Here is a 143,759-nt window from a genome sequence, read left to right as displayed (position 1 = left end):
CATATAAAACTGGAGAAGAGTTCCGTTTTCTGCCGGGACTGTTTCCATTTCTTGTTTCATTCTGGAGCAGCTTGAATCAGTTCCTGTGATTGAAAAAGATTACTGTTTGAAAATAGAGTGATCATTAAAGATACTTGCAATTTTTTCATATTGAGACTCAAGCAAACCTGTTATATTATTTGAATATTCGTTATTATTTTTATTCAGTAGGTATCCTAATCAAACTGATACTGGGTCAGTCAAACCAATTTTTTAAAAATATTAAGTTTACAGTAATAGTTGGAAGCAAGAAAAAAAATGTTGTACTTTGTTTTCTTTTTAATGATGGTCATAACTACATATTACATCATCTGATTTAAAAAAAAGACCTTTACGAACAACAGAAACTTAGATGAGAAACTAATTGCACAGCTTTGAAGCAATATAGGCAGTCCTCGACTTTTGACCACGATTGGGACAGGAACTTCTGCTCTTAAGTGAGGCAGCTGCTAAGCGGATCACACGGTTGTTAAGCAAATCACGATTCCCCCATTGCTTTTTGGAAGCCACTTGGGAAGGCTGCAAATGGGGATTTTTGTCCCTGCCAGTTCTATTATAAAAAAAGTAATACTCAGTGAAAGACGGGATGTAAATTTGCTAAATGATAACAAATTGCATAGCGGCCGGTTGTTTAATGACTGATTGAAGCTACACAGAGCCCCCCAAAATATCTGCAAGCCATCCTTAAAGCTATGATTGCGCCAACTCCCCCACAGTCACATGATTGCATTTTGGGCACTTGGCAACTGGCTCACATTTATAATTGATTGCAGCATCCCAAAGTCACATGATTGCAATTTGCAGTGGTTTTTTTTTTTTTTTTTTTTTTTTGCCAGTTTCCATCAAAAATGCCCATTCAGGAGAATGGATTTATTCAACCTTAGGCTTTGCTTAACAATTGCGATAACTCAGTAAAATCAGGTCATATTGACCTTCTTAATGACCACAATGACTTACAGTGACTTCATTTTTTATTTCTTTATTATACTGTCCTTATTTTCAAAATTTAATGTATTTTTTTAAAAAAAATCAAACAAAAATGATAAATCCACAGGTTTTGATGGTGGCATTTATGTTGTCATCAGGTTTGGGGGAGGGGTTCTCTCATTTCCTAGTGAACAGAGAGGCATCTGTTTTGTACATTGGAGAAACTGAACAAAATACAGAAATTGTGCTATAAAGTTCTGGGATACTTGGGTTACAAATATGGGTTGGGGCCATATATAATCCACAAATGCTCTTTCTTGGCTTAAGGTTTCTTCACAACAGTAAGTTATTTATCACCTTATTCATGATAAAAGCATAAGTATTCTGTTTTTTTAAAATTTTGGATAAATCAGGGACCCATTCAGAATAAATATAGTATATTTATTCTGAATTCATAGGAATATGAGGCATAGATTGTGAAGCAGCTAATTAAGAATCTCATTGCATTCACCAGATGTACTGAATAAACTATTTTTAGGTCAACCTTTTAATATGCACATCTCCATACAGGGATAATATTTATTTCAGATATTTTTGCTCAGCCTTACAAGGCCTTTATTTATAATCCTATATTAAAAGCAGAATAGAAGCACGGATGCAAAATAATTAAAAATAAATATCCATTATGATGGTTTTCTAAGTTCCACAAGCAGACAATCAATCAGCAACTCTTAATATTTCCCAGCTTTAAGTGAGTTGAGCATCGATAGTTGAGGGAATAGGAAGGAAGAGCATTTGACAGCACACAGTGCCGTAACTCTTAGCTAATAAAGATCAAATAATAAAATAAAATAATAAAATGAATGAACTCATCTTCCACTTTGAAAGAACCATGGAACCGCATCCTTAATAGCAAGATTATTGAAATCTAAGGCTAAATCAGTCTATAATCAAGATTGCTTATAACAGTGGTTCTCAACCTTTTCTTCACCACAGACCCCTTTAAATATCTTTTGTGGCCACCTATCGCCAAGATTAACTCAATATTTAAATCATAACATTTGTTCAAGCCTTGGTGGACCTCCAGTGACGACATCGCGTTGCCCCCCAGGGATCCGCAGACTACAGGTTGAAAACCACTGACTTATACCATAAAACTACATATTTATAATAATTAACAGAAATGCTATGCAAGTCTCACGACTTTGTATGATCTCTTATAACAAATAGTGAGTGTGTTTAGAACTCCTTGCTGAACGAAAATGGAGAAAAGTCTTTATTGAATAGAAATCTGTGTTTAAGATTTTTTTAAAAAAAATATGTTGCATATAGTAAATTCTCAAAAGTAATTGTTCTGGGGAAATATTTCGCTTATTTTTAAGAATCCTCTTGAAATTTATTAAAAGAGAACTGAGCTACACGTCCTGCAGAACACCCAATATAAATAGCCATAGGAATATAAAATCTAGTACTGCATTAAAAAAAACCTATTTCTTCTGATTAAAAAAAACCCACCCCTATTCCTTGTTCGAATGAATCTGCTGCTGCGTTAACATGTGGTTCCTTTATCTGTGAATTGTAGGGTGGGACAAAAAACTCTATTCTTACTTTTCTTGTTCTGTAGTGTAGGTATGATAATGAAGAATCCACTTGAATTTCACTGTTTTCCTGGTCAACTGCATCGAAGCAAGTCAGCACTAAAGGCTGTAGGAGATATCTTTTAATACATGTAGGCGGTAACATGAACAAGCAATAGTCAGAGCTAGGTAAAGATTGAAGAGCATGAACAAAGGATTACAAAGTACAATCTGAAGCTTCTTCATGTTTGTTCTTGTCTTTTTTTTCCCCCAATTTCCTTCCAAATTGTTCACGTTTAATGGTAAATATTAAACAAGCAATATTCCCTTAAAGCATAGACTATGTAATGATTGATCCAGTCCTCTCCACCCCAATAGTTTTCTAACTGGAAAGAAGCTATGAATTAAAGAGCAATCCCAGTAACTTGGTTCTCTTCCCTGATGAACCTTTTGGAAAACCACTTTTGCTTATTTTCATACGATGCCCATAGGGCTTAATCTATTGGAAAATCAACAAGAAATTCTGAAGTATTTACATGGCATGGATTAAATTTGTTTTAACAATGGCTATAATTGAAACAAGGTTGCCTTCTAAGATATAGCTTCAGTTACTTTCAACAGAAAATTCAAAAATCCATATTAGTAATATATGAAACTTACTGTATGTTGTATTTTTATAGTTTTGTAGTATTCTTATTTATATGGTTTTCTGTTTTAATACTGTAGTCCGCCCAAAGTTACCCTCCAGTAAGATGGGCAGCCAATAAAGTTGATAAATAATAAAAATATTAGTCCAATCCAGAGCTCGCAAGATAACATGTATGCCTTTTTGTGTCACAGAATTCTACATGGTAAATAAAACTGGTATTTGCCTTCTGATAGAATATGTAAGAAAAAATGCAGAAATTTAAACTATGTATCCTAGGCAATAATTTCAGGTGTCAATTAGAACTAATGAGGTGAAGGAATATGTAAGTATATTGATGCAAGGACAGAAACCCATTTCAGATATTTTGTTTTTCTTGGTGTTGAACCAGTCAAATGTTTAGCTTATCATCCTTCTATTTGTTATTTTGATTACTCTCACAGTAACAGAGAAATATTACGTGTTTATGAGCAATTAGTTATACTCACAGTCTGAAAATATTATTCATCTAGATTCTCATACCTTATATTCCTGTTAAATTGGCTAAATATATATCTGGAAAATTTCTGCTTCTTTTAATATTACCTTTACCAAATCATCACTTTTTGTGGATGCCATTTTAGTGCATAAATAACCACTAGAACATGAGCGGATTAATATCTACTTATCCTTGGCAAGGCTGAGTTGTCATATTTTCTATCAAGTTACCAGCAAGTGTGGGAGTTTATGTGAGTAGTAACTGTATTCATCTGAAGGGCACCAGTTTTGGGGAAGCACGTATTAGTTGTCAGACTTGGCATACAACAGATTTAGTTGAAGTAAGAATTCCTACTGGTAAAGTAAGATTTTTTTGAAAAAAATTAGTACTGTACCCCTTTATAGTGATGTTTTAATTTAAAGAGCTCTGCTTTGTAAAATGTTGTCTACCAAATGGCAATATACCAAGATGCCATACCAATGCGAATATATTTAGGCAAAAACAAAATAACTTACCTGGAAAATAACTAAACTTAACCTTTTGATCAGTTGGAATAATTGAAGGAAAACAAAGTTACATCTCAATAAGTACAATAATAAATATTTATTTATATATCTTTTGTTACATTTTTGTGCCTTGTCATTGCAGATAGGTGAAAACCCAACTAAACAAAGGTCACCTCTGCTATTTAAATAAATATTCAGTCTATTGTTTAAACAGCTAGAATTCTAGATAGATGTAGCCGAAAGTTTTGCATTTCTTGTGTAATGGTTTTCTTGGGAAAGCACACAAAGCATGAATTCTGGAATGGTTTCTAGTCGCTTTATTGCTAGTGACCATAGAAAGTGTGTGTATTTTCTTCCGTGTAACATATTGTCTCTTTGCAGATGTGGTTGCTGCTCTTCTTTCATATTGCATCTATGACTGTTTACATCTTCATGCTCTGGGCCATATGACCAGGAGGAAGGGCAGAAGGCTTAGAACAGTCAAGAACCTTCTGAATATATTTCTCTCTAGCTCCTGGTCTTGTGCATTCCATTTTCAAATTATTTGGCTGGTTCACAGAAAATATGGGTGTATAAACTTCGGAATGAGAAATAGTGTATATTTCTTCCAAAGGGGTATTAGGATTGTAGCTTCCACTGACTTTCACTGTCATGGTGAATGGGAGAATGCAGGTTCTAGTCTAAAGGATGAGGGCGGCATCATGTTGGAGAGAATATCTTGTCAAAAAAAGTTCTAGGCCAGGGGTAGGCAACCTTGCCTCTTTTATGACTTGTGGACTTCAACCCCCAGAATTCCTGAGCCAGTCGAAGTCCACGAGTCATAAAAGAGCCAAGATTGCCTACCCCTGGCCTAGGCTCAAATTTAGTCTGGGTTTTCCATAGAAAGTTGCAAGTTGCTTGAGGCAGAGATGGGATTTATTTGACAGCCTAATGTGAAGTTCAGCAATCAAAGGTTGTGGCAGAATTATAGTTGTCAAGTGATTACTTTTATATTTCCTAGCCTGCCCACTAAGAATTACAAGTTGTCCTCAACTTTTACACAATTCATTCGAAGATACAATGGCACTGACAAAGTGACTTATGTCTGTTTTTCACACTTAAACAACCGTTGCAGCACCCTCGTGGTCATGTGATCAAAATTGAGACGCTTGGCAACTGACTCATATATATGACGGTTGCCGTGTCCCTGGGTCATGTGATCACCTTTTGTGCCCTTCTGACAAGCGAAGTCCGATGGGGAAGCCAGATACGCTTAACAACGGTGTTACTAACTTACCAACTGCAGTGATTCGCTTAACAACGGTGGCAAAAAAGGTGGTAAAATGGGGCAAAACTCACATAACAAAGATCACCCTTAGCATCAGAAATTTTGGGCTCAATTGTGTTTGTAAATCGAGGACTACCCGTATTGGGAATTGTAATTAGCTGCATGGTCAAAAGGGGTTGCTTGGTAGTTAGGCTCCCTGTTGAGCTTGTGGTGTTTCTTCACTTAAGCTTAAGTAACATTGCAGTTGGAGGTTGCAGTCACACAGAGGAAGGGATTTTTTGTTTATCCTGAAAGGAACGTTTATCTGAATGGGCTACCACCTTTCGCCAGTCTCTGCCTCTGTCCAGTGTGTTGTCTTTTGTTTTAGCTAATTTCTCACCTTTTGCCCCGGAAATAACTGTGAGGAGGTGAGGGAAGGGAAGATTGAATGGAAGGAAGGCTTCACTTCCATCCCAGATGCAAACAGTACATTCCTTTGCTCTGATCTCAAAATAACAGAGTTGGAAGTAACCCTGGAGGTCTTCTAGTCCCACCTCCTGCTGAAGCAAGAAACCCTATATCATTTCAGACAACTGGTTGTCCAATCTCTTCTTAAAAATCTTCAGTGATGGAACACCCACAACCTCTGGAGGCAAGCCATTCCACTGAGTAATTTTCTGTCAGGAAAATTCCCCTTAGTTCTAGGTTGGTTCTGTCCTTATTAGTTTCCATCTATTGCTTCTGGTTCTGCCTTCAGGTGTTTTGGAGAATAAGTTGAGCCCTTCTTCTCTATGAAAACCCCTTAGATATTGAAACACTGCTGTCATGTCAGCCCTAGTCTTTCTTCTCAAGCAAAAGCATTATTGCTTCAACTTTCAAGAGCCACCTACAGTTCTCACGGTTCAACTCTCATACATAATAACTTGCTCGCTGGTAAGGAGTTTGGTATCCAACAGCATATCCACATTCCCACTTCTCTTGCTACTTCCTACATACTGTGTTTCCTCCCGGAGAACTTGATCAATTATCCCAATTAATCAGCTGTAAGCCCCAGTTATCCTCTGTAAGTTAGTGTATAGAGGATCCATCACTGCTTCTTTAGGGCACAGAAACTCATGGTGCCTCTCCACTCCTTTGTTAAGGGAAGAGCACTTAAGAGTTTTCTGCCAGGTAATCTAAAACACTGGAACCCTCAAAGTTACCCTCTATGTGTTCCAGTGCTGCCGAACCATAAAAAAAGAACAATTCTGTTAGGAATAAAACAACCCCATGAAGCACTTTTGGCAAGATGCAATCTATGGGTTGCCATGTCTTGGCTATGAGTTATGTAAACTATGTCAAATAGTGTATTCTGCCATGGTTAATGTAAATTGTAGCTATATAAAACCCAGATGCTTCCATTTTTCCACTGCTACTGCAGAATTTCACCAAATAAAGGAGGTACGGGATGGGCTTACTTTGCTTTACAAATAGTGCTATATGAGACAAGAAATGTAAACTTGGATCAATAAAAATAATTTTATACATTGAAAAAGGGCAACATACTTTGCATCCTAGATAATTAAAATTCCTCTTTCACATTCGCAAACTCATCAACTCCTCTTAATGTCATATCAAGCAATTTCTCATGACATGTTTTGCAAAATGTAGTCAGAAATTATAGTTTGGGTGAAATGGCAATGGAATTATTTATAACAAGAAAGCCATTTTTGAGGGGGGGAGAGAAATCCAGAAATCTACTTTGTCTTTTCCATTTCCATGATGGAAAATGCATTTATTCATAGAAATGCTTTCTTTCACCATCCTAAAAACCTTTTGTCGTGAAATATCCAGAACTTCCTCTGGCTGTAGTTTTTGAGTCAGTTTGTTGATTAATGAATTTATATTGCTTTATCCCTTAAAAAGTTACTCTTATGTACTGTATGACCTCTTTTTGCTGGAATTTAGAACTTTGGTACCATTCCCAATGTTGTCTTCTATTGCATCCAAATAACATTTAACCTGACAATGGTTAGTTTTTAAATTGTGAAACCGTTATTTCATCAATTGCCTTTGATTTTTAACCAAGAATAGGATTGAGTCGCTGATTCAGACTTTAACAATGTAATAATAGAATACCTTCCTAACTGAGAACAAAATAATGTTGTTTTTCCACTGTAGACTAACCATTAAAGGTTAATTCCTGCTTTTTTTTTCTCCCTACCTAGGGACTTTCTTTTCTTAGACCAAAGAGTATATTGCAAAGGAAAATTTTAACACTTTCATTCCTGGTGGAATTTGGCTGTCTAATACCTGTTGTATTATAAATGAATAGCATAAGCATTCAGTCCAGAGATTTGAGCATTCATTCTCATACTAGGAAGAAGTATTTTAAAAAGCAGAGCTATCAAATGCTTATTTATATCTCATATTTAAAGCAGAATTTACTAGGTTTGTTGAGTGCCGTATTCAAACTGACTCACAATGGTTTACAGTCCAGTAAGAAACAGATATGCAACAAAACTGTAATTAAAGCATTTGTAAAAACAGCAAAAATAATAATCAAAAGATAACTCTGGTGCCACATTTCAGAGCCTGAGGTTGAATTCAGAAATGTATCAACAAAATGACAGCGTGGATATATTCATTTCAAGCCTGTTTGCTGATTAAAAATGTTTTGAAACAGTTCTACTTTACTTCAGCTCTTTTTTTTTCCTCCATAGAATGCTAGAATGAATAATATACTGAGTTACAGTAAAAATATTGAAGGTTAATTTTGAAACATACCTCCATCAGGCAAGGAGCTGTAAGGTTCTTGATTGTCATGTCTCTTCTCTTCCCTCCCTCTTGCTCTATCCCTGTTGCCGAGGGAAGCATGGAGAATTAGCTAACTGAGCTAGGCTGGATAAGAAGCAGGAAATAGCAGGCCGCATCCTTTTGATCGGGCTGAAAGCTCTTTTTGTCCACTCTCAGTCTTGTGTCTTTATGTGTGCCTTGCTTATTCATAGGCATTTTGCAGTGGCCATTTGCAGAATTATTGGCTTTCAGTGCTGAGAAACCCGTTGGAGGGATTTTGTTGGTGGAAGGAAAAAGAACAGCAAAGATACACGGAGCTTCCTTCTACTGCTCAAATCAAATGTGGATGTCAGACTCGCTATTCCTAAGCACTGCTAAATAGTTGGAAGTTATTTCCTTAGGGGCTAGCTTTTGAAGTTTCTCCTTCTGATTCTATCTAAGGCACCTTCTGATTTTCCAAAAGATTAAGCAGGAATAATAGAAAGCATAGAGCAAAATCTGAGGAGTGAGTTGAAGAACCGAAGTCCAGCCTACCAGAATCTGGGATTTATGTTTTTCAGTACATGAGATTTTTCTAATTAGACTGGAAACATTAAAGTCTTGCTGTTGCTTACTGTAATAATGTTTGAGGGGCTCAGACATTCAGCCAGCAGCTAGCTTTAGGTTGGGTGGAATGTTTATCTTTCTTTATGGAGCTGTCCTTGGTCCTGGAGAGCTTGGCCCAACCAATTAACAAGATAAGTCTCCTTAGAAGCTCAAGGCCTGACTATGTTTCTCCTCCTCCTCCTCCCCATCCTTGTCCACCTCCCATGTATACCACTATCATATAACTTGGAGGTTTCTTTAATATATAAAGGAATTGTCATCTGTCTAGAACAGTGTGAGTTCTATTATAAGTGTATGTGTTCGCTGTTCATGTGTGAACAGTTCCATGTGTATATTTCAAATATACTGTATGATAATTAAATCTGATCCAAACTTATTCAACTAGTCAGGATTAACTCACATTACTGATTTCAATGGTTTAGTTCAGTCACGACAAAGTGAGGGTCCAGCTCATCACTGCTCACATATCTAGAGCATAATATATCTTTAGCCACCATCCATATGCAGATTTTAAATATTTGGTTAGTTATTTTGGGGGATAAAGACGGTAATGATAATTTTTTCACAGTATATTACCTGCATTACTATGTAATATACATACGAATGTATGTTTAACATTTCTGCAATATAGTACATTTACTCTGTGGTCTGCATGTCACTTGAGTGATGAATTCAATTGATGCCAATTCCAATATTTGTTTATATGTGAAATGTTTAATGCTGTATAACATAGCACGTGGCTGGTATTCATTTAACCAATCTAAACTTTCTAAAGATGTGTTTTACAATAGAATAGGAACTAAACATATTTGCTTCATTGAATAACCAAAAGTGATTCCCGCATACAGTCATCGGAGTTTGAATACTTTCATGAAATCTTGGCCTCTATATAATTCCAACAACTTTTGTTTTTCTTAAATAAGAAAAAATACCTTATCATAAAAGGCAATCTCAGCAATGAGATATTTTTATAGAAACAATATCAGAGTTAAATTTCCCAAATAATATATGTACATGTATGTACATAGGTATGTTACAGGCATGTAACTTCTCATTTTGTTTGCAGTCAGCATGTAGAAAGCTTTCTCTCTCAGCCTTCTGCATGCTGCTTCAAATTCTAGAGTTATAATTGAATGTCTTTGGATGCACCAAATTAGAAAAGGCTAATGTATGGGGTATTTTTTTTGTTCTCCAGTTCATCTTATTCTGCTGAAGTCAATTCAGCTGGCTGATGTATCTATATGGGAAGTTCTTCTGGTATATAGAATTGCATAGACACTATCCTATTATTAACTGAAATTTATTATTGTAAACTAATAATAAATCAAACTAATTGTAAATTAGTTTGCTGCTCTTTTATCTTATTGAAGAAAAGTTTGTGAAATTATACTTGGGGAAAAATAGCTTTCAGTTCAAGCAGCTATCAAAGGTCTGCAATTTCTTTTTCAGGGTGATAAATGGGACACTTCACTACAATTTCACAAACCTGGATAACTTCATGCAGCTTCTTTGGGAAAATAAGCTACGTCCTGGTAAATATAAAACCAGTCAATTCATAGCTCTGTTTTACAATGTTTAGGTGAAGGTATTTGGAGTTATGTGCAGTCATTTGCTTATCTTGACGACTACAAGACTTTTAACAGGCAAATGTTGCAATTCAAGAAGTTAAACTTCCACCATATCTGATAGATATTTTTACATTGCCTTAAGGACAAAGGCCAATTGGAAGTCACACAGCCTTTGCAAATAATGTTAGCATTAAAGTGCTTATACTCCACAGCGCTGAACAATTATTGTTTTATATCTAATCCCGGAAAAATCCATCACTAGCACTGGATAGACACATACTCTAATGGGCACCTTATCAAATGCCAGTGGATGTGTGTGCATTTCATATTTAGCCAATGTTGTCAGAAACAGAGAGTCTGCAACTATATGTTGTTGTTAGGAAAAAATATGCAATTCTTTTTTTAATATACCACTCCGTTTTTTGGGAGATCAGTAGGGAACCCATCCAATCTTTCAATGGATGTAGAATTGTATGATCAGATTACTGAATGAATAAAAGCTGTAGTCTCATTTTAGCTGAATATAATACAGGTAGTCCTCGACTTACAACAGTTCATTTAGTGACCTTTTGAAGTTACCACGGCACTGAAAAAAAGTGACTTATGACCATTTTTCACATTTAACAACCATTGCAGCATACCTATGGTCACATGATCAGAATTCAGACATGTAGCAATTGACTCATATTTATGACAGTTGCAGTGTCCTGGGGTCACATAATCACCTTCTGAGACCTTCTGACAAGCAAAGTCAATGGGGGAGCCAGATTCACTTAACAACCGTGTTACTAACTTAACAACTGCAGTGACTCACTTAACAACTATAGCAAGAAAGGTCGTAAAATGGGACAAAACTTACTTAACAAATATCTCAGTTAGCAAGAGAAATTTTGAGCTCAAGCACTCGAGTCAAGGACTTATCTGTATATATTCTGTCTTCATCTCTTGTGTCTTTTAACACTAGAGCAGTTGTGGCGAACCTATGGCACACGTGCCATAGGCGGCACTCAGAGCCCTCTCTGTGGGCACACCTGCCATGCCCCGGAGATGGCAATTGTCCCTCTTCAACCAGCCACCTGCTAACTCGCTGAGGTCCCACATGGTCAGATGCATCCCAGCACCCATCCGCTTGCTGGCCTCTGTGTGCAGGGGCCGATGGTGTCAGGCAGCAGCCACCCCGGTCTGTCTCACCTTGCCCTGTGACAATGGCACCCCCGCCTTGCCTCGCCTCACCCTGCAGGACGAGCCTCCTATCCACTGCCCCACCTGCCAGAGACCCCCTGGATCTCCCCCAACCCTGCCCGGCCCCCACAGGCGTCCTTCCCCACAAGCAACATCAAGATGATCACGCGTACCTTGGCCTCACCGACCCAATCTGCCATGAGCACCACAGCCATGCCCACCCAATGGGCCATGCCCACCTGGCACCCGGCGATAAATAAGTAGGTTTTCGGTTGCATTTTGGGCACTCGGTCTCTAAAAGGTTCACCATCACTGCACTAGAGGATCCTGCTCTGTGCTTCTAGAGTGGTGCTAAATATTACTCCTGTTCATGTGAAACTGTTTTACTTCGTATCAGTCCATTAGCCTATCTATAGATTAGTCTATTTGTTGCCTTACAGCTTCCTTGATACCTGACAGTCGCCCTGGTAAGGGTGATTTTTTTTTTTACACACACATGCACACACATATGTGTTTGTGAATAAAATGGTAAGCTTATAGTACAATAAAGCAATTTCAATTTCTAAAGCATCAACATCAGCATCAGCTTTCTTGGCTGATGATGCTGTCTTATTAGGTCATCTAATCAGAGAGACTTAAGGTAGTTTATAATGAAATACTCAATAAGACAATAAATAGAGGAAGAAATGATACTTTGGAGAAATACTTAAAAATCCATTTCAGCTTTTCCTCATCATTTGTCGCTTAGCTTACGGCTAAGCTTCATTTGGAAAGGGAGGAAGGGAAGGGAAGGGAAGGGAAGGGAAGGGAAGGGAAGGGAAGGAAGGAAGGAAGGAAGGAAGGAAGGAAGGAAGGGGGGATAGATCAGGAACATTGAGTATATATTGTGGAGGGAGAGACTATTTAGTAGTCTGATTTTGTTATCACTTTGTGAATGGACAACACGCACACAGACCCTTGTAAGAATGCCCTTCTGTTCTCATAATTCCACACGTCCATAAGCCAAAAAAGGTGCAGAGCTCTTATTTAAAGAGTAATCTTGTCAATTCCAACTGTCTGCTATTCTAGTAAGTTTGTCTTAGCACCTCTACTAAAGCCCCTTTGCTTGAAGTGAAGAGGGTAAAGAGATGACTTCTTTAGCTAGCTACTAAAAAAAAAAATCTCAGTGAGCTGAGTTCACACAGCAGGCTAAACCAAAATGAAACAAACTGATTGTTGATTAACAAGTTATTGGAACTTGCCAGCAAAGAACGTGTTTTGTTGCAAAGCTGTGACTTTTTTGTGCTATTCTTAAAAAAGGAACAATATGAAAAAGTAGTGAGGAAATGGTTGCAATTAGTGCCTTCCCTAAAGCAATTTTGAGGTCCATTTTTCAATGGGAAAATAAAATCAGTAACTTCAGTGTGACATTTATTTGAAATGAAGTAGGAATTGATACGATCATAAGAGCCTCCACTGCAATCTGAGTAGTATAGGTATAGGCAGTCCTCAGTTTAATGACCAAATTGGCGTAGAATTTCCTTTGTTAAGTGAGTCGTACCTAATGTTATGACCTTTTTGCCATGGTTGTTAAGCAAATCACTGTGAATCCAGCTTCTCTCATTGACTTAGTTTGTTGGAAGCCAGCTGGCAAATGGCAATCATATGAATTCAGGATGCTGCAACCATTGTACATGCTTGCCGGTTACCAAGCACCCAAATTTTGATCACATAACTGTGGGGATGCTGCAATGGTTGTAAATGTGAGGTCCAGTCATAAGTCACTTTTTTCAATGCCATTGTGACTTTGAACAGTTACTAAACAAATGGTTATAAGCCAAGGACTACCTTTATAGACCAGACTCAATGATGGAGAATTGTATCTGAACCAAATGAATGCTTGAGCAGACATGCCCACTTAACCGCCCAAGTAGAACTTTGCAAAAAGATTTCTCAAATTGTTTTGTACCTCAGTTTCTCAGTGGCATTTTAAGAATGCACATCAGGAGGAAATTAGAGTGTACTGATTAAAATAGTCTGGCAAGTTCTTGATGAATTCTCAGTTCAGCCATGAACACTAAATACACTTTAACCTATTTTTTATTCCAAGTCTCTAATAAGGGGATAACAGAATGTACATAATAGAATGCATTCATCCCATAGAACTTTTATAAGGATCTGGAGAATGTGTGGAAAGCTATGAAAAAAGTGCTGTATAAAATAAATATTATATCAGAGTGGGTGAATATTTAAAAGTATTTCTCAATGACCTGCCTTGTTCACCTGAACATCAATAATTAAACTGATAGTGTTTAAATTATTGGTAAGAGGGCACATGGTTATAATTATGGTTTGAAATCTGAAGTGCCTCCTTCAGATATATCCATTAGAGGATTTGCATTTTTAAGAATTCAATACGCTTATTTGCCTGTTGTTATCCTAAATTATTAGCTGTAGAGGTCCTTCCCTGCTTTACGCACTGTAAATGAAATTGGTCCCCTGATTCCTTGGATATTAGTTATAATTCACAAATGAAGACTAAAGCGGGCTTATATAGAAAAATTCAAAACTGCTATCGATTCTCGATTGAATTATTTTGCCTTGGTTTTTATATTAAATGAAGGTTTTGAATTGATGGGAAGTCCTTCAGGATACTTCACTGACTTTGATGATAAAAAGCAAGTGGTAGAGTGGAAGAGCCTGATTGTACAGATGGCCCAAAGATATATAGGTGAGTTAACCAAACTCAGTGTTGGTGCAAACATTTATAAAAAGCCACGCTAGTGAAAATCTACATATTTTTTTTTGTTCAACCCCTTTTGGTTTGAAAATGCTGTGACTTTCAATTTATGCAACCGGCTCTGGTTGGCTAAATGGCTGAACATTTGTAGGGAATTCCACAGGCAACAGACAACTTTTGATAAGGGATTTAGAGCAGTGGTTCTCAACCTGTGGTCGGGACCCCATTTGGGGTCGAACGACCATTTCACAGGGGTCGCCAAACAACGCAGTCCGCCATTTTTCCCTCCCTTTTCCTTAACTGTGCTATTCCCTTTTATTCTATTGGCTTTTGAAAGCCAATAGAATAGACTCTCTTGAATAGAGTCTAATTCTATTGGCTTTCAAAAGCCAATAGGAATTGTCCAGGCTGTCTCTGCCCTGCTGAGCCTGCCAAAAGTCCTATTCTGCAAACGGTGCTGCACCAGTTGAGTAGTCCTCGACTTATGACCGGCTGGGTAGTCCTCGACTTACGACCAGTTGGGGGTTGCGGCATTAAAAAGGTTGAGAACCACTGATTTAGAGGCTACATTAATGCTGAGATAAAGCAAATTCTGGATATATCAGCTTTTGAGCTGAGCATCACACTAGGCCTTGGGGCGATATACTGGGGATCATACTATACATATTAGAACTCTATATTAATTCAACCCCATTAATATGGTTATTTCCTTTTCTTTTACATTACACATTACAATTCAGCAACAGATCTATGGAGGATCACGGAAATTATTTGCACTTCTTTGGGAAAATCGCACCCAGTTCAGAGGTTCCTGGTTGTGTTCTCCTATGTAGACAAATCTGGGATCCTGTGTGGAATAAATGGGTGGCACGGTGGCTCAGCAGTTAAGATGCTGGGCTTGTCAACTGGAAAGCAAACAGCCCAGGTTTGAGATCCAAGCTCCATGTGACAGGATGAGCTCCTATCCTCGCCCCAGCTCTTGCCAACCTAGCAGTTTGACAGCATGCACATGCAAGTAGATAAATAGGTACCATTTCGTTGGGAAGGTAACATCGTTCCGTGATGATCGTTCCGTCATGCGGTCACATGACTGTGGGAATGTCTTCGCAAAGTATTCAATGGCCTTAAAACGGAGATGAGCACCACTCCCTAAAGTCAGCAACAAATAGCAGAGTAAAATTCACAGGGACTCTCCCCCTCTCCTTTGTGGAATAAACTGTGTGTAAATCTGTTGTATCCCAGATTGATCATCCATGTCCATCTCTTAAAGGCAAAATCTGCTAGCATGGAATTATTTGGCCCAAGAGTCATTCACTTGAGACTTTGCTCAGAGCCTAATGAATGAGTTCAATACATTAACTCTAAGTTTGGCTTCCAGAGAGGTATGGATTGAAACATGTTTCAAAGTGGAATTTTGAGACCTGGAATGAACCGGATCACCATGACTTTGACAATGTATCAATGACCGTAGACGGTAAGCTGTTTTAAATCCCTTTTTTAAAAAATTGTTAATAATATGGAAAGAATTCCAAGGAGACGTTAGATGCAAGCGAGGAAAATGTTGCTCATTTTAGATCTTGTAAAGCTCAGACTTAATATCAAATAGATATTAATTTTGCCATCCAAACTCTTCCAAAACTAAGTTATTGTGCCTAGTTTAGCAAATAGGAATGTTATTTAGTCTTTTATAACAGTGGAAACTTTGGGCTCAATTATGGTCATACATCAAGGACTACCTGTGACATCTAGAGGAACCATTGTGCAAGCATTCTCATGGACTTGCCAAAGGAAGGGACATAGCAGTATGAGTGGCTGTTGGGAGTTCCCTCTTATTATATTATTCTCTCCCCTATCAGAATTTGGGTGCTCCCATGGCTGTTTCGGGATCTTAAGTCGAGGGAAGTAATGTAGCCACGAGGGAAGATCATTGGAGTGACAGTGAGAACTGTAGAGTTTCTTTCATTGCAAAAGGGTATCTGAGGTTTTTATGCACGTAGGTATAATGGTCTCATTGTCACAAGGGGCTTGATTGTATCTGGTAATTTCGATGAGGAATCTCTTTGTCTTCTGCAAAACACTTTGCATTGCAATTGTTTCTAAATTACATAGGTACAAATTGGATGCATTCCGGTGTTTATGGGCTCATAACTCACAGGAGTTCTGTCACTGCTGCTGAATAATTGTCCTGCACTCAGGCCCATTCTTCCAAATATTTGAGAGGTGTGTGTGTGTGTGTATATAATTCCAGCAGACATATACTGTAACTCGTGGGGTGAAGCAGACTTCTTGCGCTTAAGCCTGAACCACAATACAGGTAGTCCTTGACTTACTACATTTCATTTAGTAATCATTTGAAGTTAACAACGGCACTGGAAAAAAGTGACTTATGACCATTTTTCACCCTTGTGACCGTTGCAGCATCCCCAGGGTCACGTGATTTACATTCGGATGCTTGAGAATTGATTCACATTTATGACGGTTACAGTGTCCCAGGATCATATATCATCTTTTGCAGTCTTCTGACAGGCAAAGTCAATGGGGAAGCCAGATTCACTTAACAACCGTGCTACTAACTTAACTGCAGTGATTCACTTAACAACTTGTGGCGAGAAAAGTCGTAAAATGGGGCAAAGAACAAATTTCTCACTTAGCAACATAAATTCTGGCCTCAATTGTGGTTGTAAGTCAAGGACTACCTGTAAAGCTGTCCTTCCCTCGGCTGCTGCTCCTTTATAGCTTTATAAAAAGGAAATTATCCTTGAATTTATATATATCGAGGACCATGCCTATACAAGAACCAGCGGGGTGCTTTAAAACATGATAAGCTTGTGTATTTTATTGGCACTCACAATAGAATCCATAGTCGTAAGTTCCATAGTCACATACAAGACACACAAGTTCAGGCAAGTGTTACATTTCTGAATCAACTGTTGTTAATACAGAAATGCTCTGAAATATGCCCTGCTTTCTTAGATTTCAGCCTAGCGCAATCTGAAGAGCGAGATACTTTCTTGTTGCATTGATAAGATAGCGCAGTGATGGCGAACCTTTTAGAGACCGAGTGCCCAAAAACTGCTCTCCCACCCCCGATCCTCCGCCTGCGGACCCACCCAGGCGGCCCAGCAGCACCATGGCAGCCACGCCCTCCGTCCGCACCCCGCAGCATCAACTGCGTGTGGCGGGTGTGAGGGCGAAGTCTTGTCCCCGCTGCTCGGCTGCCATGTCCTTGCTCCACACGGGCTGCACTCAGGGAGATTCTCCTCTGGGGGGGCTGCTGGTGAGGAAGGGGCCACAGGGTCTGAGGTGATGGCGCACATGCCCACAGAGAGGGCCCTGAGTGCCGCCTCTGGCACGCATAGCTTCACCACTGAGATAGCGTATTGATGTCACATGTTTAGTCTTTACCAACTCTTCCACCTTACACCCAGGATTTCTCAACTACTACGACGCTTGTTCTGAAGGATTAAGAGAAGCCAGTGGTCAGCTAAAATTAGGAGGCCCCGGAGATTCCTTTCATCCATTTCCCAAGTCTCCAATTTGCTGGAACCTCCTCAGCCATTGCTACAACGGCACAAATTTTTTCACTGGAGAGACAGGAGTCCGGCTAGACTACATCGCCATGCATAAAAAGGTCAGCTTGTTGTTGTTGTTGTTTTTTAATGGCTGAGAACTTTAAAAGTTCCCGATCCAAGTTAAATGTTCTCATTTATTTATTTTTATCCGATTAAAAAAAAATACAGACAAGGTGGAAAATACTGGATTGAATAAAAAGTGCCCATTACCTCTTGCAGAGAATTATATGGCCTGTTCAAAGTGCCACTATGTATATTACCTTGTTGGCTTATTTATCTCTAAAGCTTTAGTTTCTTCTACTAAACCTGGAAGCTACAGGTAGTCCAGAACGCAGCAGTGATGGCCACGTTGGGCATGCCTCATTAAGCCTGTGTGGCCTCTCCCCAATTGCTTCATGAGCTGCTCAGGTTAACAATGAACTTCCCAGTGCAATTTAAGGTGCTTGGTTATCACCTTTATTTGAGGGATCACCTGTCTCCAATTGTTTCTGCCAATCTGGTGTGATGGGGCAGAATGGATTCTCTCTCGGTCCCATTGATTAAGCCATGTCACCTAGTGGGACTTGGGGGAAATGATAACCTTCCAGAGATCTGGATACCTTCCATCCTTCAGGAAGCTATTAAAGACCTGGCTTTTCTCTCAAACTTCAGGCAAAGTTGAGGCTGTGTCCCTGTTGGGTAAATTTTTCTTGCTTATATGTTGCTTTTGAGGCTATTTCTTTGGAGGAAGGGGGAATATGTTTTTGTATTTTACATTTGGATTTTAAGCTGCCCAGAGTTATTGAGAGTTGGATGAACTATACCAGGGGTCTGCAACCTTGACAACTCTAAGACTTGTGGACTTCAGCTCCCAGAATTCCTGACTGAGGAATTCTGGGAGCTTGTCCACAAGTCTTAAAGTTGTCAAGGTGGCAGACCCCTGAACTATACAATGCGAGGGTGAAGGTTCGTTCTCCGAGCTTGTGGGTTGGTTTCTGAACATTTCGTTACCAGCCTAGGTAACATCTTCAGCAGAGTTCAGGGGATGTCAGGGTCAGTGTTTTGTTTATAAGGGCTTCAGGTGAGGGTGTGTCAAGTAAGAATCTGTGGTAGGTCTTACGATGGGTCAGGTGTGAATCATCAGTGAGTCAATCTAATCTACCAAATCAACTGTAACCATTGCAACCAATTCTACCTGGGACAAACATCACATCAATTAAAAACCGGGATCCACAAATGCCAGCTAGCAGTCAAACGCCACAGTCCAAATCCTTAATCTCTACCCACACTGGCACCAAACAGCACTAGTTTGATTGGAGCGACACAAAAATCATCGGCCATGCTGCCACCTGCCACGCTCGTGAAGCCTGGCACTCCACAAGCAATTCCATCAACAGACATAATGACCTACAACTAGCCTACAAACCCCTCAGAATCCAAATCAACCACACAGCCAATCAGAGACAGCATCGACCTTCAACCAACCCATGCAAGCCCCCCCTCCCACCAGTAGTTCAGCTCTCAATGACCCTGATCTGATGTAACCTCCCCATCACAATACCCATTACAAGCCTCTCACTCATGACCCACATCTAACCCATCACAAGACCCTCACTTGACACACCCACACCTGAAGCCCTTATAAACAGAAGAACACAAACACTGACATCCCCTAAACTCTGCTGAAGATGTTGAGATTCTAGAAAGAGTACAGAGAAGAGCAACAAAGATGATCAGGGGACTGGAAGCTAAAACATAAGGAACAATTGCTGGAATTGAGTATGTCTAGTTTAATGAAGAGAAGGACGTGGGGGGTGATAGCAGTCTTGCAATATCTCAGGGGCTGCCATAAAGATGAGGGAGTCAAGCTATTTTCCAAAGCGCCTGAAGGCAGGACAAGAAGCAACGAATGGAAACTAATAAAGGAGAGAAGCAACCTAGAACTGAGGAGAAACTTCCTGACAGTTAGAATAATTAACCAGTGGAACAGAAGTGGTGAATGCTCCAATACTGGAAGTTTTTAAGAAGAGACTGGACAGCCATTTGTCTGAAATGGTATAGGGTTTCCTGCCTGAGCAGGAGGTTGGACTAGATGACTTCCAAGGTCCAACTTTTTATTATTATTATTATTATTATTACGGATTATCGCACAGTCAGCCAGATGTTCAGACTGGATTTGGCATTTTGTCTACCTATCGAGTCCTTACCCAGGACCTGGGATAGGCAGATGTGGATGTTTGATGGTATTACAGGTATCGTCGCAGGATGGAAGCAGTTCCTAATAAGGCCGCCTTTTGCAATTGACTAATAGCGAATTTGTCAATGCCAATGGTGTTCAAGTGGTGCTCCAGTTGTTTTGGGATTGCACCCAAGGAGCCTATGACTATTGGTACTACCCTTGCTTGCTTTTGCCACAGTCTTTCTATTTCTATTTGTAGGTCTTTGTATTTTGTTATCTTCTCCAGTTCTTTCTCTTCTATTCTGCTGTCTCCAGGCACTGCCACGTCCACTATCCAGACTTTTTTGTCTTTCTTATCGACAATTGTTAAGTCTGGGGTGTTATGTTGCAGGTGCTTGTCTGTTTGAATTCTGAAGTCCCAGAGCAGTTTAATTTTATCATTTTCTATTACTTTCTCTATTTTATGATCCCACCAGTTTTTGCTTACTATTATTATTATTATTATTATTATTATTATTATTATTATTATTATTATTATTATTATTATTATGGATCATCGCACAGTCAGCCAGATGTTCAGACTGGATTTGGCATTTTGTCTACCTATCGAGTCCTTACCCAGGATCTGGGATAGGCAGATGTGGATGTTTGATGGTATTACAGGTATCGTCGCAGGATGGAAGCAGTTCCTAGTAAGGCCGCGTTTTGAAATTGACTAATAGCAAATTTGTCAATGCCAATGGTGTTCAAGTGGTTTTCCAGTTGTTTTGGGATTGCACCCAAGGAGCCTATTACTATTGGTACTACCTTTGCTTGCCTTTGCCACAGTCTTTCTATTTCTATTTGTAGGTCTTTGTATTTTGTTATCTTCTCCAGTTCTTTCTCGTCTATTCTGCTGTCTCCAGGCACTGCCACATCCACTATCCAGACTTTTTTGTCTTTCTTATCGACAATTGTTTTTATTATTATTATTATGGATCATCGCACAGTCAGCCTGATGTTCAGACTGGATTTGGCATTTTGTCTGTCTATCGAGTCCTTACCCAGGACCTGGGATAGGCAGATGTGGATGTTTGATGGTATTACAGATATCGTCGCAGGATGGAAGCAGTTCCTAGTAAGGCCGCCTTTTGCAATTGACTAATAGCAAATTTATCATTATTATTATTATTATTATTATTATTATTATTATTATTATTATTATTACCACCTAGCCTGGTAACGAAACCTTCACCCTCATCCTACACCTGAGCTACAAATATTTGCCACTATTGCATATGCTGTATAAATAAATAAAATAAAACTTCAAGTAGAAATACTCCCAGTAGAGCTTATTGATCAGGATGGACAGCTTAGTACGAACAAGGGCTTAGCGAGCCACAGAATCACAGGTAGGGTAAGAATAAAATAGAAGCCATTTATTTATTTATATCCCAGCTTTATACATTTTTTTACAAATAACTCAAGGCAGCAAATATGCCTGATACACTTTTCTCCTCCTATTTTTTCCACAACAACAACAACCCAGGTTGGGCTGAGAAAGAGTGACTGGCCTAAAGTCACCCAGCTAACTTTCATGGCTACGGTAAGACATAAACTTACAGTTTCTGGCTTCCTAGTCTGGTACCTTAACCATTAGACCAAACTAGCTGTCAGAGACCAAACTGGCTCTTGGAGCCTAATAGTAATTAATATTATAAGCTTAATATTATTTATATCTATAGAAACGTAGTTACTCTCCTATCATTATTTAATAGTATTCCTCTTCCAATGGCATATTTTAAAAAAAATCTTAATTTGGTGATAGATTTTGGACCCCATACAAAAAGAGATATTCCCTGGCCTTGTTTTGACAAAATAGTATAAGAGTAGGAAAGCAGGTGTATGCTTACTAGATAATAACAGTCATCACAATGCTTCTAATCACCAGGGAGCTGGGAGTGCTCTTCATATCTTGGAACAGGAAACTGAGGCCATGGGACAGATCCAGAAGATGTTCCCCAATTTTGCCTCGGTCCCCGTATACAATGATGAGGCTGATCCTCTAGTAGGATGGTCGATCCCACAGCAGTGGAGAGCTGATGTGACCTATGCAGCTATGGTAGTAAAGGTAAGGTTGATGCTGGCGAAAGTGGAAGTTTTTGTTTGGGATTTTTATTGGATAATGGGGAATCACAAAGTAAACAGAAGCTCGTCTAGACTGTCTTGCTCAATGCGCTCTGCGTGCTGTGGCAAACATTCAGGCTGTCAGGGCTAGGCCAGGGTGGTAAGCATTTAGACTTCAATCTAGACCAGAAAGGGACCTTCCCTAGTTTGAAGTCCTTGGAGCATTTGGAAGTTGTTAAATACCCTTATGATCTCAAATCATAAACCAAGTCCTTCTTAGACTTGACCAGTATTGCTTCCCAATCGACTAATACTGCTTGCCCACATAACGTATTTGTTATGCTGCAGGAGCCAACATAATGCATTCCTGTTACTCCTGGGTTTCAAGACCACACTGTGACTAAGCACTTCAGCTCAGAAGAACTGGAAGTAAATACATGTGGTCCTCGACTTACGACCACAATTGAGCCCAACATTTTTGTTGTTGAGTGAGACCTTTGTTAAGTGAGTTTTGCCCCCGTTTTACGATCTTGCTTGCCACAGTTAAATGAATCACTGCAGTTGTTACGTTAGTAGCACGGTTGTTAAGTAAATCGGGCTTCCCCATTGACTTTGCTTGTCAGAAGGTCGCAAAAGGTGATCACGTGACCCTGGGAACAGACCAACCGTCATAAATCTGAGTCAGCTGTCAAGCGTCTGAATTTTGATGGGGATGCCGCAACAGTCGTAAGTGTGAAAAACAGTCACGAGTCACTTCTTTCAGGGCCGTTGTAACTTCAAACGGTCACTAAACGAACTGTTGCAAGTTTGAGGACTCCCTGTAATTGTTTTTCCCCTGTTTTCAGTTTAGAGAGCTTTATTTAAAGAATTCCTGTTTAGGCCCGAATGGAAGCCCTTTTCCTGCAAATGTCCATGAATGTTATGATCCGCTATGTTCCTTTGCATCCATGAATTATTCAGAAATACTAAGAAATACACAGACATTACCAAAACTGATTTCCTCTGCTTCTGCCTAAAGAACTGGACTGAAGCTGGGCAGCTGCTAAACTGGGACTGGTCTGATGAACCTTTTAGCTTTGTCTGTTGTTTTATAGCAGGGGTTCTCAACCTTGGCAACTTTAAGACTTGTGGACTTCAACTCCCAGAATTCCTCAGCCAGCTTGAAGTCCACAAGTCTTAAAGTTGCCAAGGTTGAGAACCCCTGTTTTATAGACTTTGCAATATTTCACAGTCAGGACTTGTGCATCACCTACTGGAGGAAAACTGCATCTGCACCTTGCAATTTTTGTAATCATAAACACACTGTAAAAGTAGCGTCTGCTTACCATTTTACAATTTAAAATACCCTTTTGGGTAAAGCGGGCGTTACGTCCAGCATATCATCTTGGCTTAGCCCTAGTGCTACATTCCCTTTTGCCATTTAATCCTACAATTTTCAATCAGTGAATACGGCTTGATTTTAGATTACTAAAGACGAATCCATCCATCATAGCTTATAGCTTGGTCAACAGTTGGAGAATTATCACTGTAGATTTTGAGGCAAGACGAGATGAAACCTGGATGATCTCCTGGATGGAATTAGAGAATTTATTTCATTTGCTTCCGTCATTTGCATGCACTTTCCATCCAAGACTCAAAGCAACTTGCAATTCAGTCATATCATAAAAACCGTAAGAACAATCGAACAGTATCCCAAAATACATAATATCATAAATTTACACTATCTTAAATAAGGTATTTCAACAATTAAGTAGGCATTCGTGTGCAAATATGGGATGGGAATCAACCTATCAGCATGTTGACCATGGTTTTCTGTTTAATATAGTCGATGACCTCAAAGCAACCAGGTGATGTCTCAGATGAATTTGTGAAGATAAATAAAGTGACTTATATACTATGTAGCTCACTATTACATGAATATTAAGCAGCATATTGAGAAAAAAGGAAAGATAGAAGAGGGTCTTCCCCTTCACACACATTGGTTGTATACCTCAAATCTTTTTTATTTTGTGTACAGTAGTTCTCGAGTTCCGACTATAACTGAGCCCAAAATTTGTGTTGCTAAGTTGTTATGTGTGTTTTGCCTCATTTTACAACCTTTCTGGTCCCAGTTGTTAAATGAATCACTGCAGTTGTTAATTTAGTAATGCAGTTGTTAAGTGAATCTGGCTTCCCCCATTGGCTTTGCTTGTCAGAAGGTTGCAAAAGGTGATCACATGACACACACACACCTTGCACACTGCAACTGTTATAAATACTTGCCAGTTGCCAAGCATCCCAATTTTGATCATGTGATTATGGGGAAACTGCAGTGGTCATTAAGTGTAAAAACGGTCATAAGTCATATTTTTGGTGCCATTGTAATTTTGAATAATCACTAAACCAATGGTTGTAAGTCAAGGACTACCTGTGTTTGGGTAAGAAGTAGAAGCTGGAGGACAGTGTCCAGCAAGAAGGTCATCCTAGGACTAAAAAACAAAGGTCATCCTTTTAAAGGGGGAGAGGGAAATCCTAATCCCCCCCTCCTTTTTTTTTTACAGTGGTAGATCTTTTGAACTACTGAGAATTAAGCATAAAATAAAATGCTTATTTGATGAAGTGTCTCTGCCCCTATTTGTGAGTTTTATTATCTGAAGGCTAACTTTTGCAGTTGGAGAATGAGTGTCTGGTTGACAAGTTTCTCCTACGTTAGCTATTGAAAGATCATCTTAAGAAGTCTCTATTAACTTCTTGCTGGTCCAGAAGACCAGAGGCTATTCCCTTAAGGCAAGGGTAGGCAACCTTGGCTCCTTTATGACTCGTGGACTTCAACTCCCAGAATTCCTGAGCCAGCATGGCTCAGCTTGGAAACCTCTCCCTTTTCCCTCAGCATGGCTGGCTCAGGAATTCTGGGAGTTGAAGTTCACTAGTCATAAAAGAGCCAAGGTTGCCTACCCTTGCCTTAAGCAATACCATAGAGCAGTATTTCTCAACCTTGGCTACTTTAAGACGTCTGGACTTCAACTTCCAGAATCTTTAAGACGTGTGGACTTCAACTCCCAGAATTCCTCAGCAAGCAGATGCTGGAAGTTGAAGTCCATAGGTCTTAAAAGTAGCCAAGGTTGAGAAACAATGCCCTAGAGATATTTTCCATATGTTTCCCTGAGGAGAGAAGAGATTTGGGTTTTCAAAAAAGAAAATTCCTGTAGGTTTATTGTCTGTATCATTGTTACATAATGAAAAGCAATATCTGCCTTCTTTAAATAATTAAATGAATGTTTAGGGTATCGGAATTATTCTGCACCCTGCTTATATTCCCTGCTGCTCTGTGTACCGTTAGGACAGAAGTAGATTTTAGTGCAGATCAGCTAGTTCTTGGAGCCAGTTGGCATCCATGTCATTAACAGGAGATGTGCTTGGCATTGCTGCTGATTTTGACCGCCAACAGTCACTCCATACTTTTTAGTCACAGTTTCGCAGTGGGGAGGAGAGCTAAGCAGTAAGATTTTCAAACAAACCTGTCATTATTGACATAAGAGGTTTACACAGTACAAGTACTGCTGAGATGAACTTCCCCCAAAGTGAAATAGATACATGCCATTATTCAGATTTTATTGCTAGTCTGAATGTATTAGATGGAGAGAAGTTATAAAAATATTTTTGAATTGTTGGAAACCAGGTTGTAACCAATCCTTTTTCAATATATATTTAGCAATAACAGGGTTTCTTTCAACAGTAAGTCACCAATTCTATAAAATCCTCTACTTTCTCACTCCTAATAATAATAATAATAATAATGATGATGATGATGATGATGATGATGATGATGTTGGAAGGGACCTTGGAGATCATCTAGTCCAACCCCCTGCTCAGGCAGGAAATACTATACCAGGCATGTCGAACACAAGGCCTGGGGGCCGGATGCGGCCCACGAAGTTGTTTCATGTGGCCCGCGAAGCCATCCTGGAAACAGGGAATGGCCCTGCTGCCTTGGCCCTGGCCCAGGCCGGCCAGGAGCCAATGTACAATTTTGTGGTGGCCATCTATGCTGAAATGCATTCAGTCTTAGCTCCACAAGGCCCTCTGGAAACAGCGAGGAACCAGCCCCTGCCGTGTTGGCCCCACCCTCCAAGTGCATGCTGGGGAGGTGTCATCCTTTGTGAGGAATGAAGAAATGCACCATCACCTGGAAGTGGCCAGCAAATGGCCTTTACCTACTTCACATATCCAGCTTGATGGGTTCTGCCTTGGTCCCACCCCTTTCTGCCAGAGACCCTCAGATCTGTCCCACTCCTATCCAGGCCCCCACAGGCACCCTTGACGCGAATGATGTAGAGCTGGTCACGCCCACCCAGTAGGCCACACCCACTCCATCCACGCCCATCCAGTAGGCCACACACCCCCTGGCCACCACCCCCAGGGCAACCGCAATGCTGATGCGGCCCTTAATGAAATTGAGTTTGACACCCCTGCCGTATACCATTTCAGACAAATATTTGTATTTGATCAATTTATCCTCACACTTTAAAACAGAGGTGTCAAACTGCCAGCCCACGGGCCAATTGCATCATGCAGAGGCCCCGCCCACCTCAGCTCTGGCAATGCAAGAAAAGTTGAGATATGTCACAAACCGTCACGTGACGCGGCGAGTTTGACACCCATGCTTCAAAAGATCAGGGAATGGCAGAAAGGAGAAAGAGTCAAATATAATTTGCATCTTTTTCAAAATTCACTTTTCAGCATGGATTTCAAGCAATTGACGTCAGCTTCTGAATGTTGAGAAGGAATGGTGTTACCTGACACACAGTCCAGAATTTGTATTCACTGAACTTTAGTGGAATGCCATGCAGTATGAAATAGAAACAAAGATAGTTTTTTCCCCCATGCCATCACTCTGCTGAACACTTAATTCCCACAGCACTGTCTTGTTTCTCATCTTTTCTTGTCTTTTTGTCTTTCCTACTATCTTTTCCTATTGTTGTTTGTAACTTATGATTTATGATCTATGAGCTATCACTTGCTATTTATATGTATATTGTGAGGTTATGCATCGGAGACAAATTCCTTGTGTTTCCAATCACACTTGGTCAATAAAGAATATTCTGTTCTGTCCTATTCTGTATTCCTATTCTATTCTGTTCTATTCCATTCTGTTCTTGTTCTGTTCTGTCCTGTTCTATATTCCTATTCTATTCTGTTCTGTTCTATTCTATTCTGTTCTACTCTTGTTCTATTCCTATTCTGTTCTGTTTTATATTTCTATTCTATTCTATTCTACTCTACTCTACTCTACTCTACTCTACTCTACTCTACTCTATTCCATTCCATTCCATTCCATTGCTATGAGTTGCCTACTCTTTGGTTTTTCACCAAGGAATGTTCGTTTATTTCATACACACACACACACCTTCCATAAATTAATAGAGCTAGTGTGAATTGTCTTTCTCTGGCCTCATTCAGTTTAACATGAACACCTTTTGTGATTTTAAATGCAGTTTTATACAACTCCGTTCTGCACAACTCAGTGTTCTTAAGGGCTAATCTGCTTTTTTGTGCGTATTTTGGTGTGGAACATTAATCCTTCTACATCTGATTAGTTATGCTGTCACAATCCTCCTCTTAAATTCCTAATTTTAGCTGCCTAGGGAATTAGGTCAATTTAAGCTATTGGAAAGGCTTACTTAGTAGACCCTGATGCTAACATGTTACAGTGCTTTTCTTGTTTTCAAGTTGTCACAGAGATTCTGGGTTTAATTTCTTCTATAGGCAGAGATAAATTACAGCGCAGTCATCTGTTGGAATTAGAACTGAGGCAGGAAAAAAAATGAAAGCTGTACAGTAATCCCAATATGAAATATTTGTATTCAGCTATGTATACTGTATGCTTTTTAAGGAAGACTACAAAAGTATCAAAGAGGATTTTTGACCCAGCACACAGCTGAAAACTTCAGCTTTTCTTTTAACTGGCTGAAACAACTTCTGTTTTTTCCCCTTGTTGCAGCATTATACTTGAAACATATGCCAAATACCTGTTGAATTCCTAGTAGCCAAAAGAAACAAATCATTTACTTATTTAATCAATTTATATATTGTATGTTATACTAATAAATAACTTTGGAGTTTCAGTGCATTGTACAGTGCCGTATTTCTCCATATTGCAACCCAAAGGAGGCTGAATTCTGCTAAGTATACACTAAATAGTTTTCATACAGAATAAAGCATGCAGATTTTGAGGAAATATTGCAAATCTATTTTAATATATATGCATTTCATAATCTGAGTTGCTTTGTTGCATTTTTTACTGAATACAGAATACTCATAGCCATGATTTATATATTATATAATTTCATATGGGAGATGCAAATCACCTTTTCCCCAACCTAGTGCCTTCAAATATTCCTAACCTGGTTGTGGATGATGAAAATTGTTATCCAAATACATTTGAAGGGCAGCAGGTTAGATAGGATTGGTTTAAAATAATGACCTCGTCCTGCAGTGGATTTGCTGTCAAAAATCTTGAAAAGCCTCCTATGAAAATTACATCTATTACTTGTTATGATATACTTTATTGATTAGTCAATTGGCCATATCAAATGTGACCATCAGTCACAGTAAAATACAGTAAAATGAGATCAAATAGTTATGGTGAGATACAATAGAATAAAATATAGTAGGTAAGATAAAATAAAGATAAAAGAATATAAGGTAAAATAGAAGAAGAATACCTGTTTTATTGAACTAACGTAATAACTCACATATTTTCAAATGGTGTTCCTTTACAGGTAATTGCTCAGCATCAAAATCTTCTCATCGCTAAACCCAACAATACCATCAACTACACTTTGTTAAGCAATGACAATGCATTTCTGAGTTACCATCCTTATTACTTCACCCAGAGGACACTTACGGCACGCTTTCAGATGAATAACACAAAGCCCCCCCACATCCAGATGGTGAGGAAGCCGGTGCTGACAGTAATGGGCTTGCTGGCTTTGCTAGGTACAACACCCCTCCCCCCCCATTCATTTTCACAATTGCTAAATACACTGTCAAATCAAGAGTCCAGGCAGTTCAAGGTTAGTAGTTCAATGGTCAAAGCAAATTGGCGGCAGATAAGAGTCAATGGAATTCAAGGTGGGCTGGACTTAAATCTCTTGTGGGCATGAAGGGATTCGAGACTGATGATGCGTTTGACCCCCTCCCTCGGGCTCAGCCTGGTCATTTCCTACACACCCTTAAGTATTCCAGGAAATGAAGTATCTAGTATTTAAAAAGAGGGAAGAAATATATTATGTTGACCAGCTGACGTTAATTCAGTTGAACTGGGAAATAAGCCAATCAGTTATCAGTCAATAAGTTAAAACTTCATACCTGTTACCACGTACTGGGGGGGGTGAACAATGTAAGTAATAGGAATTTGCTTTCCAAGAGCAAATAATTAATGATTAAAGCACCAGGCTAGAAACCAGGAGACTGTGAGTTCTAGTCCTGCCTTTGGCACAAAAGCCAGCTGAGAGAACTTAGGCCAGTCATTCTTTCTCAATCCAACTCACTCCACAGGGTTGTTGTTGTGGGGAAAATAGGAGGAGGAAGGAGTAGTGCATATGTTTGCCACCTTGAGTTATTTATAAAAATACTAAAGGGGATTTAAAAAAAAATATGACCCAATCTTAGAAAGAGAGATTTAACAAACAGAAGAAACAATAACAGCCACCTAGGTATCTTCAACTAAAGGTTTTTCTGTTATTTCAAACTTCAGCTCTTCTTATGCCCACATCAAATCTTTTGATGAAATGTTCTGTCACAGAATTAACACTTCATGAGGCTGACTTCTGGAACTAGGACAACATGCTTTAAATGCTCCTCTGTAAGTTTCCCTTTTTTTAGTTCAAGGTTTTCTCCCTCTTGTGCAGGAGAAGAGCAAATTTCTGCCAACATTTCTAGTCACAAATCAGAAGACTGTAATGCCTTGGGAATATTAGCCAGCTTGCATAAACCTTCAGGACTACAATTGTCGGACAGCTGGCAAGCATCAATACTGATCTATTCAAGCAATGATAACAAGACATCCTCAAACATCAGTACTGTGATTCTAAACATAGCCAACTATCCTAAAGACAGAGGTAACATTTTTCTATGATTTTTTGAAGGGCTATTAACCTGATAACCTCCAAAAATGAGATTTACATTCAGGTTGGGGGAAGTAGGCTCTATGCACTGCTAGACGAATTCAAGAGAGGTCTTTTCTCACAGGGTAATGGACAGTTCCTAATAACTACAGCATGACGCACACACACTGCCTCATTCTAAAGCAGACATGTCAAACACAAGGCCCGGGGGCCGGATGCGGCCTGCGAAGTAGTTTCATGTGGCCCGCAAAGCCATCCTGGAAACAGTGAGGGAACAGCCCCTGCTGCCTTGGCCCTGGCCCAGGCCAGCCGGGAGCCAATGTACAATTTTGTGGTGATGGCCATCTATGCTGAAATGCATTCAGTCTTAGCTCCACAAGGCTGTCCAGAAACAGCGAGGAACCAGCCCCTGCTGCATCGGCCCCGCCCCCTGGGTGCATGCTGGGGAGGTATCACCCTTTGTGAGGAATGAAGAAATGCACCATGACTTAGCACTTGCCCCGGTCCCACCCCCTTCTGTCAGAGACCCTCAGATCTGTCCCACTCCTGCCCAGGACCCCACAGGCACCATTGATGCAAACAATGTAGAGCTGGCCATGCCCACCCAGTAGGCCACACCCACCCGGCCCCCCAAGGGCAACCACAATACTGATGCGGCCCTCAATGAAATTGAGTTTGACACCCCTGTTCTAAAGTGATCACCAAATTAGGATTTAGTTTGAATAGTGGCACGGGAGGGTCATTCTTTACGCAATAGGGGAAGAGGTTCGGAGATTTGAACTCAGAAGGCGGTCAGCAGATGATCCCTGATGGCTTAACTTGAATAGACAATTCACAGAATCTAATTAGGATATATTAAGTATGCAGAATTGTGTTTTGTGAAACAAATTGTATGTTCACTGTTTGGGGTTTTTTGTTTTGGTTCTGGTGTTGAGACTGAGACAACTTCATGGTGTGGTTTAATCTCTTAAATTTCTAACTGTGAGAAAAATCCACTTGGTGAAAAGCTTGTCACCCTTTGGATCCTTCTTGTGAGCAACGTGTTGCTTTCATTCCCATAGAAAGAGTTGTTCGAAAGCAGTGTTCAGAAAGAGTCAGAAAACAGTGAAACTGCTCCCCAGGTTTCACTTCAACAACAGCCTGGGTTTGAGTTTCTTGATTGTTGTCCCTCACTCATCAGGTGACATTTGAAGTAAGCCCACACCTTTTTAACTGGGCACCTGCAGGAGAGTGAGAAATGGTGAGCAGCTATTGGAGTCATAGATATCAACTCAGGGGTTAAAGTATCTACTTTGAGCTTTGGCTGTTAAATTGCCTTCCGTCAGAACAGTCTTCTGAGGAATGTATCTTAGTCAAGCTCAGCTGGATTTTTTTCCCCCTATTCCCTTTCATATTTCAGGATGCAAAACCTTTTCAATTGCTGATGGAATGAAACAGCGTCAGCTTGGGGTTTTCAGGTTCCCGATGACTTACTTCTCTGTTTCTTTCTAAAGCTACTTTGTCTAAGAGTTGAGGCCCAAAACTTATCGCTTGCATAACAGACTGTGAACCAGAACACTGTATTTCTAAGCTACCGTGTCTGATTTGATGTTCAGCTTAAGCCAAACTTTAAACTATTACATTTTCTTTATCTTCCCAAAGAACTGGTATATGTAACATACTACATGGATAACAACCTAACCAATCCATATTTGCAATGGAAGAAAATGAGAATGCCAGACTTTCCTTCTCAGAAGCAACTGGAGCAAATAAGAGATGCTCAGGTAGAGTATCGTGCATTTGAGAAATGGCTCTTTGTGAAATCAAACCCAGTACATGCTTGTTTGAGAGTAAATATTTCTGAATTCAGTGAGTTTTTTCCTAAGTACATTTTGTCACCCTATATCTCTGTCACATGAAAATTTAATTCAAAATAATCACCAATGCGTTGTGTACATGTTTATGGTGCAAACCTGAAACTAAAGAGTAAACTTTTTTTATTGATCTACAGACTGTGCTAGAAACCATTTGTTAATTTTCCCTGACTTCATCAAGATGTGTTGGATTTCAACTTCCACAATTTTTAGCCATGGTTGGTGAAAGCTTAGGATGGACGAACGGAAGGAAGGAAGGAAGGAAGGAAGGAAGGAAGGAAGGAAGGAAGGAAGGAAGGAAGACAGGGAAGAAAGGAAGGAATAAAGAAAGGGAGGGAAGGAAGGAAGGAAGGAAGACAGGGAAGGAATAAAGAAAGGGAAGGAAGGAAAGGAAGGAAGAAAGAAAAGAAAGAAAGAAAGAAAGAAAGAAAGAAAGAAAGAAAGAAAGAAAGAAAGAAAAAGAAAGAAAGAAAGAAAGAAAGGCAAGCATTAAAATATCCAGGTAAGAATAAACATTAATAAAGTTTTTTATAGCTTTGAGTGATATATTGCTGCTTAAGTGAACAGATGATAGGATAAAATCCTTAAGATTTTAGCTCATCTTACAACAAGAAGATCCTTCCCATCTAAAAGCTGAGGGGGAAGAGGCATTTTTACTTCTTTCCATTGATTAAAAGTTTAACCTTTGCAACAAGGCAAACATATGCAAGGTTTGCATATTTTCTGTATTCTCTTTTGAGCTGCCTTATACCGGTCCCTTATTTCAAATAGCTTGTCCCCCCTCTTTGCTGAATGTCAGTATTATTCTGCTGAATTAGACCCAGTCCAGCATTCTCTTCCTTGAAGATCTCACAAGCAGAGTGGCTGGATTGTGTATTCAGAGGCAGACGGCTCTAGTCAAAAGAAGTTCCCATTGACTCCTGGTTGTTCAAAACAAAGTACCTACTGTAGCCTTTGTTAGGTTCATTTCATGTTTTTCTGGGGTAGAACATAAATAAAACGGTCTGTTCTCTCCGTAGCATTCATAACAATGTAAGCTTCAGTCACAGGTTTTTCAATGAGTCCTAAGCATTAAAGCAGGAGTCTTCAAACTTGGCCCTTTTATGACCTGTGGACTTCACTTCCCAGAATTCCTGAGCCAGTCATGCTGGCTCAGGAATTCTGGGAGTTGAAGTCCACAGGTCATAAAAGGGCCAAGTTTGAAGACCCCTGCATTAAAGAATAAGCTCCACTGGATACAGACATATTTACTTCTCAGTGCATTTAGAGTTGCTCTCATGTGTTTATTTAAAAAGCGCAAAACTTCAAATTCTACAATTTCTTGAGTAGAAAAACAAAACATCTAAACCTCCAGATCTCTTCAGGTTAGCAGCCCTTTTGAACAGTCTGCTTTTCATAGCAATAAAGAGCTCCCTTGAGAGAAATTCTGAAAGAAAACTCTTATTTGGCTATCAAATCTCTAGCCTCGCTTCCAGTCTCTTGGCTCCACTGTCCGCTCTGATCGGCTCTCCTTAAATCCCTGCCTTTAACAGGAATTTGTATGGTATGGAAGTCAGGGAGGAATGGCTATATAATCCAAGAACTGCTCTCATTTGAAAAACCCTTCCTGGTAAAACTTCAAAACCTAAGTTTACTTTAATACTTGTGTGAACGTGTACCCTTATATTAGAACACAGATTATAGAGTTGGAAGGGACCTTGGAGGTCTTCTAGTCCAACCCCCTGCTCGAGCAGGGGACCCTGTACCATTTCAGATAAACAATTGTCCAGTCTCTTTTTCAAAGCCTCCGGTGATGGACAGTGGTGGGATTCAAATATGGGAACAACTGGTCCATTCTGGGCCTGGGCAACAAAAAAATTAGCTACCAGTTCTGCCGAAGTGGTGCGAACCGGCTGAATCCCACCACTGGTGATGGAGCACCTATAACTTCTGAAGACAACTTGTTTCATTGGTTGATTGCTCTCACCGTTAAGAAATTTCTCCTTAGTTCTAGGTTGCTTCTCTCTTTGGTTAGTTTCCATCCGTTGTTTCTTGACTTGCCTTTTAGTGCTTTGGAAAATAGTTTGACCCCCTGCGCCTGGCTGCGTCTGATAGTTTCTTTATTCTCCAGATGTAACCGATATGTAGTTATTCCTTCTCCCAAAATCAATTGAAGGAACTCTTAATTCTGAAGGGAGGCAGTGCCACAGTCCTTCAAATAAAAGAATTGTCATCATTTTTTTTCCAAGTTACATTTTCCAGGATGCTTTGTGGGGAAAGTCAAAATGGCATAAAGCTAATATATGGTCTGCAACACCACTAGCGCCACAGAATAATCTCTAAATGAGGGCACCTCCCCCTCCCCCCCCAATCTACTCACCTATCCTCTGAATCTCTTCTGTCTTGTCCTGTAGAAATAAATCAGGGAGTTGTCCCAATCGGATTCATTCCTTTTTATGTTAACTAGATGTTTGCTCCTTGCGGGCCAGCTTTTTCCATGGATCTGACACAACGGAAGGGGTTATGTAAATGTTTATGGTAATAGATATCTTTACAAACAAAGCCAGAAGGAATGCTTCCCTTCGGATTTCATTTTTGATCTTTTCCCCGTGCTCTCCTATTAGGACATGCTTGAACACTAGGGAATCTAAGCACCACCCGTGTCCCCTTGAAGCCACTCAGTGGTTCAATGCAAACGGAGCTCTTTTTAAAAACAAAGGAACGCATTGCAGATGATCTTAGCAAAACACAGACAGAATTTCTGAGGAGAATTGGAAATCAGAAATGTTGGCCTCAGCTTCCTTCATGTATTGGGAACAATATCCCTTCTTGAGAGTTGTGTGCCAACTAGGGGACAAATCTGAAACAAACAGGGAAAGGAGTCTAAGCAAGAAATAGATGGGGTGTCCCAGCTATATTTCTCCATATTTCTCTTTGTCTTATGCCTCCCACATTTTCTCCACTAACTATACACATAAGTGACAGGAAGCAGGACCAGTTGGCTTTGCCTGCTCTCCACTTTTCTTTTGAATGTGCCTTTTCCTTTGCAGTGCCTGCTCATTGGAATGACCTTCCCCACATCCATGTGTGGTTTTATATATATGGTTGGCCCCATCCCTATCCCAGCCAAATTGACTGGAGTACTTGCATGAAAGGATGTAATATAAATTTGGGTTCCTGACGTATTGACATGTTGCTGGTGGATCGTAGATCACCTAGAGCAGTGGTTCTCAACCTGTGGGTCGGGACCCCATTTGGGGTAGAACGACCATTTCACGGGGGTCACCAAACAAGGCTGTCCGCCATTTTTTCCCCTTTTCTTTGGCCACGCCCCTGGCACCCGGTGATGTATAAGTGATTGGGGGTCACCACAACATGGGGAACTGTATTATGGGGTCGCAGCATTAGAAAGGTTGAGATCCACTGACCTAGAGTCACAATTATTCAAGTTGGGAAGCCATATACATTTCTTAAATAAATAAATAAAATTTGGGGGCCATTATTTGCTTGTTAGAATTACAGCTCACTTTTCCTGCAGGCGGTGTGTGCAAGACTCTCCCTCCCATTTTCCCTCATCATCACAATCCTGAGAGACAGATCGGGCTGAAAGGGCCCAAAGTCAGCTAATGAGCTTCCATGGGTGAAGAGTGATTGGAAGTTTGGTTGTCCTTGTTTAATATCTGAATTTACAGGGGTGTAAATGTAACACCTTTCTGCTGTTCTTTAAGTCAGTTGCACCTCATCCTGGGATTTCATTTCCTGGAGCAACATTTAGGCCTGGGAGCATGAGTTAAGAAAAGAGGTAAAGATTTCTTCTCCAGATGATCATGATGGGTTCCCAGGGTTCAACTTAAGAGGCCAGTTGATCTTCCCAACAACCATATTTTTATATGAAGGCTTAAACATGAAATATCTTATGTAAAAATGCAGAAGCCACCCCAGTTACAATGCAAGAGTCAAACAAGTGGCTTTTTTTAGATCAGGTTCTCCAAACTCGGCAACTTTAAGACTGGTGGACTCCTCAACCAGCATAGCTGGGAGTTGAAGTCCACAAGTCTTAAAGTTGCCAAGTTGGGAGACCCCCCTGCTTTAGATGGTGGTCTTCTACTGATAACATTCAACTTGCTTAACTATAGCTGCGCAACTCTTAGGTGTCACTGGGGTTCTTGGATCGTTCTTCAGCATCTCTGCATTTTTAAACATTAATTTTAAATCTATTTCTTAGAACCCTGTGGTGAAAGGACCATTTCCATTACCTGCAAAAGGCCATTTAAGGCTGAAGCAAGAACTTCCAATTCCAGCTGTTTTCCTCCTTCATATGTGTGCAAAGCCCCTCTCTGCTCCCAATCAGGTGGGTGCTTTCTTTTGCCACTCGCTTGCAAACACAGAATGTTTAGTAAGGTGCAAATCAAGTGACTTTGTTTTGTTTCTGAGCCTGGAGTTAGGAGAGGCTGGGAGATTCTTGGCATTCTTCCCATGACTCCCACAGTTCTTCTATTATCCTTTATCAGCACTATTTGATCCAAAGAAGGTTTTTACACAGCTGTGCACCAGATGCCGCTTTTTTCACTGGCAAGTATACCCTTATTCAGAATCGGTAAAAACCATCAAGGTTAGAAAGGATAGAGGCAGCTTTCCAGCCAAAGGGAAAACATGGCCTATAAAGATCTGTGAAGAACATTGACCCATCTGGCTGTTGAATTATAGGTGTCTTGTTCTCTCACCACTGGCAGTGCTTGCTTTTATAGTCCAACAGTATAGGAAGGATTACAGGATTTTCTGTCCTTGCTTCAAGACATAATTATCACTGGGGTGTAAATATATGTCTTAGGGATATTGCTTCTGGCTACTCATAAAGGGTGCACAGGACAGACTTTCGTAGGCCTAGAAGATAAGCAGGTCTCCGAGAATAAGTGTGTCCAGTTTACACTAAAAAAGCTGCATTCTCCAAGATAGCAATAGCAGCAGCACGTAGACTTACCGTATATACCGCCCATTAATGCGTTACAGCCCTCTCTGGACTGTTTACAACAGACATGTCAAACTCGTGATAATAATAATAATAGTAGTAAAATTGGAAGGGACCTTGGAGGTCATCTAGTCCAACCCCCTGCTCAGGCAGGAAACTCTACACCATTTCGGACAAATGGCTGTCCAGTCTCTTCTTAAAAACTTCCAGTGTTGGAGCATTTACTGCTTCTGGAGGCAGGCTGTTCCACTGATTAATTGTTCTCACTGTCAGGAAGTTTCTCCTTAGTTCTAGGTTGCTTTTCTTCTTGATTAGTTTCCACCGGTTGCTTCTTGTCCTGCCTTCAGGTGCTTTGGAAAATAGCTTGATTCCCTCTTCTTTATGGCAGCCTCTGAGATATTGGAATACTGCTATCATGTCACCCCTCGTACTTCTCTTCGTTAAACTAGACATACCCAATTGTAGCAACCATTCCTTATACGTTTTAGCCTTCAGTCCCCTAAATTTCGTGCAATATATCGGGATGGTTTTGCCATTGCTGGGAATGGGGTGGGCGCGGCTTCTGAATGACGCATCTGGCCCATAGGCTGGCAGTTTGACACCCCTGGTTTACAATGTCAGCATATTTTCCCCAGCAGTCCTCCTTTTACCAATTGGTCAATTCAAAATTCCTTAAAAGATGTTAGGGAGAGTTGCTAAAGAGAAAGGATCAATAAACATCTTGCATTCTTCCAGCATGTGAGATGATACTCCAAGGCCAGGCTTCTTTATTGCACACAGCAAGTCGTAACATTCTACTTAGTCAACTCTAAATGCTATTTTGAAAATATTCTATCAAAATCCAAAGCCTGGTTAGTTTTCCTGGTTAGTCAGCCATCCTTCAGGGCTTTGTTAGTTGTGTGCACTGATGCATTTTCGACACCCCCAAACCTAAATGAATCAGTCCACACATGAAATAACCTGAACTGAATCTGAGCTCATATTTTCCATGCATGCAGTGTTTAACGCAGGTGGTTCTGTCTCGGCAGGTGAACGGCATTCGTTTCATTGGTCTCATGAGGGGACAAGTTCTGATAACATGGGATGACAGCTGTGTGAATTCAAAGTAGGTCATTTTCCAGAAATCCACCATTGTTTTCCATTCATTCATTTTCCAGATAAAATATTATTAATTTAATAGCTATTTTCAATTGTGCACAGTGTAACAGTTCTTTGTTAGCAAGCAACTAGCTGGAAAATTTCTTCCCCATCATACTTCTAACCTCTAGTATAGTTACATAAGACTACAGAAACCCGGGACTGATGAATACTTTTCAGCTCATCTGTAGCACTAAAACATCCGAATTGTATAGTATAGGAAGGTGGCTTGTGCTGTTTGGAACATTTGCAGAAAAGACTTGAAATCTGTGCCTCTATCGTATTTTCACCAATAATCCATTTATTAGAGACAAGGCCACCTTCCACAAGTGAAAAAGAAAAAGGGTGAGAGCAGAATCTCTCATAAGAATACAACTAGAACAGTATGGGTAGTCCTCAACTTACAGCCATCCGTTTAGTGACCAAAGATACAATAGTGCTGAATAAAGTGACTTATGATCGGTTTTCACACTTAGGACAGTTGCAGTATCCCCATGATCTCGTGATCAAAATTCGGGGCTTGGCAACTGGCATGTATTTATGTGATCGCCCTTTGTAACCTCTCCAGATGTGCTTCTGACAAGCAAAGTCAACGGAGGAAGCCACATTTGCTTAACAACCACACGATTCACTTAGCACTGCAGTGATTCGCTTAACAACTGTGCCAAAAGGTCACAAAATAAGGCGCAATTCGCTTAACAACTTAAGTGAGTAGTGGAATGGAATAGCAAATGGAAATTTTGGGCTCAAATGTGATTGTAAGTCAAGGGCTGCCTGCATTTCTCAGCCTTGGCAACTTTAAAATGTATGAATTTCAACTCCCAGAATTCCCCAACTATCAAGGCTTGCTGGGGAATTCTGACATTCGAAGTCTACAAATCTTAAAGTTGCCAGGCTTGAGAAACTGTACTAAACAGATGTCCTTGAGACAGTTCAATCTGCCCCCATTTTCCAGCAAAATCAATAGCTTTAATATTTAACATGTATTTATCAATCTCAAAGACAGTTCTTTGTCCAGTGCAGGGATAGGCAACCTTGACTCTTTTATGACTCGTGGACTTCAACTCCCAGAATTCCTGAGCCAGCCATGCTGGCTCAGGAATTCTGGGAGTTGAAGTCCATGAGTCATAAAAGAACCAAGGTTGCCTGCCCCTGGTCCAGTGCATGAGAATGGATATTATTATTATGGATCATCGCACAGTCAGCCAGATGTTCAGACTGGATTTGGCATTTTGTCTACCTATCGAGTCCTTACCCAGGACCTGGGATAGGCAGATGTGGATTTTTGATAGTATTACAGGTATCGTCGCAGGATGGAAGCAGTTCCTAGTAAGGCCGCCTTTTGCAATTGACTAATAGCAAATTTGTCAATGCCAATGGTGTTCAAGTGGTGCTCCAGTTGTTTTGGGATTGCGCCCAAGGAGCCTATGACTATTGGTACTACCCTTGCTTGCTTTTGCCACAGTCTTTCTATTTCTATTTGTAGCTCTTTGTATTTTGTTATCTTCTCCAGTTCTTTCTCGTCTATTCTGCTGTCTCCAGGCACTGCCACGTCCACTATCCAGACTTTTTTGTCTTTCTTATCGACAATTGTTAAGTCTTGGGTGTTATGTTTCAGGTGCTTGTCTGTTTGAATTCTGAAGTCCCAGAGCAGTTTAATTTTATCATTTTCTATGACTTTCTCTATTTTATGATCCCACCAGTTTTTGCTTACAGGCAAATGATATTTTTTGCAGATCTTCCAATGCACCATTGTTGCTACTTTGTCAGGCCGCTGCTTGTAGTCAGTCTGTGCAATCTTCTTGCAACAGCTTACCAAGTGATCCACTGTTTCTTCAGCTTCTTTGCATAGGCGGCACTTACTGTCTGTTGCTGTCTTCTCAATTTTGACTTTATATGCATTTGTCTTTAAGGCTTGGTCTTGTGCAGCCAGAATTAGTCCCTCGGTCTCTTTCTTCAATTTTCCTGCTCTTAGCCCTTGCCAGGTCTTGTTATTATCTGCTTTCCCAGCTATTTTTTTTAATGTATTGGCCATGTAGTGCTTTGTCTTCCCATGCCTCTATTCTGTTCTTCATTTGGTCTTTCTTGTAGGCCAGTTTGGTCTCTCCAGTAGTCAGTAAGCCTTCCTGATATACTAATTTCAGTGCATCATCATTGTTCTTCAGATATTCTTCCAAAGCCACTTTTTCTTCTTCATCTGATGTACTTGTAGCATTCCATTATTATATATTATTACTATTATTATTATCGAGCATCGCACAGTCAGCCAGATGTTCAGACTGGATTTGGCATTTTGTCTACCTATCGAGTCCTTATCCAGGACCTGGAATAGGCAGATGTGGATGTTTGATGGTATTACAGATATCGTCGCAGGATGGAAGCAGTTCCTAATAAGGCCGCCTTTTGCAATTGACTAATAGCGAATTTGTCAATGCCAATTGTGTTCAAGTGGTGCTCCAGTTGTTTTGGGATTGCACCCAAGGAGCCTATGACTATTGGTACTACCCTTGCTTGCTTTTGCCACAGTCTTTCTATTTCTATTTGTAGGTCTTTGTATTTGTTATCTTCTCCAGTTCTTTCTCTTCTATTCTGCTATCTCCAGGCACTGCCACGTCCACTATCCAGACTTTTTTGTCTTTCTTATCGACAATTGTTAAGTCTGGGGTGTTATGTTGCAGGTGCTTGTCTGTTTGAATTCTGAAGTCCCAGAGCAGTTTAATTTTATCATTTTCTATGACTTTCTCTATTTTATGATCCCACCAGTTTTTGCTTACAGGCAAATGATATTTTTTGCAGATCTTCCAATGCACCATTGTTGCTACTTTGTCATGCCGCTGCTTGTAATCAGTTTGTGCAATCTTCTTGCAACAGCTTACCAAGTGGTCCACTGTTTCTTCAGCTTCTTTGCATAGGCGGCACTTACTGTCTGTTGCTGTCTTCTCAATTTTGACTTGTATGCATTTGTCCTTAAGGCTTGGTCTTGTGCAGCCAGAATTAGTCCCTCGGTCTCTTTCTTCAATTTTCCTGCTCTTAGCCATTGCCAGGTTTTATTATTATCTGCTTTCCCAGCTATTTTTTTCATGTATTGGCCATGTAGTGCTTTGTCTTCCCATGCCTCTATTCTGTTCTTCATTTGGTCTTTCTTGTAGGCCAGTTTGGTCTCTCCAGTAGTTAGTAAGCCTTCCTGATATACTAATTTCAGTGCATCTTCATCATTATTCTTCAGATATTCTTCCAAAGCCATTTTTTCTTCTTCAACCATCTGATGTACTTGTAGCATTCCACGCCCACCTATTTGCCTTGGTAGATAAAGTCTATCAATGTCACTGCGTGGATGAAGGGCATGATTCATTGTCATTATTTTTCTGGTCTGCCTATCCATTGCTTTTAGTTCTGCTTGAGTCCAGTCCACTATTCCAGCTGTGTACCTAATGACTGGGATTGCCCAGGTGTTGATTGCCTTTATGGTATTTCCTCCATTGAGTTTGGATTTTAAGATCTTCTTCACTCTCTTGATGTATTCACCTCTAATCTTTTTCTTGACTTCAGTGTGCTTGATGTTGTCAGCTTGAAGGATACCCAAGTATTTGTAGTACTCTTCCTCATCCAGACTCTTAATGTTATTTTCGTGGGGCATCTTGATTCCTTCAGTTTTCACTATTTTTCCTTGTTTGATAGTAAGTGTGGCACATTTGTCCAAGCCAAACTCCATTACAATATCTTGGCTATATATACGGACAGTGTTGAGCAGCGATTCTATTTCAGATGATGTTTTTCCATACAGCTTCAGATCATCCATGTAAAGGAGGTGGGATAGTCTGGCAGATGTTTTTGATGTTTGATAGCCATGTCCTGAGTTATTCAGTATTGTTGACAGAGGAAACAGTGCAATAACAAATAGTAATGGTGATAATGAATCTCCTTGAAATATCCCTCTCTTGATATTAACCTCTCCCAGCTTCTCACCATTGATCTGCAACTGTGTCTTCCATTGTGCCATCGATCTTTGCACAAATTTTCTGATGTTTCTACTGACTCCTGTTATTTCTAGGCACTTGATTATCCAATCATGTGGCAGAGAGTCAAATGCCTTTTTGTAGTCAATCCATGCCAACATTCAGGTTGGTCTTCCTTCTCTTGCAGTTTTCCAAGATCATTTTGTCTATTAGGAGTTGATCTTTTGTTCCTCTGCTGTTGGGGCGGTTTCCTTTCTGCTCAGGTGGAAAGAGATTGTATTATTATTATTATTATTATTATTATTATTATTATTATTATTATTATTATTATTGATCATCACACAGTCAGCCAGATGTTCAGAATAGATTTGGCATTTTGTCTACCTATCGAGTCCTTACCCAGGACCTGGGATAGGCAGATGTGGATGTTTGATGGTATTACAGATATCGTCGCAGGATGGAAGCAGTTCCTAGTAAGGCTGCCTTTTGCAATTGACTAATGGCGAATTTGTCAATGCCAGTGGTGTTCAAGTGGTGCTCCTGTTGTTGTTGTTGTTATTATTATTATTATTTTGCAATGTGGTGCTGTACTATGCAGAGTCCTGTTCTTACAATGACATACTCAGCTATTGGATTCCTCACCTCTCCCCCTCTTATTGCTTCAACCTCCAACTTCTCTTTTCCTGGAAACTCCTTTACTCTGTGGAAAAAAATAAAAATAACCCTGTAACCCTTGTGACATATATGCATTTGTGTTCTCACACAGATGTTTGAAAAAATTTGAAGTGATGTTTTCAGTGGATGGGAAAGAGTATCACCAAATCAGTGTCAAGGACAGTATATTTACAATGTTAATCTACAGCCCAGGTAAAAAAACACTTCCTGCATTTTTAAAGGTACAGCGAAGGCAACTTCAGTTTAAAACCTCAAGCATGCCTTTGGAATTTCGTTGGAAACTACAATTCTTACTAAAATTATTTACAATGTTATTTATTGTTAGCACTGTATTTCATGTTAAAACTATAGTCATTAATACGGTATAAATTTGTTGCTTTTGGAAAGGAAGCTTTCGTTTTAAGCCTTTTTCTGAATTAGGAAAATAAGTGGGAAATAGTTTATTTTCAAAAAGTGTCTTTAAGATCTTTCCCAAAATTGGGTTGCAGGATTTGCTGACCTAAGCATTCCTCTGATCCTTATTTAGTGAAATTGTAATGACACCTTCATTGCCATGCATAATGTTTTGAAGCCTCCATAGGCAGTTTCTGGAAGGAAACATTTTTAAAAGGCGAAATTCAAGAAAGACAATGAACATATGCATAAAAAAAAGTATCTTCTTGTAAGTGCTTTATGTCAAATCTGCAACTTGGTTTTTGAACTGAAGGGAGGATTACTAAATATTTCTTCAGGATATCTTCTGGAGGACAATTTCTTGAATTTAAAGTGGGGAGCCTGCAGTCCTTGCCATCCACAATTTTCAAATCTCAGATATCCTATAGTTGAGCTTTGATGAATGGGGCCTGCCCGCTTCTTGAAAAAAAAGGATCCTACAGAGGAAATATAGCCCCACCTATAATTAATACATAGCCCCAACATATTTCCCTACTCCAGTTTGAAAGTCTCTTCAATTGCAGTGCTTTTTTTGTATATATATAAAAAAAGGTGCCGGGACACACACATGTCATACAGCCCGCCTTGCCTACCCTACAAGATTCCATTCAAAAAAGGTGCTGGAACTCCGTTCTGAGCGTTCTATGACAAAAAAAAGCCCTGTTCAGTTGTATTCTGTTTCCAAAATTTTCCATTGATAACAAGTTTTCTTCATTATCTTTTAATGCAGAAAATGATATTTAAAATATAAATGGATAGATATTGATTTCAGGAACACGATAAGAAGATTTGCAATTTCAGTTATAACTGAATATTCTTAATGTGAATTAAATTGAATGATCAGTCACAATTGTGTTTACAGAAATATTTTGAGAATATCTCATAAAGAAATTAAAATGTCACAATTTCTCTATTTGTTGGGTTTTCTTTACAGGAACAACAGTCGTGGGTTATTACAAAGTCCGTGCTGTGGATTACTGGGACCGGCCAGGTCCATTTTCTGTGCCTGTGTTTTACAGAGAACCATCTTAAAAAGAAGGAAAAAAAATCTTCATCAGAAGTTATATAATTAAAAATGCAAGTTGCAGTTCGCTTTTCATTACAGGCAAACCATAACCCTTAAAAGGATGGTTTTGTTGTTCTTACCAAAATCTTCTCTTTTCATTGGTTTAGCCTTCTATATTCTTCCTCCACCAATAATATGGAAAGACTCTTCTTTTCCAGATCATTTTTAAGCACTATTCTGGAATCACACCCATGAAATCATGATAACAAAGTAGAACAGTGCTGAACTCTATTTTCTTCCCTAGATTGCTATAGTTGGCAACGAGAACATCCATTTATTACCTGAATTGAAATAATGGTAATTTCAAGCTGCAGAATCTGGATTGCATGAAAACAAGATGGATTTGTTAACCTTTTCTTAAAGCTACACACTTAAGTGTACACTGTTTAGATTTCCAGTCACAATATCATGATCCAGGGATCTCCAATCCCTGGTCTGTGGGCTGGTGCCGGCCCGTGGCCTGTTGGGAACTGAGCTGCGCAAGCATCAGGTGAGTGTGAAGTTGCATTTGTGGAAGTAACACGCACATGAAACCATCCCCTCCCCTCCCCCACTGCCGCCACTGCCAGTCCACAAAACCAGAAAGGTTGGGGACCGCTGTCATAGTCGGTTCATAGAGAACATGAGCACTCATTTCCATAATTCAGTTCAGCTCAAAGAAGATCTCTTTTCTTTTTTTTCTTTTTTTTGTGATTGTAAGGAAGCTAATCTTTACTGACAAAGTCTTTAAAACCACTTGTTTTGAAAATATCAGTGCAATATTTTCATAATATCAACTTAATCTTGGTCTTGGGGCAGGAAATTAAACCGCTAATGTTATATTTTTTGATTCTGGTTTTCTTGAAAAAAGCCACATAGATATGGTACAAGCATGCCAGGCCTTTAAAGAAACAGATAGTTCTTGTTACACTGAAAAGAAGCCACCAAGAGTCTGGATTTCAGCCGATCAGCTTCTAGTTCTTGAAAAAACAAATCATCATCATCATGTGTGATCATGTCCTGCAGCTCTTTAATCTCTTTCTCCATCTTGGATCTCAGTTCACGTTTCACTTTACTTAATGTCTGGACATGTGCTTGCTCTCTGGTTTGGATTTCTCGACGTTCTTCTGAAATGGCTTCAGCCAGCATTGCAAACTGATCTTTATAATAGTTTCCCATGGATTGCAGTTCAACTTGATACTACCTCTTTTGTTCAGCATGTTTTTCCTTGGCATACGACCTCAACTCAAGGAATCTTTGTTTCTGAATTTCCAAGGCTTCTTCAAACAGTTAAGAAGATCTCTTTCTTGACCTTCTACTCAAGCCTTGGAATAAGGAAGCTTCTTCTGCCTCAATCCACTTCATTCTTTTCTTCAAACTTTGCATCATTCAAACACATCACGCACTCGCTTTTTTTGCAGCCTTGGGAAGGAAGCAGAAGGAAACCTTCCAAAGAGTGGAAGGCAGCAGAAGCGATAAATAGCCCAGCTTGAATACTCGTGTAAGGAGAAACGTCCCTGTGAAGCTTTTATTAAACAAGGATAATTTCAGCACAGGGATTGTGTATTTTCAATAAATATTTATTTATCTGAAAAAAAGAGTTTACTTAGAGATGGATGAGGTAACATTATTCTGATTTCCTGTCAGAATATTTAAGTACGCCTTCTTAAAAAAATGTATGCCATTCCAATACACAAGGTGTGTTTAAAAAAAAAGTCAAAATGATGGCAACAATAATGCGATCAAAGCACCTCTTTTGCGTGTAGATTGCAGAGCTTTGATTGCACTGTAATCACCATTAAATTGACATTTTTGACCATACCCTGTGGATCCCTGATGCAGTAATGGCTGCCCTCTTGGGTTTCTGATCACATCCTTGAATGTTCTTGAATTGTTCTCAGCATTGTTAGCTTTATAGTTTAAGAATCTTCAACTGGGCTAAAAATATGAATAGCTCTGTGTTGGGACATAAGCAAGGTGAAAAGTTTGAATCAGGCATTCTCAATTCAAATATCACCTCAGTTACAAGCCTATTAGGTTTTCTTAGGTGACTCACTTCTAAATGTTCGTAAAGATTGCCAGTTCTTAAAACACACACACACACACACAAATGAGAAAAAGTTAGCAATTTTCTGGGTCATGGTGGGAAAGAAAAGATAGAGACCAGAACTAAAAGCATCAGAGCCCAATACATTTTTAAAAAATCTTTGAAAATGTTAAGAGGAAACAAGGGCACTAAATTTTTTGCACATGCCCAAACACACATTTTGAATGTCCAGAAATAAGCCTTGGTGGTGCAGTGGTTAGAATTCAGCATTGCAGGCTAACTCTGCCCATTGCCAGGAGTTCGAGCCTGACCGGCTCAAAGTTGACTCCATCTTCCATCCTTCTGAGATTGGTCAAATGAGGACCCAGATTATTGGGAGGCAATGTGATGACTCTGTAAACCCCTCAGAGAGTGCTGTAAAACACCATGAAGTGGTATATAAGTCTAAGTATTATTCCTAGTGTTATAATCTTTGCCTTCATTGGCCAAAAGGTCTTTCATTTGATTGTAGGAATTCAAATGTTCAGCTTTGATACTGAATGTATATTTTACTTAAATAAATATTTTCTATAAAAAAACAAAATTGTGCATATATATCTATATGGGAATAATTAGGGATCCACATAGCCTGGGCACGTTTTAGTCATGTGGAAGTTACATCTACCGGTAATTCCACTTCAGGCATGCTTGCTATACACAGAGTTTCAACCTGTTCCTGCAGTGACAAGTACACAATCTTGCTTTGCATTTTACATCAGTATCATTGCAAGCAATGTGAAATGATCGAGGAAGTGTTTACAGGGAAGTGGAGGTTTCTGTACAACCACTAATAGTTGTTCATAGGAATGCGGTCCTTTCCATTGCTTCTCAGGCAGCCTCAGAAGGAGTTCATTTGGTGAATACAAAATAACCAAACAGTTTATATATCTGAAATCATCACTGGTTAAATAAGCCAACCCATCTGCTTCACTTCCTCATGTATGAGTACAAGCTCAGTGTTTTTCATTGGAGAACAGTTTATATATTTAGGGCAGGGGTCCCCAATCCCCGGTGTGGGCCAGCATTGGGCTGCGGCATGCCAGAAACTCTAGGATCCAGGCAGCATGTGAAACCACGCCCCCTCCGGGCCACGGAAAAAAACCTCTCTCCGTGGAACTGGTCCCTGATAGCCAAAAATTTGGGGGCTGCTAATTTAGGGGACAGTCATTAAGTAATTAACAATTCCATAAGTGTGCAACAGGCTAGACATTATGAAAACCTACCCCAATGAACTGAATATCTTGAGTCTTCCCCTTCTCTGAGATGGCTGATTTGGTGTGTTTCTCATCTTGCCTACCAGTGCTATGCAAGCTATTCATAGGAAAACGGGTAACTATTATGACTATTAAAATTATTTAATGATCTCTCCTAAAGCTACAGTTGTAAATTTAGTCAGAAGGAGAAAAAAGGCATTTCTGTTGATAAGACTGGTTAGCTAATGTCATTCATGCAATGGGCATGAGTGTGGGCAGACTTGGGAAGTCAATAGAGGAAGGGGGTGGGCCTGGCACGCTATGGTCCATGGAGGTGTGAAATTTGGATATGACTTAGCAACTAAGCAACAATAAAAATTGACAAGGAAGATTCACAATGAGGTTTATTCATTTAAATGGATTCTTATCCTTATTCATACCAATGCTCATTCTTACATAGTTATAAATTACATTTCAGTTTATAAAGATAATCACTTTGACCATTTTATCCATACTTCCAAGACACTATACCAATAGGAATTGAAGAAAATGTTCCAAGGAATAAAGAGAAGGAGAGACTGCCTAATCTAAATGAGACACACTTTGACATCATCCATAAACTACGTCCTGCATATGTAGGAGCTGAAATGGTTAATCTTTGAATAACAGGAATTTGGAAATGATCATAGGGAAGATAGACTTCTGAGGATATTTAAGCATGGGCTAGTTAATGGATGCAATGTCCCTTTGGATCAACATCCAAAAACAACCTCCATAGCTCAAACTTATAAAATAAATGTCTCTAATGCGAGCAAATTTTCTGATAGTTTAATTGCCAGCACTGAGTCCTACTGAGAAATCTGGGATGAGCCAGGATGCCAGATAATTTGTTAAATGGTTAGACTAGCGCATTAAGGAGTAAAGCTGAAGCCAGGATTAAGGAACCATCAAGAGCTCAGGAAAACTTCATCTGTTGAATAAAACACTCCTATGAGAAAACCATGTTGTTCTCTTTCCTTAGTAAGCAGGAAAGATGGCCTGCAGGATCTTTATGGAGAAGATTCCTCAATTGTATAATTCTCCACATGGGACAATCAAACATGGATCTAGAAGATTCTGGCAACAGGTTATTGGAGATTGTCCATCTTGGATGGAACTATAAAGAACAGTGGAGGCCCCATAGAAAGTCTCCTTTTGCAATATCTAGGTCAGGGGTCTTCAAACTTGGCCCTTTTATGACTTGTGGACTTCAACTCCCAGAATTCCTCAGCCAGCATGCCTGGCTGAAAAATTATGGGAGTTGAAATCCACAAGTCATAAAAGGGCCAAGTTTGAAGACCCCTGATCTAGGTCAATGTATGCTGTGAACTACAATTTTCAAATAGTTTGTCCTTCCATACATAACTTGTGTATAACCCAAAGGTGCTTTCAAAAGGCAACTGGACTTTCTTGTTTTGCTCGAAAAAAGTCCAGTTGCCTTTTGGAAGAAAGCACCTTTGGGACAACCATGATTTAGATTATTGACATCTTGCGTATAACTGATGCTTCTGTATTTATATTAAAAGTCAAGAATTGAAATTAATGCAGGACAGGGAAAACTTGGCATAGAATTTTGATAAAGTTTGCAGAAGGAAAATTACATTCATAAGACCTGTATCTTTTGCTGAAGAATTCAGCGCCATAACAGAGATGAATATAGGTAAATTAAAAGATAATTGAAAAAAAACCCTCTAGTTTTTAAACTGATGCATCACTTTGGTTCTTAAGAGTTCATACAAGAAGTAATGTGCTGTACCCCTGGGTCAGTTTTCTTTTAAAAATCTAAATACCAGAAGCCAGCATTTAAATGTGCTTTGAAAAAAAAATGTTTCAAAGAATTTGTGATTGAAAGAGTGTTTGAGATGTCAACATTAGGCCTTTACTCCATCTCTGGATTGGTGGAGTTTTGTTTTAACAAGCCCCTGTGGAGACAAACAAAATAAACACCGTTTAGTGCCCGTAATGTAACAAAAAGTTGCTGAGAACATTTATTTATTTTATACCTGGCAATTCCACAAGACATTTTTTACATTTCTTACTTCTATGTATAGGAGAATCAGTAAATACTACAGCTGGGGTCAGGCCATAAAATTAACTGGCAGATTTTAATTTTAAGGCAGATTCAGTTTTATTTAAGGGATTCATTGCTACAAAAAATGATTGCAATTTCTAGCCTGAGGCAGCTTTTAAAAACTTTTTAAAAATTCACAACTGTGGTTGAACTAAATGTGGAAGCCTTTCTATATGTGTTCTTCGCAGAAGCATTTTTGTCATTTGCTGTTGGGGACTTTGGCTGAATCATCACGCTATGGTGTGGTTTATTTAACCATAATTTATTAAACCACTCTTTCTTAGATCCTATTATGGTTTATTAAATGTTTCAGCTAGGTTTACACAACATGCTAAGCCAAACCAATTAAACAATATTATGAGGGGTCTTTGGTGCTCTCTGAGCTTGGTTGCTGTCTTTTAGACGTTTCATTATCCAACTAGGTAACATTATCAGTGCTGACATTATGGTTTGGTGCAATGTATAAACCAGATCACTATCCTGAATTGTATTGATCACGCACCGGGAATTCTCATGATCTTAGAATCTGAGGCTAAAGCTAGCACTGCCTAGATTGAAACAGCTTTTCCACATTCTTCCTTTCCATAGACAATACCAAATTCTATCTTCTGATAGGTCAATGCCTCATGTTGCCCCACCGAAGTCAAATAGAGCAATAGGATCTTTCCACATACCTGACTGTAGCACAGGCTGGAACAGGCCAGTCATGCAGATTTCCTCCTGCTTCTGCTGCACAATTTTCTGAATGGCAGGGGAAAGACCCCGAGGGTTGCGGGAGAAAATGATGGCATAGCCATCATCACAGGACCCATCCTCCTTCAGAGTGCGGCAGGCATAGGTGATAGCATAGTTATCATAATCAGTGTCAATCACCCAGTAATTATCACCTGGAATACAAAATCCAGTGTAGATAACGAGTTCCAATAACTATTGATAGTATCAGAAATAAGAGGATCAATATTAATTCATGGACCCCATGTCCTTCCTGCTTGTTTTTTGTTCACACACAAAAAAATAATACAGTACTTCCTGAGAGTGTAGGGCATGGGTCCCCAACCTCTGGCCTGTGGACCAACACCTGCCCGCAGCATGCCAGAAACCGGGCTGTGAAAATAAGCAAAGCCCCATCCATGGGATGCAGGCAGCACAGGAAACCACGCCCCCTCCGGTCCGCAGGAAAAAAACTCCACGGAACCGGTCCCTGGTGCCCAAAAGGTTGAAGGCTGCTGGCATATACATTGAAAAGACAAAGATAACAACTGAATATCCAGATTTGTCATTTGAAGGATTAATATCTTAATGCCTTCAAGGTGTTGCTCATCATTCTTAACAAAGGTAGAAAGCAGCACAAAGGAGAGAGGATAAAGAAACAGGATGACATAACTTTTCTTTCCAGAAAATATAACAGTGTAGGTTTTCCCACCGTTGCTAAGACATTTTTCAAGTCATGATGCCCGCCATTTGAAATACACTCTAAAAGCAGGGTTTCCAAAACTTGGCAACTTTAAAATGCGGAGGCCAGCCGGGAGCCAATGTACAATTTTGTGGTGGCCATCTATGCTGAAACGTATTCAGTCTTAGCTCCATAAGCCCCCCCACCTGCATGGCCTGAAAGGAACAGTGAGGCTCCTCCAGTGGACCATGCCTTGGCACTTGCCCTGGTCCCACCCCTTCTGCCAGAGACCCTCAGATCTGTCCCACTCCTGCCAAGGCCTCACAAGCACCCTTGATGCGAACGATGTAGAGCTGGTCACACCCATCCAGTAGGCCACACCCACTCCATCCATGCCCACCCAGTAGGCCGCACCCACCCTGGCCACACAGACCCGGCCCCCTGAGGGCAACCGCAATGCTGATGCGGCCCTCATTGAAATTGAGTTTGACATCCCTGGTATAAACTAATCTCAGAGAAAGAAGTAAATTTGTAATTGTACTAATAACTACTGTAAATTGGAAACAGCTCCATGATACCTTTTTTTCTTTTCTATTTTTCTTTCACTTTCTTTCTTTCACTGTTAGCTTTCTCTTTGATTTCTCCTTTTTCTTCCTTACTTTATACCAGTTTGTACTAGTTTCTAACTTCACTTTTAAAAGTTTTAATGTGTGTGTGTGTTTGTATGTCTTGAGTGTTTTTTTTTAATACACCCTGTCGGCCCAAATATGGGAGGAAGACATCTCCCCCCCCTTAACTCTTTGTTATATATAAAACTGAAAAAAAAACTGACCTCCACTTGACAAATAGCTTGCCAGTCCTTGATAATTCATGAACATCTTGGCTGGTGTGGTGGGATCAGGCACCGAATATTGAGCAGCCATATCAGCACAGATCATCCAGAATCTGAAACAGAAATGAATTTTTAAAAAAAATTATATGTAACTAATGTTTTGTTCTTTTGCTCTGGAATATATTGTGCTTACATCCTGTTTATAACAATAAATCCATATTGACTGGCGAATTCTGGGAGTTGAAGTCCACACATCTTAAACTTGCTGAGCTTGAAAAACACTGATTTATTAAGATGCTAGCTCAAAGCCATGCCAAGTGCAATAGTTCCTCCTTTTTGTTCACGCGACATGTACAACAAACCTCCGGTCCGCATTTGCACAAAAGTGCTACATGTTGCACCTTTTAAACTTGGTTGGCATTTTTGTGACTTGGTACGATGCACAAACCTAGGTCGCTCTGTGATGTTCTGGTTTGTTATATTGTGTACATTCAGGAAGCACTGAAATGAATCAGTGCACTTGTTAAATTAGTAACACAGATGTTAGATGAATCTGTCTTCCCTATTGACTTTGCTTGCCAGAAGGTTGCAAAAGATGATCACATGACCCCCAGGACACTGGAACTGTCATAAATATGCCAGGTATCTTGATTTTGATCACAGAACCATGGGGATGTTGCAACAATCATAAGTGTGAAAAATGGTTCATAAGTCACTTTTTTCAGTGCCGTTTTAAAACTGTATGGTCACTAAATGGACTGAAATGACACATACTAATCCATGGGTCTTCAAACTTGGCCCTTTTATGACTTGTGGACTTCAACTCCCAGAATTCCTCAGCCAGGCACGCTGGCTGAGGAATTCTGGGAGTTGAAGTCCACAAGTCATAAAAGGGCCAAGTTTGAAGACCCCTGTACTAATCACTGCTAGGCGATCTAAACATACAGTGTAATATTCAGCAAAGGCAAGTTGGTGCCCTCTATAACCTTTGGATTACAATTCCCAACATTGTTGATGGTTAACTCTGCAGTTTGAAGACTTCACTAACCAAATCATCTTGAAAACCTCATTTTACTTATTTGCAGTCTTCACAATGCCTGAATTCACGTATCATGTGGTTAAGGCACCAGGAAGAAAACAGGAGACCTATTTCCCCCCCCCCCCCGAGGCGTGAAAGCCTCCTGGATGTCTTTGGGCCAGTCACTCTTTCTCCACCCCTCACAGGTTATTGTGGGAAACAGAGAAAACGGAAGGAGTACCAGGCCTATTTGTCACCTTGAGTTATTTATAAAAATAATAAATGCAGGATAGGAATCCAGTAAATAAATAAATAATAACATAGGTTGTTTGGCTTGGCCCTATCATGCTGGGCAAAACCGGTCATTGTGATTTGTGAGTCATGGGCTACATTTGTGCAAACTCAGCAAATTCTGTTTCATTCAACGAAACATGGTTATATGAGTCAGGGCTTCCACTTCGTGACTTCCACATCATAGTCGCTGGGCATCTTGATCACAAAAACGTAATTCTGTATAAAACGAACAAGTGCCCAATGATACACAGAAACACTAGTGAGCCATATGCAGCTGCGACTTACCCAAAAAGCTTCATTCTGCCTTTGGAAGATGCAGTCATAGTCCCGTCCTCCTCAATAGTGTATTCAGCTGAGATATTATCCTGTAGAAACAAACCTTCTGGGTCTTTCTTGGCCAATGCGTACCATTTACCTGCATACTAAAATACAAAAAATAAATATGTAAGAATACAAGGACAGTGAGTGCATCTTCATGATGAACACTACACAAGACATGATTACAAGCTAAAGTATTAATTGGATCTGATGGAGAGATGGAGGTACTCTTGCAAACCGATTGCCTATACGTCCTTAATTTAAACACAGATATTAAACAATTGTCTAATTTTGGATACAGTGAAACCTACCGGTAATACCATCTCCTGAATCTGTCTAAATAGTTGGATGTTTGGTCTAGTGAGGGGTAGGCAACTTTGGCTCTTTTATGACTCGTGGACTTCAACTCCCAGAATTCCTGAGCCAGCCATGCTGAGGAGAAAGGGAGAGGTTTCCAATCCGAGCCTTGCTAACTCAGGAATTCTGGGAGTTGAAGTCCACGAGTCATAAAAGAGCCAAGGTCTATTCCTGGTCTAGTGATTAAGGTGTCAGGCTAGAGACCAGGAGACTGAATTCCACTCCCACCTCAGCATACAAACCAGCTGGGTGACTTTGAGCTAGCCATTCTCTCTCAGCCCAACTCACCTCCCAGAATTGTTGTTGTGGAGACAATAGGAGGAGAAAGGATATTAGGTTTGTTTGCTGCCTTGAGTTACTGAAAGCTATTCAAACAGAAGAATCAATTAATAATCTATTTCTTGCAGTAAAAAAGTGGTCATTTTCACTGTTGTTTGTGAGGGCAATATTAGGTAGCTATTTGCAAGATGACACATTCAGTTGTACAATTAAGAAAATCTTTGAGGTAAAGGGCCAGTTAATAATGGAACCAAACTGTTGGAGGAATACAGTTCTTGTTTTTCTCATGGGAGGTCATCCAGCAGAGGCTGTATTGGGAAATTTGTGCCCTTATAGATGTATTGAATTATTTCTCCCATCATCCCTCACTATTGGCATATGGGTTGGGGCTGCTGAGAGTATAATTCAGCAAGAACTGGACAGATACAGATACCAATCTGCCATTTATCTACATGAGACACACTGTCCCAGTGTTTTGAATTCAGTGGCCCCAACCCCCCCTCTACCTCTTTGGTTCTGCCTGGAAGAGCCTCAGAGTTGGAAGCTAGGAAACTAAATTGATCAGGCATACTAAGAACTTGAATAAGAACCACCAAGAAATATAAAGAGTGTGGAATAGACTAGGAAGTTCATCTGGGTCCAGCTAACCAAGGAACCATCTCACCCCAATAGGACTGGCCTGCAGAAAGTGTATGCTGTGGACCTCATCAGTCAAGGAATTTTGACTGATGGATCCAGGAGAAGAACCTTTTTGACCCTGGCTCCTGCCCTTTGGAACATTGTACTCCCCTCCACCCAAGTGAGATCCATATTCACCCTTCTGTAAGGGCCTGAAGACCTGGCTCTGCCAGATGGCCTGGGGCCCCAACAGGAGTGCATTACACTGGAGGTGGTTGATGGTTTAAGAGAAAACCTCACCTCTCCCCAGGTGCCTCACGCTCCCTTCCTCCCCAACGTTCAATTGTAAATTATTATAGTTACTTATTGTGTAATGTTTTACTGACTTTTAATGTTTGTAAGCCACCCAGTGTTGCCTCTAGGCAGCAAAAAATCATGAAGGAATGGAATGGAATGGAACGGAACAGAACGGAACAGAATGGAATGGAAGAACTAAAAGTTTTCAAAAAAACAACACAACCAATCAAGAGAAAGTAATGTGATACTGCTCTCATATTATTGTCATAAAAACCAATATGGACCTGACTCCTATGAAATCAGCAAGAGTAGAGTTAGATTTGGAGGAGATTTAGGTTGTTTTATGTGCCTTGGTGATCACTCTCCTTCCTAAGTTAGCTACAGCAGAGGCATGAAACAGATACAGCAAACCATTCCCCCGCCCCACACCATATAATGTACAGTATATGTATCTCCTAAGACGAAACAAAGGGGAATAAGACTGATTTGCAAGTAGGTTCCCAGGAGCACAGTAAGTCAGTAAACCCTGACTCTCTGGTAAGAATGACACATTTTATAAACCAAGTCCAGTTCATGTGCATGAAGATATGCAGACTTCAACTAATGACCTTAATTCAAACCACATGCTCTTTACTCTTGATATTAGAAAGGGTTCATAATTACCCGTTTGGGGTCAAAGTCTTCCTTCACAGAGAATGAGTCTACCACACATGAAGTCTGCCCCATGCAATCATTAATCATGAAGATCAGGGTCATCAGGATGGTGTAGTGATTGTATTTCATTCTGTAAAGCAACACAATTCAGCCCAGATTTAAAAAAAAGAACAGCTATATCCACTGTAATGTCTTGTTTTTATTTACTTGGTTACCTGCATTCATCTACTAGTACTTAACTACAAAGATTCTTCCCTTGCTTTGAGTTCAAAGTCAGGGTGTAATTCCTACAGGTAACCTCTGCAAGATACTGTCACAAGTGGATAAACTGGAGTTGAATCTGAGGTCAAGACACAGAACAAGATGAACACTTAGCAGCCCACTCAAAAGTCAAATAATTAGATGACTAATTCCTAACTTCACGTAGCATCATACTTTTTTTTGAAGTTTTTTTTAGAAAAAGAGGTGAAATAGCTTCCATAACACTCTTCTGATAAATGCCATAGTTCCTTAGGAACAGTTCCACCCTGAACCACAATTGTTCTTACCTCAGCCAACCTCAAAATACTGCGATTCCCCATATGATCCAGTTAATGAATCTTCCAGCTGACCAATGGGAGAACATTTAAAAAAGCACCCTGTATGCCACCCCACCACACTTTTGTTTGCTTATTTGGTATTTTGTAAAAAAAAAAAAAATCTCAGTTGATAAAACTCAGGAGAGTTGTCAAAGGACTATCTCTCTGTTCACAATTTTTAAAAAGTGACAAATGTTCGGATGAGAACAAGAAGGTGTGTTACTACTACAGCTGAATCTCTTTGGTAGTGTTTATCAACCTCAGCAACATTAAGATATGTGGACTTCAACTCCCAGAATTCCCCAGCCAGCCATGTTAGCTGGGGAAATCTGAGAGTTGAAGCCCACACATCTTAAAGTTGTGGGAGTGAGAAACACTGCTGTATGTGGTGTGGAAAGAGCTAAGAAGTTGAAATAACTGCCAGTGGGAATGGTTTGCTCCCAAATTTTGTAGAATTCAGCATTTACACTGGAAAACCAGGCCTTCAGCATCTTAGCATGCAACATCATCATGGACTCAAAAAAGCCACAGCAGTGGAAACACGATGTGCAGAATTGTCCTAGATTTTACTGAACCAAACTCTGACTTGTTTATATCTATTATGAAATATCTGCAAAGTGATAAATGATTATGGGTGGCAGACCCTGCCTCTCCTAAACTGTATCAGTGAGCTATAGCTGAGGAAGGTAAGGAAACATTTGTTTCCTTTCATGGAGAAAAATGGAGTAGTATTCTTTTTTCCTTAAATCAAATTGTGGAAATGTGCTACATCAGTTTTTGGCTGTGATAACAATTACATAATTTTAGACCTTTAGATCTTTTGCAGTTAGATGCTAGGCTTCTTTTTAAGCTTGTAATAAAGGATAAGCAAAGGCGGGAAAAGCATACTTAATAGTATATATGTCTAGGTGACTCCCTCTGAACACTATAATTTTTAAAAACAATAGGAAGAAAAAAATGCTGTGGAAAGCAGCATCTGCCCTTAGAGATCTCATATTCATGTCGTGCAGGAAGCTGGGCCTGTTTCAGGCACAAAGAATCATGAGCACATGTTGAGTTTCAGTTAAGCTGATTTATTGCTCAGGTCTATTGTATGCACAAGAATGGAGTCAACTAATGGTTAATTAGCACTAGATAAGAATTAGTGGAATTCAAGAGGGGTTCAGCTTAGACCAGTGGTTCTCAACATTTTTAATGCCGCGACCCCCAACCGGTCGTAAGTCGAGGACTACTCAACTGGTGCAGCACTGTTTGCAGAATGGGACTTTTGGCAGGCTCAGCAGGGCAGAGACAGCCTGGACAATTCCTATTGGCTTTTGAAAGCCAATAGAATTAGACTCTATTCAAGAGAGTCTATTCTATTGGCTTTCAAAAGCCAATAGAATAAAAGGGAGTAGCACAGCTAAGGAAAAGGGGGAAATAATGGCCGACTGCGTTGTTTGGCGACCCCCATGAAATGGTTGTTCGACCCCAAATGGGGTCCCGACCCACAGGTTGAGACCATTGGTTTAGACCCTTGTGGGAATGGTAAGGACTCAGGCTGATTCCTCTCTTGACTCCATCCCAGGCTCTGCTTTTGTACATCGTGCCTGCTGCTGTCCCTTCCTCCAATCTCTCTAGCTCACATTTTCAAAACATTTTTGGAAAAGTTGCCCTTGACTTTTAAAGGCGCATGATGATAATAACCACAATCTTCCCACCCACACCCCCCCCCCCAAAAAGGCAAAGTCATCACCAAATTCTGGCTGTGAGGACAAATGCTAGATTTCATTTAATATGATCTAAAGAGAAATTAGAGTGTAATTAAACCAAAACCATATTAGCTCAATTAATATGATTAATCATTAATAATTCTCCATGTATGTAATAATGTCCCCCGTGGGCCACTTTCAACATTCTAACTTGGCAGCAACTTTCAGGGGGTAGGCGGTATGTTCTTCTGGTTATTTAGCTCAGCTAGATTGCAAGAACTACGATGAAAATGATTGAGGGCTCCTTTTAGGGCTATAATGAGAGAACAAAGAAACGTGAGACTCTGTATCATAGGTTGTCTTAAACATTCCTCTAACATTCATTATTTCCCCCTTGTGGTGGAATGCTTCACCTGGACCATTTACCCCCAAACTTTCCATGCATGCATTAAATGTGCACTGGTAGAGTAAATCCTTTTGCCATTGTCCACCCTCTCTCACAGACAGGTCCTACAGCTACTCCATTGAATAATTTTATTCAAATCTTATTCTTTCTTCTGTATCCATTAAGACTTTTTCTAATGTAACTCTTTCCTAAAGAGGCCTGCCACCGTCTACCATCCCAGAATTGCAATTGTTGAGACTGATGGTTGCTGAAACACCAGCAGAGAGAATTGTTTGAATGCAAAAGACAGCAGGTTATTATCTCCCCACTTAATATCTGCTTATGATCACAGATGTCATTTATCTCTTGGGCTTTCTATTGCAAATGGCTCTGGTCCTCTTGTGATCTGATTAATTTACACACGCTTCCATGTTCCTTTTCTCAAGATGGTTGTTTCCGATACCTTTGCAGTCTTATTCTAAGACTATTCGTTCCAAAGACAACTCCAAGATTTTAAAATTCATCCTTAATCAATATTCAGTGTCTCAAGAGTTAAAACAAAAAAGTGAGGAATGGCCTGTTTCTTAAAAGACCTGTTGAACCCCTGGCCACACCATTTCAAACCGATGGAGAGAGATCACCTGATCAAATGTGTCATCTTGCCGAACTATCAGCACTGCATTTCCCAAACTACTACTGGGACTTTGCATACTTCTGAATCTAGATCAGGAACTACCGTAGCAATGCTCACTGGAGCAACCTTGGCTCTTTTATGACTCGTGGACTTCAACTCCCAGAATTCCTGAGCCAGCCAGTCCACGAGTCATAAAAGAGCCAAGGTTGCCTACCCCTGGCCTAGAGCATAGGTAGCCCATGAACGTTTTTAGCTATTCTTCAGATAACAGAGATGCCAGACCTTGTTAGGAAAGATCTTGCTGGCTTAAATCAGTTCATTCTAAGCTGATAAATATTGCAGACAAAGTCTGGAGCTCTGTGTGCAGCAGGAAGAACTCTGAGATGAGCTCAACTTATGATGATTTTACGAACACATCCATGTGAGTTCCTTAGCCACATTGTAGAAGTGAAGTTACCTAAGGTCAGGTAGGAGTTATTCTCTATTGTTACTAAATTGTTAGGTAAGAAGCTGCCATCTGTGATATCATCAGTTTGACTATTGCTGAATGGACTTTCTAGACCAGTGTTACTCAATCCTGGCAACTTTAAATTGTATGGGCTTAAACTCCCAGAATTCTCCAGCTAGTATGCTGGTTACAGAATGCTGGGAGTTGAAGTCCAGACCTCTTAAAGTTGAGAAATATTGGTCTGGACTGTTAAAGGGATTCATACCATTTTGCAGTTTTAGATATTTGCAAGACTGGAGAGATAGAAATTCTGCTGGGAGTTATAGCTGCTGATGGCAATATCTGAAGAATGAGGATTACATGTTATAGTTTTGGCAACAACTCAACAGAGACTTTACATTTTGCTTTCTGTAAAGTTTCAGTTGTCAAAGAACTAAAATCTGGGGGGAAAATGTCTTTATCATTTGAATCTCCAGACAGTGTGAACTAGCAGGGCAGGCTGTTCGAATTGTTAAAGGACAACATCACAAAATACAAGAAAACATACACATTTAGTCTTTGGAACCAGGGGAGCCAGAAACCAGACTTTGCTCAGAGAACAAGGCCAAGCAAGGGGTAAACTTACCTACAGCACTGTTCTTATTTTCCATAAACCATTGAAAAAGGGCCACAGGCAATCCGAGAGAAGTTATGAGTGCCTTATCTAGCTTAAGGGAACCCTGTGAGAATCACTTATGAGAGAGCAACCCAGATGTTGCCTATCCCTGTTCTAGGCTTAACCCATGAAACAGAGAACAAATGTCTTTTAGGCATTTATCCACAGAATCCAGCTATCTGATCTCTGTCTCATCTCATGAAGACAATAAATAGATAACTCTTTAAGATTGTATTGTATCTTACTTAATATCTGCTAACAAGGAACATAGCATTTCTTTTAAATAAGCAAATAAGCGAAAGAAAACAGACTTTCTAAACAAACTCACTGAAAAAAACCTACCTTGATACCTTGTTGGAGCTTCTGGAATTCATTGCGAATAATTCTTGCTTTGTTGGGCTATAGGCGACTCCCCTTGTTCTTGCCTTTAAATAAAGAAGCTTGAAAAGACCCTAATTGGCTATTTGAATCTGAATAAGATGCTTAACTGTGGATTATCCATTATGTAAAAAACATCATCTGTAATCTTTGTACTGGACTGTCCATCTTCAATTATCAATCCATTCATCTTTTACATAACAGGAGAAACCATTCCAACCCCAAAACTTCTAGAACCAAAACACCTTTGTTGTTTCAGCCTTGTGAAACATAGAGACAGTTAAAACTGCACCACAAGATCTGCGTTAGGTTGAACATACTTTTTTTAAGCTAAGCCCATGTCCACTTAGCTTTTGCAAAATATTTAAGACTAGTGAGATCTTTATACCGTTTTACTCCATTCTTGCCAAAAGCAACACAAAAGCTCTTTGCTCACACATATCTTACTAGCCGAGGACTAATCAACCAAGAGAGTGTTGTCTTTCTCTTCATTATAGTTTCTATTTTCTACATTTTTCTTCTTTTTCTTCTCTTGCACCTTTGCCTTCCTTTTTATCCCTCTTTCTTTTAATTTGTATTAGATTTTATTACTCTAATTAAAATCCTGAATAAACGTTATATTTTTTATTAAAACGAATATAAGAAATTCATTGATTAGAATCCATTGATCTCTGAGAATAGATTATCCTATATTTATAGCTATTGCTGAGATTTATTGTTACCAAATCTCAACAGGAAAGATAAACACATAGAAAAACAGCTTTATCAGTGAGCATTCACTTCTATGATACTTCTTTATAACTAATCATCTTTAGCTAATTGTAGAAATGTAATATAATTCTCCTTATCCTATTCACTAAAGCCAGGGGTCTTCAAACTTGGCCCTTTTATGACTTGTGGACTTCAAATCCCAGAATTCCTCAGCCAGGCACACTGGATCCAGGCACACTGGATTCAGGTCCACAAGTCATAAAGGGGCCAGGTTTGAAGACCCCTTACCAAAGCTGTTAGAGAAAGGAGATTTACACGTGCTACTTTTTTTTAATTATCCTAGTAACATAATTTTTCCTCTTTCATCTTCTGTATCATACCTAGAACATAAGAATGGGCTACATAGGACTAGGTTATTCACTGATTATATTCCTTTTATAAGGGATCAGCTCACAACAGACAACCAGATCCAGGCAATAGTAGGCCAAAAATCTGAGGCACATTCTAGTCCAGTGATGGCGAACCTTTTAGAGACTGAATGCCCAAACTTCAACCCAAAACCCACTTATTTATCATTGGGTGCCAGGTAGGCGTGGCCCACTCGGTGGGCATGGCTGTGGTCATGGCAGACTGGGTGGGTGTGGTCAAGGTGGGCGTGGTTACCTTGATGTTGTTCATGGGGAGGGACGCCTGTGGGAGCCGGGCAGGCTTGGGGGAGATCCAGGGGGTCTCTGGAAGGTGGGGCCGTGGGCAGGAGGCTAGTTCTGCGGGTTGAGACAAGGCAAGAAGACGCAGGGCAGGGGTGGCATTATCGCAGGGCAAGGCGAGGCAAGGGCTGGGGCGGCTACTGCCTGACACTATCGGCCCCCGCACACAGAGGCCAGCAAGCACATGGGGGCCGACAGTGTCCATCAACAGCTACAGCCTGCTGGCCCCTCAACCAGTGCACTCTGGGGCTCCGCAGTCCACTGCCAGCAGTTCAGAGAAGCTGCCTCTGAGCTGGCCGGCCAGACGACAGCTAAGGAGGCAATGCAGTGGGTCGTGCCCAGGAAAAGGAGAGCATGCGAGGCCAGGAGGGATGGGATGGGGGGAGAGAAACCAGCCATGCTGGGATGCATCCGGCTACGTGGGACCTCGGTGAGTTAGCGGGCAGCTGGTTGAAGAGGGACAGTTGCCGTCTCCAGGGCATGGTGCACGTGCCAACAGAGAGGGCTCTGAGTGCCGCCTCTGGCACACGTGCCATAGGTTCGCCACCACTGTTCTAATCATTCAACAGTTGAGAAACAAAATCATCAGGATATGAAGATTTTTCTTGTAATCAAGATTATAGGCATACAGTAGATATGCATTCACTTTTAAGAGTGTGGAATTGCTTCAGACATGATCTGGGGATGAGGGTGATAGAGATGGCACTGCAATGACAGTAGAATATTGATTAACTCTATCAAAATTTGCCTACGGATTCAATATTCATATAAAATTAATGTTTATTTTTCAGGATGTTGCTTAGCTCTGGTATTTTGTATCCCATGTATGTTCTTAAAGTGAGAAGGTGTGAAAAAAGGTGTCAAGGGAATCTCAATTCCATTCCTCTGCATTTTTTTTCACAAAGTGGGTATGATCAAACTGAAATTTGGCTTGCTATATTAACCTGTTGGAGATTTAATATAGTGAGAATTATTAAAAGAATAGCAAAGGATGCCTTGAAAGTTGTCCTTGTGCGTAGGATAGCGTCCTGTTTTTCTGGGGTGTTGTGGGTCTTCAAATTCTGATACATCTTTTCAGTCAGAAATGATAGTATAGGAGATGACCAGACTGAACCCAAGAGAGGTATCAAGAGTGTCATCAGTCTCGAGTTCCTTTGTGTCGACAAGAGATCTAAGTCCAGCCCACCTTGAATTCTTATCTACCACCAATTTGATTTGATTGTTAGTTGTTCAGATTCTTGTAGAGCATAGGTGTCAAACTCGCCACGTCACGTGAAATGTCGTGATGTATCGCATCATTTTTTGAATTGCCGGAGCTGAGAAGGGCGCAGTCTCCATATGATGCAACTGGCCCGTGGGCCAGCAGTTTGACAGCTCTATTGTAGAGAGTGTGAGCCTGCAATAAACCTGTACTCACTTGAACTGTCTTGACTCCAGATTTTCGACACTTGACAGATAGTGGATTAATCTATACACAGCCTTCTAGGTACTTCTCTTTTCACTGTTTGCTATCTGCAAAAGGTTGATAGCAAACAGTCATCCCTTGTGGTATCTTATTTGATCCTAGCCTTCCTCAACTGCTGTAAACACTAGGATCAGAGACTCACACCATAAGACTTCCAAAATTCCCCAGGGATTGCTTTTTCTTGCTCTCCCTTCCTTTTCACCGCCCATCTCCAAGGAAGCAAGGTTGAAATCTGTCCTGTAGAGAGTTATATGGATTGGATTCAGTGGGAGAGAGAAGAGAATAGAAAAAAAGGAGTGATAGCAAAGAGGAAAAGTACACCTCTTGAGGGCATTTTGCCAAAGAGCACCTAATCTAACCGATGGCATTTGCTTAATGCAGTTGGATGTTCTAAAAAGAATCTGCGAGGGGAAAAGAAAACACAGGAGCATTGCCAAATGCATAAAATTGATCCAATTCATTTGCAGTCATTGTGTATTCTGCATCTAATCACTCAGTTGGATACCTTATATCTCTTTCCAGGCCATGTCCCCACGGCTCTCCAGAGGGCAATCAAATGCCAGCCTACTCACTTATGGATAAGCTAAGCTGAATATGATAACTCTCTTGAAGCTGGATTTAAATAGCTAAAGAGTCCAAGGCCAAAGAAGTTCATATCCCAGGCAGCCAGTCCTTCAGTCAGGAACAAATACTGTTTCAACTGTGGAAAAAAGGCATATGTCAACAAAACGTTTCAAGGAGGCCAATGGAGGCTGGATTTTGAAGTGAGAAAACATGGGATTTGCTAAATTCCCATGGTCTAAAAATGGACAGGGTCATTGTCAAAACTGCTTTTTCTGTTTTAATATTAGATGTTTTCTCAGGAGACACATGATAGCGCCATTTCTTTATAAATTATAGTCATTCTTCAGCAAGAATGTCCCACCTTGACAACTTTAAGACTTGTGGATTTCAACTTCCAGAATTCCCCAGCCCATAAGGAGGGGGGGGGGTTGGATCCTACATCACAAGTCAGTAGCAAAATGGCAATATCCATCTATTTTGTCCAACTTTTAATGGTTCATTGACTTGATGTATTCCTTTCCTTAGATTCATTTTAACTTGGTCTTGGTTTTCATTCCATCTTTTTAATGGCTATGTTTTATCATTTTCATTTTTAATGGTTGTAAGCTGCCCTAAGTGACATATAGACAGAACCACAGATTAGAAATTTAATAAACAAATGCAGAATAATGACTTGCTATCTTGAGGTAATCTGGGCTGCTAGCCACAACCACTGAAATCTTTCTTGTTTCAAATTCCTCTATGAATGTTATTTCTTAGTTATAGGTTGTATTTATTGCCAACTCAGTCATATCCACAGGGGAAGGGCAAGAAAGGCTGGAAAAAGAATAGGAAAGAGAGTAAGCATAAGTACTCAAAAGACAGTGAGCATCATCATCATCATTAAAATTATTCAAAGAAATAATATTAATGTTCAAAGCACAGGATAGTATTAAACTATTGAAGTTGTAACCATGGTTTAGTTCAGTGGTTCTCAACCTTTTTAATGCCGCGACCCACAACCGGTCGTAAGTTGAGGACTACTCAATCAGTCGTAAGTTGAGGACAACCCAACCGGTCGTAAGTCGAGGACTACCCAACCGGTCATAAGTCGAGGACTTTCCCTGCCCGGGAGCGCCGCACATGCGTGGTGCCGCCCCCTGCGCTGGCCGAGGCGTAGCTGGCAAGCAGCAGAGACAGAGCATGCCGACCACTGGCTGGGCCACCAGCTGGCCCAGCCCAAGGGAGGTAAGGCACCCGTCGGGCCCCACATGCGCCAGCAACCCTCCCTGCACCCGCCGGCCTCCCACCTCCCACCCCTGGCCCTCTTTTACTTACATTTTTAGTAGTTGCTCAGCAGGGAGGGGTAGAAACTTCCAGACAGCTCACCTTCACTGCAGACAACTTGCAGCACCGTTTACAGAATGGGACTTTTGGCGGGCTCAGCAGGGCAGAAACAGCCTGGACAATTCCTATTGGCTTTTGAAAGCCAATAGAATTAGACTCTATTCAAGAGAGTCTATTCTATTGGCTTTCAAAAGCCAATAGAATAAAAGAGTAGCACAGCTAAGGAAAAGGGGGAAAAAATGGCGGACTGCATTGTTTGGCAACCCCCGTGAAATGGTTGTTTGACCCCAAATGGGGTCGTGACCCACAGGTTGAGAACCACTGGTTTAGTGGGTAAAAAGAAAGACAGGGAAGGCTACCAGAATATGCTGCCTCTTGACCACTGGCAAAAGAAAATCTGCTTTTCTGCTTTTCTTAACAAATAAAGCATGAACTGGTATTTATGAATGATGGATGGGATCAGTGAGACAGAATGGAGGAGATATGCAGGTCTAGAAATGGATGGGAGTGTGGCAACTAGACTTTGGCTTTCTTAGCTTACTGCTGTCCCTTAGGCCAAAGAAGGTTTATCATAAGAGAAGATAGCATATGGACTGGATACTTAAAGGGCACTTGAATAGCAATAGCATTTTAGACTTAATATATAGACTTATATACTGCTCCAAAGTCTTGTTTACAGCACTCTCTGGGCAGTTTACAATGTTGGCCTATTGCCCCCCCCCCCCCCCAAAAAAATCTGGCTTCTCATTTTACCAATCTCGGAAGGATGGAAGTCTGAGTCAACCTTGAGACCCATCAGGATCAAACTCCAGACTGTGGGCAGAGTTAGCCTGCAGTACAGCATTCTTATCATTGCTCCACCAGGAATCTTTAACCAAGGCATCATAGCAAAACTCACTCTTTTACAAATGTAAGCATATAGTGTATAAGATATTGGGAATTAGTATTTTTATAGAAAGACAAAAATCAAACATTTGACATTAAGCTGAGGATTAACATGCCTTGGTCTTCAGTGATTTGTACCTCCTAATTTAATACAGGATCTTCAACATATGCTGGAAGGAGAAATTTCTCTGAGTAAAATAGCCTTTGAAATTGCAGTTGTTGGGATGTAGTGCCATCTAAAGGACTGATGAAGAAATGAAATACTCTAAAACAAAATGTTTTGGTCCCATATGAAAAGCAGGCAGGGACATGTACACATAGCCACAGCTACCATCTAGATTCTAGACTTTTGGGACCACACCTTGCAGCCACCTGTGTTCCTCATTGCCATTGATTGAGCCTTTGTTTCTCCAATCTAGATATATCCAAATCTTCTATTATATGTGAGAGTTTCCTTCCAGATCTTTGTATGCTTTCCTCTGGAGAAATTCACATTTTTTCCAATGTTTTTCCAGGATGGCAACATCCAGAACTAAAGTTAATATTTTGGGGAGAGCTCTGGCTAATGCAGAATTGAGAGGAACGAGCTCTTCTTTTGCACCCGACTAAAGATAATTTAGTTTCAGATAACATTACTGATATGTGTGTGCGCTTCTCTCTTTGCTGATTATCTAAGCAGGAGGAGACATAAAGTATTTGAATGCTTTAAGCAGAAATCCAAACCCATGTGCCCCAAATCCACTGATAAATAGGCCAGCCTAAAATGGGACTGCTCTTCCATAAAAAAAAAAATAAATAGAGAAAATACATGATGCAATAATTGCTTCTTTTGGCCATTTCTATGTCTGTCCGTTTATACTGTTTTTTTTTCTCTTATTGGATACACTCCTTCTGAGTACAGGTGTAGGAATCTGACTGGCTAAGGATTACAACTGAGCTGTGTGTATTTAATTAGACTCCAAGAAGCTTATTTTACTTCCATCATCACCATTAGGAGGGGGGGAATCATAATCACATATTCATATGCCCTTATTTGAAACAGCTTTGAAACCAGTCGTTTAAGCTGCTTGGGTAAGAAGATCTGCTCTCCCACACCCCGGCCAAAACAATAGCTTGTTGATGGATAATTGCCTTGCTGATTATAGTCTCCACACTCTACACACGGACACCACATTTGTGGGACCACGTTACTTCGCACAGCCGTTGCCTGAAAGCTCCGGAATCAGAATTTCCCCATCATGAGCATCAACAAAGAGGAAGTTGAAACTTTCTTGGATAGCAATCCAGATTTTGCTAAGCGGTATTTTGAGAAGAAACTGGAGGGCAGAATCTTCAGCGCCAAGATGAACGGGGAGCTGTCCTCAGAAGACAGCATGGGTTTTGAGGGGTTGGACCCAGTAGAAACAGAAACTCTCTTTGAGCTGATACAAGACATGCAGGACAACATTAATATGGAGAAGGTGGTCTTCAAGACCCTAAAAAAAATCAGTGCACTCATCAATGCTGAGTGGTGCAGTCTGTTTATGTACAGGCAGCGAAACGGCACCCCAGAGCTGGCTAGCCGGCTGTTCAACGTTCATAAAGACAGTACCCTGGAAGAATGTTTGGTGACCTCTGACTGTGAAATTGTTTTCCCACTGGACATAGGTGTATTGGGGCACGTTGCTCAGACCAAGAAAACCGTCAACATCAAGAATGCTCTTGAGGTAAGGCTTGAGGTTTATTCTATTACTAATAAATGCCAAAGAATAAAAATTAACCAATACTCATATTTCAGAAGGATTTTAGGAAGACAGGGATTCTTTCACTAGGATTTAGGAACCAGCAACAGCACCTAGCCACTCTTGGCTGATTTCAAACAGGTAAGCAGGATCAGCCCTGGACAGCATCTGTTTGGGAGACCAAGGATGTCAGCTGGATTGAAAAGCTGCAGAAATACCCCAGAAAAATGCAGTAGCAAATTGCTTCCGTATTGCACTGCATGGATGTGTCCATTGAAGTTACAGGGAGAAGAGGCTGATTAGTAGGAAGTTTTACTTTTATCTAGCAGTTCCTTGTGGACTTTCAGGAAGCCCTTGGAGAAACGTCTCCTTTTGAAGAAAGAACATAGCCTTTTTTTTTTTTATCAAAGTAGACAACCTAATACCAACCTTACCAACTGGCATGCCCTAAGCAAAGGATTGTGGGAATTATTATGGAGATCATCAGGTTACCTATCTTTGGCCTAAGAAAATATGTGTATGGAGATATATAACATAATTCATAATGAGTTAAAAATAGAAAATGTTTTTCTCTCTCTCTCATAATAGTTTAACAAGAGTAATGAAGGACATTAGGCAGTTGTTTGTTAAGCTAAGGAACTTGCTCCTGCAGAAATGTCCTGGTAGCTATGAGTGTAACTTTCAAAGGAAGAGTAGACAATCACGTGGGATTGGATTTTCAAGGGACAAAACTCTTGCTGACTGTCAACCCCAGAATTGAAGGCAAGATAGCCTAACTTCCATGGGTTATAAGCAACAGAAGAAAGAATAAATGTCCTTATATCATGAACTTGGTTTCCTGGATTCATCTGCCTGGCCGACTCAAAATGCTGGATATACCTTTGGTCTGATCCAACACAGTCTTTTCATGTTCTTAATAGAAGAAAGCAATAAACATAATGCAGTGGCACCTTGGTACTTAACTGCTTTGAAACTCATCAAGTTTGTTACTTAATGCATTTTAACATGAATATTTTGTCCCAATACTCATTGCTTGTTTGGTACTCAACACAAAAGCTAGAATTTGTCAGTGTCGGCTGTCTCACTACATTATTCCTTATGGGAAAAATTTGTTTGGTACTCATCATTTTTGGCATTCATCACGCCTCCCAGTAACTATTAATTATGAGCACTGAAGTAGCACTGTAGAGGCTTATTTATTACGGTGTGTCTGTGTGTCTGTGTGCCTATTTCTCTACTTGATGTACCTAGATTGAACAAGAACAGCAGCTCTTTAAATCAAAAGTCTGTCACACATCACAAGTTGTAGCACAAAAAGCCTTTTACAAATCTAAAAACAATCAGAAAAACAGAATAATTGTATCTACATTCCTCTTCTATTTATCTAGTTTTCCATCCTCTTGTTATGGTCTAGCATAGCAAAGGTCTCTTTGTTGGCTCTCTCTTCTCTAAAGGTTAAGTTCTCTTATTTATTCTCTTTGTAATGTTATTTTTGTTTTTTCTTTGTTTTCCTTTCATTCGTTTTAAATTACATTCTTCAGTCTGTATGTTTCTGGCTAGACTCTTATTCACATTTTGTTATTCTGCACATGTGGAATGTGCTTCCAAACCAGTTGTTTGCTCTTCCTATCTACCACTTTGCACTTTTCCTCCTGTATTTTCTTCATGGAGTCTTCTTGATTACCCTGTGACATATTACAGATCTTCTCTCTCTCTCTTTCTCTCTCAATGCCTTTCCAATGCCAGGGCTAGGCAGTTGATTATTTCTGCCATGCTGACTGGGAGTGAGAGGGCTTGTATGGGACAAACTGGAGAAAATATGAATGTTACTATAAGGATGATATGGAGCATAAGGCTATCATCTCTGACTCTGCACTGTTATATGCAACTATTCCACCGATGGAAGGTTTAGCATCTTCTGAGTTTCTCTTGCAAGACAGATGACTTTTCTTGGAGAATGATGACATTTCCACATAAAGTTCCTTTAAAAATGTATTTAAAACATTTATATAGCTGCCTGTTCTCACACGATGACTCTTAGGTTGAACCTAAGAAGAGTGGTTCACAGCACTGGCCTTGAACTATGAATTTTCATGCCACATGACATCTTCAGGAGAGCCCATAGCATTTTAGAGTTTCTTGCATGGTATCAGTTCTATATCTATCTTTTTAATTCCAATCCAAAGTGACTTTTTGCTGCAAATGCATATACAAACTTTCTACCTTATTCCCATCCCTCAATTATAAGTGGAAGTAAGTTGAGTGAAACTAGCTCATCATTATCTAACTGAGCTCCTAAGGGTGAACATCTCCTTTCCTTGTCATTGAAACATCATCAGAATTAAAGAAACAATGGTGACATGGGCAATAGATCTAGGATATAATATAAATATGGATCGATGGCAGCAAGTATGGGAGCGAAATAACAAAATCACATTGGTGACATCATATAAAGAAAACCTGTATAAGATGGTTTACAGATGGCATCTCCCTCCGGCCAGATTAGCCAAAATGTATAACGGATATTCATCTATGTGTTGGAAATGTAAAAAAGAAAAGGGCACCTTTATTCATGTATAGTGGACATGTAGAGAAGCACAGGTGTACTGGCGTATGGTCTGGGAATGGGCAATAGAAATGACTAGGCAAAACATTCAATATAAACCTGAGACATTACTATTAGGAATACTAGAGAAAAATGTAAATAAAGAGGACACATATTTAATTATTCACGTGGTTACAGCGGCAAGGATACTATTTGCTCAAAAGTGGAAAACAATGGACGCACTAATAAAGAAAATTATGTATTGCGCAGAACTAGATAGGACAACTAAAAGATTAAAAAATCAGGAAGAAACACAATTTTATCGAATATGGAATAAATTTTATAGATGGAGGGAAAAACAATGGAGGTCACAGTAAAGAGATAAATTAAGATAGAGACCAGAAATGTATAGTTGTATATAGATATATTATATGTAATTAATGTACAATATGGACTGATTGTCAGTCAAAGACGATTTACCATGTTCAATGTTTTTAATCCTTTTTTTTCTTTGTACTCAATAAAAACTTATTTAAAAAAAAGAAAAGAAAAAAGAAACATCATCAGAACAATCTTGTTTCAAATGTCTATGGAGATTCTCAGTCATTCAAATCGTGGTTTTTCCAAAGATGCTTTTTTGTGCGTCAACTGGATTTTTTTAGTTTTTCTTTGAAGACATCTCACTTCTCATCTAAGAAGCTTCTCAGAGTTGAAGAAGCTTCTTGGATGAGAAGCAAAACATCTTCAAAGAAAAACAAGAACATCCAATTGCTTTGTGAAAAAAGCATCTTTGGGATAATCTTGTTTTAAGCAACCTGAAGGTTATATGATCAAGTAATTTTGAAGAATTGCAGAAATTGGAAGGGATCCTTAAGAGGATCTGAATCAGTAAAGTATGATTGGTGCACAAGAAGGAATATGCCTCTAGATGCCTGTTGTTCGGAAGCATGGACATGCTCTTCTCCCATTAGTGGTCAGACATTGAAGTGGATGGGGTTTTTAGTCCAATAATACAGGGCTGTTTCTAAGTTCTTCAAAGAGTTTTCAATGCAAATTTTAGTTACTGTTGAACAGTGGACTAAAGGATTTTCAAATATAATTTGCTGACACCAATTTGCTTAAGGAAAGTTTTTTCAAGTGAGAAGGGTGTGACTACATTACAAGTTAGCCCTCATTTTCATTTCAAAAGCACTTCCACACTGATACTGGCTTCCCTCTCCAAACCCACAGAAACAGGTTGAAGCTAACCAGGATTGCTCACACTAGAGTTGACCTTGAAGTGTTGAGAACCAATCAATGATCCTTCTAGCTGATCATCTGGAGCACAGTGTTCCTACTGTTGCCATTCATTGGGTAAACATTACTGTTGCTAAGAGGAGGAAGCTGTCAGAACGCATCTCCCTGCTAAAAAAAGAAATAGGTAGTCCTAAATGAGAGTGGGAGGGGAGAGCCTAAGAGACAATGGAAAATGACTCACCTGCACTTAAGCTCCTCAGAACATCAGCCTCCCAAGTTAGAAACTAGATCAATTCCATGTGCCATCTTGGTTAATCAAGGGCAACAGAGTGGAATCAACAAAACTGTTGTGGCAGGAACTGTTGTGCCTTCGGGGAAGTATCTGAGTGGAAAACTGTTGGAGAACAACCATCCCAGTTGGGAGCATACCCAAGGGGAGAAATTAGTGTGGAATCCTTAGCTAAAACTGAGAGGCAAGGTCTGATCCCCTCATTCCACCCTGAATGCCACCGAGCCTTATTTAGTCTTTCCCAGGTGAAAACTACTAGTCTGGGGAAATTCCTGTAGAATAGACATACAACAATAAAGTAGCTTATTTGAATTCTACACGTGTGGGTCTGAATGTTACAGCCTGACAAAAACAAAAGTACAGATAGTCCTCAACTTACAACAGTTTATTTAATGACCTTTTGAAGTTACAATGGCAGGTGACTTATGACCGTGTTTCACACCTATGACCATTGCAAAATTCAGACACATGGCAACCGACTCATATTTATGACAGCAGCAATGTCCCAGGGTCATGGATCCCCTTTGGCGATCTTCTGACAAGCAAAGTCAATGGGGAAGCCAGACTGACTTTAACAACTGTGTTAGTAACTTAACAACTGCAGTGATTCACTTAACAATCATGACAAGGAAGGTTGTAAAATGGAGCAAACTTCACTTAAAAACTGTCTCACTTAACAACTGAAATTTTGGGCTCAATCTGGTCATAATTCGAGGACTACTTGTATTTTCTCCCAGACTGACAAATGCTTGTTTTGTTACGTGACACAAATATAAAACTTCTTTCCAGTCTTAAAATTCAGATTGTGTCCTTTCATATCTGCATGTGTACACAAGCCAGTCTTATTAATTTCAAATCCCTGCAGTCCATAAATGGTTTCTGCTGGGATTACCTCATTGTTAAGTATGCTTTCATAACCAGGTCATTTGCTCATCACAGGACCGTAGGTAGGATACAGTAGGTAAGGTAAACAAATAATGCATCCCACATGGAATTAAAACCAGCTTTCCCCTTTCCTTGAGGCGTGACATTTTAAACAGCCTTTATTGTGTAATTTGCCCTTCCCCAGTTGTATGCCCTCTAGATGTGTTAAGGCAAGCAGCTTCCAAATTTTCCCTGGAGTATGTATCATAGTTAATTTCCAGCAGATCTCTATGCTATCCAGTTGAGTAAAGTGGTGGATTTTCACTTTGAAGGACAGAGCAAGTAGAACCTTACTGGCAAACATATAATTTGCAAATGAAAGGAGACCAATTGTTGAGTCCATGGATAGGCAATGTTAGGCCCAGATACTTAAGAACCATTGTAAAAAATCTCAAATGTGGTTTTTCTCCAGGATGAATGTAGTTTTGCTGCAGATCAGTTCCAAATTTGTATCAAAACTCCTCTCATTCAGTGTGACCTGCATATTGGTGTCTCCCTGTCAATGCACCTTTGGAAGACAATCTACCTAACATGGCAACACTGTTTTAATGCTATTTTAGAAGTCATGCAAAGATGCTTTTGGAACAAAAAAATAATAATCAAACATGATTTCTCTATAATTGTATATGCTATATTAAGAAGGGTGAAAAAAGGCTAGGCTGTTAAGTTAGATGCTACGTTTTCTAATTTCTTTTCTTTTTTTAAAAAATAAACAGTGTCAACAGTTTAGTAAATTTGTTGATGAACTGACTGAGTCTACTACGAGGAACATTCTTGCAACACCAATAATGAATGGCAAAGATGTGGTTGCTGTGATCATGGCCGTGAATAAGATTGGAGGTCCTTTTTTCACACGTGCAGATGAAAATGTAAGTACTGGGAAAGTGTCTTCTGAGACATTCTCTAGTCCCCAATATCTACATTTAAATGTAACCTCATTGCCATATGTTGTGTAACTGTACAATTTTTTTTATGTCTCAGCTGTTCCTGAAGTATCTCAATTTTGCCTCCTTGAACCTGAAAATTTATCATCTGAGCTACCTTCACAATTGCGAAACACGAAGAGGTCAGGTAAGGAAACGTCTCTCCAGTTTTCACCTCAGACTTTATTAGATAACTCTCTCTCTCTCTCTCTCTCTGTGTGTGTGTGTGTGTGTGTGTGTGTGTGTGTGTGTGTGTGTGTCTGTGTGTCTGTAGAAGGCACTAAATTTTTTTAAAAATTTGACATGAACATCTTCTGTTAAATGGCTTTCAGGAATTACTGACTCAGTCTCTTGAAGTTGATAAAACCAGTACAAGACTTCAAAAAATCTTATTAAAATCAAAATAAATTGAACCTTTTCTGCCTTCTTATATTTCTTGGCTCTTGGCCTTCTCTCTCTTCTTAGTTTCAGAATCTGGAATGGCTCAGTTTTCTACACAGGTGCTGGTTAACATGTGGCCAGAATCAAGGAATGAACATAGAACACAGAAAAATAGAGTTGGAAGGGACCACAAACCCTCCTGTTTGAGCAGGAGACCCTATACCATTTCAGACAAATGGTTGCCTAGTTTCTTTTTCAAAGCCTCCAGTGATGGAGCACCGTTAGGAAATTTCTCCTTAGTTCCAGGTTGCTTCTCTCCTTGGTTAGTTTCCATTCATTGTTTCTCGTCTTGCCTTCTGGTGCTTTGGAAAATAGTTTGATCCCCCCTCGTCTTTGTAGAAGCCCCTCAAATATTAGAATTAATTATAACAGTAGACTGATCAAAGGTCAAATTGCAATAAAAATGCATCAATATGGGATTTGAGTATTTTCAGAAACAATATGCCATTTGTAGGAATATTAAAAACCAAAGAATTTAAAAGACTATTATATTCTACAGGTACAGAAATTAAAATTGTTTCTGCTTTACCTATAAACAGTATTTTTCACAAATTAAAATGAGAAGAGTTAGATGAAAGCACAAAGCTATAGCATCAGTTAGAAAACACTTTAAGCTTTTAAAATTGTAAATTGGCTTCATCGGGGCTTTTTTTCTCGTAGAACGCCCAGAACGGAGTTCCAGCACCTTTTTTGGATGGAACCTTGTAGGGTAGCCAAGGTGGGTTGTATGACATGTGAGTTCCGGCACCTTTTTTTTTTTTTAGAAAAAAAGCACTGGGCTTCATAATAGTAGATGTGTTTGTAAAAAACCATCCAATGTGTTTGCATTATTTAAGAAGAAAGTGCTCGTTCTGAGGAAGGAGAAATTTTAAGCTCTCACAAAAGACGGTCATTTTTTAAAAGAATCCTGACTTTTCTGAGCCTTATCAAGAAACCAAATAATTTCACAATGGATGGATGGATGGATGGGAGAGAGAGAGAGAGAGAGAGAGAGAGAGAGAGAGAGAGATTTCCAACTTAAAGTTGTCCGTTCCTATTAGCCTGCAATTAGATTTTCTGTTAAGAAAAACCTATTTATGTCTCCATGCTGTTGTGAATTTATGGTTTCTTGGTGGTGTAAGGGAGAACTTTTCCTTTTTCTTTTTCATAATTTATTTTCATAATTTGAGGGAGGGAGGAAGAAAGCAATTCTTTAATGTGCAATCAAGATTGAGCTTTTGTAGGATTTTGCTGTAATAGTCAACTCTGCAAAGGACTTCATACCAAAATGCTGCTATAAAAGTCATTTCAAATGCCTTCAGCTTTTTATTAAAGGGTTTCTTTATAATTTCGACACCATTCACCATCTTCCAGGCGCAATCATAGTATATTAGTTCTTTAAGATAGGCCAAGAAAGGAGCACTGCAGGGATTCCTTTATTGTTGCAATATTCCTTTACTGAATAAAAGAATCTTCTCTACTATGTATTATACCACTCAAAATCAAGGCAGATTTCTGTTGATCTTTTTCTCATGCCTTCTGTTTTCTCTGGACTGAGTAAATATTTCTGACACTCCCTTAACAAGTTGATTATTCTTTGTCCCTTCCTAAGACCAGGCCCATATTCTTTCACATAATAGAAAACAAGCATCAATCATAATTTATTTCAGTCCATGATCAGAATTCCAAAGACACATATTTGATTGATGTTTACTCTGCTGGACCATTTTTGATGGTTGTTTTTTTTTTTTAAATGACCTTTGGAACATTTTTTAAATATCTACACTATTCAGTATCTATTCAAAGTATTTACCATTTTAGACAGATGCTGAATAGAAAATATATACTGAAGCGGCTGAAACAATTTTGCAGCATAAAGAATATTGTTCATATCTAATCAAGTTGAGGAAATTCCAGTAAGAGGCATAAACAGATCTTAAATTGTTCATGTTTTTTTCTATGCATTACATGATACATGCTGAGAAGGACATGGCTTCATATTAGTGCTTGACCACTCAGAATCTTAAATACTTGGTCATGATTCGAAAACTTAAATGATTTTCTATAAGTATCCTAGGTACTTCTCAGTTCCACTCATAAACTCTCAGATTTCACTGATTACCACCCACTTTTTCTATTTTCATCTATATACAGTGGTATCTTGGTTCACATTGATAATTGATTCTGGGAAGCAATGATGAATCCCAAACAGATTTTTCCCATAAGGAAAAATGTAATGAGTCACAAGGCAGTTAACACTGACAGGTTCTAGCTTGTGCAACAAATATCAAATAAATGATGAGTACTAGGACAACATTTTCATATCAAAATGCATTGAGTACCAAATTCGATGAATTTCAAAACAGTTGAGTACCAAGTTACCACTGTACTGCTGTTTTCTCTACTATCATCCTATTGCGTGCCCATTGGAGTCTTTCAATTTGATTGGTGGCATACCAAAATCATATTCATATGTCCCCCCACATCCTTATGATTGCATATCCATATGCGTATAGTTGAGTATCCATATCCAATCATCATCACACACATACAACACATGTATTTATATTCAATCATTATCACTCCCTTTCTTTTATACACACACTCACTCACAGACACACATGTATGTGTTTGTATGTGGGTGGCTGTGTAAAAAATATTATTGTCCTTAGGAAGGCTCAAATATCACATATCAAATGAGTGAGGAAGCATTTAAAAGAAAACAATAATGAATTTTAACATTTGATGTAATTTCTATAATAAATTATGTATGAAGCCTGGCTTAACTTTGTCTATGTATTCCTAGTTTTATTAAGACAGAAAGAGAGAGAAATCAGAAATGATGCTTCTGAATTCAGTAGACTCTATAGGCAATTTATCTTACCAGCTTTGCTCCTCTGCAGGTTTTACTGTGGTCAGCCAACAAAGTATTTGAGGAACTAACGGACATCGAAAGACAATTCCACAAATCTTTCTACACAGTGAGAGCTTATTTGAACTGTGACAGGTATTCAGTAGGTCTTCTGGATATGAGTAAGCAAAAGGTAAATTGTTCCTAAGTGTGGCTCAGTATAAACTTGTCTATTTCATGTCGTTTTAATGTCCTCTTACAGTATGTCAAAATGTTTGTGCAGCAAAACATTATTTCCATGCCAGTGACAACACCTCATTTTTTTCATGAGAGATGATAGGGATGAAAATTGGGATTTTTCATATGCAAAGTTCATGTACTTAAATTTCAGAATTTACTTGAGTTACTTGGATTTCAGGAAGGGGAAAATGATGCAAATATTCAAAGACTCCATAATACACAAATGAGTAATTGCAAACCTAATCCACCAGAATCTACCACACAGTGCTAAAAATAGTGTCACAAAGAACTTCTATTTGAAAAAGATATTTCTCCCAACTAAAAAAAAAGGTATATTAGGAATAGTTCTACATTTTAAAATGTATTTCTCTTATGGCAAAATTGACTGTTTTGATTAAAGAAAAGAATACAGGTACCTTCGTTTCTACATGGAGACCGTTTCCGGACTTTGTGCTTGAGGTGGAAAAGAATGAAACTTTGATTTTCGGTTTCACCAATTAGATTGATTTGTTGTTACAGAAATAGCCAGTTTTTACTATTGTGAAAAAGTAAAAAGTCGAGGCTCAACGTTAATGCTTTATTCTACTGTAACAGGGGAAGTTGGAAGTTAATCTCTTTTTTTCCCTTCCTTTTCCCTCCCTTTCTTCTCCCTTTTTCCTCCCCATTGTGTCCTACTATTTGCTTTGTATTTTGTATTTTATTTTACATCTTAATAAAATTATTTTTTTTAATGTATTTCTCTTGTAATTTTTCTTTCACTTCCTAGGAATTCTTTGACTTGTGGCCAGTACTAATGGGTGAAGTTCCACCTTATTCAGGACCTCGAACGCCAGACGGCAGAGTAAGTTACTAACCAGATAAGAAATCTTTCTGTATTTGCTCTCTTGTTATGAATCTCAACTTTGGTTTCTGTGTTTTGTAGGAAATTATCTTTTACAAGGTCATTGATTATATTTTACATGGAAAGGAAGAGATTAAAGTTATCCCGTAAGTAAAGTAAAATAATTGCAGTGACGGCATTGATTCAAAGTTGTATGCAGTTATTTCCTCCAATCTACTCTATAGAACACTGTTGTTCAGTCCGATTCTTCACAACTCCGTGGACTATAGCACGCCAAGTCCCTTGTCCTCCACTGTATATATATATATATATATATATATATATATATATATATATATATATATATTAAAAATCAGTGCATTGTTGTGAGTAGCACCATCTCCATGGTTCCCTTCAGATGTTTTGAAATTGTATTTCCAACTGGCATAATTAATTGAGAATTATTTGGGAATTTCTAGAGTTATAGTCTTTACCATCTGGAGAGCATCAAGCTGAGAAGAAAGAGCTGGAGTGTTGTGACTGAGCTCAGATGTTCACTCACTTATAAAAACAATTAACGCTCAGCCTAACATAATTTATCCCTTTTTAGGGGAATAAATAATACACCCCCTCTAATTCTGGTGGCAGATGAGGTTCTTTTAAAAAATATATAAATGTATGAATTAAAGTACAGGTCCTACAATGAATCTGTAGCTAATATCAAGTCCACCATATAACGTAAGATAAATATATATAGACATTCTAAAAATATCAGTGAAGAAAATTAAGCTGAAAATGTATCTATCTGCTGGGACACTCCAATGTAGTTGTAGAGTAAAGGGAAGGAAGACGTAATATACAGTACAGCATCTTTGCATGGTCATAAAGTATACAATATCTCAAGCAGTATGCGTTATATAACTCGATCAACTGGAAGTTATCTGGATAAGTAAATGTGTCAGTCACACTGAAGATATGTAAATGGATTAGACTGTGCCATGTGTTCTGTGATATAATATCAGAAACATATCCAAAGAATATACTCTAAAATGGTTTCAGTAGGAAGTAATTCATTGTCTCATACAAATCTATGTAGGTCCCTTCCCAGGTTTTGGTTCTATGGTTCTGAGGAGTTAAAAGGAACATTTTAACATATTTTTTGGTTTGTTTCTAAATTGGTGAAAATGCAGCCATATCTATATTTCATTAGGGCAGTGTTTCCCAAACTTAACAATTTTAAGGCATGAGGACTTCAGAATTCTGGGAGTTGAAGTCCTCATGCCTTAAAATTGTCAAGTTTGGGAAACACTGCATTAGGGAGTCATTCATTGTTCTTCCTTCCCTCAGTTAATTGTTCAAAATAATAGTTTTTGTAGAAATACTAGACTACTTTAAAAAAGCAAGTAAAGAAAGAACAGGAAAGTACATAGACTTAAGTGCATTCCTTTTCTATCCAAGCCAAGTTTTTCATGGTTTTTTTCTCCCATTTAGAAATCCCAAGGAAGATCACTGGGCACTGAGTAGTGGCCTCCCTACTTATGTAGCAGAAACTGGTTTTGTAAGTATTTATGTTGACATTGTTGCATAACTCAAGAGTACTTTGGCCAAGAACTGAAGATCTATCTGATAAATTCTTCATGGATAATCTGGGCTTATTTTCCCAAATAGGAACTAACTTTGAATCAATGAGAAGTTTCAATAGCCGCTCATTGTATGAAAATGGCCTGAATTTTTTTTAAAAAATGAAATATGTATAAATTCTTGGATCAAAGTCATAATATGTCCATCATATGCATTTTCAGTTTTTATTTAATTTTAAAAATAGCAAAATATATGTTGACATATATATATTTTTCTACAATTTTTCAGATTTGCAATATTATGCACGTAGAAGCGGATGAAATGTTTACATTTCAGGTATTGTAAGCCTGTTCATACGAGTTTTATATTTGCTCTCCTGGTGCTAGGTGTGAATAGAGTTAAAGCTAACTATTTTATTATGTTCTGCCTATAATACAGGAATCTTCCCAGTCTGACAACCTACTCCTGGGAACAATTAAATAAAGTTCCAAAGGAACTTAGGGAGGTTCAGTCCTAGCCCTTTTGAAAGTGTGCAGTGACTCAAGGCTAACTTTGTGCTTGATCCTTCCTCTCTGCCAGGCTGGGTGCTTCCCAACATCTGGCAAAGGGACTGTCTATATGAATAGACAATCAAATGTTCTTGAGATCTTTTGAAGTACAGGCTAAAGTTTTTATATATTTTGGCCAACTAACATGGTCCCCTCCCCCCCCCAGTTCATGTCAGAAGCACCATTTAAGAAGCTTCCAGGTTGAAAGGGTTAACCAGTGACATCAACATTGCATGGGGGACACCCATGGGGCTTCTTTCATGTCCCTGTCAAGAAGCTGGAGCGAATGATGGGAGTTCACCTCACTACACAACAGCACTCAGGTCACAAATACAGGCTTGCTAAACTCCAACCTAGCATCCTAACCACATGAGCCACTGTGCTCCTTATTAACATAGTCAAAGTCCTAAGGTTAAAGAACAAGGCATCTAGAGCACATCAATTTTTCTCTTTCTATGAAAATCATATTTAATAAAAAATGTTGCACACATTTGTTTTAGTAACAGATTTGCATCATATAAACAGCTTTATTGTGGCTAGATCTGCAGGTTAGCACTAGACGTGTTTTGGACTGACAAGCTGTTGTTTTAAGAAAGGTCCTATTGATGACTCAGGATGGACCATCAAAAATGTTCTTTCAATGCCAATCGTCAACAAAAAAGAAGAAATTGTAGGTGTTGCTACATTTTACAATAGAAAAGATGGGAAGCCCTTTGATGAACAGGATGAAACACTAATGGAGGTAGGCATAATTAATGGATATGAAAATATAATGTGTGTTTCTCATAAAATAGTTGATTACATATACAATTCTGCAGGGGCTAATTTAACTTCTAGTGTGACAAACAGAATAAACCAACCCATTCAGCACAGTTCCATTTCTGTTGTTGCCTTGACCTTTGACTTCATATAGCACATAAAGAAACTTTGGGTTGAGAACATCCAGTGAATAAGATTAAGATTCATGTTATAAATGGTGGTTTCATATTATTCCTAATATTACCTCTCCTTTGTAGTTCCTTTTATGTGCAAGCTGATATCTCACATCTTTCTTTATATTAATCTTGAACTGGCCATTGGCCATATTCTGAGGAATTTTCTGGAAGTTATAGTCCTCTAGAATCTAGATGTCCTCAAGCACATTTACAGGATACCACTTTGGGAAAAGCTTTTCTTTTCTATTATCCTGATATCTTTCACTTATCTAAACTCCCATTGTTTCTGTTTCTTCTTATCTTTCACTTTCTTTGCCTCATATGTAATTTGTTTTTATTTTGACCTCAAATTCTATTTGGGACTCCTTATCAAAGCAATAGTCCCATATATTCCTGGATGAGTTGTTGGGTTTACGCAGTCAACATTATTAACAGATTATGACTGAATAGAACAGTACCATCAATCCCGCTCTCCAAAAATCTTTTTGGTATCACTGCCATTTTTTAAAAAAAATTTGCTATTCTCTGGCTTCAATCTATGAAGATAGCCATCTTCAGCACTTCAGTTGCACATGAAAAGGATGGTGGTGATATCCAATAATAATAGTAATAATAACCAAGAGTAGTAAAAATTGAAAGCTCAGAGAAAAAGAAATGGTCAGGGCAAAAAGAAGATCAGCTCCTGTTTAATAATATATTTTTGTTTTGTTTTTCAAGTCCTTAACACAGTTTCTAGGCTGGTCTGTGCTCAATACTGATACTTATGATAAGATGAATAAACTGGAGAATAGAAAGGACATTGCACGGGATATGGTGCTTTACCACGTACGATGTGACCAGGATGAACTTCAAGAGATCTTGGTATGACTTTTAAAGATTTGGCTCTTTTCTAATTGTCCCTATTCCTTATTTCTTGATTAAGTCAACTGTTAAGAGATTGAGAACTATTTAGATCTTGAACGCTACAAGGTCTGCTACAAGCTAAGCCCTGTTATTAAGCATGATTAGATAACAAGCATTGAACAAGGTTGGTTGGTTTTTTTTTTTAGGAAAATGTTAAATTGTCAGAAAAAATATATTGATGGTAATGGAAAGTTGCAGGTTTTATCCATCTGCTGATTAAGATTCCAAAATATACTTCCTGTATATAACTTCAACATGCCTCTGTTTTTCCACAGCCAACAAAAGAGAGGCTTGGCAAAGAGGTGAACGAATGTAGCGAGGATGAACTGATGGAACTTCTAGTGAGTGTCAATTGTTGTGAGTGCCTTACTATGGCATCCTACCCTTCTTTTAAAGATTACATATCTAAACTGGGAAACCTTTTATTCTGTTGCACATTACCTAGGAAAATATTACATAAGCAGATAAGTATGTCCTGAGGTCATAGTCCTACATAAGCAGATAAGGATGTCCTGAGGTCATAGTCCTGAGGGCAGAAGAAGAAGCAATGGGTGAAAGTTAGTCAAGGGGATATCCAACTTGAAACTAAGGAAGAATTTCCTTAATCCATGGAACAGCTTGTCTTCTGGAGTTATGGGTGCTCCATCACTAGAAGTTTCCAAGAAAATATTGAACAATCATTTGTCTATGAGGAGTGAATGACTCCTGCCTTTGATTCTATGTCTTTCCTGATATGACTTCTCTGATACATATAAAGTGTGTTTTAGCGAAGTACAATATCAACCAACATTATTTGATTCAAAGTTTATTAAGCAAACACCATACAAGCCCCCCCCAAATTGATTGGCCATCTTCATCACAATACTTTTTCTAAACTTTAATGAAAACCCAGTTCTCGATTTCACCCATGAGTTTTATTGAAAGAATTAAATGTGGTGTTGTTGTTTTTTATCAATTATTATCAATTTCAGTGAAGGGTTTCTTCTATTCTAGTTCCTTAGAATTTTCCATGCTAAACGTACTGACAGTTCACAAACTTAAGGTGGGAAATAAGGTTGGCAATGTAGATTTAGCATTAATATGATGTAATGCCTGACAGAAAAAAAAAACTATTCCACATTTTTATAAAAGCAATTACATTACAGAGGAAAACACTGACCTCATTTGCTTGTAATAGTCATCAATTACAAATATTGGCCATGGCTCATTGCAGGAATTGACATTATACACGCACTAGAGGTAGCATAGCAGGAAACCAGGGACCCAGAAACAGGCAAGACAGTTATTTAAATGCAACACAAATGCACCAAGAATCCAGACCAAAAAACTGTCTGTGAGTAGTCTTCCTATCTGACCATATCACTGTGAGGTTGTAGATGATCACAAGCTCTGATCAATTGCAAAAAAGATAACTACAGGTAATGGATCTGTAAATGGTTTGCTTAATTAACCAGAGCTTACATAAACTACAGTTCCATTTTTCCAAACGTTAGAAAATCAAGATCTTGGGAAAGCAAAATTAAATGCTGGCAAAGCTATTCTAAAGGACAGGAACTGAACAGAAGTCTATTTAAACAAAGTTTGGTTTTGTGTATTCATCTTATGCATTGTTTGCTAATTCATGAAGTAGCAGTAGATGCAAGCATAGTCACTATTTTTATGGCAGTTCAGAGAGCAAAGCTTGCTGCTTCCACTCTGGAATCTAAACTAGAAGTGCTATTCTTTTTTTCCCTCCCCCCCCCCTCCAGAAAGAAAAGCTTCCAGATCCTGAAGAATGTGAAATCTACGCCTTTCACTTTTGTGATTTCGAATGGACTGAACTTGATCTTGTAAAATGTGGCATTCAAATGTATTATGAGCTTGGAGTGGTGAAAAAATTCCAAATTCCACAGGAGGTAAATGGTAACTTTTTTTTGAAGACCCTTCCTCAAATATGAAGAAATTTTAAAAAATGAATAATCACACTGTGGCTTTACATCTGTCCACTGTTAAGTGGACAGCGGCATTTTGAATTTTCTACAAATGGGTTGTCTTTTTAAAAACGTTTTGTCTGCTTGCATTATATCCCACCTTTCCTTCAGTAGTTCAAAGCAGAATTAATAGCTTTTGTCCTCCAAATTTTCCGACAACTCTAGGGAATAGATTGGGCTGAGAGGTGGTTACTTATCCCAATGTCGTCTTGTGAGCTTCCCTATCTGAGAGCAGAATTAAACCTGGGTCTCCCAAGTCATAAGCCAACACCTTTGCCATTCCATCAAGGCAATACAAAATAAAGCAAAAGCCAAAAAACTGTAGAGAAAGGAAACAGGAAATCAGATATACACAGTGGTGCGATTCAGATATGTGAACAACCGGTTCTCTGTGTGGATGACACTTCCGGAAGTCCATTCAGGGCCTGGGCAACAAAAAATTAGCTACCGATTCTGCCGAAGTGGTGCAAACCGGCTGAATTCCACCATTGGATATACATATTGAGTGTAAATTATCTGAAGGACAGTAGGAACATCGTAAAATTGCGTGTAGATTTGAAATATACTGCTCCTTGGGTGATTATTGTATTTTTCTGTAGAATCAGAACCCATGGGAGATTCCAGCTGGCCAGACTTTTTGTACACAAAATCTGTAATTGTAATTTATAGGTTCTTCAGTAATGCTTCAGTTGTTCTCCTCCTCCCATTTTTGAAAGCCAAGATGCCATGACAACATAGCATGTTTACATGCAAAGAATCCGTCAGCCAATCAGTGTTGGCTAGCACTTTTTGACCAACAGTAGAGGACAGGGAACTGCCAATCAATCAATACTTCCAGCCATGGCATCATCTAATCTGCAGGAGGATCATCGCAATCATTTTTGGATCTTCATCAGTCTGGAAATTAGTTAGCAGCAGAAATAACTACTAAATCTAAGTTGGGACTCCCCAGATAGCCATTTCCAGAGGCCAGGCTAACATCTTCTAAAATTTCTACAGTTTTGAAACTTACTGGGCTCCCAGTAAATTGTCAAGGTTGCAGACCCTTACCCTAATGCATTTTATGTAGATTATAAATTGCTTCGAAAGTTTAAGTTAACACTTCAGATATCAGTGATCCAAATTAATGGATAAAATAAATTAAGGGGTCACTAAGGAAAAAAGAGATAGTCTTCAACTTACGATGACAACTGAGGCCCAAATTTATGTTGCTAAGTGAAAATTTATTAAGCGAGTTTTGCCCCATTTTACGACTTTTCTTGCCACATTTGTTAAGTGAATCACTGCAGTTGTTAAATTAGTAACACGGTGGTTAAGTGAATCTGGCTTCCCCCATTGACTTTGTTTGTTAGAAGGTTGCAAAAGATGATGACATGACCCCAGGACGCTACAACCATCATAAATATGAACCAGTGGCCAAGTGTCCGGAAGTAAATCAACTGACCCTGGGGATGCTGAAACGATCATCAGTGTGAAAAATGATCATAAGTGCCTTTATAACTTCGAATGGTCACTAAATGAACTGTTGTAAGTCAAGGACTCCCTGTACTATTTTTCTCCTGAACATCTGAATACTGAAAATTGGATAAGAAGCTTTTTGGGGGGGGTGGAGTTTCTTGCCTCCTTTTGAAAAACTTGTTGCACATAAAACTGTGCAGTTTTGCACTGATTAACTGTTTTTATTTTCACAGGTTCTGGTGAGGTTTGTTTTTTCAGTCAGTAAAGGTTATCGAAAGATTACCTATCACAACTGGCGTCATGGCTTCAATGTTGCACAGACTATGTTCACCCTTCTTATGGTATGTCTTTACTGAGCCCTCTATATCAGGGGTCCCCAACACCTGGTCCATGGACCAGTACCAGGCCGCGGCATGCCAGCAACCGGTCCGCACAAACAATCAAAGCCCTATCCGCAAGATGCAGGCAGCACACAAAACCATGCTCACTCCGGTCCGCAGAAAAACCTCTCTCCACGGAACTGGTCCCTGGTGACATTCATAACTCTCACCCACCTCAGAATTCTTAGTTTAAGTATCTACAACAATTTTTAGCTGAGGTTTTTCCAATTTCATTCTTGCTTATGAGCCCAGATTCACATATTCCATCATTTATCAAGAAATTAGGAGATAAAGTACTTTACACAAAAATCGCCAGTCCGTAATATTTAAAGCACTTAGGTAGAAATTCTCTTCATTTGGATGCAGATTTAGGAATGTTGAGATGAGTTACTTTAGCATCCTCAAGGCTTCTGATTCTAAAAACGTGCTCACATACAAAACAAACAAACAAACAAACAAAAACAAAATAAAGGCCAAAATTTTTAGTTCCACTGATTCTGGAAAGGGCTTTGTGGGTTACAGATGATAGCTACAAATACGCAGTTTTTTAAGATTTTTGAATGAAAATTTCATTCAATTTTAATGCAAAAACTAAGATAGCTTGTGATATGAGTAGCAATGGAAATTCAGTCTGTATGGTGTTTTTTTTTAAAAAAAATCTCTAACAAAATTAAAGCTAAATCTGATGGATTAAAAAAAAACTGAGGTTTTTTTTTTAAACTTTCTTTGTATAGACAGGTAAACTGAAGCAGTACTACACTGATCTTGAAGCCTTTGCCATGGTCACTGCAGCTTTGTGTCATGATATTGATCACCGAGGAACCAACAATCTTTATCAGATGAAGTAGGTCCTCTTCTTGTATTATCAATGCAATTTATATTGGGATCTGTTGATTCAGAATAGATTTCATATTAAATTCTATAGGCTGCCCCCCCCCAAAAAGTGAAATGATTCTTTGTGCACATAGGAAAAACTATCAGTGTCCCCTTACACATTGATGGAGACTCTTGTGCTTCTTCTCAGTGACAGTTCAAAGGATTTCCACCAGTTGATTTTAATGACAGAACTTAAGAAATTGCAAACAATAGATTCCTACCTTCTTTCCTCCAAACTAGTTAACCATTTCAGAAATGTTTGGTTTTCCTCTTGCGTATTCACAAGGTTTTCAACTGTGCAGAAATAGCACCCAGCAATTCAGGAAATATTTTAGCTCTTCACCTTCTCCAAAGGCAACTCCAACCATTATAAATACTCAAAAAGCAAAACTCCTAGTGGTGATGACAGAACTATCCATTCATTAACAATTTTCTCACCCCTCCCAATACTAGTAAAAGTACTCACAATGATAAAGCCAAGGTCTAGTCTCTTCCATGGTGGACTTACCTTTGTAGCAAAGGAGTATCTGAAATCATTCTCACTTTACTTTTCCTTGAGATCGCTAGGCAGCTTACAATACAGGGTTTCATTCAGTGAATATTTTTATTTTCTGAAAGGCATTCTGGGAAACAAAGATGGTGCTGGGGGAAGATGGGGTGAACAGTGTTTTGCTTGGGAGACTGCTGGCTTTCAACTTAAAAGAGGCAGAAATCTTCTGATGCAGGTGTTCCAGATACCTTAAACCAGGGGTCTTCAAACTTGACAACTTTAAGACTTGTGGACTTCAACTCCCAGAATTCTTCAGCCAGCGTGCCAGGTTGAAGACCCCTGTGGTAACTGTTGGCAACATGTGCCCAGAGTAAACCCTCTGGGCACATGTTGCCAACAGTTACCACAGGGGTCTTCAACCTGGCACGCTGGCTGAAGAATTCTGGGAGTTGAAGTCCACAAGTCATAAAAGGGCCAAGTTTGAAGACTCCTGAGCTACCAGATGAGAGATGCAATAATCCAGAGGATCACTAGATGGCACCAAAGGGTTTCCTAAATCTTTTTGAGGTCTTCAGATTTTGCAGATTTACATTGCTCTTATTTCTGATGGCTTACTTATAGCCTCCATAAATAAAATTTCAAAAACTACCATTTTAAAAGATGGAAGCCACCCTCACATTAATTTATCATTCCTTGAATAAGGAATTATACAGAAAAAGAAATGATGCAGTAGATATTTAGCTGTGCAGTGGTGAAGTATATACTTCTAAAGTATATTTATATTTAAATATCTGCCTGTTGGTTTTGCTGCTTAGAATTTTACAGATATTCTTATCGTATCAATTTGGGGGGGGGGGGATTGCATGTTTTTTTTTATTTTAAACTGCCTTGGAATCAATGAAGCATGATAAAATGTATTATAAAATAGTTATAGTGATATATCGCAAGTCAAGAAAATCAACTTTTTAGTAAGAACTTTAATCAACAAAGATTAGAGCAATGCCTGGTTGTTGTTCTTGGCACTTCCAGTTCCAAAGCAATCATTTACAAGCTTGAGGATAGAAATAAAGAAGTATTTGGCATTCTCATAATTATTATATTCTTTAATCTTCCCTCGTGTTTGCTAACAGATCTCAAAATCCCTTAGCAAAACTTCATGGCTCATCCATTCTAGAGAGACATCATTTGGAATTTGGCAAATTTCTGCTCTCAGAAGAGGTGGGTGACCAATATTTTAAACTGCAGAAGTAATTTGGTGGATCCATATTTGGTTTTTTGAAACTGTGGTTGGTAATAGACACAACTCAAATTTTGATTGGGATTAATAATTCTCTTAAAACTAGAGATCGCAATGCATCTATTAGCCCTTTTTCCTTCTCAGATACTAATTTTATAAAAGTCAGTTCCTGAGCTCTCAAATAGCATAGCCTGCCTTGGGATTGCATTTAACTTCCATGTTAATGTACAGTCAGTAGAAAATAAAATTGACGCATTAACAATTCAACAACTACTTAGATTCAATTAATCATTCATCAGATGGTTCAAAGCATACACACACTCTTAACATTAATTGATCGTTTAAACCAGTTAATTGGGAATCTGTGCTAGAGCACTCTATTTCAAAATTTAGATTGTCAGTATTGAAATTAAAAATGAGGGCATTTCTATGCAAGGACCACTTTGAAAGCAGCATTTCAAGCTGATAAAACTGAAGAAAATTACCTTGAGATAGGACTGAAACTGATGGCAAACTGGTGGAAGTGTCCTGAGGAATAAAAGGCATCAGCACACTTCAAAATGAAGTCTGCAAAACATTTGGAGAATAACCAAAAACATACCTAGCCATTTAAGAAATAATTTATCTGAATAAAACACCAGTAAAAACTTCCTGCTCAATAGTTACAGAGTTAAGATCAATTGGTGGAAAAACAGAAATTGGGGAAATTGGGAGAGGAAAGTTGGGTATCAGAATATGATCCACCTTGTTCTTCTTTATGTTCTTTCCAAATGATGAAGGCGATTAGTTGCATTTTTTAATACCTCAGCAGACAGCAGAACAGAGGTCATTGAACACAAGCCAGGTAAAATCAGTTCAGCAGTAATCTGATCACTTCCCACTGGCTTCCGGAAAAATTTTCATTGGCTTCTGGAGAACCATCAGCAGAAACCCATTATGAGGTGTGAGATATAGCAATAGAATAAAATAGAATGTTGTTGTTCGTCCATCGATTTTCGATGAAGACCTTGACATCTTGTGGGTTGTGGGCCATCAACGATGTGTCCGTAGGTGGCTAATAAGACTGATGTTAGCACGGAATGTTCTGTCACATACTGAACAAAGCAGTGTAGACACTGTTAATTCAGCATTTGCAGCTCTGGTTTTGCGGAGTGCTCGCTTTTCTTGTGCCAAGATTGTCCTTCTGTGTTCATATGTCTGGCAACCCTGGTACACCAAGGTGCGCCATGTCGGTCGATCATGCACCAGAAGTTCCCAAGAGATGGTGTTAATATCCAGAATAGAATGGAATGGAATAGAATAGAATAGAATAGAATAGAATAGAATAGAATAGAATAGAATAGAATAGAATAGAATAGAATAGAATAGAATAGAATTGGAAGAGACCTTGGAGATCTTCTAAACTAGTCCAATCCCCTACTCAGGCAGGAAAATCTATACTGAGCCAGGAGATGGAGTCAAAAGAGGAATTAGTCTCTTAAGTCATTAGTACCCACAAATGATCTAAGTCTAACCCCTCTTGGATTCTGTTAACCCTTATCTAGTGCCAAAAGAGTGCTATTGGTTGATTAGATACCTGTTGCATAGGAATAAGCAATAAATCATTTCAATCAGAACTTAACATGGAGCCTTCGTCTTTTGCACCTGATAACTAGATGTTGAAGAAAGATACCATTAGGAAAAGTTAGAGGTGCTCAAGGTACACAACATGATGCCTGGCAGGATCAATCTTCCACTCTGATTTATGTATTTCTCCCCTTTAGTCCCTGAACATTTACCAGAATCTCAACAGGAGGCAGTATGAACATGTAAATCACTTAATGGAGATTGCCATTATCGCCACCGATTTAGCACTGTATTTCAAGTAAGTTAATCACTTATTAATTGCTACAGAGAACCCAAATGTTGACACAGTTCTTCAGAATATTGCTACATTTTGAATAAAACAACACAAATAGAAAAAAAAAGTAAAGCGGTTTCAGTAATTTAATTTTTTTTTTATCTGCGCTAGTTAGGTTCTGCTCAATAAAACACAGGCAGGAATGAGAGGATCTGGAATACAATTTGGAGAAGGAAATAAGCCCCACAGTGTTAGATTGCTGTTGAATTTACCCATTGTTACCTTCCTTTCCACTAGGTCGGGGGTAGGCAACCTTGGCTCTTTTATGACTCGTGGACTTCAACTCCCAGAATTCCTGAGTCAGCATAGCTGCACTAGGCACTCAAATGGCAGATTTCATGTCGATTGTCTTTTTGTTTATCCCCTCAGTCTCCTGTGCTTTGGGTAAGGCTGAGAAAGTGACTGGCTAAACGTCACCCAGTTAGCTTTCATGGCCAAGGATACTTCTCTGATCTTAATCCAACACCTTAATCATCAATCACATTGTGGTGTTTTCTACATACAGTAGAGACTATAGCTTTATTGTGCTGGGGAAAGTCAAGCTACAGTTGGAATTGGTTTATTCTCCCAGAATAGCATTAGCTTGTAAATATTAATGAAGACCCTGATTTCTTGACATGAAGACCCTGATTTCTTGTTGCCTTTGGGTCTGTAAAACATTCAAGGGTGTATTCAGATATGTATGCATCTTAAGCATTAAAGAACAGAAAGTTGCTTATATTTCAGCAAATTCTGCTTTACATTTTCAGTATTAGGGCTAATCCAATGGACAATTTATATATACAAGGAGGTTTTTGTTTGAGTTATAATAGATAATGCAGGGAGTGTTGTTGTTGAGTCTATATTAAAATGAAGTGGGTCCAAGAGGACAGTCTCTTCCTGGATTGTGTGAATTCCTTTCCTATCTAGGACTTGTGCCTATACTGTTGGGTTACTAAGAAATTACCCTGAATTTTGATGATACTCAAGCTACAAAAAAGGATTAATTTTTCTTATTTGTTTGCTGCCTGCAATCTGTTTTTTTTTAAAGAAAGAGAACAATGTTTCAGAAAATTGTTGAAGAGTCAAAGAACTACCAGGATCAGAAAAAGTGGGTTGAATATTTGTCTCTGGAAAGCACAAAGAAAGAGATTATTATGTAAGTGATCTCTTTTTAAAAAGCTAAATATATAAATGGCAACAATTAAAAACACGAAATGGTATATTATCTCAGGTTAAATATTAGTACTAAACCAGGTGTAAATTGCTGTCAGAACCTGAGGACTATCTATATGCAGTATATTTACATAGGCATGTATGCATGTATATATGTATGCATATGTTAGATTTTTTTTGTAAAAAATGGCTATCAGATTAGAACAGGGGTGTCAAACTGCCAGCCCACGGGCCGGGCACATCATGTGAAAGCCGTGCCCACCCCATTGCCGACAATGGCAAAACAGTCCCGATACGTCACGCGATGTCACATGATGTCGCAAGTTTGACATGTCTGGGTTAGAACATAGGTTATTTGAGAGACTTTTTGGGAATTAAGATATGGAATTATTGATGTTAAGTGTTCAGTGTTCTCTCTAGGAGGGATTACTCTCAGTGCAGACATAGACCATAGTCATTTAAGCCACTTGGATTGGATGAGAATATTCTAACAGCTGCCTTTTGGAACTAACACTCCTACAATTGCTGTAAATTAAAATATAATAGACACAAAACCTTAAAGAATGTGGACAATTTGGCCCAAAGCTACCCTACCTGGAGGCTACACACAAATGCATGCATACAGATCATCAGCAATACATGGGAAGACACGATTTTGCCCAATTCTTTCTAAGACTTATACATGTAGGACTATGATTTGAACACTGGATCATGGGAAGAAAATACATTGACATAGCAAGATATTACTTTTGATTCCAACTAATTTAAAAAAAAAAACGTAATTCAGAGTAAAACAATGTGGGCACTTTGATGCAGAACCCTGATGGAAATAGCTAAGCCTTCTAGAGCTGTTTCTCTAGAAGCTTTCTCCCAAGGCACATTTCTCTATTTCTCAATGGGTTCCTTTTGGGTCAGGCCTTCCTGGTATCCTTGTAAGGATATGCATGTATCTGCCTTGGAGGGCTGCTTGGAAATCCTTTGGTGCAATAGTTTTGCTACTTGGGAGAATGTGAATGGACAGAGAAGCACACATTCCTTCATTCTGTTTTCCCTTCTGGCTTCTTCTTTACAGGGCTATGATGATGACTGCCTGTGATTTATCTGCTATAGCAAAACCTTGGGAAATCCAGAGTAAGGTGAGGTGCCTTTCACTCAGTTGTTGTTGTTGTTGTTAATTGCAAAGTCGTGTCCGACCCATCGCGACCCCATGGACAGCGTTCCTCCAGGTCTTCCTGTCCTCTACCATCTTCTGGAGTCCATTTAAGTTCACACCTACTGCTTCAGTGACTCCATCCAGCCATCTCATTCTCTGTCGTCCCCTTCTTCTATTGCCCTCAATCTTTCCCAGCATTAGGCCCTTCTCCAGTGAGTCCTTCCTTCTCATTAGGTGGCCAAAGTATTTGAGTTTCAACTTCAGGATCTGGCCTTCTAAAGAGCAGTTGGGGTTGATCTCTTCTAGGACTGACCAGTTTGAACACCTTGCAATCCACGGGACTCGCAGGAGTCTTCTCCAGCACCAGAGTTCAAAGGCCTCAATTCTTTGGCGCTCAGCCTTTCTTATGGTTTCACTCAGTACCCTTTCTTTAAAAGTTAAGAGCAATTTGTGGATTGTGCATTTTCCTTATCATAGAGTGGAGCATTGATCCTACAGTATAAAGAAAAACTGGATCCTGCCCCAATAAGACAATATAAACTTTACATTGTGATTGTTTCTTTTTTTTATCACTTTGGTCTTTCACTTGTAGTTTTTCATATAATGGAGAAATTCCATCAACACAATTTACAACCAGTCTAACATCTCTATTTAGCAAGTCAGATGTGAAAAAGTATTATCTTCCAGAGATTTGGGTTTTCTTTTTTTACAGGTAATAGTCACAGGTTGTGTTTAAGAAGACTATTAAGTGATGCTCTACAAATTTTAGAGGCTTAAAACCTCATTGGCCTCAATGACCTTGTGAGTTTATACCTTGAAACAACAAGGTGGTAAAGGAGCACTCAAACATATAGAATGCTGCCAAGTGTGGGAACTGATAATGATAAGATGATTTTATAGCTGCTACAATGACAAAATAACAAGAGTGGTGAAATGTGAATGCCAACATCTTAAAAGTTTGTTTCCATGTACAGGTGGCATTATATGTAGCAGCTGAATTCTGGGAACAGGGAGATCTGGAAATTTCTGTACTTCAACAACAGCCTATTGTAAGTTCATTAAAACATAGTCAATGAGTTGCTTTCTCCCTTCTTCTGTTTTTTTCCTCTAGTAACCTTTCTACACTTAGAACAGTGTTTCTCAACCTTGACAATTTTAAGGCATGTGGACTTCAACTCCCAGAATTCCACAGCCAGCATTGCTGGCTGTGGAATTCTGGGAGTTGAAGTCCACATGCCTTAAAATTGTCAAGGTTGAGAAACACTGACTTAGAAGGTGAAAACCTGTACTTTGGGCAGCCCTCCTTTCCAATGTCCTTCCAGCAGGAGGAAAAGCCAGAGTTAGCTCAGTTCTGATTTAGTAGGCATCAGCACTGCAAGATGTGCAAAATAACAGCCTTGCTTAGAATATAGGCAGGACAAGAAGCAATGGATGGAAACCCAAAGATGCTTTTTCATGAGTCAACTGGACTTTCTTGTTTTTCTTTGAAGATGTTTCACTTCTCATCCAAGAAGCTAAAGAAACTTCTTGGATGAGAAGTAAAACGTCTTCAAAGGAAAAAAAAGGAACTCCAGTTGCCTCATGAAAAAGCATCTTTGGGACAACCGTGACCTGGATGACTGAGAATCTCCATAGACATTTAGCAATGCAATGGATGGGAATTAATCAAGGAGACAAGCAACCTAGAACTAAGGAGAAATTTCCTGACAATTAGAATAACTTGCCTCCAGAAGTTGCGGGTGCTCCAACACTGGAGGTTTTTAAGAAGTATTTGGACAACAATTTGTCTGAAATGGTATAGGCTTAAGCAGGGCGTTGGATTAGAAGACCTCCAAGGTCTCTTCCAACCCTGTTGTTCTGTTATATAGTAGAAGCTAATTTGGGACCTTTCCGGGTGAAACAGTAGTTTCACCCCATTTTGAGGTCAAAGAGAGATAAAGATGAAAAAAGGGCTTGTCTTTCTTACCGTAAGATTCCCTCATTAAAGTGGGCAAAGGGGCTGAGAAGGAATGTTTCAAGGACAGATGGTCTCTCCTCTGTAGATCATCTTACTGGTAAGCAATTCAACCAATTTCAAGAGCAAATGGGGTGGTCAATGAATAGAAGTCACACAAATGTATGTATGTATGTATATACAGACAAACACACACACACACACACACACATTTTGCTGATTCAGAATCATTGTCTTTGTCCCAGTAAAGCTGGGGTCTTCAAACTTGGCCCTTTTATGACTTGTGGACTTCAACTCCCAGAATTCCTCAGCCAGCATGCCTGGCTGAGGAATTCTGGGAGTTGAAGTCCACAAGTCATAAAAGGGCCAAGTTTGAAGACTCCTGCACTAAAGTTATGAGGCTCATTACAGGTCGTTGTTGATTTACAACAGTTTGTTTAGTGACCTTTTGAAGTTACAACGGCACTGAAAAAAGTGACTTATGATCATTTTTCACACTTACAACCATGGCAGCATCCCCATGGTCACATGATCACAATTCAGATGCTTGGCAACGGATTCCTATTTATGACGGTTGCAGCGTCCCGGGGTCATGTGAACAGCTTTTGTGCCTTTCTGACAAGCAAAGTCAACGGGGAAGACAGAATCACTTAACAACTGTGTTACTAACTTAACAACTGCAATGATTCACTTAAGAATTGTGGATAGAAAGGTCATAAAATGAGGCAAAACTCACTTAACAAATGTCTCACTTACCAACAGAAATTTTTACCTCAGTTGTGGTTGTTGTCAAGGGCTACCTATACTAATAGCGTGCTTTAAACCCTAAAGTTTCTTGACAACATTATAATTCAGACTTCAAAACTCTGTTTCTTAAGAGGATTTAATGAGTGTGCCTACAACCATTGCTATTATTTCCTAGCCTATGATGGACAGAAGAAAAGCTGCTGAGCTCCCCAAACTTCAAGTTGGCTTCATTGACTTTGTGTGCACATTTGTATACAAGGTAAGCAGATTAATGATCTGATCTATAAGGTCCAGGAACCTTTATTAAATCTAAGTCACTCTACGAAACCTCTTGCCCTCATCTAGGTGATTTGGATTTCATCTCCCCTCACTTTCAGGAAACATAAGCAATAGCAAGGGATTAGCAGTGGTTAGAATGCAGTACTGCAGGCTACTTCGGTTGACTGCTAGCTGCCAGCAGTTCGGCAGTTCGATCCTGACCAGCTCAAGGTTGACTCAGGCTTCCATCCTTCCAAGGTCGGTAAAATGAGGACCCAGATTGTTGGCAGGCAATATGCTGACTCTGTAAACCGCTTGGAGAGGGCTATAAAGCATTGTGAAGCGGCATATAAGTCTAAGTGCTATTGCTATTATAAAAATTGTAATCCAAACCATCTGGATGGCATTAAGTTGTTTATACCAGGTTGAGGCAGATATTTTTTATCCCGAACAACATCTCTCCTTATAGGACCTTAGTACAAATCTTTTGGGAGTTAAGAAGCCAGATTTCTATTTCCTTTTCTGTTTTTTGGTTCAGGAACTAGCTTTTTTTTTTTGTTCACTATTTTTAAAATGAGAATCTAGAGTGGCACTCTAGCATTTTCTGAGTTTTCTATCCTCTCCAGTGGGATATTGGGAAAAAATTATATAAATTGGTTGAACTTTCTCAGTCAACAAGACAGCTCTCCAAAACCAAACAGAATCTGATGAAATTTGAACGACAAGGAGAAAGGATCAAGTTTGAAAATGAGCAACATCAGCGTAGGGACAAAAATATCTCCCCAAAAAACTATACTCCCACAAAAAGTGGAAGCTGTTATATACAAACAGAAAACAAACCCACACTCTCCCATACCTAGATGGGTGATGAACTGTCTTCAATCAATCAGAGAACTTCAGAGAACATCAAGAATTCTACCTTATATATCTTTATTTTACATTGTTTGATATTGCATAATGGAACTTGCAAATGATTTGCATTATTAGGTGAGGAAGATAACTGACCTAGCTGTTGTTTTGAGATGCTTGAGAAAAATGATTTTGCAATCTCAAAAATGTCTATCAGCTCTATGTGGGACAAGAGAGCATTCACTGCTTCCTTTCTAAAATATCTCGTCTTCCAAAGATGTGTTCTTCAAGTTCCGATATTATTTTTGGTAAAAAGTATTCTTAATGAACAGATGGTAGAGTTAGGTTAGGATTTCCAGTGACTACAACAAATAAGCAAATCATCAAGCAAAACAGAAAGATGTCAGATTTATTTCCAATTAAAGGTTTTACTTTTGAAAGATACCCTTCTCTCTTCTTGAAGCAAATTATGCTTTTAACCTTGGGTAAATCTTTGCTGTGTAAAGGATGCTTAATGTAGCTTATAAGAAAGGGGTAGTTGAAATGACCAGGAAATGGAATTAGCTTTCCTGAGGAATGCCTCAAGATAAATAAAAATCAATATTATAAAGGCAATTACATCCCAAATCATAATGCTTAAGCTTATTCTTGTTCTACAAATCAAAATGTAAAAAAGATGTTGAGACTTTAGAAAAAGTGCAGAGAAGAGCAACAAAGATGATCAGGGGACTGGAGGCTAAAACATATAAAGAAGGTTGCTGGAATGGGATATGTCAAGTTTAACGAAGAGGAGGACGAGGGGGGACATGATAGCAGTGTTCCAATATCTCAGGAGAAGAGGGAGTCAAGCTATTCTCCAAAGCTCCTGAGGGCAGGACAAGAAGCAATGGGTGGAAACTAATCAAGGAGAGAAACAACCTAGAATTAAGGAGAAATTTCCTGACAGTTAGAACAATTGATCAGTGGAACAACTTACCTCCAGAAGCTGTGAATGCTCCAACACTGGAAGTTTTTAAGAAGAGATTAGACAACCATTTGGCTAAAATGGTATAGGGTTTCCTGCCAGAGCAGGGGGGGTTGGAGTAGATGACCTCCAAGGCCCCTTCCAACTCTGTTATTGTTATTATTGGTCATCACACAGTCAGGCAGATGTTCAGACTGGATTTGGCATTTTTGTCTACCTATCCTTACCAAAGACCTGAGATAGCAGAAGTGGATTTTTGAATTGAAGGTATTACAGATATTGTCACAGGATGGAATACTTTCAGTTCAAACATCCACATTGTTATCAGGATGGATATCATCACATAATAATAATAATAATAATAATAATAATAATAATAATAATAATAATAATAATAATACGGCCGATGTGATGGGCTGTTGCCTCGAAGCCGTGAGGGTCTGGATGGGCGTTAACAGACTCAGGCTCAATCCTGACAAGACCGAGTGGCTTTGGATGTTGTCTCCCAAGGATCATGTCGACTGTCCAGTGTTGACTCTTGCGGGGAAAAATATACCCCCTTCGGAGCGGGTTCGCAACTTGGGTGTCCTCCTTGATCCACAGCTGAATTTGGAACATCATTTGATAGCTGTGGCTGGGAGGACCTTTGCACAAGTTCATCTGTTGCACAGTTGCGACCCTACCTGGACCGGGAGGCTCTCCTTACAGTCACTCATGCCCTTGTCACCTCACGTCTGGACTACTGCAACGCTCTCTACATGGGGCTACCCTTGAAAAGTATTCGGAGACTACAGTTGGTCCAGAATGCAGCCGCGCGAGTAATAGTGGGTACTCCTCGATACACCCATGTTACACCTATCCTCCGTGAGCTGCACTGGTTGCCTATTGGTCTCCGGGTCCAATTCAAGGTGTTGGTCATTACCTTTAAAGCCCTATATGGCTCAGGGCCAGGCTATTTGCGAGACCGCCTACTACCTCATAGTTCCCTACGTCCGGTTAGATCCCACAGGCTGGGCCTCCTTCAGGTCCCATCGGCCAAGCAGTGCCATTTGGCGGGGCCACGGAGGAGGGTTTTCTCTGTGATGGCGCCCACGTCTTGGAACCAGCTCCCCCAGGAGATTAGGACCGCTCCCACCCTGTTGGTTTTCCATAAGCTGCTTAAGACCTGGCTTTTCCAGCAGGCCTGGGGTTTATAAAATCTGACCCCTGGATGACTGTAATTGTACTGTTCGTTATGTTGTTTTTATTGTTAGCCGCCCAGAGTCCTATGGGAGTGGGGCGGCTTATAAATTTTAAAAATAAAATAATAATAATAATATCAGACAGGTAAATGACCCACATTTATCCCCAACATGCTTGGCTGATGATGATCATACAGTTCAGACTTTATAGGAAGAGAATGGCTGCAGCAATTGAGTTCAAAAGAGCTATACAGGTAGTCTTCAACTTAAAGACATTTATTTAGTGACCATTCTGAGTTTAAACAGCACTGGAAAAAGAGACTTATAACTGTCATTCACACTTAAAATTGTTGCATCATCCCCACAGTCACGTGATTAAAATTTAGACGCCTGTCAACTGGCATGTGTTTATGATGGTTACAGTATCATGGGGTCAAGTGATCACTTTTTGTGAACTTCTGGCAAGCAAACACAATGTAGAAACCAGATTCACTTAACAACTGTGTTACTAACTTAATAACTGCGGTGTTTCACTTAGCAACTTTGGCAAGAAAAGGTTGTAAAATGGATGAAAATTCACTCAACAACTGTCTTGCTTAGCAACAGAAATTCTAGGCTCACTTGTGGCCATAAATTGAAGACTATCTCTAACAAGGAGATATTACAATGACTGGCAATGGCTACAAATACTGCAGGAGGCTCAAGTTTGCCAAAGGACTTGGAGATCATTCACTTGGGATCCTTCTTTCTATTGTTTGCTCATGTAGGAATTTTCACAGTTCCACCCTGAAATTCTGCCGATGTATGAAAGACTACTCAACAATCGCAAAGAGTGGAAAGCTCTGGCTGACGCGTATGAAGCAAAGATGGCAGCCTTGCAGGAAGAAGAGAAGAAGGACCAAAAGCCAGATGCTCCTCAAGGTTAGAAAAGGAATGAAACTTAGGCTCCCTAATATTCTTTCTCCTTCCAGCCACTGGCTTTAAATAATCTGACCTGAATAGTGTGTGAGTGTGAGAAAGAGAGAGTCGATTCTGATAAAACATATTAAAATATCAAAGCATCCTATGTACAGGAGGAAGGTTAGTTTATTTTGCTATGGTTAAGAGGAGAGGTTCCTTCAAAATTGGAAAGACTAATATATGACCCCCAATTGCTCAATGGATTGAAGACATGGTATGACTTATGATTTATAAACAAATTGCTTATATACATAGATTGAGTATGAATAAATTTCAATGAAACACGGTCATCCTCTATTGAAATTGTCATGTAAAACTTAACTGCATATTACTCATGGCATTTCCTCTTTTTTTAACTCCCCCCCCCTTTGTTCTTTGTTTAAAGAATAAAGCAATAAGAACAAAATCAATAGCAGGAATTAGGTTTAGAGCACAGCTAGCAATTTCTCTAAATGAAGTACACGTTTAGTCATGCCCTTTCATCCATCCTCATCTATATCAATTTTATAAACTTATCTCTTTTCTGTCAACAAAATTCTTCCTTTCTAGCAGTTCCAAAATCCAATCAATTTTGACATTCCCCTCTCAGTTCAGTTAGCTTCCATGTCCTAAAATTAAAACAGTGCCTGGCATGCAAACATTAAGCAGATGGTTCTTCATAGCCGATTTTTAAATTGATACCCATGGAAGAGTTCAGCTAATCATTGTTCTTTTCTTTTGCAGCACCAATGGCCAATGGAGGACCTGTTACCTCATCTTCAACTTGTTGCATTCTTTAGGTCAACACATTAACAATGCAAGATTACAATAAGTCAGGGCTGTTTGACATATACATCAGAACTAGATTTGCCTCATGTACCGATGAACAAGAGTCATAGCAACCTGGATCTAGAGAATCAAATGTCTATTTTCAAATGCAAACTTTGCATTTATCCGTCCCCTTGAAAAACTTGAGATATATAGCTAAATAGCTGAAGATGCCATTATATGTTCTAAAGTTGTTCTGGGACATGACATGCAGACATGTGTGAGCTATGTGAACATTCTGTATCACTGAACTAACTCTCTGCCTCCTATGGTATTTTGGGGCTATATTATTAGAAATCTAGAATAAACTGCTTCTCAAGACTGATTTATAAAAGCAAAGGCCCATCATGGCTGAAGTAGTTTGAAAGTAAGCAGGGTCACAACAAAGCTTTGGAGAATCTAAGGTGCTCTCATCAATAATCTCTACAATGAATTATTTCACAGCAGTGTATCCAAAGGAGAAGCTAATCTATAGATAGGATACAATCAGCCATTAAAGGGGAAAAATGAAGTCTATCCCCATGCAAATCACTGGGGAAGAGACCCACTACGACCACAAATCTTGCATCTGCAAGACATTTAAGTTGCAATCCTTTTGTCATATGTAGAGGGTCTAAGCTTCAAATCGGGCATTGGACATTAGCCTTTACCTGTTCTTACGGAATAGGTCCCTTGTATTGAAAGCAGTAAATCCCAGCTTAAAGACACACACACACACACACACACACACACACACAAATGTGAGGCTTCCTTTTAGATCCAAAGCAATAATTTGTTATGTAGACCAAATAAACACTAAAACATCCAGAAGAGCTGGTACTTATTGGCAAATGCAGTTTATTTTCATGAAATAAAATGTCAGGGGATATAATGGGAAAGCAGAGCATATAAGCATTCATGGTTTGAATTTTATTATTATTATTATTATTCATATTTATTGGCTGCCCAACTCCAGTAAAAATAAATTCTGTAAAAACATGGGAGGAATTGGGGACTGAGCATCCAGAATTATAATTTAGTACTATTGAATGAAATAGAACTTAAACTGTATGTAAGCAAATTGCTTTTACATCACAAATGAGCATGGAAATGAATATGGAAAAGCAAGGACATCAGCCTGGCAACTAAATGCAGATCATTCCGCACTATCATGTTTCCAAAGCTACCTATGGCTGGACCATGAAAAAACTAAGCAAGAAGAAAATTGACTTGCTCAAGCTGTGGTCTTGGAGAAGGCTCCTGAGCATGCCTCGGTCAGCAAAGGCGGCAAACAAATACTGGAGCATACGGTACCAGACATATCACTGCTGTGCAAAATCACAAAATTCTATCTTAACAGTACTTATTTCAGTCATGTCATCCAATCAAACTCACTGGAAAAGGAAGTTATCCTTGGCATGGTCAGCAGTAAGAGGCAATGAGGCTGCCAAAAAAAACAGGATACCCATATAAGACGACTTTCTAAAGCATGCAAATCGGCTTCGAAGTCGGGGGTCGTCTTATACGCCGGAAATTACGGTAGTTTTGGCGTATAACACGACTTTCTAGGCATGCAAATCGGCACCGAAGTCGGGGGTCGTCTTATATGCCGAGTCGTCCTATACGCCGAAAAATACGGTAAGTAGATACTATCAAAGCTACTGCTAGCCAAAGCATAAAATAAATTAAAAAGGCATAAAAGATAAAAAAAATGTGTAGAGAGCTGGTCCATAGAATTACAATGAATCAGACACAATTGGATAACATATTACAAATATGATAGCAAGGCTAGAGACTAGTTTCTGGTAACTGACTGTATAATTGTAGTTAAAATCTCACAAGTCTGTGTACAAATTTAATTTGAAAAGAGTTATTTTTTAAAATAAAATATTTAAAAACCTCCCATTCATTCATCTATCTGCCTTAAGTCTTTCAATTAAATACAGTTCTCAGTTTTTTTTCAGCATATGCTGTGTCTAGGCTCCCTCCAATGCGAAAATAAAACATGCAGATGGATACAATACCGACTTCTAGGTAAAAGAATAGAGAAAAGGCAACAGCCAAATAGCATGAGGTATATTGATGAGGTTTGGCATAAGAGCATCAGGAAGAATGAAAATGGATTACTGATTAGTGCACAAGTTATTACCAGCAGGTAGTTTTCTGAGGAAATCGAAAACTACATAGTAGTGCAAAGTTAAGAAAATCTACATCCCATATTGAGAATTGGTAGTCTGAGCTTTCCAATTGGTAGAGTTCACATTGGTCAGCAAAAGCTTATTTTCATACAATGGAAAAAAAGCAGAAATTGGAATATTCTTTGGATCAGACCAATGTTTCTATTCTTAATCACAGCAGCTTGCTTCCCAATGAACCTCAGGAGAGTTTATCTAGTCACCAACAAAAACATTTGTCCTTTTACCACTTAACATATATCTTTCGTCATATATAGTAGTCAGGTGTCTCCAAACAGTGTGGAGCATCTTCTTTAGATACAGTCTACCTTACAGAAGACTACGACTTTCAAATGCCTGTTTATTAGTAAATGTGCCTTCTGATTGTGTCACTATTATTTATTTGAATATTCCCTTTCCAGCCAACCTGTTGTGATATCTTGATGACAACAGATTTAACCTGTGTTTATGGGGTTGCGATATTTCTTTAATAATCACAGTGCATCCACCTTTCATTCATTATAATAACTAGTATTGTAGTTTTAATAAAAAACATAGCCAGGGCATTTGGGAAAAGCTAAATTGTCAGTTATATGCTCAATAACTGCTTTCTTTCAATTATTAATCATTAATGAATATTAATTTATAATTCTTGGGAGTACACATTATAAATAATCTAACATATGTACCTTTAGAAAAAATGTTATCAATGGAACTGAATTACCCCTTTCTAAACCTCTTTAAGAAATGAGCACTTCTTCCCTCACCTAAGATCTGACTGCTGCACTTCAAATATTTCTAATAGAATACAACATTGATTTCAATAGGTTTCATTTGATTTTTTCCAAACCTTTCTTAAGTATGCAAATGTGAATAACATTAGTCTGACATAATGTCTTTACAATCCATACCTGATGAAAACTAAAAAGCTAGTCACACCCTTCAGAGATTTGAACCTGGGCAGCTTGCCACAGGTTCCCCATCTCCTGTCAGCAGAAACCAGGGAGGATATGTATCTTGTCTGTTGGGTGAGGCACCCGGTCTACCAAATATAAATCAGTCTGTTCTGCATTTCGCTCCAATGTAGGAGCATGTTTTGCAGGCAGACCTCACATACTGTGAACACTATAAATTCAAAATTTTGTGGCTGACAAAGAGTTAAGCAGTGTTTCTCAACCTTGACAATTTTAAGGCATGTGGACTTCAACTCCCAGAATTCCACAGCCAGCAATGCTGGCTGTGGAATTCTGGGAATTGAAGTCCACATGCCTTAAAATTGTCAAGGTTGAGAAACACTGAGTTATTGGGAGACTAGTATAGCTATTTCAGCCTCATTTGCCTTAAATTGGACAGCTCAGGGTTGAAATGAGGGGTCCTTGGTGCTCTCCAAGCTTAGCTGTTTTCTTGCAGATGTTTCATTATCCAAGCTAGGTAACATTATCAGCGCTAACATCACTAGCACTAGAGTATATATATATTCATTTCAGACAGAATACAAACGGACTTTCTCTAGCATAGTGGCTGAACAGTTAATGCTTTATTATATTGGAAGGGCTAAATCCCAGCATCAACACAAGGACTTCAAGAACAAAATCAGATCAGCACATTGTGTTTCATTTTGTCATTTCTTTTTTAATTAGCACTATACACATTAAGGAAAGCAACATAGTCGTGAATGTCTATTTACTGAAGTAAATAAATGTATTTTAGCCATTCAGAATTATCTGCCTCAACATTTCAAGCACTGGAGATAAAGATGAGGACTGAGGAGGTTTATTTCAGTATTGATTCTTGAGCTGAAAAAGAAAAAGAGGCAATTAAGCAAAACCAGCACCAAGATACATCCTAAGTGCACACAGGTTTTAAACAGAGTTTTGAAGGAAGCTATATGAAATATATTTCTCCTTAACTGATGATAGCTTAGCTGCCAGATGATCAAAGACACAATAATATTGTTATGTATATGTAGGGGTGTGGGTCTATACATATGTTGTACATACTGTAGTATGTTTAGGTGTGTGTCATGTATGTGTTTTCACTTTCAGAGCGGGCAACTAAATTTTATTTTTGATGTGTGCCGTCGTGCCCACATTAAAAAAATGACAATAAAGGTTATCTTATCTTATACTATGTTTTTCCCAAATTAAAAGTAATATTTAGAATCATGTACAATCAAATGTAGCCACTCTTGAAGCACATTCATGGAAATCAACAACTGTCCTGGAAAAACTTCTGATGATATAGGATTCGTTCTTTCCACTGATGCCTGAGACGATAGGCCTCCACAGCCAACCACAATAAAAGAAAAATGACATACATGGAAACATTTGATTCAAGCATATAATCCATGGTGTTTGCATCATGAAGTATGTTTCATCATTTCCCGCAGTCCCCCAGAAGCATACGCCTGAAGTACTGTTTTCCTGCGCAGCAAGAGTATTGTATGCACAAACTTGGAAAAGCAATGACACACTTCCAGTGGAAGATTGGATTATAAAGTTAACGGAATTTGCAGAAATGTTTAAAGCTGGCCAGTTTGATCAGAAATAAAAAAATAGGAGAAAGACGTTTTTGAAAGACTAGAAACTTTATGTGGACTTTCTGTTGAAGGTAAAAAAAATTAAAAAGATTAAAAAGGGACAAAGAAGACGGGTAAAATATTATGATCATTACTCAATATTTCCGATGGTCTTAGGCAGGGCTTGTCAACCGTCTTCTCTCCCTCCCCCCCTCCGCTCCACCTCACTTGTTTGTGGAAAATATGCTGCTTGGCGGCAGTCTGCATGAACTCTACCAAATGTGCCCTGCAGGGGCGCATGAAGAGCACAGGCGCAGAGCAAGGCCCTGCCCTCCCCAGAGACTCATTGTGCAGCAACCGGATTGACTTCTTCTCGTGCACGCAGGTCAGTGAAGGGGAGGCCGCCGCAGCACCCAACTCCTGCGCCTGTCAGCTGACGACCCCGAAATTTGCGCTTGTCAGCCGGGAGGTCTGGCGATGGCCGCCGGTCTCCTTTGCCACCCTGCCTGTCCTCGACTCTTCCTCCACCCATTCATGTTGAGCCCACCGGGGCTTGACAGGGAAAGAGGGTGGGAAGGAGGAAGAGACAAGGAGGAGAAGGAAAGGAAGAAAAGAAGGAAGGAAGGGACAATGGGAGAGGGAGGGAAGGAGGAAGAGACTAAGAGGGAGGTGAAGGAAAGGAAGAAAAGAAGGAAGGAAGGGACAAGGGGAGAAAAGGGAGGGAAGGAAGGCAGGCACCCACCCCAGTCCCATCCCAGAGACCCACAGATTCCCCCCCCCACAGGCACTCTGCAACCTGACTGATCAGCTGGCCACGCCCCCTGGCCATTGATCACGTGACCCTGGGACACTGTGAACGTCATAAGTATGAATCAGTTGTCAAGCATCCGAATGTAAATCACATGACCCTGGGGATGCTGCAACAATCATAAGTGTGAAAAATGATCATAATTCGCTTTTTCAGTGCTGTTGTAACTTCAAACAGTCACTAAGCGAATTGTTGTAAGTCGAGGACTACCTATACTTTCCCATTTTTTCCTCTTTTTTTTGGTTAAGTTTTTGATACCCCCCGGCCAGCTGGATGGGCGTCACCACAACATGAGGAACTGCATTAAAGGGTCACGGCATTAGGAAGGTTGAGAACCACTGATTTAGAGACTGTTGTCAAAATCAAACAAATTTACAGAAAATACCTTCTTCCAATGCTTTTGCAATTCTTTTCAATTCCTCCTGTTTTGCTCTTTCCTCTGCTTCTCTTATCCTATCCTCTGCAGCGATAGGCTTCAAATAAGCTATTGTAAAGTATAACAATATGTATTCAGAGGAAAGATAAATGCATTATGATTTATTGTTTCATAGTTCCTTACTTTCAATTCATTAAAGCAGGTGGAGTTTCACTATACAAAATATTTAACATAGGTCTCTGGAATAATTTTAGCTTCACAGTGGATCAGGCTTGTTCTCCATTTTTAGCATTGCTAATATTTAACTAAATTATTAAGATGCAATTTCACAAAATATAAAAAAGGTAAGTATAGACAGTATACTATTTCATACTTTACATATTTTTACCTATTAATAAGCCCTAAACTTCTACATTCAGAATGACTCTTTAACAAGTTTTTTAATGCTCTTGATTTATTAAATTTATATGCTGTCCATTTTACTGATACTGATTTTTTAAAATGCTTTATAAAACTGAATACGCTCATAATGTTCATGCACCAATAAATATATGCATCAAATTGTATATATAATTGAAGTATAAATGCCAACTCCAACCAGGAGCAATAAAAAATAAGTTGATATCATATCAATATACAATAAGCAATCTTGTGCACTTATTTTTTTCACATGAAGTGATCTAAGATTTCTCAGAAGATGCTTGTGAATAACTGTTAAGATGCCAGATGAAACACCTGGATGTAAATGCATCTATTGCAAAAATGTTATAGTACTGTTTAATTGCATTACTGATATATTTTCTAAACCAGACATCAGCTATTCACAATACAAACATAACCAAAAAGGTTATTTTTGTTAACCACTTACCATATCTTCTTGCTCCATAAATGATTCCCAACAGCAGTGCGGAGTATCTGCAGAACTTTAAATAAATTACAGAAATGTAAACCATAAAGAATATTATACTTAATTCACAAGAACACTGAATTGAGACATTCCAATGCTTTATATATTCAGCCCTTTAGACATGGAGCGTGTGACTGGTCTACCCGCCCCTTGCTCTCCCGTAATTGATCCTAGTTTCACCGTATAGGCCAGAATCTGCCATGATCTTAACACTTTCCCTCCCCTCATTTGCCCCGTTGGTCTCGTTCATCCCGCGGCGCACAGCTGTTATATCATTCTGTATACCCACTATTGTTATAAAATGGTATACACATTATATCATTTGTTTAGCAACCATTCGATGTTACAACAGCATTGAGAAAAATGTCTTTCGAATCATCATAGCTTCCCCATGGTCATGTGATCAAAATTCAGATGCTTCAACCAGCATGTATTTATCATGGCTGCAGTGTCCTGGAATTGGTTAAATGGTCACCATTTGCTGGCTGGATCACAGCTGGCTTCCAACAAACAAAGTCAATGGGGTAAGCCAGATTTGTTTAACAATGGCAGTGATTCATTTAAATCAGGGGTGAACAATTAATTTCCCCACATAAGGAACTGGGACTGTTATGGAAGGCCGAACCAATAGGCTGTGAAATTGTGTAGGCATGCACGCACGCCATAAGTAAATAGGAAAAAAAGCAGTCACCTTCAAAAGAAAAGTAATACAGTTGTATTGAATGCATAGTGTGCATTTATTTACATTTTATTTCTAATTTCTGATTGACGTCATGCAGGTTGGACAGGGACAACCAAAGAGCTAGATGTGGCCTAAGGGCTGTAAAATGCCCAGGTCTGATTTATAACTCACTTAACTATACCTTGCTTAGCAATAGAAATTCTGATCCCAACTTTGGTCTTAAGTCAAGGACTACCTATACAATTTTATATATTATACTTGCTTTTAGCAGCATAAAAGCAGTAACCAGAATACAAAACACAGAATACAAAAATAGCAATAATTATACTTGTTTGAACACTTTGAACATGTTTTCCAAAGATTTCCCAGATATTTTTATATTATAATGGTATGTTGGAAGATCCTTGCGAGACAAAAGGGAGTTGAAGATTATAGAGGTGGCGCAGCAGTTAGGGTGCAGTACTGCAGGCCACTTTAGCTGACTGTGTTCAGCAGGTCAGCGGTTCAAATCTCATCGGCTCAAGGTTGACTCAGCCTTCCATCCTTCCGGGGTAGGTAAAATGAGGACCCAGATTGTTGGGGGCAATGTAAAATATATATATATATATATATATATATATATATATATATATATATATATATATATATACATTGCTTACTGGTGTACACCGCTTAGAGAGTGCTCGCACTTAAAGCGGTATATAAGTCCCATAAATAAATAAATAAATAAATAAATAAATAAATAAATGTAAACAACATCTCAACCCACAAAAGCAGAAAGGACCAGGAAAGCATTCCAGAAAGTAAAAGTAAAGCAGGGGAGAAATATTTTCAGACTTATAAAATTTCCGTTAATGTAACAATTACTGCTTTTAATGTAATATTACAACAAAGATAGAACTGGTACTCATAGTTCTTCTTGTCTGGACTACCTGACAGGACTAACACATATATCATTTGGCAAAGCCAAAATGGCTTTTAAACAGCATTCAAGACAGACTCTCCATGATGGATGTATTTAGCTATCATTATTATATTTCACAAGAACTTTTCTGATACAGCTAGTTTGTAGATAAAAAATCTTTTTAATTCTTTGGGCACCTCTAGATCTTGTTAAGATTTTTTTGTTAAGTGCTCAGAAGAGTCTGAATGAGACACCTTTTTATGTATTGTAAATGGTCTGTGATTAATAAATGTGTGTATATGTTTGTATATATACTGCATATATATGTATATGTGTGTGTATATATATGTGTACACACATGTGTGTATGTATGTATGTATGTATGTATGTATGTATATATATAGACAGCGAGCATCAGAATTTCATTTTTTAATGTGTGCCAGTGTGTTCACAGAAAAAAAAGCTACCATAAAGGTTATTTTATCACGTTTTGCAAAAAAACCGATTTATTGAACAAGACGCCCCTTGAGCAAGAGACGGAGGGAAGAGAAATTCACTCGAAAACTCAGGAAAGACGAGTCTACGTGGAAGACTCTGGATCTGCAGCCAGATCGAAAGGGCAAGAGACGGGCCCACCACCGTCCCCCATTCTCCGTGACCTCCACCGCCACCTTCCGACTAAATGGGGACGCCGGTGGGCCTCCCCCGTTTTGCACGCCTCGCCCATCACGAGACGGAGCGCGTGCAAATTGCACCCCCCTCCACGCAAACATACACGCGGAAGCCCGAAGTGGCACGCGCGGCGTCTCAGCTCACCTTGATCAGCGGAGAAACCTCCACCGGGGGAATCATCTTCTCCTCCCGGTCGAAGGAAAAACGGATGTGACGCACCAAGCCGTTTAGAACGCAGGCGCGTTCTTTGACGTAGCAGCATCGACGATACAAAACGAGAGAGAAAGATAGAGATAGAAAATGGGGCAGGGGTTCTCAACCTTAGCAACTTTAAGATTTGTGGACTTCAACTCCCAGAATTCCTCAGTCAGCAAAGCTGGCTGAGGAATTCTGGGAGTTGAAGTCCACAAGTCTTAAAGTTGCCAAGGTTGAGAACCCCTGTGAGAGGCACGATATCAGAATATGCCTCTGAGGAATCCCACGGAAAGTCTGCGACTAATTTTCTTTTTAACATAGCATTTTTAGCGTTTTGAACTATATTTAAAATCAAATAAAAAGAAAACTTTACCTTTGTAAATAACATCAACATATTTATATGGTGATATTTTGTAAAGGTCTTAGAATATAAGGTTTATTCTAACAATGTCTATTCCTATGTTTGTGTACTGTACACCAGGGGTCTGCAACCTTGACAACTTTAAGACTTGTGGACTTCAGCTCCCAGAATTCCTCAGCCAGCTATGTTGGCTGAGGAATTCTGGGAGCTGAAGTCCACAAGTCTTAAAATTGTCAAGGTTGCAGACCCCTGCTGTAGACCAACCACACAGCAGTCTAGTAGTGTAAGCCAATAAGCATAATTTATACAGTATTTATGAATTTAATCATTTTTATATCCAAATAAAAGGGTTTTTACATTATATATTGTTTGATGAAATAGAAATTATATGCCATGATTAATTCATCAAACAGTTGGAAAAGCCTGTTATTATTGATTTACTTAAAAAGAATAATATATGTTTTGAAAGATACAAGTTGAAAATGTTTTCAACTACTCTAAGACACAGCATCTTTAAAACTTCCTTAAATTGGATCTGAAAGAAGAGATAAACAGCAGAGAGTAAAGATACACACACAGCCTGCCAAAGTCCCAGGGAGAATATCACAATACAATATAATCAGTGAATATTATTAGCAGGAGCAGCTGTGGGCAAATTATCTGAACTGCAAGAAACTATTCCACAAGAATATTTTGAGACCATAAATATTTCTAACAAGGCCGGTCATTTTAAATGTTTGTTTAGTAATATTTCATTTTGCAATAAATCATAAAGTAATTCATTAATTGCATAAATCATTTAAATAAATTAAATGAATTGTTTACATTTAAATTTTGATACTCAAAGCAAACCCCAATGCAGTTTGCTTATGTATGATGGCAACTATGATTGTATAATTATGACTTATGATTTACCATGTTGTGTGAATCCAGATACTCAAAGGGATATCTAGCTTTCTATAAATAGGAATGGCTGGGACTGAATATGTTAACCTGTTTAAATAAGTCAAAACCATCAAGGTCTACTCTACCCCATTCAAGTTCATGATGAATTCTCCAGGATTTTTTCTATTTCCAGTTAGTAACAGTAACAATAACTATTGTTGTTGTTGTTATTGAGGTATGGAGGAAACTACGAAATCAAATTTTGTTTAGTTCTAAGAAATCATGATGAATTATATCAAGAAATTGCTCCTTCCCAATGTAGCATCTTCCAGATGTATTTCTCAGAATATACAGGGGGAGAATTTACAAGTCTTCCTTAAAAAGTTAATACTTGTTTAATCGCTGTCCAGTGAGAAACTGTTCTTACTCTGTTATAATGTATGAGTTCAAAAGGTACACAAAAATAGCTTGAGTGACAGTTGAATTCACCACCATAGATATTGCAGCTCATAGCAATTGAAGGAATGTCTTACTAGACAACTTCAAGTAACTCTTGTTTATTCACCAGGGAATAGAAGGTATCTTGCAGTTCTGACCAAGTATGGAGTCATCTTGTGAGCTGGAGGTTCTTGCAGTGTTTGAGATCTTCTTTGGGAATGCCATCTGTAAAGACAAGAGCCTCCTCTACATATAAGAAGTGTTTGATACAGACAGCTTCCCAGAGAAACAGAGAATCTCTCCAGGAAAGATGGTGAGTTTTTAACCTATATAAAAAAATGATGTCTGTAAGGTTTTCATAACACCAACTTGATTGAGTAACCTCTTAAAAGGTAAATATTTAGAGGATAAATATTTTTTTTAAAAAAAAATAAACCGCCTTTTTTCATGTACAACTCCAAACTACAGTCTGTATACCCTGTCGCTTTTGTACAAGACAGTATGTATAAAACATTATAGCATCAAGGCTGCATTTTGTTATTTAGGAAAATAACCTGAGAATTATTATCAGCTGCCCGATTTACTTCTAACTGTGTAATCAGAACAAGGTACTATCTAACTGAATTAATAATTCTCTTCATTTCAGGCCAGCCGAAAAACGAAAAAGAAGGAAGGAGGTGCCAAGCGTGCTCAGAGGGCTTCCTCTAATGTTTTCTCCAACTTTGAACAGACCCAGATCCAAGAATTTAAGGAAGTAAGAACATTTTTCCCTTTAGGATGTTTTAAGCTGCGCATAAGGGGTACTTCCATTATAAAAACTGGACAAGCTTAACCCATTGTCATCCAACACAACTGGCTTGTTACCGTGCTTTAAAAATAGGAAATCTTTACTATGAATATTTATCTGCATAGTTTCCTTTAAATCAGAGGCTCTCTCTCTCTCTCTCTCTCTCTCTCTCTCTCTCTCTCTCTCTCTCTCTCTGGAATTTTGTATTTGATTTAAGAACATCATTCTTGTTAGTATATCACATGCCATCATTCTATAAGCTGTTGGAATTTAACAAGATAGTCTTTTAATCATAAGTAATGTGATAAATCCCTAGACCAGTCTTGCCCATTGTAGCTGCATGGATATCAATTCCCAGAACATTCAGAACAGCCATTTTAGTTAAGAAATTCTGAAATTTTAATCTATGTATCTTGAAGACACCAGCCCAGGGAAGATTGCTGTAGATTATTTCCTGTTTTATTTTCACCATAGACAATGTAAAGCAGAATAAATAATATACAAATAATCTACCTGGGAAGTAGGTTATGTCTACAGATTCGATTTTGAAAAAAAAAACATTCATGCCATTCACAATGGCTTGTGTGAAGGAGTTCATCCCATAATGGAATGAAACTTCTGCTAGTGGGATTTTTTTTTTCTCTTCCCAAGCCTACAGATCTGCTCAGAGTAGTTGGGAGATGAGAGAAACATAGACAAAAGTATTTCTGACACGAGTGGCAGTCTACCTATGTCATTTGAAATGTCATTTCAAATTTTCATTCTTCATGGGAAGAAAAGAAATATTTCCTTTGTCTACAGTTGAAAAACTGTTTGAAGTAAAAATAAATACATGTATTTTTTTCATGTTTGAAAGGAACAAAGGTATAAACATTTTGCTGCTTGACTCACAAAGTTGGATGAAAATGTTTAAGATTTGAGAAAATATTTTGCTATTACAGGAATGCAAAAAGTGTGGCAGATGGGTAATGCAAGGCCCAATGACATTTCTTTTGTGGGCAGGGTTGCAAAACATAGCCTCATTGGGGTTTAATTCCCCCCCCATTTTTACAAGGGCATCTATTTCCCCCCACTTAATTCCAATTAATTCTTAATTCTTACCCCAGCTCCTATCAGCCTAGCAATTCAAAAACATGCAAATGTAAGTAGATAAATAGGTACCACTTTGGTGGGAAAGTAACAATGTTCCGTCTGCCTCCATATATAGTCATGTTGGCCACATGACCATGGAAGAAGCATCAGACAATGCTGGCTCCCTTGGCTAGGAAATGCAGATGAACATCATCCTCTAGAGCAGTGGTTCTCAACCTGTGGGTCGGGACCCCATTTGGGGTCAAATGACCATTTCACGGGGGTCGCCAAACAACGCAGTCCACCATTTTTTCCCCCTTTTCCTTAGCTGTGCTACTCCCTTTTATTCTATTGACTTTTGAAAGCCAATAGAATAGACTCTCTTGAATAGAGTCTAATTCTCTTGGCTTTCAAAAGCCAATAGGAATTGTCCAGGCTGTCTCTGCCCTGCTGAGCCTGCCAAAAGTCCCATTCTGCAAACGGTGCTGCACCAGTTGAGTAGTCCTCGACTTATGACCGGTTGAGTAGTCCTCGACTTACGACCGGTTGGGGGTCGCGGCATTAAAAAGGTTGAGAACCACTGCTCTAGAGTCTGACTCTACTGGATGGAGGAAACCTTTACTTTGCACCTTGGAGATCCTGCTCCTTCCTACATTGGAAATGAAGCCCTCAACCTGTCAAGTCAAGCCCAATGTGGCCCTCAAACCCATAGAAGCCAATTCCTCTAAGCTCAGGTTTTCTCAATCTTTGCAGCTTTAAGATATGTGAGCTTCAACTCCCAGCTTGCTGACTGGGGAGTTCTGGGAGTTGAAATCCACGCATCTTAAAGTTGCTAAGCTTGAGAACCTTACTCTATATTACTGAAGCAGTCGTTAGTCTCCCCCAAATTTGTCCTGTGAATGGCTATTTATTGTGATGTTCAATGTTTTTTCCATGGCTACTATACAATATGTCATATAACTACAGTATTTGTGGTTCTTGGAATCAAGGGAATTACTGTTAACCCAGTTTAAGCTGATTATGTAGAAATTCATATGTTCCATTTCTGCTTGTCCAAATAGCTAAATTTAAGAGCATTGCTAACAAACAGAGGAGCCTATTCAGTAATGATTCCATCTTCCCATAGAATAATTTGTAACTCTAATTCTGGAAGAGGAATGATTAACCTAATGAAACTACAATAATGAACCTAATGGGACTATCAGTATTCCACACCAAAACATAATTCTCAGGATTGGTTGGTGGGAGACGAGTTAGCATTTTAGTTGATATATAACCATAACATTATTGGCTGTGTTCCTATCTTGTACTAAAGTATCCTGAGGTTTTTTTGGGCTATGGCTTAGTACTACGGGTGAATACAGACAATTAGGTTTATTCAAAAGGCATGGTTAAATCCTGGCTTAGAAGTATGTTTGAATGTATTTGATAAGAAAAAAAATTGAAGTCTACAGCTCTAAGTGTAAGCTTAACCATCACATTTTTGCTTTTCCAAATGTTGGAATATAGAAAAAGCTCTCGTGCCAATTTCCTATCCATTGAAATACATTGGACTTAGACCCAAGTAAATATGATTAGGATTGAAATGGCATTAGTAACTAATGGATAAATAATATAAAATACCTTTTTTTTAAATAGGCTTTCACCCTAATTGACCAGAACAGAGATGGATTCATAGATAAAGAAGACCTAAAAGATACCTATGCATCATTGGGCAAGTGTTATGAAATTATTTCATCTCAATTTAAAATCAATTGTTTTCCTTTCTTTTGTAATTTGATACAGTAATAATTACACAAGTAGAATACAAGGAACAGAAATAAATTGCAATAAAATAGAGTAGCTTTAAAATCAGACTCTTCTCTATAGAGGAGCAGATGGCAAATATATTTATAGGATATTAATATAATTTAAATGTAAATTAAAATAATTTCTCAATCTATTTCCAAGTATATTACCCCATTGATTCAAGGAGATTGCAGATAAGGTCAGTTTAAAATCTACTTTTGTTATTAATTGCTTGAGCTCTTTGTGCTCTTTTAAAATAATTATAAATTGAAGGGGAACGGGTAATTAGAAATTGGATTTTTTTTTGAAACGGGTAATATTTTTTGCTGACATTTATAATAGTTATAGAATTTACCATCAATAAGATCCATGTAAATCTGATACAGCTAAAGACAGATGCAATTAATTTCTTTGTTTGATTTTAGGTAAAACAAATGTCAAAGATGATGAATTAGAATCTATGCTTAAAGAAGCTACAGGACCTATTAATTTCACCATGTTTTTGAATCTATTTGGGGAAAAGTTAAGTGGTAAGTTTAGCACTATCTTATGAAGCCATTTTTTTTCCAAAAACCTAGCCTGAATTTTTCCTGTTTGTAAGGTGGAATATAGAATATAGCCAACTTTTTTACAATGAGAAGGAGGACACAAATAAATTTAAGAAAAAAAAAGTGAGTCTAATGCGTGCGTGTGTGCCGTGTCATGTTTTGGTAAGAAGTAAACAAAGCCACTTACATGTGGCGCACTCTTGCGCATGGCGCACTCTCTCAAAACAATTCTCCTGTGCGGAGCGCATGCGTCTCATAATCGCGTCTCACCGCACTGTACCGAGCCTTGACAAATCATCATGTCAAATACAAATACGTCACATCACACACAATGGATCGGATCGGCATCAATCAAATACAGAGATTTACAGATCAGTCTTCAAATATCGAAAAGGAGGACATGTAGGAGGACACTTTTCGAGAGAGGACAGAACTTACAAAAGAAGGACTGTCCTCCCTAATGGAGGACGATTGGTCACCTTATTGTTTGTCCTGAATTAGGACAATGAGCTTAATAGTGATCCTACAAATCTCCTTATTTGGCGAGGTTGTCCTGTAATAAAAATGGCTATAAAAATTAAAATAAAAACAAATAGGAAATGTTGAAAACTTTGGGGGTTGCCAAACTGAGTCTTCACCACTTTTGATGTGAGCTGATCCACATAGATCCATATACTTTTGAATTTTGTAGTGGCATTTTCGCTCAAAATAAGTTCAAAATTATGTTTAGAACAAAATTCGGTTTGGAAAATGAGTATTCAAATGGAAAACTGAGAGAGGCATGAACTGATTTATTTGGAAACAGACTTCACTTGGAACTCCTAATTCCTGTTGTCCTAATTTTAGTTTTCCAAACCAAAGCAATTGTTTTCCCTTTAAACAATCCCTTTTTTATAGATTAATGACTTGTCAACCCATCAAGGGACCATAGACAATGCTGAGTGTTTTTCGCCCAGTCCTGTGAGGCAGCTCGACCTCAAAACTACAACAAATTATTGAAAACAATTGAAGCTGATGCTATATCCTCTAGTCTAGTCTAACATTTTAAGGCTCACAAGGAACAAGATTTCCAACAAATTCAACTGTATCTCATTATTTTCTGCAGGCACAGATACTGAAGAGACTATAATGACTGCATTTAAAATGTTTGATCCAGAAGCTAAAGGCAATATTAACAAGGATTAGTAAGTATTAGATGGCAAAAAGGTCATTGGGAATCAGATAGCATAAATTAAAGCACATTTAAAAAAAATAATCAGAGCCTTTCATTGTGAAGCAATTCATACTATCAGTTTGTATTGAACATAACAGGGATGATATTTCTTCCTGAATGCATTCTAGGCTAGAATCTAATATTTAAAATGCAAAAAGTTATGCCAAAGTAATGAAAATTGCTCTCAACTTCTTTCTCAGTTCAAAGCCTTGGTATAAATTTTTAAAAGTCCTAAACAGCCAGAAGGCAGATGACCTGAGCAAGCATCTGTCCCTTTAAATTGTCTTCTCAGATTGTTACTTCTGATTTGAGCTCTTTCTGCAAAGGTTCCCCTTCCAGAAAGGAGCTAAATAAGAAAATCAAATCAAGTCACTTCATTACAGCCATAAGGCCAGAAAACAACAATAGAAAACCTAAAAAGTTAAGTGAATATCAATATGCATATATAAAAATTGGCAAGTATATATAAATATAATATATATAAAACAAATAACGTAAATTAAAGGATGTAAAAGTACAGCAATAAAAGTATAATAATAGAATAAGAAAAATAACATATACATATAAGTAGTGTAGTTGATTATTGAGCTTAATGGCCACATCAAATAAAACAAGGTAATAGAGCATATTGGGATATAAAATATGGAATGAAATAATCAGATAAGATGATTGGCAATTGGCCTCAATCTGATTTAGATAGGTTCTAAGTTGAATGGCTATAGCTGCCAATTTTTATATGGTCCATGTATTTGTACCTCGGAAGAAGTATGATAGTTTATTTATAAGCAAAATCAGAATCTTCAGTTAAAAGACAAGTAGCACACACAGAGGCCCAAACTGGGAAACCTAGGAAGATAAAAGAAGTGACAATTGTACTTTGTACCTTGAAATATCTTCAGAATGAGGAAAGGGATGAGAGTCAACCTAGAGTTCCTGTTTGTAACCATGTTCAACTGGGGCAAAAACATGACAAACCTGAATACACGTTCAGATAGAAAGTAAAAACTGGCATGTAATATTTCTAGATCTCTAATCTAGAAAGATTATATCTTCCATGGTGCCATTAAGATATATAAAAATATGAATCCGGACTGTTGGAAATGTAAAAATAAAGAGGGAACATTTTATCGTATGTGGTGGCAATGCCCCAAAGCAAAGACTTATTGGGAGCAGATAAGGAGATGGATACAGGAAATAACAAAAGAACAAATTAAACTTAAACCCGAAATATTCCTATTAGGCATAATCAATCCAAAGATGGAAAAACAACTTCAATACATCATTATACACATAATAACTGCTGCACGCATTGCATTATGTGCAATGTTGGAAAAGGGAAAATATACCAATAAATGTAATGATTATTTACAAGATACTAGAATGTGCTGAGATGTACAAACTTACTCTAGAAATAAAAGACTAGGAAGCTACAGAATTTTATGAGATATGGGACATGTATTACAATTGGTTAGAATTGAGGAATAAAAAAGTATGAGAAGTAATGTAAATAATTGTAAATAAATGTAAGAGATATAGGACATAGTATTGTTAAGAAAAAAGAAAAATGTACTTTGTATTTTGTTTTGTAAAGAGAAAAAGAAAAAATAAAAATAAAAAAAAATAATCAAGTAAATTGAGATACCCACACAGACATATAAAATATATGTTGCAAGTAATGCACAAGACTTCAGTGGCACTTATCTCATTGAAAGAAAGGTACAGCAAACATTCTCCCACATAGGAATGGACAAATATGCAATTTTTTTTTACATGCAACCCTTTATAAAATTTTAAAACACATCTTTTCTTTGCTTCTTCAACAGTATGAAACGCTTAATGATGTCACAAGGCGATAGGTTTTCAGCAGAAGAGGTCTGTATTTTTAAGAGAGGCACTTTTTAGAATGCAGCTAGGAGCATCCCAATTAAAAATCAAATTCTGTAGCTGGTATGGTGGAATATTTGTTACTGGGTTAATTACTATCTTATTCCAACAAATTCAAAACAAATTTCTTCCAAACCCATTTAAACCTGTCTTGCAAAATTATAACATATTTGAATAAATAAAACATTGAAGGTGACATAAGGATCCATGAAGCGGCTTTACATAATCCAGATCACTGAAGCATCTGTCACCTGGCTGAAATCAAATGGCAACAACTGTTCAACTGCAGGGTGCTAAACTCTTGATGCCAGAGATTAAGTTCATTGGCTTCTGTCTGCAACATGAACATGTGATCACTGAACTATGAATTCTTTGATAAAGAGCTGGTTCTCACTGAAAACAAAAAGATTGCCAGGTTTAATCTAAAGAAAGTGCAGATGACTTCTAACCTCTTTTATACTTATAATCAGGAGCTAATGTAATATGTACTTGGTGGCCACACTAAATTATTGCTTTTTAGAAAAATTAGTTAATCATTACTGTTAATCAGGCAGAAGGTAGCTAATGGAATACGTTTGCTTTGTTGAAGTTACTTTTTGTCCTGATGAATGGCAATTTCAGTTGTGTGAAAACTTTTATGGAGAACCCTGAGATAGCAGCTTCTAGTTTTGTTACCTCTGTAAACAAAATGTATGCTTTTTTGAGTCTAGCAGGAATTTTTCAGTAGACATGCTTCTACAGTTTCCAACTTTAAAGACTTTAAAGAATCACTTTGCAGTGGTCTTTGGGCTTGTCCTGCTCAAATTCTTTGGTTAAACTCTTCCTTTTTCTATTGCTGAACAGATGGATCAGATGTTTCAATGCTCCCCTATTGACTCGGCAGGAAATCTGGATTACAAAGCTCTCTGCTACACCATCACACACGGAGATGAAAAAGAATGAAAATCATCAGCTTTAGGAAGTTGTGTTAACATCTGTCACATTAATTAAACAAAATGGCAAACATGCTTTCTCTATGATTTGAAACACTTATTTAAACAGCCATCTTTCCAGATATTGAACTGATGTTATTACCAAGGTCACTTGAAACACACAAATCAATTATTTCAGTTGTGTGTTTGTGCCACCGAACAGTTAAACAAGAACAGTTATAGTGTGTACCTTCACATTGCATTTTAAATATACTTTGAAATTAGCATTTATTGTAGGGATACTGTTATGCAGATCAAATATTCAGTTGGCGCATCTTGTGTATTCCAGATGGTTACTGACTCTCCCTTCATGGTGAATATTTGAAACAGTGGAATGGTAGCAGCTGCATAAACTGTTGTGGTAGAATACTCCTTGTTCTAGTTTTAAACACATCATTTGAGATCGCAGCCACCTAGAAATGTCCCATCTGCATCACTTGACTATCTGACCGTTAATGTAATTGAGATTTAAAATCCTCTTGAAAATAGATTAGGTTTAGGGTTTGTTAAAAAAAATACCTTTGCCCTGGAATGTTCCAAGCAATCTGTTGTGCAGCTACTTGTATGTGTTGAACAGAGATCAGGATGAGAGACATTGTTCTGTTGTGATTAAAAGAGACCTACCTTTTAGCTTGAGGGTCAGTTTGGTTAAGGCAGGGATAGGCAACCTTGGCTCTTTTATGACTCATGGACTTCAACTGGCTGGCTCAGGAATTCTGGGAGTTGAAGTCCATGAGTCATAAAAGAGCCAAGGTTGCCTAACCCTGGGTTAAGGTATCAGGCTAGAAATCATGAGATTGTGAATTCTAGTCCCACGATAGGCACAAAACCAGCTGGGTGAACTTGGGCTAGTCACTTTCTCTCAGCCCCTGGAAAGAGGCAATAGCCAAAGCACTTCTGAAAAACCTTCCCAAGAAAACTGCAGAGCCTTGTCCAAGCAGTTTCCAAGAATTGAACAGGATTGTACCAAAATGGTGAAAAAACAAGTCAGGGATTGAAGCTCATTGATTTGGGACAATCAATCTCAGCTCTTCAAGGTTGATAAGACTAGGAATTCAATATCATATAGGTCAGTTCTACTTTTATTGTAAAACTATAGTAAGAGAATCTTGTAAGCCCAAATGCGCACACACACTTTATCTCTGTGAGAACTAGGATTTTGTCTAAGATGTTTACCAGAGTTATCTTTCTGCTCCAGACTCAATCTTCTTTTATCTTGTCTCGGTAGCAACTCTTTTCTTTCCCCAAGGCCATCCCCTCTGCCTTTCACATCACTCCCTTGGCCCACCCTACTTTACAGGGTTGTTTTTGTGAGAAAAAGTAGATAATCTACTGTGAATGTGAAAAAAGCGAATATGAAAAAAAAGATACTATGATGGGCTGTCTCTCAGTGGTCATCTGTTCCTCAACAAAATTCATTTTGTGACTACATATGTGTTTGTGTGTATGTATGGATTTCATGAAGGGAACAAAGGAAAACTATTCACGTTTTTACAGAACTCATAGTAGATGGGGAATAGCGGATTTCGAAAGGGAAATAGCAAGAGAGGATGTACTCTAAGTTCCAAAGCCATACAAAGTAAGAATTTTGCATTATAGATTTAGGTCTTCAATTAACTCTGCACCTCCATCCATGGAAAGGAAACTACACTCACAATATTTTCACGACTGCACTTTTTGGTCAAGATACAAGAAAATTTACTGATTAACTGACTGTATCAAAGAATAGATATATTCATAGTAAATTGTCATACCTGCAATCAACCCTAATAGGTAATCCATTCTCTTCAAAATGGTCTTTGATATTAAAATTGTAGTCTCCCTAGCATTATGCTGATTTTTTTCTATGCAAGAAGACAGTTTAGCCTGGGTGTCCCAATATTTCTTAACTTTTTAAGTAAGGGATTAAGTAAATATACCTTTCTGCAGAATATAGTATGCAACCAAACAGATTCAATATTTTCTAAACCGGGTATACCACCTATACACAATCTTTCTTCATGAGACCTTCCATATTTTACTATGAAACAAGTTGTTTAAACCGTTCTCTAGAGAATGTTCTTCTTAGATACTGGGGAATATATCTTGTTACATACTTTTCTATCTAGGAATTTGATTTGTTGGACCCAGTCATTTCAAGGATTTTTGCTTGTCACTTTTACCACAGTTAGAAGAGTCTATGTGTTCAATCAAACTTTTTTTAAAATATGTACATATAATTTTATTAAAACTTTTGTAAAGATTAAAAAGTAATTTAGATTAATATAGAGTAAGGAATAAAAAAGGAAAAAGAAAGATCAAAAAGACAGCTAATTGCTCAAGAAAAAATGTTAAAAAGAAAAAAGATACGAAGTAGTTTCTGAACTTCTTTATAGCAGTTTTATAAATTTACTTTGTCTAAAGTTATGTTGTGACTCTTACTTCTATAACCTATCCTAAGTAATTATTAAACTACAAATCATAAGTTCATTTTTTTTTTGTTTTACATAAAAGTTCACTACGGTTTTCCATTCAGCAATAAACATATTCTTTTTTCTGACCAAGCAAGTCAGTTTGGCCATAGGGCTAAGTCAAATGTTGACAAATATCTTAACTGGGTCTTTCCTAGTTTAGAAAACTACAGATGGTTTCTTCCTCCACTGAATTAAGAGAAAAGATGTCTGGAAGTTTTCACCAGCTATGTTAGCGTTGGACTTCATGACCATCCAGAAGTTTCTAAAATACTTTTTAAGCTACTCTAAATGGTGAAGGAAAATGTCTAAGTCACATTCTCTTTCTCCGTGCTATGGGGAATAGGTTTTAGTTGAAATAGTTGAAATGATATGAGATATCAACTCTTGGTAAAAATAACATCTTTAATTTAAAAAAAAAGATTCCATTTAATTAACACATATGTCAAGGAGCATTGCAGCTGTGTTGCAATTCAATCTAACTCAAATCTCAAATATACCATATCTTGCAAATACATATTAATGAAATACCATAAATTCATTTTACATTTATATAATATAGTGCACTGAAGAAAGAAAAGCTATTTCACAGCTTGCCTGTGTAATGCTTTTAAAGTAGTTCTACTATTCTTTTTTTTTTGAGAGCAGTAATGATGAGTTTCTGTTGAGAAACTACACCAAATATTATGTGCAAAAAATTCTCACATCAAATGACAAAAAGAATTTAACAGGAAACTTGTAGACATATTAATAGCTTGATACTGCAAGCAACCTTGTTAAGGCGCAGAGGAGAATAATATTGAAGGAAAAAAGCACAAGGAGCTAGGAAAATATTTCACATTTATGATATGAGCCAACTATTCTCAAAAGGCAACATAAGGCTTCCGAAGGATTATCTGTTTCAAGGCTCTAGCTAGCATCAAACAGAATCTTTTTTTTAACTTATTTGTTTGTTTATTTGTTTAATTTGTTAAATTTATCTCCCTGTGAGGTTAATCTGGGTGGCTTACAACAATAAAACAGGAAAAAAATGATAAAAAGATGTAACCATAAGAAGAGCAAAGGAATAAAACAATAAAAATAAACAATGGAAGTATAATATGATACAGAACTAGGAAAAGAATAAATGGAAATGAACATCAACCAAAAAAAATACAAGGACAGAAACATTATTGCATGAATAGAAAAGAGGTCAGATTTTAAACACATCATTTAACCTTGAGGAAGTGGCGTGACATTACAGTAATGGCCAAAATTGTGGAAACCTTTTAGGAAAAGTGTACTTTTGAGGTTTGATGGCTAATAACACCACTTTTTTTGGCATAGTACCATAAAATTATATATAAATGGAAAGATAATTTAATCAAGAATGTAATGCAGTGAAGTTTGTTCAATTATCTGTACTGCATTCTATGAAAAGTTATAGCCAAATAACCAGAAAAAGGAAGCACAACTTGCTTAGGTTGATATCAGGTAGCTTTCCTTCATCTGATTGTAGCCAATGAGCATGAGTGTTTAGAGAGCCAATCAGGTGTCATCTTGTTTTGGCAATGAACCAATCAGATTACAGTAGGATTCAGTTACTGATGTCATGTATTGAAGCTGAGAGGAGGACATTTGACTGTGTTATGTGATCGCTATCAAGTTGGTTGGGGTTTTTTTTGTTCTTTCACTTAGTGAGCTTGTAAAACGTAATAAAATTAAAGTAATGGTGCAAAGACTTGACTGGTTGCCCAGAAAGCGATGTAAAATAGTATTATTAAGTGAACAAGGCTACAGTAATAAAGAAATTAGAACAAAAATTCGTGGAGACTTAACCAAAGGTGGAATTTCGACTGTACTTTTCCCAAAGGGTTTCCACAATTTTGGCCACTACTGTAGTCTTTTCATTACATCCACAGGGTATCAGTTCATAAGCAGAGAACAAACACACATCATCATGCATTGTACAAGCTCGCAGGTCACTACCATTCACCATTCAGCAACCATTCAGTTATGATGAAACTAAACAAGAGGAACTTACGACAGTACCCTGGAGTTCCAAACACTGCAACATCTCTGTAGTCGCGTGGCATTTTTACAATTTCTGACTCTTCATACCAGCTTCCCACAAATAAATGTTTTACTTGGATAAGTTTCCATTTGTTGATTCTATGCTGCTAGATCTGCTGGCAGTAGATTTCTTTTGTCTCTTGATCAGTTGGGGAAGCCAGCAGGAAGTTGGAAGTCAGAGTCACGCAAAGTCCTCACTTAATGACCCACATGATCCTCATTTAACAGTACCTGGGGCTGCCAGAGTTGCCATTCTAAGTGACATAGTCACGTGATGTCACACTTTACAACCCTGTTGCTTAGTAAAAAAGTTCCTGGTCCCAATTGTCATGATAATCCAAGGACTATTTTAAGTTCTACCTTCCCATCATAACAGAATGATCTTTCTTGTTTCATTAATCGTTCTTCATCTACTGATAAATTCCAAATGACTGGGATATAATACAGCATCACAATAATAATAATAATTTATTTTTTGAAAATTACATTATTAAAGTTATGGCTATTAACACTGGATTCTAAAGGATACTTACGAAGTAGGCTTGTCACATTATTGGGGCAATAATGGGACAAACCTATATCGTAAGTATCCCCTCATCAAGTTATAACTTTGGTTATACTGACAGCCAACTCTTTCTAAATATTCTCTGAACATTTAGCATGCTGAACATACAGGTTTCTTTAAGTTGCCAGTGCTGAATGAACTACGTCTTGTATAATTGCTGATAGTAATTTGTTCATTCACAGTTCGTTTGTTCAGTTAATCATGTTACTTTACACTGATTTGCTAGATTACATAGATTAGACAGCAGCTGTTAGGGTTGCAACTCAAGACACACACTGAATTATTTAGCAGTTTAATACATCCTCCAGGTCACTTAATGGCCATGGAATGGATAAGGACATTCATATTATCACCTTTACTGGGTATGACAAATGGCACTTCCCAAGAAACTGCTAATGCCATTATTTTTGCCCAAGCATCTTACGATTCCTCACCAATCGTCTATGATCAGTGAGACTATTGAGGTGGTAAGTATTCTAGCCAAACTCTCTCTCCAGATGCCAGTCCACGAATAAAAGGGAAAGCTGAGCATCCCTAAAGAAAGGAACAATTCAGTTTTAGTTGAATCTAGAAATCTCCAAGTCACAGGAGTATCTTGATTTTCCATGTAAAGTGCAGGGAAAACTACGATAGCGTATCGGCTGGGGATAAACAGGCTTCTTCTTCTTCTTCTAAAACATTGTTCTTTGGCCTGGCCATCGACATTATATAGTTTAGTATCATCAAGCTGATTCTGACGAAGATGCGCAATACAAGGAAAGCAAATGGGACGATTATTTGTGTGAGATGAAAAATAGACGTACTTAGCTCACTCACAACACACGTCAGGCAGAAGACTGCAAGGCTCACGCAGGGGTAGAGAGAAAGCTTTGCAAACATGAAGGCGTGTTCTTTGCCACCGTACCTCGCAAAAGGATGCAATGTCTCAGCTTCATGGAACAGCGCAGCAATCCATATGCTGAACTGGAAGATGCTGGCAAAAAAAATGGTAACACAGCTGATCTGAATGGCTTCTATTTCGTTGTAAGACTTCTCGGCAAACTCACTGGTCAGCTGGTAAGCAAGAGGAAGTCCACCAATAAAAGCCAAAGAGAGGGTGTTAAGGAGGCTCATCAGTCGGGTGGCTTTTGTCACATGGAGGAAGAGCGAATGGTGGACAAACCAGAGAAGACCAATAGTTACAAACGATCCGAAGTAGGCAAGGAAACTTGGACCAAATTCTCTCAGTGCTTCAGCAAGATGACCATTATATTTCTCATTAACTATGTTATTGTCAGGAACATTATCTTCACTGTTGAGGAAAGTAAACAATATATACATATATATATGTATTTAGAATACCCGCACAACAAATAATCTATTTTAAAGTGATACTTCATGAATTTAACTTCGGTTGACTGAGTTGGTTTATAACCTCAATAACGTCTTGAATCCATTTCATTCCATGCCTAACCAAGAAGAAAATGTAAACGCATCAGACTACTTTTGTTGCGACTGTAATAGAGCTCTGCTTCAGGAATAGTCACATCTGATTACCCTGGAAACCATCTGCCAATGTGGGCATGCAATACAGATCTATGCAAACTCACCCATTCCTTTATTAAAGTATGTGTAATCTACATTCTGTTGCATTTCTAGCAAAGTATTTACAGCAATAAATTTTGAAGATAATATTAAGTGAGGAAGCTCCAGAGCAAACTTTTCATTGTCTTAACTATATAATAGGCATTTTTTCCTATCAAGAACAAACGAGGATTGGTAAGCTTTTATCCTGACTATAATAATCCTAAGCAATGACATAAGTCTTCACAATTCTCAAAGGATTCAGAATTCAGTTTTTTAAGAAGGTCATCTTTAAAAGAACCTAAGAAACAAGGGGTGACCTGCCATAGCATGGTAATCCAAAACCAAACCATGTTCGTGTGATCTATGTTGTCACAGTGCTTGAAAGTATCTACCCAGTGCTCAGTGAGAAACCACACCAATGGCAAATAACCGCTGCAAATCCTTGTACAATGAATGAAACAAAACAAGAAGTGGGGAAAAAATGTCCCGTAATTGTTTTTGTTGTTGACACAGCACGGATTGCTTGGCACAGAATGTTAAATTACTTGGGATAATCAGCACATATATTTTCCATGGGACTGAACAAATCCCACCCTTTTGGTCTTCCGGAAAGGTATTAAAACTTAAGTTTTGCCAGTTGGCTGTGGGTCCTGAGGGGAGAAGCACTCACCGCTGGATGTAATAAGACCTCATTACTATACTGTCTGTATCTTGGTTCCTGTTTTTTTTCTGCATAATTTTTAAAATTTTAATTGACATGGTTTTACAATTTTAACTGTAAACCTCCTAGAGTCAACTTACCAAAGAGATAGGTGGCATATAAATTGAACAAATAAATAAAATAAATAAAATCTCAACTGAACATGGCACTTTGGAGACAACGAAGTTTAGGCATGTTTATGAGAGGTCTGTCCATGATAATAAAGATAAAGGTTTCCCCTTATCCACTCTAGGGAGTGGTACTCATTTCCATTTCTTAGCTGAGGGAGCCAGCATTGTCCGAAGGTATTTCCATGGTCGTGGGGTCAGCATGACTATAGACCAAGATGCATTGAATGCTGTTACATTCCTAAATAAGCGGTACTGTATTTTCCGGCATATTAGACGACCCGGCGTATAAGACGACCCCCAACTTCAGAGCCGACTTGAATGCCTAGAAAGTCGTCTTATACGCTGGAAACTACCGTAATTTCCGGCATATAAGACGACTCGGCGTATAAGACGACCCCCGACTTCGGAGCCAATTTGAATGCTTTAGAAAGTCGTCTTATACACCAGAAAATACAGTATCTATTTATCTACTTACATTTGGATGCTTTCAAACTGCTAGGTGGGCAGGATCATGTTGACCATGATGATCAGGATCATCGTGCCAACCATGATAATAAATATCCTCAATTACAGATACTATTTTTTTCTCTTAGCAGTGCATCACACTTGAAAATCCTGGGTGCAATTTTATTCTTTTGCCGAAGACTTACCATATATCCAGAATTAACAGAGTTGCAACAATTGCATAAACTCCATCAGTGAAACTTTCCACTCGTTCCTTACTCAAGGGTTCCTTAAGGTAAGAAGTAAAATACTCTACAGGGAGTTCCTCCTCTTGACCTGTCAACAAAAATGACCACGCTTAACAAAATTGGTTTCCATGTTAAGATGACAATTGGTTTGCTTCTTCATAAAGCCCACAAGCCCCTCCTCCAAAAGCACTATCAATTTGGATTATCATCATTCTTGTACCATAAATGCTTTGTTTACCCAACATTGTTGGGAAGTATTTAGGTAGTCTTTGTTTAATGACCATTCAGTGATGGTTTGAAGTTATGGCTGTTGCGGGCCCCCTTTAGTCATGTGATCAAAATTTGGGCACTTGGCAGTCCACCTGCATTTACAATCGTAGTGTGTGCTCCAACTCCTCCTGACTGTCTGTCTCCCGCCATCTTTGCTCTCTCGGCTGCCTGGACTCTTCTGCTGCTGCCTAGTCCTCCTCCTGCCCCCAGCTTACTTTCACCAATGTCTTCCTCCCAGTGATGAGGCTTCAGGGAAGACACACAAGAGCCTTGCAAAGAGCCAGTTTGGTCCAGTGGTTAAGGCAGTGGTTCTCAACCTGTGGGTCGGGACCCCATTTGGGGTCGAACGACCATTTCACGGGGGTCGCCAAACAACGCAGTCCGCCATTTTTTCCCCCTTTTCCTTAGCTGTGCTACTCCCTTTTATTCTATTGGCTTTTGAAAGCCAATAGAATAGACTCTCTTGAATAGAGTCTAATTCTATTGGCTTTCAAAAGCCAATAGGAATTGTCCAGGCTGTCTCTGCCCTGCTGAGCCCACCAAAAGTCCCATTCTGCAAACGGTGCTGCACCAGTTGAGTAGTCCTCGACTAACGACCGGTTGAGTAATCCTGGACTTATGACCGGTTGGGGGTCGCGGCAATAAAAAGGTTGAGAACCACTGGGTTAAGGCATCATGCTAGAAGGCGGGGGTTTGTGAGTTATACTCCCGCCTTAGCCATGAAAGTCAGCTGGCTGACTTTGGGCCAGTCACTCTCTCTCTCAGCCCAGCCCACCTCACAGGGCTGTTGTTGTTGTGGAAAAAATAGGAGGTGGAAGGAGTATTGATATTTTTGCCACCTTGAGGTATTTATAAAAATAATAAAGATGGGTTAAAAAAAAAGGCAATAGCTGCCTCAGCTGTGTGTATTTCATCAGCAGTGGGAAGAAAATCAGCCACCAACAAATATATAGAAATACACACCATTCAAAAGAGACAACAAAAAGCTAAGGTGGAAATAAAAAGACCAGGATACATTCTTTTCAACAGCCAACACCCACATAAGCAGGAAGTAACATCAGGCGAACAATCAAGCAGAAAGCAATATCCTAATCAAGGATCTATCAAGGAACGGGCAGGGCAAGTTACTGTAGATAACTCTCAGTAACACTGATGATGTTACCTAGTTGGTAACATCAAGGACTCCACAAACATTTCACTACAAAGTTGAGGAGCTTGTGTGAAAAGGATTGTACTGAGAGGAGCAGGAAATTATCCAGGGAAGTGACTGAACCAAAAGATGAATGCTTAATGATGATAAGGTTGTTGGTATACATCATCTAGTTCTTAAATTTCCCTGAGGAATTTACAAATATTTATAAACACTCACCAAGAATTCTGCTTCTAAACCATTTGGTTAGATGGCTGAGAAGTGGGAAAAAAATAATGAGCCCAAGGAACATGTACGACTGCAAGGAAATAGAGACACACATTTACTGAATATTTTTGCATTAATAGTAATAAGTAGAAAAGGATACATTTCCATTTGTCCTACTTGTCAGGCACTGTGTGTTCCCTAATTAAATAAAAGACTCTAAATGATTCTCTTGAATCATTTAACAAAAATGGGTTTTAGAGGAAAAACAGCAGTTAAGTCCAAATTCACATTTGTCAGTTAACACGTCATCACAGTGAAGAATAATGGCAATTCAGAGTCATGTACTTTACAATTCCTTGTACAGGACTCTTGACAGAGCATTCCAGTGCTTATGGACCTCTTAAGCTTATGGATCTCTGAGAAAGACATCTGCTTCTTTTATGTAGTCTGTATAAAGCAACAATTCTTTCCAATATAATATCAAGGTAACTTTTTCTTGCAATTCATAAAGAATCCTAATAGCAAGGATCATCTTCAACAGCTTTGTAGAGCCAGAAGAGAATTACTCTCACGTGAAGGAAAGCATCAAAAGGATGGAATAACTCAAAGTCCGAAACAGTAGAAAAACCATAATGTATAGATCAGGGGTAGGGAATCATGGCCCTTTCATGACTTATGGACTTCAACTCCCAGAGTTCCTGAGTCAGCCATGTTGACTCAGGAATTCTGGGAGTTGAAGTCCACAAGTTATAAAGGGGCCATGGTTTCCTACCTCTTGGATAGACCCTCATCTTATGTAATCACTAAATTTAAGGCCCACCACAACATAATGGTACAGCATTTGGGAAGCACTGTTCCAATTCAATGAACCTACCAATGGAAAGAAGAAAAATGAAAAAATGGCAGCCAAAAAACTCAGCGTTGGTCCTCTCAGGATGATCTTTAAGATGTGGTATTTATAAAATGCCTTATTTTCAGATTCCTGTATCTGATGATTCAGTAGATACGAATGTCTGAAAGCATATAATACAATCATCACCTGCAAAACAAGAAAATATTGCTGCACCGTTAGAAAGCAAAGAATTGTTTGGCTGTAAATTCAAATCACAGTACGGGTGCTTGGAAGATTTGCCTTGAGATCTAATAGGGATATACTGCACTTTGGATTCAAAGCTGAATAGGTATTTTGGAGCAGATGTAGATACACATACCATACTTTTGGGGGCCTCCTTAAAGAAGCCATATACTTTTCTGGGCTTATAGAGCAGCTGTGTGCCCACCCACATCAAAACACCTTATTGTAGCATCCTTAACTTAAACTGGGAGCATGATGGTTCAGAGATTAAAGATGTTGAGGTTGTCAGCTGACAAACCGGCAGTCTGGATTTGAGACCCGAGAGCTGCACAGCGGGTGGAACTCCTGTCAGTTGTCCCAGCAGTTCTAAAGCATGCAAATGGGAGTAGATAAATAGGTACCACTTCAGTGGGAAGGTAACAGCGTTCCGTGCTCGACATATAGTCACAAAACCAGAACACCTTTACTATGGTTGTTATGTCCCCGGGTCATGTGATCACCATTTACAACCTCCCCAGCCAGCTTCTGACAAGCAAAGTCAATAGGGGAAAGCTAGATTCTTAATAAGTTAAGGACTGTGGTGATTCGCTTAACAACCATGGCAAAGAAGTTGTAAAACTGGGTAGAGCTCACTTAACAACTACCTAGCTTAGCAATGGAAATTAGACTACCTGAACATTCTCTCACAAAGGAAAATAGTGTTAATCTTGTAATTACTACCCATATCATTTTAACTATGGTTTACTAAACTATACAGTACAGGTAGTCCTCAACATACAACACAACTGAGCTCAACATTTATGTTGCTAAGTGAGAAATTTGTTAAGTGAGTTTTGCCCCCTCTTATGACTTTTCTCGACACGTTTGTTAAAGTGAATCACTGCAGTTCTTAAATTAGTAACACGGTTGTTAAGTGAATCTGGTTTCCCCATGGACTCTGCTTGTCAAAAGGTCGCAAAAGTTGACCATGTGACTCCGGGACATTGCAACCGTCATAAATGTGAGTCAGTTGTCAAACATCCAAATGTAAATCACGTGACCATGGGGATGCTGCAATGGTCATAAGTGTGGAAAATGGTCATAAGTCACTTTTTTCAATGCCGTTGTAACTTTGAACGATCACTAAATGAATTGCTGCAAATTGAGAACTACCTGTACTGAAATATAAAACAACTATACCTGGATAACACCGAATACAACAGCACAGCTACTAAAGATAAAAAGGCCAAATGGTTCCTCAGGAAAAGATGCCATTAAGGAGAACTGCAAAATCAGAAATTTGATTCTTTCAGTATTTCAGAACATATTAAAGCAAGTGGTTAATCTGAGATCCTAGGACCAAATCTATCTCCCTGAATCCCTTTTGTGACCCTCCATGCCTTGCCTGCTCCAAATCAATCTGCAGAAAATTGGTGGCAGGAGTTGCTGTTGTTACGTACACTCCATGTTTGGCTTATGGTCACTCACATAACCAGTTGAGACCTGGTCAATTTCAAGAAACAACAAAACTTTCTAGTAGCAATGTATATTTGCTCTTCCTCACACCCACACTTACCCAGGTCCTTCAGAACTAGCAATAGCACTTAGACTTATATACCGCTTCATAGTGCTTTACAGCTCTCTCTAAGTGGTTTATAGGGTCAGCATATTGCCCCCCCCAACAATCTGGGTCCTCATTTACCGACCCTGGAAGGATGGGAGACTGAGTCAACCTTGAGCCAGACAGGATTGAACTCTTGGCAGTGAGCAGAATTAGTCTGCAATACTGCATTCTAACCACTGCACCACCATAGGTCTTATAACTAAAGTAATAGGTTAATAGGCACTAGCCAGAAGGATGGAAACTGCCAATTCTGGATCCAAGGATGACTCAAAGAGCAGGCTTCAGGATCCTTTTATTCCCCCCAAAGTCCTTGCTTTCCTGATTCACAATACTGTCAGCTATTCTTGCCTTGTTGATTTTCAAGTCGGGTAGCTGTTGATGGGGCTTAGATTTCCCATCTGCTCAGACCCAGCTTCCTTTGTCTGGTTCAGATGCCACTTTTTTCCCTTAACAATCTAGTTCCTTCTTAATTACTTCCCCTAAGTGATCTTTTAGACAAGATTCCTGGTTGTTTTAGGTGCTTACTCCATCTTTAGGTATGGCAGCTTCAGCCTAGTCTCATATTATCATTTTGAGAAATAAAATATATACAAATTGTAGTATGAGCTCTATAGTTTTTAAACATCGAAGAAAAAATATCCAAATTCCATTCCAAACATAGGAAGTACAGTATATGTGTGTGTGTGTGTGTGTATGTATGTGTGTGTGTGTGTGTGTATGTATGTATGTATGTATGTATATATATATATATATATATATATATATATATATATATATATATATATATATATAAACATTGTACATTATATATATTATATACATTATAATGCTATACATTATATATTATAACTATGTCCATGTTTCAGATCCACCCATTTTACTTCATCTGCACTAGCTTCTACCTTATGGAATATTCTCCAGCAAGAAATATGTGCAGCCTCCACCTTGTTGCAATTCTGGAAACAGTTCAAAGGTCTTCTGCTGCAATTTGTGTTTGATCCCAGATGATTGACTGCGGGTGCCTCTTTCAATTTTATTTGGGTGTTATCTTTGCTTTTTTGTGGTTATTTTCTGTTCTGGGTTTAATTATTTATTACTTTGCTTCTATCTGTTTCTTTTTGTTTGATGTTTGATACCTTCAAAGTCTGATCCTACTAGATCAGATAAGGTAACATGTATAGTTAAGTTCATACATACTCTTACCCATTGTGGCTCCTGCATCTTCAAAATGCATCCTGCATTGGATCAGCAGGTTTAATGTTTTACCTCTATTCAGTTGATCTCAGATGTATCAAATATTGGCTCAAGATTCCAGCATGCTCCTAAACTCTCTTAAATAGATCACATTTGCACAATGTATTGAACTACAAATCAGTCCCTGCACAGGTGAAAAACACAGCTTGCGTGGTCAGTTTCTGGTTCAATGCAATGTACAAATCTGGAAATCTGGTTACCAATCCAGGCAGTAGCCTAAAGATGTGACATAGAGTGTTTACTTACTGTATATGGCAAAAAAGTAATGCTCATCATGCATGCCTAGGAAAAGGAAAAAGTGATTTAATAGATAAAAAGAAACTGTCTCCTGTTCATATATACGCTAATTCAATTATCATTCTGTGGCGGCAATCAATCAATCAATCAGAGCAGAGCTGGAATGGGCCTTGGAGGTCTTCTAGTCCATCCCCATTCAAGCAGGAGACCCTATACCATTTCAGGCAAATGGCTGTCCAATCTCTTCTTTACAAATCTCCATTGATGGAGCACCCATCACTTCTGAAGGCAAGCTGTTCCACTGGTTGACTGTTCTCACTTTTAGAAAGTTTCTCCTTAATTCCAGCTTCTCTCCTTGATTAATTTCCATCCATTGTTACTTGTCTTTCCTTCTGGTGCTTTGGAAAATAAGTTGACCCCCTTGTCTTTGTGGCAGCCCCTCAAATACTGGAATACAGCAATCATATCACCCCTAGTCCTTCTTTTCTCTAGACTAGCCGTACCCAATTTTTGCAACAGTTTTTCGTATGTTTTAGTCTCCAGGCCTGTAATCATCTTAGTTGCTCTGCTCTGCAATTTTTTCAAAGTCTCAACATCTTTTTTTGTAATGTGGTGACCAAAACTGGATGCAGTATTCCAGATGTGGCCTTACTGAGGCTTTGTAAAGCGGTATTAATACTTCAGTTCAATTCTTTTCTGAATGGCAAAGATAACATCAGAGGATAACTTTACTGGCTAATATCACCCCCATCTTTGGGAAAAATTCCACAGGTCTGGAAATTAACATACTTTTACATGTACTTCTATTCCACCGTTACTTTTAAAACCATCCCAAATCAATGGCTCCAGTTAAACCTCAGAAGGGGAATGAGGGCCTTCATTTTTTTTAAAGAGCTATGAATGAAAGGTTTCAATACTTCTGGCTGAGCCTATCGTCTAGCTCAGAGGTCCCCAACGTTTTGGCCACCAGGGACTCATTACGTGGAGAGAGTTTTTTTCGTGGACCGGAGAGGTGTGGTTTTGTGTGCTGCCTGCATCCTGCAGATTGGGCTTTGCTTGTTTGTGCAGCATGCCACGGCCCAGTACCGTTGGGGACCCCTGGTCTAGCTCCCTGCATAATCTTTTGGTTTCTTTTATTTCATTTTGCACTATCATATTTTCTCCTTTAATAATCTGTATCACTTGCCACAGACATCAAATTGCTCTGGCGTTGCCTTTCAAAGGAAAACATATAATAAGAATACTTTTGCTAAGTTGCCAGTTGAAATGTACCTTTCCTTTTTGAAATGCGAAAGTTTCTAAGGCAAGAATCCTGGAGATCGCTCTTCACTCCTTAACAACCTAATTGCAAGATCCGCAAATCATCGAAGTACAGGTAGTCCTCAACTTATTGACCACAATTGAGTCCCAAATTTTGGTTGCTAAGTGAGACATTTGTTAAGCGAGTTTTGTCCCATTTTACAACCTTTCTTGCCACAGTTGTTAAGTGAATCACTGAAGTTGTTAAGTAAATCCGGCTTCTCCATTGACTCTGCCTGTTAGAAGGTGGAAAAAGGTGATCACATGACCCTGGGACACTGCAGTGGTCATCAATGTGAGCCAGTTGCCAAGCGTCTGATTTTTGATCACATGATCATAGGGATGCTGCAATGGTTTTAAGTGTGAAACATGGCCATAAGTCAATTTTTTTTCAGTGCCTTTGTAACTTTGAATGGTCTCTAAATGAACTGTTGTACGTTGAGGACTACCTGTAAATAAAAATACTACTATAATTTACTTATATCACTAAGAGTTTCTAAGATATAAAAAAACGCTTAGGTGTCTTTGCTCCCAAGAAATCTGGGAAGTTTGAAACCTATGGTTTAGAGAAATATGTGAATGAGACTAAGATACATTATTTGGTTTATCTCTAAATATGAATAATCTTACTATTATGGCTTAGCATCCTACACTAGACCTTTGATCTGCTGAAAAATCCTCATTTTGAAACTACCTCACTTTTGATTTCTATACTAAGGGAAGGAATGGGGTGGAGGAGCAAGTTATTTTCCACACAGAATTCCGAGACTTAGCGTCCACGGTGTTTTGTTTTGTTTTAAATTATAATAAAATCCTACAAATGCCATTTTTATGTATACTATTAATCACAAATTAAGATGTAATGAAAAGAAAAACCGTATATTCTGCTTTCCAAATCTTATTCCCTTCACACCCAAATGGCCATTTTGAAATGATATGACTTGAATTTAAAAGCTCTCCTGGTACAACAGCACATTTCATTAAAAAAAAATAAAAATGAAAACTCAAAACCCCAAATACCAACACTATGATTTGTCAGTACAATGATTTAAAAATATCAAGCTGCATTTCATCCCTTATTAAGAGCTGGGAACATCTATCATTTAAAAAATAGATTTAGGATTTTTAAAAAAAATCACTCACCAAATTTGCAAGGGCAAGTACATCATCAATGAGTTCAACCACCTGAAAAAGTCTGGAGCAAAAAACAAAACAAAATTATTGTCTTATAAAACAGACCCACAAAGTTTTGATTCATAACTAAACTCATTCAAACCGACAAATCTTAAACTTGGGGATAGTTATCAAATATTCTACTGTGTGGCAAAAATGGAAACAAGAATCGAGATGCAAAGGAAATGGCCAGTGAAAATTCAGGGATTTTAAAAAATTCCTAAAATGACTTTAAAGTCTGAAAATTAGACATCCTCAATTTCAATCATTAGGAGCATCAAGACTTTCTGGTGAAGTCATCCAACACATTGCTACTATTCTTGCTTGTTCTGTGATTTGGAGAAAGGAAAACACACTGCATTTTTTTTTTCTGGTATGTCTTACCTCAGTGTTTCTCAACCTTGACAATTTTAAGGCATGTGGACTTCAACTCCCAGAATTCCACAGCCAGCAATGCTGGCTGTGGAATTCTGGGAGTTGAAGTCCACATGCCTTAAAATTGTCAAGGTTGAGAAACACTGCCTTAAAGGAATTAGTGTTTCCTTCCTGTGTGAGTTTGCCGCAAAACACAAGGGTAATTGTCTGGAATTTTGCTCTCTCTCCCCCTTTGGCACGTGCAAAGGACTCATTATCTTACTTAAGTTTATCATATTTCCCCTGTAACGAGTTTCAGATAAGATAGCAGAATTCTTTCTCTATTTGTCATTTATTTATTTATCTACTTTGAGCAGATAAAGCCTTCTAATCTAGTCAGTCCTAGAGGCCGGCCTGGAAAAGATCTCTTCTTACCAACTTTTTTGGAAGTGGTTTGCTACTGCCTCCTTCCTATGGCTGAGAGAGAGAGCTGGTTTTCAGCCCAAGGCATGACTCCTGATCATAAGCCTGGTGTTACGGTATAACCACTACATCAAACTGGTTTCTTCACTTAATTCATACAATAACATAAATTAGAGAATTCTATCTCTTCTGAGGAAGGAAAAGGAATTAAGTACAGATGCTAGCAGTAAATCAAGCAGATACTAGAACAACTGTCATTGCTACCATTTGAGAAATTCTTACTCTTCCTTGATTTTTTTATCTTGTGTTTAGCTGATCTTGATTGATTTTCATGTATGAACTGCTTCAATCAACAATGCCATTTGCCCAAAAGAATATGAATGGCTGCATCTGCATATTAAGATCCATCAACATATCTCTGCTTCTAGCTACACATGATCCACAAATTCACTTGTTATGGTCTGAAAATCATGGTTAATGATTTATTATTACATGTCAAGAGGGCCAATACAGCAGGATCAACAAACCAAAGTTTAATGCAATAGGTGTAAAGCTGTGACAACTTGAAGGGTGATAACTCTTATATCCTAATGAAAGATTTGGAGAAGTACCGTATTTTCCAGCGTATAAGATGACTTTCTAAACCATGAAAATCTTCTCAAAAGTCGGGGGTCGTCTTATACGCCCAGTCGTCTTATATGCTGGAAAATACAGTACTTCATGATTGCTTCCTTGAGAACTGGGATGCTGATGGAATTTGTCTGGGTTCTTAAATGGCCTTATTTTGAAGACAAGTCTAACTGGTTGGGAGAGGTAAGTAATCTCACTCATAAGGCTGAGTGTAGCAAATTTTGCAAACCAGTCTGTAAAATTCCGTGAATAAAGTTTGTTTATAAGCTCAGCAGTAACTTCAGCATGGAGCAGAATTTTGTAGAAAGAACAAAGTGGATCATAATGAAAGGAGAATAAATGAGAATTAGGTCAAGTGAGATGCCCATCATCACATCTACTTTCTTTGGCCACACAGACTAGTTACTGGCATTTCTAATAATTTCTGATTGGTTAAGTTACAATTTCAAGGGCTTGATAGATGTACAGTATCTAAAACACTCCAAACTGCATACCTGACATGAGCTGCCCAGGCAACTGTTACTATCAAAAAGGTCATCAGATAAACAGCAATTTTGGTGGCTAGCAGCTGCTGGACATTCTCTCCAAGTTTCTGCAAAAAAGGCACAACCTTCATCACAAAGCTGACAAATTGTTCTTCCGTATGACACTACGTAATTCCTTTTCAATAAACAAATGCATGAAAAGATCCCTTCCATCTCTATTCTATTCTATTCTATTCTATTCTATTCTATTCTATTTTTTAAAGCAGTGAATGTCTCTCAATTGTTCCAAAGACATAAAGCTACTGTAACCTAGCTCACAAAATACAAAAATCAACAAATAAGAATTCATCCTGCCTGTAAATACTGGATAACACTTTAGGATCTCAAACTGGCTTATCTGTGTTTTCATTTTCAGGAATTGCAAATAAAGCTTATTGTTAATGATACGCCTTCTCTTTTGTTCAATCCTGTGTTATCCCTGATTTGGAAAGCAAACTCAAATATTCAGCGCAATTTCCAAATTATTTTATTTATACCTTGTGTATGTACACACATATATGTTTATGTATTTTATACTGTAATTCTACATTTATATTCTCCAGATTGCTAATTTTAATTTCTTCTTGTCAAGTATGTGTGGTTGAACAGGCTTTTTAGCGTATTTCATGTAATATTGTCTTTTTGCCATTTGTTTGGTCTGTTGTATTGTTCTTAACTATCCTGGCATTGTCAATTTCATTTTGAATATTTGAATACCAATTTTCTTGGGCTGCTAAAAGACTGCAATAAAGTTAAGTAAACAATATTATTCAAATTCTCTGCTTAAAATACCATACTCTTGTCTTTCAGAATCTGCTACCTTTTCTGTACAGTACTATGAAATCTATATCACAAATGCCCAATCTCCTGAAACAATTCTTCATTACATATTCAATTCCTGACATGCTCAGCCATGAACTCCTTGACATCCAAATTATCAGCCCCCTTCCTAACATTACTCAATTCCTCTGGGGAATTTACATCATTGCTAAAAGTGGTCAAGAATTAGGGGGGAGAAAAATATGTTGTAATCTATTTTTCTTTGTTATTATTCCTAATGGACTTTCATCTCCTTTTGTGTGTGGGGGGGATCAGAACAGCATATATCAGTGAGACAATAAACAAAGTTGGTTCCCAGGCTGATAACAATACTTAGAGCAGTGGTGGCGAACCTACGGCACGGATGCCAGAGGTGGCACTCGGAGCCCTCTCTGTGGGCACACATGCTGTTGCCCCAGCCTTGCTTCCCCCCGCAACCCCCTCACCAGCAGCCCCCCTGGAGGAGAGTCACCCCGAGCGTGGCCCACGCCGAGCAGTGCAGCCAAGGACATGGCAGCCAGACAGCGTAGACAAGACTCTGCCCTCACGCCCCATTGCTGCTGGGCGCGGGTCGAGGGTGTGGCCGCCATGGCGCTGCTGGGTGATCTGTAGCGGGCCTGGAGGTGATGAGTGGCCCTGCGGGCAGGCGGGGTGAGGGGGCGGGGCCAGTTTTGGGGCACTCTGTCTCTAAAAGATTCGCCATCACTGACTTAGAGATTTCCCTTTGGGCTGACAAATTGTGGCATTTTGTACTGCACCCACTATAGGCCTCACAGATCAAAAGAGACTGAATTTCAGTGATCAATAACAGCATACTCCATTATGTTATAACAACCTTACTGGAAATTCAAACTGCAACTTTAGTTATTAAACAGAATCACAACTGACCTTTATGTGGAAATGTGAAAAAGCAGTATAGTACCTGGTCTGGATGTATCTTTGTATGTGCCACAGGTAAAATCTGAAACAGAAAGATCATGTAGCTAAAGTAACGTACAAATTTTAATTTGCAAACATGAAATATATGTGCAGAAAACATCTATGCCTCTGAAAAGAAATCAAAAGCAGAAATCCTTGTGCTGTTACTTCCATACCTTTCCAATGAAAAAAAAATATGGAATATAATATTGTTTGGCAAGGATGTTGGACTTCATCGGAATTGCTGAAGATACTTAACAGTAATTATTTTCTAAACTGACAAATCTCAATAGCTGAATTACAAAATAATAAGAACCCCTTTTTGAAGTGTATTTTTATAAATGTGCATTAAAATTTTTTTAAAAGAACAAAAATTAACACAAACTAATAAAAAAGCAGAAAAAAAAGAAAGAAGCAAAATAAATAGAAAAAAGAAGACTTTTAAAAATGTGTTTATCAGCCTAAATTAAGGCCAACAATATCCCATTGAGTCCAGTTGAAAAACATCCACATTTTTGTAGAATCTTGTCACAAGCAAGGCTGGCCAGACTTCAAGATTCCTGTATGAAAGACTACTATTATAAAGACAAACAATCCAATATGGATGAAATGGTCACACTTAGGAATCTCTCTTTAAATGAATGGCTAATTACCCAGGCCATTTTTTATGCCACGGGCTTTTAAGAGTGCTGCAATAAAAGACAAATGATTTTAAGTCACTTTTTGGTATTAAGGCTTTGGCTGGGAAAATCCAAGATACAGGGAGTCCTCATTTAATGACCACAATTAGGACCAGCAACTCATTTAAGTGAAGTGGATGCTAAGTGAAACCACAACTGTGCTCATGACCGTACTTCAGTTTTCTTTGCTTTATAAACCTGCAAAGATAATAAATATGAGGACTGGCTGCAAAGTAACTTTTAACAGCATCGTAACATTTAAATTTGCTCTACAACAGAGGTGGAGAACTATGGCCCTTTTATGACTCGTGGACTTCAATTCCCAGAATTCCTGAGCCAGCAAATCAGTATATAGAGGACTTCACCATGCAACATGTGGGATCTTTGTTAAGTGAAATATGGTGATCTACCAAGTGCTTGGATTCACATACAGTATGGGTTCTCAAAACATAGTTGGGCATGGTGATTTATTTACAAGCCTCTCCCTCTGAGCAACAGTTCCCATCTTTGTGAATGAAGATTGAAAACAAAAACCAGAACATAACATCACTAACAGCAGGGTCGATGTGCAAATGCGACAGTCCAGAACAGAACTGGAGATAGCATCGCTTAAATATCTACTGAGTGAGAAAGCTGTATAATCTCAGGGTGGTTACCAGCACTGTCTCAGCAAAACTCTGGCAAAGATACAAGGAGGGTAAAGAGGAAGTTTTTTGCATAGTATATATTATAGGTAGTGCTCAACTTATAACAATAATTGAGCCCAAAACTTACCTTGCTAAGTGAGAAATATGTTTAATGAGTTTTGCCCCCATTTTACGACTTTACTTGCCAGGTTTATTAAGTGAATCACTGCAGTTGTTAAGTTAGTACAACACAGACATTAAGTGAATCTGGCTTCCCCACTGACTTTGCTTGTCAGGAGGTCGCAAAAGGCAATCACATGACCCCCAGGGGACACCACAGCCATCATTAACATGAACCAGTTGCCAAGTGTCTGAATGTAAATCATGGGGCTATAGCAATGGTCATAAGGGAGAAAAATGGTCATATCACTTTTTTTTAAGAGCCATTGTAACTTCCAACAGTCACTGAATGAACTGTTGTATGCATTGTACACACGGTGCTTCCTGAAGAAACGGAGGAGAGAAACAGACAAATCGATTTCCTTATGATCGACGGAAGCTAACCACTGCTTGATGCATTGCAGGAGAAAAGTTAAGATTTTGCAGTGGGTGCGCCGCAGCAAAAGTTGATACCTCACTCCCCTTCCCACCCCACCCACGCACCTCCCTATCTCCCAGGATCTTTACCGGCCGTATCTTCCACCTTATTTTACATTACTTATAAGAGGGCAGCCGCAGAATAGATTTTACTTTCTTTGCATCTGCACGACAGAAGGATTCAACCGAAGTCGCTTGCAACGCACAAGGAGGGAAGGAGGGGGAGAAACCGCGCCCGCAACATCAACCAAGCTCTTTCGGCACGCCAGCCTGCGTGGATCAAGTTACACGCCTGTTGAACTCCTGCCTGTCGGGGTGCAGGGCTCCGTTTCCCAATGCAAGAGGGCTAAAAGCCTCGCCGGTGCGCAGCGGCCTCTTTCACACTTACCATGACGGTGGCGATGATGGAGAAGATCGCATCGCTGTACGCCAAGAGCCGCTGCGAGGCTTGGGTGCCGCCGCCCAGCTCGCCCAGGGGCCGGTCGGGGCTAAGCGGCGTCGGGGCGAGCGGAGCACGTCCGCCCGCTTCAGCCATCGTCCTTCTGATTTTCGGAAGACGCGGAGAAACTGAACCAGCAGCTGCCTGCGCCGCCGCTTCCGCTTTCTCGTCTGCAAGGCGCCCGCCCTCCAACCGCTCCGCCTGGGCTTTTGCGCGGGGAGGCGCTGCCGGACTTGCACATCGGGAGCAGAGAAAGAGAGAAATCGCGGGATTAAATTTTTGCTCGTGGGTCTTTGCTTTCTTGGACGAGCGGCTCCCTCTTTCGGCGATTGTTTCTTGTTGCTCGCGGATTGTAGTTATTTCATTTTTTAAAAAATCTGAAACCAAACCTTGAGTGGCTCACAACCCAAGTAAAAACAACCACCATCTCAAACATATTTTCAACAGTGAAATTAAAACGAGCCCACCTCGGCCCCTAAAACATTGGCAAGGATTTGTGACCATTGTCCCAAAGGTGCTTTTCAAAAGACAATTTCTTGGGGTTTTTCCCCCCTTGAAAACGTTTCGTTTCTCATCCAAGAAGCTTCTTGAGTTCAGCTTCTTGAATGAGAAGCGAAACGTAGTCAAGGAAAAAAGTCCAGTTGCCTTTTGAAAAGCATCTTTGGGACAACCATGTCCTGGATGACTGAGAATCTCCATAAACAATCTCCTATTGTTGATTCTTCTTCTTCTTCTTCTTCTTCTTCTTCTTCTTCTTCTTCTTCTTCTTCTTCTTCTTCTTCTTCTTCTTCTTCTTCTTCTTCTTCTTCTTCTTCTTCTTCTTCTTCTTCTTCTTCTTCTTCTTATTCTTCTTCTTCTTCTTCTTCTTCTTCTTCTTCTTCTTCTTCTTCTTCTTCTTCTTCTTCTTCTTCTTCTTCTTCTTCTTCTTCTTCTTCTTCTTCTTCTTCTTCTTCTTCTTCTTCTTCTTCTTCTTCTTCTTCTTCTTCTTCTTCTTCTTCTTCTTCTTCTTCTTCTTCTTCTTCTTCTTCTCATCCTCATCTTCGCTTTCCCTCTTCCCTCCTCTTTCTTTCCTCTTCTTCTTCCCCTTCCTCTTTCATCTCCTTCTGCAAATGCAATTCCAGTACTTCACTCTGGCAACTTTGGCTGACCAGAGAAGCTGATAAAGACTGGCCCATGGTGGATGGGAGATCTCCAAAATGAAAAAAATAAAATAAAATAGCCTTGCTGGTTAGCACTGAAACTGTCACTCTGAGGCTATCATACTCCTTCAGCCATTTACCCTGATTTCTGGGGGGGGGGTTATAAATAGTTTGAATAGATCCAACCTATATTCCGAGAGAAAGCTACTGCATTCATAATGCATGATGCCATTGCTAAGTTACATTCTTAGTGATCTGATCAGAGATTTCTTCTAGAAAGCTTAACAGTTCAGAATTCAGCTATGAGCAGTTCTCATTACAACCCAGGTAACATCTCTGCTCCATGAACTGTGCTGGCTACTAATCAGTGCTGGAATTCAAATATGTGAACAACCGTTTCTGTGTGTGGATGTCGCTTCTGGAAGTCCATTCTGGGCCTGGGCAACAAAAAATTAGCTACTGGTTTTGCCGAAGTGGTGCGAGCTGGCTGAATCCCACCACTGCTACTAATAGGATTTGAGGTGCAAATCCAAGTGGTGGATATAAAGTCCCATAAGCCATAGGTTCTAGTTATCTGAGGGATTGCTTGCCTCCCATGAGTTCTACTCATCCTGT

General features: G+C 38.9%; 7 protein-coding genes across 12 annotated transcripts in view; 3 read left to right on the top strand and 4 right to left on the bottom strand.

Moving 5' to 3' along the window:
- SLC26A1 (solute carrier family 26 member 1) overlaps positions 1-2,762 on the bottom strand; it is a 7,630-nt gene extending 4,868 nt beyond the window's left edge. Inside the window, exons 1-2 of the mRNA XM_039359676.1 lie at positions 2,575-2,762; positions 1-83 (exon numbers count right to left, since the gene is read on the bottom strand). The exon at positions 1-83 is cut by the window's left edge and continues 546 nt beyond it. Of these exons, the coding sequence (XP_039215610.1) occupies positions 1-60 (60 nt within the window). The 5' untranslated portion in view covers positions 61-83; positions 2,575-2,762. The remainder of the gene's footprint in view (positions 84-2,574) is intronic.
- Positions 1-49,264, top strand: part of IDUA (alpha-L-iduronidase) — a 61,256-nt gene extending 11,992 nt beyond the window's left edge. Inside the window, exons 3-15 of one of the 2 annotated variants that reach the window (XR_005558674.1) lie at positions 10,250-10,332; positions 14,153-14,260; positions 15,648-15,743; positions 17,698-17,900; positions 21,930-22,109; positions 28,867-29,083; positions 29,998-30,207; positions 31,855-31,976; positions 36,271-36,396; positions 38,043-38,119; positions 42,874-42,974; positions 44,149-48,752; positions 48,889-49,264. Coding sequence is in view for 1 of the 2 variants with exons in the window: in XM_039359677.1 (XP_039215611.1) it covers positions 10,250-10,332; positions 14,153-14,260; positions 15,648-15,743; positions 17,698-17,900; positions 21,930-22,109; positions 28,867-29,083; positions 29,998-30,207; positions 31,855-31,976; positions 36,271-36,396; positions 38,043-38,119; positions 42,874-42,974; positions 44,149-44,246 (1,621 nt within the window). In the remaining variant the exon portion in view is untranslated. Of the gene's footprint in view, positions 1-10,249; positions 10,333-14,152; positions 14,261-15,647; positions 15,744-17,697; positions 17,901-21,929; positions 22,110-28,866; positions 29,084-29,997; positions 30,208-31,854; positions 31,977-36,270; positions 36,397-38,042; positions 38,120-42,873; positions 42,975-44,148 lie in introns of both variants that reach the window. The other variant, XM_039359677.1, reaches the window with a different exon arrangement.
- Positions 47,930-60,595, bottom strand: LOC120315400 (purpurin-like). 3 transcript variants are annotated; one of them, XR_005558675.1, is made up of 7 exons: positions 60,442-60,595; positions 55,718-55,838; positions 53,471-53,607; positions 51,874-51,986; positions 50,323-50,535; positions 49,033-49,499; positions 47,930-48,977 (listed from the first exon to the last, which is right to left on the bottom strand). XR_005558675.1 is itself a non-coding variant. In XM_039359682.1 (6 exons), exons 1-6 carry the CDS (start codon positions 60,471-60,473, stop codon positions 49,489-49,491), a joined length of 627 nt encoding a protein of 208 aa, XP_039215616.1. In that variant the 5' UTR covers positions 60,474-60,595; the 3' UTR covers positions 47,930-49,488. The 3 variants fall into 3 exon arrangements, 2 of the variants coding, with proteins under 2 accessions (XP_039215616.1, XP_039215617.1); XM_039359682.1 differs by having other exon boundaries at positions 47,930-49,499; XM_039359683.1 differs by lacking the exon at positions 60,442-60,595 and adding an exon at positions 55,924-55,946 and having other exon boundaries at positions 47,930-49,499.
- A 6,583-nt stretch (positions 60,596-67,178) lies between these two features.
- PDE6B (phosphodiesterase 6B) lies at positions 67,179-102,298 on the top strand. Of its 2 annotated transcripts, XM_039359702.1 has the most exons (22): positions 67,179-67,841; positions 73,567-73,719; positions 73,832-73,921; positions 77,097-77,237; positions 78,051-78,125; positions 78,207-78,271; positions 79,596-79,662; positions 79,974-80,021; positions 80,826-80,975; positions 81,886-82,029; positions 82,347-82,412; positions 83,820-83,966; positions 85,733-85,840; positions 86,614-86,723; positions 88,376-88,463; positions 90,246-90,346; positions 91,413-91,520; positions 92,610-92,673; positions 93,665-93,739; positions 95,567-95,650; positions 99,411-99,564; positions 100,327-102,298. In XM_039359702.1, the coding sequence occupies exons 1-22, from the start codon at positions 67,374-67,376 to the stop codon at positions 100,380-100,382; spliced, it is 2,562 nt and encodes an 853-aa protein (XP_039215636.1). In that variant the 5' UTR covers positions 67,179-67,373; the 3' UTR covers positions 100,383-102,298. The 2 variants fall into 2 exon arrangements, with proteins under 2 accessions (XP_039215636.1, XP_039215638.1); XM_039359704.1 differs by lacking the exons at positions 67,179-67,841; positions 73,567-73,719; positions 73,832-73,921; ... (2 more) ...; positions 78,207-78,271; positions 79,596-79,662 and having other exon boundaries at positions 79,977-80,021; positions 80,830-80,975.
- A 1,876-nt stretch (positions 102,299-104,174) lies between these two features.
- Positions 104,175-109,720, bottom strand: ATP5ME (ATP synthase membrane subunit e). The gene is made up of 4 exons (XM_039359708.1): positions 109,575-109,720; positions 107,134-107,188; positions 106,275-106,373; positions 104,175-104,359 (listed from the first exon to the last, which is right to left on the bottom strand). The coding sequence occupies exons 1-4, from the start codon at positions 109,608-109,610 to the stop codon at positions 104,337-104,339; spliced, it is 213 nt and encodes a 70-aa protein (XP_039215642.1). The 5' UTR covers positions 109,611-109,720; the 3' UTR covers positions 104,175-104,336.
- Positions 109,721-111,469: 1,749 nt separating this feature from the next.
- Positions 111,470-119,608, top strand: MYL5 (myosin light chain 5). The gene is made up of 7 exons (XM_039359701.1): positions 111,470-111,622; positions 111,956-112,063; positions 114,806-114,881; positions 115,381-115,485; positions 116,609-116,687; positions 118,540-118,588; positions 119,444-119,608. The coding sequence occupies exons 1-7, from the start codon at positions 111,620-111,622 to the stop codon at positions 119,540-119,542; spliced, it is 519 nt and encodes a 172-aa protein (XP_039215635.1). The 5' UTR covers positions 111,470-111,619; the 3' UTR covers positions 119,543-119,608.
- A 4,070-nt stretch (positions 119,609-123,678) lies between these two features.
- Positions 123,679-142,210, bottom strand: TMEM175 (transmembrane protein 175). Of its 2 annotated transcripts, none has more exons than XM_039359706.1 (10): positions 141,955-142,210; positions 139,668-139,706; positions 137,897-137,994; positions 135,966-136,017; positions 133,533-133,568; positions 131,609-131,692; positions 130,229-130,393; positions 129,367-129,445; positions 127,686-127,815; positions 123,679-125,929 (listed from the first exon to the last, which is right to left on the bottom strand). In XM_039359706.1, exons 1-10 carry the CDS (start codon positions 142,099-142,101, stop codon positions 125,263-125,265), a joined length of 1,497 nt encoding a protein of 498 aa, XP_039215640.1. In that variant the 5' UTR covers positions 142,102-142,210; the 3' UTR covers positions 123,679-125,262. The 2 variants fall into 2 exon arrangements, with proteins under 2 accessions (XP_039215640.1, XP_039215641.1); XM_039359707.1 differs by having other exon boundaries at positions 139,634-139,706; positions 141,955-142,024.
- Between the last annotated feature and the right edge of the window lie 1,549 nt (positions 142,211-143,759).

The sequence above is a fragment of the Crotalus tigris genome, unplaced genomic scaffold (assembly GCF_016545835.1).
Source record: "Crotalus tigris isolate CLP2741 ecotype Arizona unplaced genomic scaffold, ASM1654583v1 scf7180000019100.1392032, whole genome shotgun sequence".
Classification (NCBI taxonomy): Eukaryota; Metazoa; Chordata; class Lepidosauria; order Squamata; family Viperidae; genus Crotalus; species Crotalus tigris.
Note: the sequence above shows the minus strand (reverse complement) of the source record. Positions and strands in the feature narration are given on the sequence as shown.

Bases quoted from the DNA above. Each gene is read 5' to 3' on its own strand.
- PDE6B (XM_039359702.1), top strand. From the start codon at position 67,374: ATGAGCATCAACAAAGAGGAAGTTGAAACTTTCTTGGATAGCAATCCA. The intron at 67,842-73,566 runs GTAAGGCTTGAG...AAAAATAAACAG, and splicing joins ACATCAAGAATGCTCTTGAG to TGTCAACAGTTTAGTAAATT. The intron at 82,413-83,819 runs GTGAGTGTCAAT...CCCCCCCTCCAG, and splicing joins ATGAACTGATGGAACTTCTA to AAAGAAAAGCTTCCAGATCC.
- TMEM175 (XM_039359706.1), bottom strand. From the start codon at position 142,101: ATGGCTGAAGCGGGCGGACGTGCTCCGCTCGCCCCGACGCCGCTTAGC. The intron at 136,018-137,896 runs GTATGCAGTTTG...TTTTTGCTCCAG, and splicing joins GCCTGGGCAGCTCATGTCAG to ACTTTTTCAGGTGGTTGAAC. The intron at 127,816-129,366 runs GTGAGTGTTTAT...TTTTGTTGACAG, and splicing joins GTTTAGAAGCAGAATTCTTG to GTCAAGAGGAGGAACTCCCT.
- LOC120315400 (XM_039359682.1), bottom strand. From the start codon at position 60,473: ATGAATTCCAGAAGCTCCAACAAGGTATCAAG. The intron at 55,839-60,441 runs GTAGGTTTTTTT...GTTGCTTTACAG, and splicing joins AGCTCCAACAAGGTATCAAG to AATGAAATACAATCACTACA. The intron at 51,987-53,470 runs GTAAGTCGCAGC...TTTCTGTTTCAG, and splicing joins GGCAGAATGAAGCTTTTTGG to ATTCTGGATGATCTGTGCTG.
- ATP5ME (XM_039359708.1), bottom strand. From the start codon at position 109,610: ATGATTCCCCCGGTGGAGGTTTCTCCGCTGATCAAG. The intron at 107,189-109,574 runs GTGAGCTGAGAC...ATTTATTTAAAG, and splicing joins AGGTTTCTCCGCTGATCAAG to TTCTGCAGATACTCCGCACT. The intron at 106,374-107,133 runs GTAAGTGGTTAA...ACTTTACAATAG, and splicing joins TTATGGAGCAAGAAGATATG to CTTATTTGAAGCCTATCGCT.
- MYL5 (XM_039359701.1), top strand. The intron at 112,064-114,805 runs GTAAGAACATTT...TTTTTTAAATAG, and splicing joins AGATCCAAGAATTTAAGGAA to GCTTTCACCCTAATTGACCA. The intron at 114,882-115,380 runs GCAAGTGTTATG...GTTTGATTTTAG, and splicing joins AGATACCTATGCATCATTGG to GTAAAACAAATGTCAAAGAT.